Source organism: Oncorhynchus mykiss, chromosome 16 (genome assembly GCF_013265735.2).
Source record: "Oncorhynchus mykiss isolate Arlee chromosome 16, USDA_OmykA_1.1, whole genome shotgun sequence".
Classification (NCBI taxonomy): Eukaryota; Metazoa; Chordata; class Actinopteri; order Salmoniformes; family Salmonidae; genus Oncorhynchus; species Oncorhynchus mykiss.
Window position 1 is genome coordinate 51,511,838 of NC_048580.1, and position 144,179 is coordinate 51,656,016.

The following is a 144,179-nucleotide window of genomic DNA, read 5'->3' on the forward strand; positions in this document are numbered from 1 at the left end:
GACTTCTCTTAGTATTATTATATCAATTGTGAGTCATTTGTTCACATGTAACTTGTTCTAATTGGACTGTAATCCTTAACAATGAATCGTAAGGTTTAGGTGTGAAAAGGAGTCTTTAACATGCCTAGTTATGAGCTATATATATCTACAGTACAGGACAAAATGCATATTTGTATTTTTCAAAAGGTAGTACAATGTATCCTTTAACTTTGACACAGTACACAGATGTGCTCAGTGGTTCCAATGCAGAACATGGGAATATGGGAAACTTAATCCTCAGCCTGAGGAATCCCCATTTGCGCCTGCTATTAACTAGCTTTTTGGGTGCCACAGACTGGTAGGACACTTCAAGAGGGCAGTCATGTGTGCTAGCAAGGCAGAGTTCCTGGGTTCAAGCCTGGGTGTGAGCCAAATCAGTAGCAAGTGGTACTCGCTAAGCAACAGTGTGACATTCTTAACACCAGAAGCTATGGTTGGTGATGTGTAACCTGCCCGGCTTGGCCCTATAGTATGAATCAAGCTTGAAATTGGCAAATTATTTGCTTAACCTGACATTATTGCTTAAACTGAAAAGGCCATGGCGGTGCACCTCATCGTCGCTCTCGTTCTCCCTCGGACCCCACGGCATCTCACAGCTCTCCCCGGTGACAGACGTCCATTAGTCAATCGCTCCAAAATGTTTTGTCACTTGCAGATTGGACTGTAAATAATTGAAGACAGCAATCTGTCGAAATACATCAGTGTTGACTCAAATGGCTTGATAGAAGCAATAAACCATATTCTCTTGTGACAGTCCTTTGTGGATTAGCTAGCTAGTTTAGGGCTGTTTGATCCATATAGCCTAGATTAGAAACCAAGTGGCTCTGCACTCAATCACATGCAAACGTAGGGCTAAGAAATATATTAATTGGAGTGAAGACTCAGGTTTCTATTCAATCACAACTTTCCCCTGATTTACATTGAGTTTCACTTTGCTTGACACTTTAAATATTATTTTGCCGATTTTGATGATTCTAATTGTGTGTACTCTTGATGAGACATGACAAATATTGTTATTGACTTATTCTAGAAACCCAGGAGTCATTTGTATCGAGAGCAACATACAGTAATGAGTGCATACATGTTCATACTTTTTAAAATCTCCATACTGGGTCCCCGTAGGAATCAAACCCACAACCCTGGAATTGAAAGCACCATGCACTACCAACTGAGCCACATGGGACTGAGCCATAGCCATAACTTTGTTTATACAGGTCAATGACCACATATTCTTTGATATTCACGGATTGAGGCTAGGCCTAAACCAGTCTCAGTCATCCCTGCACCTTTCCCATGCAGGGTTTGAGCTTTGAGCAACAGGGGATTCTCACCATGCACAACAGAACCCTGGCCATCATAGCCAACAGTCAAAAGTGGACAGAGTATACACCGAGACAAGCTGCAAACTAATCAACTCTGACTGGAGTGTCTGGGCTGGCAGTGGAACCTCCTTTGACGGGCACAGGTTGCAGCGGGTGCTTTATCTTGCCGCACTAAAGCATCTCGCTGGCAGCTGTTGGCATGTGCTATCCACCTCATTGATCCAAGTGTCTGTGTGGGGCTGCATAATTCTGTTTAATGTATGAGGAGCGAGGGGCTCAGAGATTGTCAGAGGGAGTAGAAACTGATCTGCCCTGCCTCATACTAATGCCGTGTGGCAGCCCTCCCTGAGGGGACCGGGGGGAGAGGAAACCAGGGCAGGCAGCGGGAGGACTCACTCTGCCCATGCACATTCATCAAAGAGGGGCTGGAGAGAGGGATTACGCCCTGGTGGTGGAAGACCATGTCTCCAGGTGATACCCAATTTACAAAGGCCTTTTTAAATATGAAAGTAAAGTCAGACCTTTGTGTGTGTCAGGTGAGCAGTTGAAGTGGTTGACTGTTTGGTCAATCCAGAATCCAGAATAATATTAAAAGTATGAATGAAATGGAAATGTTGTTTGCACAACCAGTAGCACACTTAATTTTCTTAAAACAAACATGGGTAGAGCCAAGCTAGTATTAACTGTACTATTAACAGCTGACTGCTTTAGCAGTTTTTTTGTTTAAAGGCAGAGAAAAAGCAAATTATATTTGTGTCTATCACATTCTCTTAGAGGGATACTTCGGGATTTTGGCAATGATGCCCTTTATCTACTTCCCTAGAGTCAGATGAACTCGTGGAAATTTTATTGTATTTAAAAAATGTTGTGTCCAGTATGAAGGAAGTTAGAGGTACAGTAGGTTTGTGACCCAATGCTAACTAGCATTAGCACAATGACTGGAAGTCTATGGGTATCTACTAGCATGCTACCAGATACCCATAGACTTCCAGACATTGCGCTAACGCTAGTTAGCATTTGCGTTAGCGGTAGTTACCAACTTCCTTCAAACTGCACGCAGAAACATGGTATCCACTAATTCATCTGACTCTGGGGATGTACTGAAGATAAAGAGCTTCATTGCCAAAATCCTGATGTATCCCTTTAACCCATAAACTACTGTTTATTGATTATTAAGGCATTCTGTACTCAGGGAATACTTTAATAAAATGTGAAAGTACTGTAAATAAACTGATAATACAGGTAAAAACCCTAACGTAAAAACAACAGTCTAATATTAATGATTTACTGTTTTCCGGGCACTACATTTAAGCAATAAGGCCAGAGGGGGTGTGATATATGGCCAATAGCCCTTAGCCGTGGTATATTGGCCATATATCACAAACCCCAGAGGTGCCTTATTGCTATTATAAACTATTTACCAACGTAATTAGAGCAGTAAAAATACATGTGGTATACGGTCTGATATACCACGGCTTTCAGCCAATCAGCATTCAGGTCTCGAACCACCCAGTTTATAATATCCAATAAGTCATTTTACATTAGGGATGTTGAATATATTTCATATGTAGAGTTATAGAAATAATCTGATCAGTTATACTGTATGTACGTGTGATTGAATTAGACAGACAGACAGATGCAGGCAGGCAGGCAGGCAGGAAGAGCAAACTTCAGGGTAAGTTGGTAGACTGACAACCCCCCTGGGTGCTTTACATAGACGGGTTTGGTTTGAGAGAGATCTGGGAGGAAATTAGCTTATGAGGTTTATGAGGCAATGAGGCTCTTTATCTACAGTACCTCTCCACAGTGGGTACTACTCCCCAGCTAGCACAGTGGATCTGGGCCGATTCCGACTGAGAGTTGGGGCACTCGGCTGAGAGTCAGACTCGGCCAACGTCATGTGGGCCGGCTTCAGCAGTATTACTTATGGCTAGGATGTTGGGATTGAGCTCGGGCTGATTCCGGTGTGAGTTATCTGCCCCAAATGTATTACTTGAGGCTCGGACCGATTGGGGCTACTCTCTGACATATTATATACACTACCGTTCAGAAGTTTGGGGTCACTTAGAAATGTCCTTGTTTTTGAAAGAACTCATTTTATGTCCATTAAAATAACATACAATTTATCAGAAATACAGTGTAGACATTGTTAATGTTGTAAATGACTATTGTAGCTGGAAACAGCTAATTTTTTAATGGAATATATACATAGACTGATGAGTTTCAGAAGAAGGTTCATTGTTTCTGGCCATTTTGAGCCCATAATCAAACCCACAAATGCTGATGCTTCAGATACTCAAATAGTCTAAAGGCCAGTTTTATTGCTTCTTTAATTAGAACACCAGTTTTCAGCTGTGCTAACATAATTGCAAAAGGGTTTTCCCTTTTTTTTTTCAATTAGCCATTAAAATGAAAAACTTGGATTAGCTAACACAACGTGCCATTGGAACACAGGCTTGATGGTTCCTGATATTGCGCCTCTGTATGCCTACTGTATGTAGATATTCCATAAAAAAATCTGCCGTTTCCAGCTACAATAGTCACTTACAACATTAACAATGTCTACACTGTATTTCTGATTAATTTGATGTCATTTTAATGGACCAAAACTTTGTTTTTGAACGGTAGTGTAATTAACATTTCATTATTTATTTTTCCATATTTTCTCATTGTTTCTGTGATAAAAATTTTAAAAAATTACATTTAAATTAAATTCTTTAAGAATTCTGCGTAGTATTTTAGTGCTTTCATACTTGTGCAAAGCAATTGATGAGCATTAAAAACGTTGTGGATGAAGCCTCCTGAGTGGCACAGTGGTCTAAGACACTGCGTCACAGTGCAAACTGCATTGCTACAGATGCTGGTTTGAGACCCGTGCCGGCCGCCACCGGGAGACCCACGAGGCGACGCACAATTGGCCTGAGTTAGGGGAAGGTTTGGCCGGCCGGGGCTGGCTTTATCCCATCGTGCTGTGGCGGGCCAGGCGCATGCATGCTGACACGGTCACCAGGTGTATAGTGTTTCCTCTGACACAAGATGTTTTTTTTGTGGATGGCTATAATTTGTATAAAATTTTAATATTTAAAATGACTAAATCGGGTAATTTTGTATACATTTATTTTATTTGCATCGGGCAGCTTCTTGGGGGATTCTGGTAAAATGCCAGCAATGTCGGCTGAATTCCGGTAGACCCGACGGAAATGGCCGATGTACTTGGACCGATTCTGGGCAGTTTTGATTCCGGGCCGAGTGACAACCGATTCCGGGCCGATTCAATCCGTTCCGGCCCCCCGGAAGAGGGACGCTTCTGGGCGGATTCCTCATTGTTAGCTGGGTCATATTCAAATTGTTAATTTGTTAATTTGTGTTGTTTCCCTAAATCCACACCTATAATTATTAGACAAACTCCCCAGCATGACTTTAGGCAGACAGTCTGTTGTGTTTGAAATTTTATTAATAGCAACATCAGAGTACTAAATGTACAGAGGACGAATCCAATGAGAATCGCATTTACAGTGCTTGCAAATACAGAGCTTAGAAGTACAAGAGTAACCAAATCAAGATCACCTGGAAATTCAAACGTTACCAATACCTACAAAAAGAAGAGAGATGTGATCCATAAGACACAAAATAAAAGTATACAACATTTAGCTGACACAGAAACTTACTGTTTATAGTACAGTCCTTCTGTGTGCGTATGTGTGTATGTGTGTAGTATATTCATAGATCTTATACAAAATTAACATAGGTACTCATTGATATATTAAACACAAATATAAAAGTTTAAGAGTCACAAAGTACAAATTTTCAGTTGTTATGGCAACAAGACTTCAGTCAGTTCTGTGTAGTTGTAGTAGTAGTATGGATTCTTGTGATTGTTTCTCTGAACAAATTGTTGTTGTGTGGCGCCGTGTGAAAAAAAAACACCAGAAAGAAAAATATGTCGTCTCGGTCAGGTGTATGTGTGTGTGTCTATCGTTTAGCTTTGTGAATGATTTCAATACCTGAAGAAACCTCTTCCCAATATCTCCCAGACATATATCGGCTTGGCTTCGTCTTCTCTGAGAGAGTGGCAAGGCAATGCTGAGGCAATGCCTCACTGTCAGGGCTGACTCTGTTCCATTCTGACGACCTGTCCAGTGATAACCATGTATCGATTGAGTCGTGCTATCTCAAATATCAACGTTAAACCAGTTCAGATCAATATACACTCCATTTTCAAGGCGTCATACTGAATGTCAGTCCGAGGCCCTTTTTTGTGCAGTGGCATATAGCTATGCTCATAGGCAGATGCGTTTCATGTAACCAGACTCCGCTTGACCCAAAATGGCCGTATAGGAAACGGTGACGTCATTAAATGATAGTTCAAGTCATTGACACTATTGATAAGCACTGGTGATCATGTCAGTAGAATAGCTCTTATGAATAGAAAAATAAAAACATGATCTGGGAGGAGAATCGGAGCCCTCCGCTTTAGATACAGTTTAAGCGCACAATACGTGAAGTCATAATAACATGACGAGGGAAGCAGTGTGTGAACGAATGACCCTATGTAATGCAAAAATATGCACCCAAAAACAACCCAGACACCGTATTTATTCCCTTTCTTTCAGAACAACTAGGGGTGTCCGTAACATCCCTGTGCCGAAACTAGCCTGTGGCCAGAAGAATTCTAATGATATCAATCAGTCACAATGTTCATTATCATAACATGTCCTCCCCCATCAGTATAGTGCCATATTGAAATACTTTAAGTCTGAACCCCCTGGCCTGTGATTAGACTGAGAAACAAGACAGATTGATTATTTTAGTTCTGGAGTGTTCATCATATCTCATAGATAGAAAAGGCCTCATGGGCCATTGAGACGTCAGGCATACGTCAGGCATACAACTAATATTCAATACGATATTGACATGAAGCGAAATACTGCCCAATATGTGTGTGACATCTGCTTTCCTCTTGCTGATGGCACTGACTGACTGCATCCTTTTGTTAATTGACAGTTTGTTTGTCATAGGTGACACATTGGGGACATTCTGTACCGTTAGTGTCAGGGATCACTGAAGAGACAGCTAGAGCAGATATGTCTCTTATGTAGACATTTGTTTGTTCACAAAAGGTGTTCAGTCTTTGGTGTCGACTTCATATTTCTCTGATCTTACTCCCCCTCCCATTCAGAGTATACACAAGTCATCTTCACAGTCAAGTGGGCTAACTGTGAAATCAACAATGACATAAAATAGTCATGTTAATGTATGTCCAAGTTGCCTAAAATGATAACTTAGTGTTACACATTGTGAAAAATAAATAGGTTTTGCATGAGCTAGGTATGTTCTTTCGTGTTTCCTGATTTTGACCTGCCACAAGAATTGATAACCTCAAACAACTTTCTTGAAACACCGATACAAGGTATCAGGTCAAATGTGGAGGAAGGATGAGTGTACCGTGAACACGTTAGTGAACTACAGCACAGGTCTGGTTCAGTGCATCATATTCTTCATAACAGATTGAGCAGAGAATCATGGTTATTGTAGTTGGCATTGATATTTCACACTGAGGGAAGAACTGAAATCCTGTAAGTGGCTTATGTCAAGTTACATTTTCTTTGCCATTCCAGTGCTAGTTTAGGTACTCAAGTGACGACCCTAAAGAAAGGTATGTACACACTACATTTTGAAGTCCTATGGGCGTATTACCATTCATATTTCAAGACACTTGAGAGAGTTATGATATTAATGTTGCAAGGTGCAAGGCTTTCACATGTAACAATTTCACAGTATATCAGGAATTTAAGAAATGTGCATTCAGGACAATGTAATATCACGTTTTGATAATTGATTGAGAGCATATACGAACATCTGAGGCTCGTAGACAGCACTCGAGGAACCTTTCACATGAAAGGAATTGTGCCACTGATATTCCTATGATGTCTCAAACTTCCTTTAGAATATTGAGGCAAAAATATCCAAAGGTGTTCATGAGAGGGGAGAATTTTGTGGAAAACAATTAGCGGTATTTCAGTCATCATCATATGAAAGATAGACATAATTACATACCCAATACATTTCAGTACAAGCATAAAATAATGTACTTGTTCTCTGCATATGCATCGGCAGGTGTCCTTTTTTTCAATCTTGCCAGTGTTACCATTGCATCAATGAGTGGTTTACCATGAAAGGGGAGTGAAATATTTACACTAAAAACCCATTGAACCCTTAATCTTTTGTTTTCTTTACTACTCTATTTCTTTCTGATAATGTACCTAGAACTTCAACTCATGCTTAATAATATTGGGGTCATAGGTCTAATAGTTTCCCCTGCCTTTAAAGAGAAAAATAACACGTCTAGATCTCTAGAGTAGTTACATGTAGTAAATATTACAACGCAAATTCTTTAAAAAGAAACTCAGTTTCAGTGTCTGACTTTCTCTCATTCCAATTATTATTGGGTTAACATTACTTCCCTTTTCACCATGACTAATCATATTTCCAGAAGCAAATAGAATTCCTATGAAAATGGTGTGTCAGCATTTGATAATTGCACATTGTTTACCAACCAAACCCAAGGCAGCAGCATTCTGATCTCTGCCTAGTATACAATCAAAATAACTTCTCACGTCTGTGTAGATTCTCATGGACGGTAGCTCTGTAACCTTTCACAACCCAAATCCTTGATCAGTATTTAAAATATTGCAGCTTCTATTTAAGTATTGTATTAGTTAGCTAAATATATAATACAAGTACTGCTTGAAAGTGCAGGTAGGAAGCTTGGCACAATGTTAGTTTGTGTTGTGAAAGAAATACTGTAGTTACACATGTAAACAAAGACACTATCCCCGACCTAGCTGAACCTTACCCAAAAAGGGACAGGTCTTTAAAAATAGAACACACCTGTACACAAATAGAAGCAAATATATATAAAATACATTTACACATGTATAATATACAGTAATTTAGTAACCCTCTGACTATCAGGATAACACTCTTCATTCCAAAAATATATGTTGACGTAACTCAACCTCAACGTACATGTTGGGCCAAATTGGCATTGTCATTCATGGTGTTTTGGTGTGTGAGGGGAGAGAATAGTGTACATGGAGTCAATATTGCACCGCAGCCTCTGATCCAAGGTCAGTTCTTTACCCCTCCAGGTGCATAAACATATGATTTAGTGATTTAGGCTAACTCATCTCGGACCTATACTAAAGGTCTACTTCTGCCTTGAGCTCAGGGAACAGAATAGCAGAAGCCTGAATCTTGTTTGTCTCCTTGAGTAAGTGCAGATCTCAACCCAGGACAGAATCCAGTCCATCTTTACATCTGTACATATTGCGTTCCACACAAAATAATTGCAATCGAGTGTTGTTGTTTTTTGTGCTTTCTACCAACCCACTAGTGTAATGAAAGATTTTTTGCATTGTCCAAGTGTCCTGACTTACCAAATATGGAATTGAATTAACTGATCAATTAATTAATGTATTACATGTGGCCCAGACTTATTGTTTTTGATTGGCTGCTCCCAATCCCCCTGGTTCTGCATCTCATTGATGATGCTGGAGGTTTTGACGAGGCAAACACACTGATATTCCACAAGCACACATCCATGAGCAACCCCCACGCACCAGGAAAGTACATTCCTGTACAGCACTTGGCATGAAAGAGCTGAGATTGTATTCCTTCATACAGTAGAGGTGAGCTTTAGGGAGGAACATTATTATACATGGTTGTGACTGCATTCACAGTGCAAGATATACAGCTAATTTGGACCTAATTTGAAGGGATACCTTTTTTTTTTTAATTGCTGGAGGGGGATGTGCAGATATCAATTTCTTGATTGCATGCATTTCTGACATTATGGTATAGAAAAGACTACTTCCAATTGTAAATACGTCACACACCTTTATAAATCTCCTGTGTGAGGAGATGTTAATATGATCATTCCAATTATAATTTCAATTAGCATGTGCTTGATAAATACAACACAAAAAAAGTATTACAATTCCCCAAAAATACACACAATAGTGGCCTTAGAAGCACTGTTTGAAGAATCTGAACCTTAGTTATTTTAATATATAATCCCTGAATAATTAGGTACAGCACATTCACTTTTTCTACATTTTGTTACTTTACAGCCTTATTCTAAAATTAATTTAAAAAATCTCAAATCTAAACATAATACCCTATAATGACAAGAGAAAGTTTTTTAAATACATTTTTGCAAATGTATTAAGTATTCAGACCCTTTGCTAAAATACTCAAAATTGAGCTCAGGTGCATCCTGTTAACATTGATCATCCTTGAGATGTTTCTACAACTTGAGCACCAGTGGAGATGGGAGAGCCTTATAGAAGGACAACCATCTCTGCAGCACTCCACAGTCAGGCCTTTATGGTAGAGTGGCCAGACGGATGCCACTCCTCAGTAAAAGGCACATGACAGCCCGCTTGGAGTTTGCCAAAAGGCACCTAAAGGACTCTCAGACCATGAGAAACAAGATTCTCTGGTCTGATGAAACCAAGATTGAACTCTTTGGCCTGAATCCCAAGCATCACTTCTGGAGTAGATCTGGCACAATTCCTACGGTGAAGCATGGTGGTGGCAGCATTATGCTGTGGGGATGTTTTTCAGAGGCAGGGACTGGGAGACTAGCCAGGATCGAGGGAAAGATGAATGGAGCAAAGTACAGAGAGATCAATGTTGAAAACCTGCTCCAGAGCGCTCAGAACCTCAGACTGGGGTGAAGGTTCACCTTCCAACAGGACAACGACCCTAAGCTCACAGCCAAGACAGCACTGGAGTGGCTTTGGGACAAGTCTCTGAATGTCCTTGAGTGGCCTAGCCAGAGCCCGGACTTGAACCCAAACATCTCTGGAGAGACCTAAATATAGGTGTGCAGCAACACTCCCCATCCAACCTGACAGAGCTTGAGAGGATCTGCAGAGAAGAATCTGAGAAACTCCCCAATACAGGTGTGCCAAGCTTGTAGCGTCATACCCAAGAAGACTTGAGACTGTAATCGCTGTCAAAGGTGCTTCAACAAAGTACTGAGTAAAGGGTCTGAATACTTATGGAAATGTCATTTCAGTTGTTTATTTTAATACATTTGCGAAAATGTCCAAAAACCTGTTTTTGCTTTGTCATAATGGGGTCTTGTGTGTAGATTGAGGAGGGGGAAAAAATATCAATTTTAGAATAAGGCTGTAACATAACAAAATGTGGAAAAAGTGAAGGGGTCTGAATACTTTCCGAATGCACTGTAGTTGAGAGGAGATATTCAATATTTCTCACTAACCGTAATTGTAGAGTTAGAATAATTATATTCTTACAAGTTAATTCTAAATTGACACCCTTGTGCAGTACTGCTCATATCCTACCACCACTCATATAGTAACTTATCATGTCTTATCACTTGTGAATAATGCTTGGGATGGAAGATGAAATGAAGACTTATATATTAGACATGACCTGAGTCAGTACATATGTAAACATACTGCTAATTCTCTCTATTTGCCTTAGCTATCTGGATAACCATTCAGATTGAACTGACCACAACAGGATATAGGGTATGTACTGTTCGACAGCCATCGAGACAGAAGTTTTGAAGAAATGTAGTAAGCACAATCAAAAACCACTGGGAAATAGGTCATACCGAATGGGGAATTAATCTGGGCTTGGATTCGATACGTGTTTTGAAATCGTCCCCTTTGCTTTAATATCTGATTGGACAGCGGGACGTCATTAACAGTCCAAACATTGTGTGGCATGGGAACTGCACTGCTTGGGTTGTGACTGACCTCTTTTTTATGTATAAAAATAGACAGACTATTCTGGTTTTAAAATGGGACCTTAAACAATGCCTTAAATGTAAGTGTTGGATAAAGCATTTAACATTATTCTTTTTTTTCTTCTTGGCCTCAATGAATAGTGCTTCATATAATAAACATTTTTGGGACTTTGCAACACAATTCTTAAAACTACATCAGAAAAGATATTCAAATACTTATAACATTTTTTTTCTTCACTTTTCTTTAAAAAAAGATGGAGTTGGGTTGATACAGAGTTAATATAGCAATATTTTAGTTGTCCATAAATTGTTGTCGAAAGTTCCTTCTGTACAGATTGTGGCACATAGTGGCATTATTGGCACATTGTTCAGTAATACAGCTCAGTTTCTTCCACTGTGAGCAGCGTCTCAGAGTCTCCTAGCTCTCCAAGGCAGCTAGTCTTCTTCAAGGTGTCGCTGACGTCAATGGTCTTCCCCTACACATCCAGTAATATAGCTACACATTAACTCTAACTACATATCTAAACTACCACAGGTCTCTGGATAATAATATGAAGTGGCAGCGGTATGGCTGCTCGGTTTGTCATCATTTTTAGAAAAATAAATATCTTCATCAGTGTCCAGAGAGAGAGAGTTCCCACTATCTTACAAAATTGGCCATTGTTTGAGTCACTTCTTTCTCATGGTTGGAAAAGTTTACCAAAGTGTCCTGTGGAGAAAAATCATGACATACTTCATTAAAATTGTCAAAATATCTGTAGAAAATCAATAGGTTTGAAGCAGTAGTTGGAGCAAAATAAGCATTTATGTGTCAAACTCATCATAGATCACATCAAATAGCCTACAGCATGTGCCATAACTCCCAGTTGTAAGTACCATGTCACAATGCACCCACACTGCAATACATAGTATATGCTCATCGAACTACCATGGCGCTCCACGTCTTTTAAGACTGCCGTGCTGGAAGGAAGAACTGGGGCGTTTGGGTTCTCTCTCTAAGATCAATGTTTGTATAGATACAATGGTTTTGGGCCTCTTCCTTATTCTATGGTACCTGCAGGCTTTCTATTCCTTTCTGAATCTGGGTCAATAACAGACGTGTGGCCCCCTGGTATTTCAGCCACACTCTGGGCCGGAGCATGTGTTTAACTTTCCCGCTTTGAATTTCAAATGGAGGCAGTCCAGCCTATCGTGATGCATAAAAAAATGCAGGAAAGTCAAGTGAAAGTGCCCCTTTCCCATAACAAAACATTCAAACAATATTGCACTGACCACATGAATGAGGGCTGCAACTTCATAAATGCTTAATATGTTTCATAAAGGCAAATAAAGACACACTAGGTTGTCGAAGGGAATGAAGCAAACATAATCAAGCCTAAACTTCTAATAAACATTTTGAATTATAATAGCTAATGAATGACCTTTGGTGATCTTGCCATTTAAATTGCATTTAGCAAGGCAGTTTATGAAAAATCATCAACGAAATAACAACCATATGCCAAGTTCCCTTCTATTCCCAAACTGGGACAAAAATCACCCAGGGACCAAGGGGGAAAAGTGGTACTCACCAGAGCATAAATACAGGAAGTCTATTCCACCCACGTGACGTAAAAAAGACTTCAACTGGTCAGCAGGAGATCTCAAACCACTTCTCTGACACAAAGGCCACAGGAATCAGCTGCCTTTCAGTGGGAGAAGGTCTGTAGGACAAAGGATTGAGACAAAAAGACAGTGAGAACCTGATAGTTACTCATCAACTAAGTCCAGGACACACTCTTATAGAGGTACTTTGGAAAGGAAACCATACCAGTTACATTTGACCCTCTCACCAGGCTCGAATTTGACTCTCACGATATTACCTTACTTAGAATATCTCAACAGCATGGGATATTAGGTGAGAAGGACATGTCCAATAAGAATCCCTATTGTAAAATATCTAGGGTGATGACAACTAGGGTATTAACTTCAGATAGAATGATTATAGATTTTTGTTATTATATAAGGACATGCTTACCCATGCATTACATGAAACCGAAACAGTAAATGACTCCACCAATGCAACAGACATACATTTCAAGATCTGTATTATCACATTTTCAATGTAGCACATCAAAATAAATAAAAAATAATAAACCCCAATGAGTCGTGCACAACCCATGTCCAAATTACTTGCAAGCTTGCTTAAACCCGTTGGCACGCGTTGGAGCTCAACAGAAATGAAGACAGACAAAGTCCCGAAGCACCCCACCGTTGTGGTTACTCACTACTCCTAGATATTTCCTCAGTGAAGTATGGCAGTATGGCACCGAACAGGTGTCCTCACAATATCCCCAGCAAGCACAGCTATCAATGCACACAGTGCTCCTTAGCAGCAACAGATATCCCATGGAAACATGAACTCGTTAATCTTCCACAAGCAATTCTCTCCAGGTCTCGCACGTTGCTAGGCTAACCACGAGGCTGTCAAATACCTCCACGATGAGACGGTAGCTTCAGTCTCTACTAAGTTTTTCTTAACAAAATAATAATACTCTTATAAAATAAAAATTTCCCTTCAAAACTCAGTAGGTATGGGGTTTGTTCTATTTTATCGTCTTCTTTCTAGTTTTTCTTCACCAGCACTGATAATGTCTCTCCATCTTTCTTTCTTTCCAACCCCTCTCTTTCTTCCCCAGGCCTCCTGTTAACCAGGTCAACTCTCCCATTGGCTCCCTTAGTGGTCAAAACTTAAACCTTAAAGTAAACCAACCTATTCACTTGTACATTAAATAAATATTTATTCAAAAGAAATGCATTAACAGCATTGCAATTCAATCCCCTTTTAAATGTAATACCAATTATTTATAACACTATACTTGGTTTTAACAAGGGTATTACATACAAGAGGGATTTACACCACTTCCCAAAGATAGGGCCAGGACTTTTTCCCAAATATGTGATTTTACCAGGAAAAACTCAACAGTGAGAGGGAAGCACTTAAACTGACCCAGAAACCTAAAGCCAAGAGCAATTTAAAGCCGACATACCTATTTCCATTGTAGGTGGTCTTGTATATAGGGGTCTGTTGGATCATCTCGTCCGTGTAGACGGGCACGGCGGTGCGCACACACTCGTGCGAGCACTGCAGGCTGTCGTTGTAGGCGGTGAAGATGTCCACCTTGCTGGGCACGCGGGCAGGGGTGAAGTCGGTCAGGTTCTGACAGCTCTCCTCCTGCTGATGGATCTTCCGCTGATGGCTACTGTGACGGCCATTCCCCGACTGTGCACAGCTACAAAAACACGTACCAAAGACAAAAAACAAACATAAAATCATACCTTGTACCACTGGATGAGTGGCTCTGGTAAGAGCTTCATTGGCATTTCAAAAGTGGTGTATTGTGTGTCGGGAAGTAGTTGCAAAGTAAAGGAATCTTTCCTACCAGTTTTTAAGGACAAGTGTAGTTATCAAGGCTGCGATGACCATAATGAGAGACACAGTGATTGTAATAATCTGGTGAACTGCCAGACCTGCAAAGAGACAAAGACACAAAACACACAGAAACGCTTAGTTCCGAAGGGAACTGTTTTAAAGGCAGGTGGTGATTTGCAATGTTATAGAAAACTATATAGTGATATTTTAAAGATGTTTTTGAATGAGGATATGTGCTCCACATTGCACCTAGGGTGACCACATGTCCCGGATTGTGTGGGACAGTTACGCATTTTGTCCCGCGTCCTGCAACCAAACCATCATGTCCCCCATTTTATCAACAAATTCAAACACCACTCATTTAGAAAAAAAGGTTGATTTGTCCTCTATTTCAGTCAAAATTTCCAACCTGTCTCTTGAAGTCATGTTGCGCTTATGAAAAGATACACACTTAGTATACCAAACATTAAGAACACCTGTTCTTTCCATGATTTAGACTGATCAGGTGAATCCAGGTGAAAGCTATGATCCCTTATTGATGTCACTTGTTAAATCCACTTCAATCAGTGGAGATGAAGGGGAGGCGACAGGTTAAAGAAGTATTTTCAAGTCTTGAAATAATTGAGATATGGATTGTGTTTGTGTGCCATTCAGAGGGTGAATGGTCAAGCCAAAAGGATTTGAACGGGGTATGGTAGTAGGTGCCAGGTACAACGGTTTGTGTCACGAACTGCAACGCTGCTGCTGCGTTTTTCAAGCATAACCATTTTCCGTGTATCAAGAATGGTCCACCACTCAAAGAACATCCAGCCATCTTGACAACTGTGTGAAGCATTGGAGTCAACACGGGCCAGCATCCCTGTGGGACACTTTGGAAACCTTGTAGAGTTCATACCTCGATGAATTGAGGATGTGCTGAGGGAAAAAAGGGGGGTGGGGGGTTCAACTCAATATTAGGAAGGTGTTCCTAATGTTTGGTATACTCAGTGTCAGGGGTGCAACTTTGGTTTTAGAAGTGGGGGGGCATATTATTATTATTTGTATTTATTTTTATCAGCCGGATAAACACTCCAAACATCCTACCCGGCCGCTCGGAGGCGTCAGCAGGGTCCTAAAGCACACCGTTGCCTCGTTTTGTATCACATTCCAATTATTCAACTGGGGGGATTTCAGAATGTGGACATGTGGACATGTCCCCCCGTACCCAGTGAAAGTTGCGCACCTTCTCAGTGTATGGATGTGGTAGCCTAAATCTACTGATAATGTTAAACACTCGTTGTTGACTTCTAAAATTCTGCACCGTGCTAAGATGAGACGTAGGCCTACCTTCAACTAATCGTATTTATAAAATACTTTCGAGCTAAATTCCACCTAAACTTGGAAAGTACAGTTAGGCTTAACACAAAAAGTAAGTAAATAGCCATATTAGACTGACTGATATGAGGTAATTTAGTCAAACTTGTGAGGCTCTCCATGCTCATTAGTTGCTCTCCATGCTCATTAGTTGCTCATTCAACATATTTTCTGCAACCTTTTCATAAAACACTCACGTGGTCTCTCATTTCTGCATCCCCAACTTTTCCGGGAGGTAAAAGAGTAGGCTAGGTGCGCTTCATTTGCTCATTCCGTGCAACAGACTGCAGGGGTGTAGTGCTGCCAAAGCATTGGTGACTCTACCACTTCTCCAAATGGTGCTTGTTTAGTAAAGTTACATCAAAGCTGAATCAATGTCTCGGAAGTTCACACAATGATTCATTAGTATTCTACATAATATAACCAAATGTAATAGCATAGTATAACATTACTGGCTAGGTTTCCATCCAATTTGCGACAGATTTTCATGCGAATATTCTAAAATCTGCATAAAACAATATGCAAATATTTCCACCAGAGATGTGTTTCCATCACACTGAAATGTTGCAGTTAGTGATGACATAGTTCACATAATAACTTTTGCCATTAAATTAAATTCTCATGTACCAAATGAAAAATACAAGTTAAGTGATTTCCAGAGCATTTTCAACTCTACTGATGGTTTCCTCACAAAAACTGTTGCATTATACAGCAAACATGCCCACTCTGGTCTTGGCACAGGTGCTCTAGCCAACAGCTGGCAGATACAGTGCAGGTAGGCTACTTACATTATGAGATTATTATGGAGAAGAGCCATATTATTTATATTTGTCAAGCATCGTTATCCATGTCACCAGAATAAGACTCTCATTATTTATTGGTAAGGAGCATCAAATCAAATTAAATCACATCAAATTTTATTAGTCAAATGCACCGAACACAACAGGTGTAGATCTTACTGAAATTCTTACTTACGAGCCCCTAACCAACAGCGCAGTTTTAAAAAATACGGATAAGAATAAGAAATAAAAGTAACAAGTAATTAAAGAGCAGCAGTAAAATAACAATAGCGAGACTATATACAGGGGTGTACCGGTACAGAGTCAATGTGCAGGGGCACCGGTTAGTCGAGGTAAAATGTACATATTGCACATTCACCACCCTGTGAAGTTCATCATAACTTATTTCATCTGTAGATAAATTAGTATTCTTTTTATTTAACTAGGCAAGTCAGTTAAGAATAAATTCTTATTTACAATGACGGCCTAGGAACAGTGGGTTAACTGCCTTGTTCAGGGACAGAACAACAGCTTTTTACCTTGTCAGCTCGGAGATTCAATTTAGCAACCTTTCGCTTACTGGCCCAACACTCTAACCACTAGGCTACCTGCCGCCCCTAGGCTACCTGCCGCCCCTAGTCTACCTGCCGCCCCTAGACTACCTGCCTCCCCAATAAAAAACTGCATGCTTTCCCGAATCATAGGGGGAGGACCACACAACATATCATTGCATGACTCCAAGTTTACTTCAATATGATGGTTATTATTTCAATATTTGCGCATAAAGGAGTTTCGAACGACATTTCTCGCATAATTAATTTTACAGATACAAAAATATCCAACTATGTCGTAGAAACAAATTGTCTGTCTGCATTTATAAAATTGCAGTGGCATTTCATGTTTCCATTAGTCCGGTCGTGACTTTTTTCATGACTCAGGTAATTCATCTGCATGGAATGCTTGGATGGAAACGTGGTTACTGTTACAAAAAAAAACACATTTCGTATGAGATTTTAGGATGGTTAGCTAGTCAGAACAAATTATCCTGTGGCCAAAACTCAACAGGGAGTGCAACTAGGCAGAATGTGCTTTGGTGCTGCCAAATGTGTTTATTAATGTAGGCTACACTGTCCCGCAAATGTCCCGCAAAATCAACCTGTTGTCCTGCATTTGCGTATTTTATATGTGGTCACCCTAATTGCACCAAGGGCAATCAACTCAAAGTCAGAGGAAGATATCTGTGGTGAGTTTTACTTTAGGTATTGATAAAGATATGATTATTCTCTTTATTAAATAACAGAACATTAAAATATTCAAATGAAGCCACGCACCCACATGTTCGATTAGAGTTATTTTATAACTTTTACAACTTCTCTTGAACTGGTGGACACCTTTAAACTTCCTTTGAGTTTCTTAACACTTTCCTGATTCCCTATTAGTGAATTCAAAGCCCTAATGCTTGTCACTTGTCAAGGTTTGTCAGTTTACCTCAAAAATACCTCTAATTCAGTTGAAATACAAATATACATGTTTTTTTATCTTTGCCCAAGCTTTTTTTGATGGACCCATACAGTTTTTAAGTTCATATTTCGAGTTAGCTATGTTTCAACAGCCTCTGGCATGGCTTGCATTAGCCTCATTGGACCAAAATTAATTAAACCAATGGGGAATGTTACATTTTGTTTTCCTCACCACACATCTAAATTATAATGTTTTGAATATTGAAGTCTGTGTACTTTGAATCAATTCAATTTGTGTGTAACAACCAATTATTTATATATACACTAGATGACTGATAAGTGTCGCTGTGTTGAAGCAACCGTGCCTCCATCTTGGCACTGCCCCACCATTGGCAGCAGCATACCACCCTGCATCCTACTACTGGCTTGTCTCTGAAGCCAAGTAGGGTTGGTCCTGGTCGGTCCCTGAATGGGAAGCCAGAAGCTACTGGAAGTGGTGTAGAGGGCCAGTAGGGGGCTCTCTGGTCTAAGGAGATATTACCCTGCGTAGGGTGCCGTCAGTCCACATTTTGTAATGTTACAGACAGAATTCAAAATGAATTGAACGTCAGTTACAACCCCAAAAATCTAATAAACACAGAAACTGATTGGATTTACAAAAAGTCATTAAAAGGAAGGTAATTTATATCTTTAAATCCAATAACATGGTGAAATGTTTTGTTGATTTCATGTTCAATTCACATTAGTTGACAACTCAACCAAATGCAAATCAAAACTAGATGTTTAACTGACATCTGTGCCCAGTGGGAAGACTGTAATGAGAACAAAAAATAAACATTTGCACATTTCTACAGGGCAAATTACATTGTCCAGTGTTGCCCCCTTTCTGAGTTTTGGGTCACAACCCTCCATCCCTAAATCTCCCTCCACCAATCGCAGCCTTGCTGTTGCACAACGGCAATTCACAATAATTCACCAGTAGTGGGCCACATGCAGCAGAACGCAAAGCCCTTCATGATGAAAATGTCCTCATGGGCCCATACATCCAGACCCTCTCATCAGCCAATTGTCTGCTGATCCAGGCCAATTTGTCTTAGGAATATCTCAAAAGGAGCTGCCACTCCTCACGGACCTGCCAACGCTCCTGGTGTCTGCTAGCTGGCTCGTGGTACTCTAGCTCCCTCATTGTGCTGCATATGCACTTGGATAGCAAACTTCTGTGGGCAGGGCACAAAGCAGCCAGGTCAACCTTGGACGACTGATATCTCTGGCTGGCTCAGGAAAGCCTCCTTTCCTTCGCTGCAATCACAGTCCCTCTGCAGCAAAGGCACTTTCACTTATCTGGCATTTGCATTTCTCGCTCTCGCTCTGCTCGCTCCTCTCCCTCCCGTCCTGTCTGACATCAAGGCTGAAGTTGAAAGTGTGGAGTAATAAATGAACAGCTGTCCAAGTTCATGGATAATATAGCTTGCCCTTGAACTTCATCAATAGTCTACGTCTCCATAGAGAATTGTTTCGTTTTACATTTGTGTCAGCGTGAAAGGCTTTTCTGGCAGAGATTTCCGGCTTAATAATCAATATCAGGCTGAAGCCCTGGCCATACAAACCCAGTCTTAGGTCTCATTTTGACCTAATTTCAGGGCAGTGCATTAAGCAGAAAAGATTAAGTCAGATAATGACTCCACTGACACAACCGAGAGTCAGTCCAGACTATTCTCTATTCCCGTCCAGACCTGCCAGCTGAAGGGAGAAATATTTGGCCCTGCTAGCTCAAACTCATTGTGCTCTGGCAGCGAGGCTTAAAAATCACCTTTGGCAGTCACCTTGCTTTAGAGGTGCTGGGTTAGGTTTTATTTGGATGAATCAGTGCCAGACAAGAGAGGGGGAGAAAAGAGAGAGAGGAATAGAGAGAGCTACACCAATGCTCTCAGAGAGAACAAAATGAGGTTTTCACCTTTGTGGTCTTGACAGTTTGATGAACATGCCATTGACAAGCACTGTGTTTTAATCAAATCGCCCCCACTACCTGGCTTTATTAAAAGAATAGCTGGTGCAGCCCACGTTTGTTGCTGATATCATATTCTATCAAACACATTCAGCTTAACATAAATATATACCTATGTCTATGCACATCCAGTTCATTAAATAGTAGTGGATACAAGCCAAGGCCAGCATCCCAGAGTCGCCTCTTCACTGTTGACATTGAGACTGGTGTTTTGCGGGTACTATTTAATGAAGCTGCCAGTTGAGGAATTGTGAGGCGTCTGTTTCTCAAACTAGACAATCTACTGTACTTGTCCTCTTGCTCAGTTGTGCACCGGGGCCTCCCACTCCTCTTTCTATTCTGGTTAGAATCAGTTTGTGCTGTTCTGGGAAGGGAGTAGTACACAGCGTTGTATGAGATCTCCAGTTTATTGGCAATTTCTCACATGGAATAGCCTTCATTTCTCAGAAGAAGAATAGACTGAAGAGTTTCGGAAGAAAGTTAATTATTTCTGGCCATTTTGAGCCTGTAATCAAACCCACAAACGCTGATGCTCCAGATACTCAACTAGTCTAAAGAAAGCCAGTTGTATTGCTTCTTTAATCTGAACAAAAGTTTTCAGATGTACTAACATAGATCAATTAGCCTTTTAAAATGAAAAACGTGCCATTGGCTAACAAAGCTAACAAAACGTGCCATTGGAACACAGGAGTGATGGTTGCTGATAATGGGCCTCTGTACGCCTATGTAGATATTCCATAAAAAATAATCTAAAATAGTTTCCAGCTAGAATAGTCATTTACAACATTATCAATGTCTACACTGTGTTTCTGATAAATTGTATGTTATTTTAATGGACAAAAAATTAGTTTTTCTTTCAAAAACAAGGACCTTTCTAGGTGACCCCAAACTTTTGAACGGAGTGTATATCTGTGGCAAAATACCACAGCCAGTTGATAAAAAGCTAGCAACACTATAGTTCTTAACTCAGCCTGGTCTCTTGACATAGCATAGACTAGACGTAGCATAGTAAATGTAAATCTGAATATGATATGTTATGTTTGGTATGGTTACATAAGACAGAAGGTTACTTAAGGCAAAAAATAAAAGTAAGGTGTTTGGTTGGGTTGGATGGATGGATGGATGGATATATGATATGACTGTCTAGCAACCCAAAGGTTTGGTGTTCAAATCTCATCATGGACAACTTTAGCAACTACTTATTACTTTTGAGCTACTTTGCAACTACTTAGTATTGTAGGAAACACTTACCCTAACCCTAACCTTAACCTTTTAACCTAACTCCTAACCCTAACCTTAACCCTGACCTTAATCCTAACCTAGCTAACGTTAGTGTTAGCCACCTAGCCAATGGTAGCCACAACAAATTGCAATTAGTAACATATTATACCATTTGTTATTCATAACATATCATACAAAACGGATGATGGACATCCACAAAGTAAACTATACTATGCGAAACGTAACATATACTGATGGAAGTGGGCTGGATTTACATTTACTATGTTACATCTACCCCTGAGTCCAGGCTGCTTAACTGGCCAAAATAAGAACCATATTCTAGCCAACCTCGATAACGAAACGGGACACTGATATTGAGCTGAAAACTCTTACCTGTTAAGTCAATGGTACCAGAAGCAAACAGTGTATTTAGTAAAGAAACCATCCACTCTGTGCTCTCCATAGAGATAGAGAGGACTCATCTTCGTCTCTGTGCCATTTTAGTGTCTGTGACAGCATACAGTAGGCAGTCCCATTCAGGCAATTTCCATTTGAAGTAGTCAATTTTCTTCTTCATGATTGGCTGATCCCTCCTGATGACCCAGTTGACTACATTAAAATAGTGGAAGCACTCATTGACGCTGCTCATGTTACAATGGCTTTTTGGCCACTAAAGGTCTCTATCATTCTCTATGATGCTCCTCAATAACTGAACATTGGCTTTGCTTCACATTACAGCGGTTTACCCTCTCTAACATCTGTGTTCCCGATAGCAGAGCCTGTCAATTTTACAGCCTGGCTATTTGAATTGCTTGTGGGCAGCGATTTGGTACTCTTATAATACCATTTGTACACAGACCGCCTTCGAGCGGTTTGTCCTCCCAAAATTGCCTCAATAACGAATGCATAGTTAAGGCATAGTTAAGTACTAATGCCACCGTACGGCTGCATCCGCTAGCAGCTTAAAAGCTCATGAAAAATGTAAATGGAGCCGTTGTGCAGATCGAGCCAGCCAACGCACTCCCTCCCACCCACCCACTGCAAATGTCCGGAATCTGCCTCTCATTTATAATGCATTAAACTTCCTGGAGAGTGTGAGGGGTGACATGTAGTAGAACCCACCTATCCCGTCCGTTCTCCTCCGTGGCCCCTCTCCAATCCATCCTCCCATGCGTGGTACTTGAGGGAAGGGAGGGATGGGGCGGGGGAAACCTTCTATCGAAGCCTGCTGATGGCTCGCAATGGCCAATTAACACTGATGTCAAATTGTCAATCTGGCCTGATTTCCACTGAGTCACCGAGCAATCTAAAATACTTACAGAAGAAGAGAGGATGCTTTTGAAGAGAGAAAGTGGAGAGAAAGAGAGCGACAGAGAGAGAGAGAGAGAAGAGAGAGAAAGATCAGAGCCAATTATTCCAAACTCCTTTTCTCCCAATGTCAAAGGCAACACTGCATAATTCAATCACTCCGGATAGCAAACTTTGACAGGAGAGGAGAGGTGGTCGGATTCGTGCTCATGTTCCGCTCATTTTATTACTGACCAGGAAATGCAGTTGTCCTTCATGCTTGTACTTTATTTGGGGAAATGTAGCTATAAAAGACTGGCCTGCTCATCTTCTAGTTAACTACACTGAGGCTGTCACCACCGATAAATCCACGATCATTGAGAATTTCAAAAAACATTTTTCTACGGCTGGCCATGCTTTCCACCTGGCTACCCCTACCCCGGTCAACAGCCCTGCACCCCCCACAGCAACTTGCCCAAGCCTCCCCCATTTCTCCTTCACCCAAATCCAGATAGTTGATGTTCTGAAAGAGTTGCAAAATCTGGACCCCTACAAATCAGCTGGGCTAGACAATCTGGACCCTCTCTTTCTAAAATGATCCGCCGCAATTGTTGCAACCCCTATTACTAGGCTGTTCAACTTCTCTTTCGTATAGTCTGAGATCCCCAAAGATCGGAAAGCTGCCGCGGTAATCCCCCTCTTCAAAGGGGGAGACACTCTAGACCCAAACTGTTACAGACCTATATCTATCCTACCATGCCTTTCTAAGGTCTTCGAAAGCCAAGTTAACAAACAGATCACCGACCATTTCGAATCCCGCCGTACCTTCTTCGCTACGCAATCCGGTTTCCGAGCTGGTCATGGGTGCACCTCAGCCACGCTCAAGGTCCTAAACGATATCATAACTGCCATCAATAAGAGACAATACTGTGCAGCTGTCTTCATCGACCTGGCCAAGGCTTTCGACTCTGTCAATCACCACATTCTTATCGGCAGACTCAACAGCCTTGGTTTCTCAAATGACTGCCTCGCCTGGTTCACCAACTACTTCTCAGACAGAGTTCAGTGTGTCAAATCGGAGGGCCTGTTGTCCGGACTTCTGGCAGTCTCTATGGGGGTGCCACAGGGTTCAATTCTTGGGCCGACTCTTTTCTCTGTATACATCAATGATGTCGCTCTTGCTGCTGGTGATTCTCTGATCCACCTCTACGCAAACGACACCATTCTGTATACCTCTCGCCCTTCTTTGGACACTGTGTTAACTAACCTGGAGAAGAGCTTCAATGCCATACAACTCTCCTTCTGTGGCCTCCAACTGCTCTTAAATGCAAGTCAAACTAAATGCATGTTCTTCAACCGATCGCTGCCCGCACCTGCCCACCCGTCAAGCATCTCTACTCTGGACGGTTCTGACTTAGAATATGTGGACAACTACAAATACCTAGGTGTCTGGTTAGACTGTAAACTCTCCTTCCAGACTCACATTAAGCATCTCCAATCCAAAATTAAATCTAAAATCGGCTTCCTATTTCACAACAAAGCATCCTTCACTCATGCTGCCAAACATACCCTCGTAAAACTGACAATCCTACCGATCCTTGACTTCAGCGATGTCATTTACAAAATAGCCTCCAACACTCTACTCAGCAAATTTGATGCAGTCTATCACAGTGCCATCCGTTTTGTCACCAAAGCCCCATATACTACCCACCACTGCGACCTGTATGCTCTCGTTGGCAGGCCCTCGCTTGATATTCGTTGCCAAACACACTGGCTCCATGTCATCTATAAGTCTTTGCTAGGTAAAGCCCCGCCTTATCTCAGCTCACTGGTCACCATAACAGCACCCACCCATAGCACACGCTCAAGCAGGTATATATCACTGGTCACCCCCAAAGCCAATTCCTCCGTTGGCCACCTTTCCTTACAGTTCTCTGCTGCCAATGACTGGAACGAATTGCAAAAATCACTGAAGCTGGAGACTCATATCTCCCTCACTAACTTTAAGCATCAGCTGTCAGAGCAGCTCACATATCATTGCACCTGTACATAGCCCATCTGTAAATAGCCCATCCAACTACCTCATCCACATATTGTTTTTTTGTTTGTTTTGCTCCTTTGCACCCCAGTATCTCGACTTGCACATTCATCTTCTGCACACCTATCACTCCAGTGTTAATTGCTAAATTGTAATTACTTTGCCACTACGGCCTATTTATTGCCTTACCTCCCTAATCTTACCTCATTTGTACACACTGTATATAGATTTTTTCTATTGTGTTATTGACTGTTTGTTTATTCCATGTGTAACTGTGTTGTTGTTTGTGTCGCACTGCTTTGCTTTATCTTGGCCATGTCGCAGTTGTAAATGAGAACTTGTTCTCAACTGGCCTACCTGGTTAAATAAAGGTGAAAGAAATCAAAAAAATTAACAGAAAGTGGATTGCCACCAATAAGTGGGACTTTAGAAGAGAGAGTTCTATGGGTGGATGTATTCAAACGAAATACCTCACATATCCTCCCCACTCAATTATCTGGCTTGATATTGATGTTTCTTCACACTGAAATTTGAATTTCTTATGACGGACACAGTGAATACTTGCTGTTAGAAATTACCAAAAGAAATAAAAAATATTTATTGTCAACAGTGGGTAAAGGAACAATTTGCTAGCTTTTTAAATGGTTGCTTGCCAGTAGTGCACCTTTTCTTCCCAGAGAAAATGTCAGACATGAAAGAGCTGAGCATTAGAAACATAAAGTAAAGCAGCATCTGTTCATTCTGGCTACTCTTCATCTCCTCTTGGCTGAGTTTCTGTAAATCAGGAGGATTGACTGTGCATGGCTGTCACCAGGCATCAGCACTTAAGTCCATATTTAACACTCGGGAAGAAGATTCATTTTTACCCAGTTTATTGAGAGTCAATATAGAGTAATGGCGAGATAATTAGATTGCCATGGTAACCAGTGGGGAAAGTGTTTCTCTCTTTTCTCTCTCATTTTCTCTCTCTCTTTTCTCTCGCTCTTTCTATCTGTGCCTGAAGGGCCTCTCTCTCTACAGAAGCCTACGCCTCTACAAGTCCCACCGAGGTCACAATGTAGCATTAGTGGCGTGGCATTTGCCACATTTGCACACCTCTTTAAATATAGATACAAAACTGAAGCACTCGAGCACTTAACATACATTTTTATATGTGTTCACTTTGCTTTGGCTGGATTCTACCCTTACTTATTTACTGTTTGTTTAACCTCGTCTCTTCAGAATGTAATAACAAAACATAGCAGCAGGTTCTATACATTTCTGTTGCGTCCATCACATTTTTGGCAGGATTTCACATTTACTTATTGACTCCATTGCCTTGTTTAACCTATGCAATAACAAGAGCTGAGCGATCAGCCAGCAAGATGGACGGTAGTTTTAATCATCTCATATCCATAATGAAGCTGACAGCTCCATCTGTGCGGCTTTGAGAGAGCAGAGTGGAGTTAGCACAATATCATCGGGAACAATCAGCCAGCATCTGGAGGCTCCACAGCTGTACATCTGCTTCACATGGTGGGCCACAGGACCACTAAAGCATAATGATCTACAGCACACCCTGTCCTCCATCATCCTAACTGTACTGTATGGTATTGTCTTCCACGTCATGCTATGTGCGTGCTAGCCACCCCCGATGGCTCTGTCTTAACTCTCTGAGTCACAATGAAGTATGACCACAGTGTGGATGTGAATTTACATAGCGGCACACTTATCTGAAATCTTCAGTCTTTATTGAAGATGACATATTGATTTGTGATGCATGTGCAGTGCATTCAAAATAACTTGTATAAGGATGGGATTATGCCTCTTCCTCCACATATTTTTCCCCATTCTTTTGAATGCACTGATAGCTGATATCAACTGTTTCCACTTTCACTGCTAAATGCTCAAAATTATGCTAGCAACATAACCAGCTAACAAACTTTAAAAATTGTTTACAAACATCGGCATAAAACAAGCTTAGATTTTGGGTTGTGATGGGGTACGACAGTTGAAGTAAGCTCTTAAGGCATTTCTAATTTATATTCTTCAAAAAGCAATGGGTACACACTTAGTTTATTAGGTACACCCATCTAGTACCGGATCAAACCTCGCTTTGCCCCCAGAATAGCCTGAATTCTTTGTGCATGGAAACGTTGCTTAATTGGTATCAAGAGACCTAACATGTGCCATTAAAAAATTCCGCACACCCTTACAACACCCCCATCAGCCTGTACCGTTGACACCAGGCAGGATGGGCTCATGGACTCATGCTGCTTACACCAAATCCTGACTCTGTCATCAGCATGACACAAAAGGAACCGGGATTCATCATCCCAGGCAATGTTTTTCCACTCCTCAATTGTCCAGTGTTGGTGATTGCGCCCACTGGAGTTGCTTTCATCTTGTTTTAGCTGATAGGAGTGGAAACTGGTATGGTCGTCTGTTGCAATAGCCAATCCGTAACAAGGACCGACAAGTTGTGCATTCCGAGATGCCGTTTTGCACACTACTGTTGTACTAAGCCATGTTTGTGGCCTGCCTGCTAACTTGCACAATTATTGTCATTCTCCATCAACCTCTCATCAACAAGTTGTTTTTGCACACAGGATTGCCGCTGACTGGATGTTTTTTGTTTGTCACACTATTCTCGGTCCTGGACTTCCTGATGGGCCAACCCCAGGGGGTAAAGGTAGGCAACACCTCCACTACGATGATCCTCAACACGGGGGTCCCACAAGGCTGCGTGCTCAGCCCCTTCCTGTACTCCCTGTTTACCCATGGCTGAGTGGCCACGTACGTCTCTAACTCAATCATCAAATTTGCAGATGTCACAACAGTGGTAGGCCTGATTACCAAAAATGATGAGACAGCCTACAGGGAGGAGATGAGGGCCCTAGGGGAGTGGTGTCAGGAAAATAACCTCTCCCTCAACAAAATGAAGGAGCTAATCATGGACTTCAGGAGACAGCAGAAGGAGCATGCCCCCATCCACATCGTCGGGCCGCAATGGAGAGGGTGAAAAGCTTCAAATTCCTGCCAGGCAGTGTGCCTACAGTGATGCTTTAACCTGACCACACCACACTCTGGATAGCCTTGCGGTTGCGGACAGTGCAGTTGCCGTACCAGGTGGTGATATGGCCAAACAGGATGCTTCATTGGTGCATCTGTAGAAGTTTCAGGGGGTTTTAGGGTCCAAGTCGAATTTCTTCAGCCTCCTGAGGTTGAAGACATTGTCAGTGATGTGCACGCGGAACTTGAAGCTTTTCACACATTCTACTGAGGTCCTGTCGATGTGGATGGGGGCATGCTCTCTCTGCTGTCTCCTGTAGTCCACGATCAACTTCTTCATTTTGTTGACGTTGAGGGAGAGGTTATTATATTGGCACCTATTTGAATCATGATGGTATTCATTATTCTATGACATATCAAATCAAATATATATACATATATACTACATGACCAAAACTACATGCTCGTCGAACATCCCATTCCAAAATCATGGGCATTATTATGGAGTTGGTCCCCCCTTTGCTGCTATATCAGCCTCCACTCTTCTGGGAATGCTTTGTGCAGGCCAGTTAAGTTCTTCCACACTGATCTCAACAGACCATTTCTGTATGGACCTCACTTTGTGCATGTGGGCATTGTCAAGCTGAAACATGAAATGGCCTTCCCCAAACTGTTGCCACAAAGTTGGAAGCACACACTCATTTAGAATGTCATTGTATGCTGTAGAGTTATGATTTCCCTTCACTGGAACTAAGGAGCCTGAACCATAAAAAACAGCCTCAGACCATTATTCCTCCTCGACCAAACTCTAGAGTTGGCACTATACATTGGGGGCAAGTAGCGTTCTCTTAGCATCTGCCAAACCCAGACTCATCCGTCAGACTGCCAGATGGTGAAGTGTGATTCATCACTCCAGAGAACGCGTTTCAACTGCTCCAGAGTCCAATGGAGGTGAGCTTTACACCAATCCAGCCAATGCTTGGGATTGTGCATAGTGATCTTAGGCTTGTGTGCGGCTGCTCGGCCATGGAAACCCATTTCATGAAGCTCCTGATAAAATCAAAAATCGAATTAAATTAAATTTGTCACATGCGCCGTGTACAACAGGTGTAGACCTGAAATACTTACTCACTTATCTACAAAATAGATAAGTAAAAAATGGAAAATAAAATAAGTTATAAATATTTAAACAGCAGCAGTAAAATAACAATAGCGAGGCTATATACAAGGGGTACCGATAAAGAGTCAATGTGCGGGGGCACCGGTTAGTTGAGGTAATTGAGGTAATATGTACATGTAGGTAGAGTTAAAGTGACTATGCATAGATAATAAACAGAGAGTAGCAGCAGCGTAAAAGAGGGGTCTGGGTATCCCTTTGATTAGCTGTTCAGGAGTCTTATGGCTTGGGCGTAGAAGCTGTTAAGAAGCCTTTTGGACCTACTGTAGACTTGGCGCTCCGGTACAGCTTGCCGTGCGGTAGCAGAGAGAACAGTTTATGACTAGGGTGGCTGGAGTCTTTGACAATTTTCAGGGCAGCCTTCCTCTGACACCGCCTGATATAGAGGTCTTGGATGTACTGATGTACTGGGCCTTACGCACTACCCTCTGTAGTGCCTTACGGTCGAATGCCAAGCAGTTGCCATACCAGGCAGTGATGCAACCAGTCAGGATGTTCTTGATGGTGCAGCTGTAGAACCATCTGAGGATCTAAGGACCCATGCCAAATCTTTTCAGTCTCATGAGGGGGAATAGGCTTTGTCGTGCCCTCACTAACCCTCTTAGTGTGTTTGGACCATGATAGTTTGTTGGTGATGTGGACACCAAGGAACTTGAAGCTCTCAACCTGCTCCACTGCAGCCACGTCGATGAGAATAGGGGTGTGCTCGGTCCTCCGTTTCCTGTTGTCCACAATCATCTCTTTTGTCTTCATGTCGTTGAGAGAGGATGAACAGTTCTTGTGCTGATGTTGCTTCCATAGGCAGTTTGGAACTCGGTAGTGAGTGTTGCATCCGAGGACAGGCAATTTTTATGCACTACGCACTTCAGCACTCAGCGGTCCCATTCTGTGAGCTTGTGTCGCCTACCAGCGCTGAGCCGTTGTTGCATCTAGACGTTTCACCTTCACAATAACAGCACTTACAGTTGACCGGGCAAGGTCTAGCAGGGCAAAAATTTGCTGAACTGACTTGTTGGAAAGGTGGCACCCTATGACAGTGCCACATTGAAAGTCACTGAGCTCTTCAGTAAGGCCATTCTACTTCCAATGTTTGTCTATGGAGATTGCATGGCTGTGTGCTCAATTTAATACAGGTGTAGCTGAATCCACTCATTTTAAGGGAGTCCACATACTTTTGTATATATAGTGTATATTTCATCATACCACGGTACCACAACCATGCTGTAAGAACATTTTAACAATGCTCTACCTGCAAATCACATTGGCGTATAAACTAATGGGCCTATCTACAGAGGTACAAATATGGCAGAAGCCTATTCTGAAACCGCAAAATGTTGAATGAAACAAGACAGTTTGCTCTGAATCACAGCTCCTATCAGTTCACGGGAAAGCTTCGCTAAAATATTAATTGGCCGATGGTTAGGGAGGATGTACTTTGAATAGTTGAATAATTTTGAGGGGCACAGTCCTATCAATACCCTAGATAAGTCCAAAGGAGTAATCTTTCATCGCTGAATGATATTTCACTTTTTTTACACACATATTCACCACACTCTTACTTAGTGTCTTCAAGAACTATTCACACCCCTTGACTTTTTCCACATGTTGTTGTGTTACAAAGTGGGATTAAAATTGATTTAATTGTAATTGTTGTGCCTTAATGCTATTATAAACTGATTACCAATGTAATTAGAAGAGTACAAATCTGTTTTGTCATATCTGTGGTATACCACAGATTTCAGCTAATCAGCATTCAGGGCTCAAAACACCCAATTTATAATAGAAAATAAAATACTAATATGCAGTATGTTGATCAGATAAGTATTCAACCCCCTAAGTTAGAATCACCTTTGGCAGTGATTACAGCTGTAAGTCTTTCTGGGTAAGTCTCTAAGAGCTTTGCACACCTCGATTGTACAACATGTGCCCATTATTCTTTTAAATTATTCAAGCTCTGTCAAGTTGGTTGTTGACCATTGCTAGACAACCATTTTCATGTCTTGCCATAGATTTTCAAGCCGATTTAAATCAAAACTATAACTTGGCCACTTAGAAACATTCAATGTCATCTTGATAAGCAACTCCAGTGTGTATTTGGCATTGTGTTTTAGGTAAAAGTCCTGCTGAAAAGTGAATATGTCAGTGTCTTTTGGATGCAGACTTAACCAAGTTTTCCTCTAGGGTTTTACCTGTGCCTATCTCTATTCTGTTTATTATTATTATTATTTCTAAACTCCCTTGTCCTTGTCGATGACAAGCATACCCGTAACATGATGCAGCCACCACCATGCATGCAAATATAAATTGGTACTAAGTGATATGTCGTGTTGGATTTGCCCCAAACATTGCTTTGTATTCAGGACAAAAAGTACATTTCTTTGCCACAATTTTTGAATGTAAAAGCACCACTGGAGATACACCTCACCACTTGAACTGGGCCTCTGTTGCCTCCCTGTTGTGCAGTCTGTCTCTGCAACTTCTCTGCTGTCCCTCTGTCTGTCTCTCAATTTGTCTCTCTGTCTGTCCTGCCATTCGTCTGTCACTCTGTCTGTCTGTGATTCTCCTTTTGCTCCTCTGTTGTTGCTTTGTCTGTCTGTCCGTCTTTCTTTCTGTCTGTCTGTCATTCTGTCTATCACTCCTAAATGTTAATTGCTATAACATATAGAGCCAACATATAAAGGAACTTGCAATACATCGGTGTCTCTCGGTTTTCTTCCTACTTCTACTGCACTCACCTCTGAGCTCAAATCAAATCAAATTGTATTGGTCACATACACATGGAAAGCAGATGTTAATGTGAGTGTAGCAAAATGCTTCTAGTTTCGACTAGAACTAATCTAACTAATTCACAACAACTACCTTATACACAAAAATACACACAAATATAAAGCAATGAATAAGAATATGTACATATAAATATATGGATGAGCGATGGCCGTGCGGCATTGTCAAGATGCAATAGATGGTATAGAATACAGTATATACATATGAGATGAGTAATGTAGGATATGTAAACATTATTAAAGTGCCGTTATTTAAAGAGACTAGTGATACATTAATTAAGTCCATTTATTTAAGTGTCCAGAGATTTGAGTCTGTATGTTGGCAGAAGCCTCTCTATGTTAGTGATGGCTGTTTAACAGTCTGATGGCCTTGAGATATAGAAGCTGTTTTTCAGTCTCTCGGTCCAAGATTTGATGCACCTATACTGACCTCGCCTTCTGGATGATAGCAGGGTTGAACAGGCTCGGTGGTTGTTGTCCTTGATGATCTTTTTGGCCTTCCTGTGACAACGTGAGAGGAGAGGCTTGCGGTTGAGGGCGGTGCAATTGCCGTATCTGGCGGTGATACAGCCCGACAGGATGCTCTCGATTGTGCATCTGTAAAAGTTTGTGAGTGTTTTAGATGACAAGTCAAATTTCTTCAGCCTCTTGAGGTTGAAGAGGCACTGTTGTGCCTTCTTCACCACGCTGTCTGTGTGGGTGGACCATTTCAGTTTGTTCGTGATGTGTACGCCGAGGAACTTAAAACTTTCCACCTTCTCCACTACTGTCCAGTCGGTGTGGATGGGGGGGGTGCTCCCTCTGCTGTTTCCTGAAGTCCACGATCATCTCCTTTGTTTTGTTGACATTGTGTGAGAGGTTATTTTCCTGATACCACACTCCGAGGGCCCTCACCTCCTCCCTGTAGGCCGTCTCGTGGTTGTTGGTAATCAGGCCTACCACTGTAGTGTCGTCTCCAAACTTGATGATTGAGTTGGAGGCGTGCATGGCCACGCAGTCATGGGTGAACAAGGAGTACAGGAGAGGGCTTAGAACGCACTCTTGTGGGGCCCTAGTGTTGAGGATCAGCGGGGTGGAGATGTTGTTTCCTACCTTCACCACCTGGGGGCTGCCCGTCAGAAATTTCCAGACCCAGTTGCACAGGGCGGGGCCGAGACCCAGGGTCTCGAGCTTAATGACGAGTTTGGAGGGTAATATGGTGTTAATTGCTGAGCTTAGTCAATGAACAGCATTCTTACATAGGTATTCCTCTTGTCCAGATGGGATAGGGCAGTGTGCAGTGTGATGGCGATTGCATCGTCAGTGGACCTATTGGGGCGGTAAGCAAATTGGAGTGGGTCTAGGTTATCAGGTAGGGTGAAGGTGATATCCTTAACTAGTCTCTCAAAGCACTTCATGATGACAGAGTGCAATGGGGCGATAGTCATTTAGTTCAGTTACCTTAGCTTTCTTGGTAACAGGAACAATAGTGGCCATCTTGAAGCATGTGGGGACAACAGACTGGGATAGGGATTGGTTGAATATGTCCGTAAACACACCAGCCAGCTGGTCTGCACGTGCTCTGAGGACACGGCTAGGGATGCTGCCTGGGCCGGCAGCCTTGCGAGGGTTAACACGTTTAAATGTTTTACTCACGTTGACCACAGAGAAGGAGAGCCCACAGGCTTTGGCAGAGGGCCGTGTCAGTGGCACTGTATTGTCCTCAAAGCGAGCAAAGAAGTTGTTTAATTTATCTGGGAGCAAGACGTCGATGTCCGCGACGGGGCGGGTTTTCTTTTTGTAATCTGTGATTGACTGTAGACCCTGCCATGTGTTTGAGCCGTTGAATTGCGACTCTACTTTGTTTCTATACTGATGCTTTGCTTGTTTGTTTGCCTTGTGCAGGGAATTGCTGCACTGTTTGTATTCGGTCATGTTTCCGGTCGCCTTGCAATTTTTTTTTTTTTATTTTTTTATTTTACCTTTATTTAACCAGGCAAGTCAGTTAAGAACACATTCTTATTTTCAATGACGGCCTGGGAACAGTGGGTTAACTGCCTGTTCAGGGGCAGAACGACAGATTTGTACCTTGTCAGCTCGGGGGTTTGAACTCGCAACCTTCCGGTTACTAGTCCAACGCTCTAACCACTAGGCTACCCTGCCGCCCCTATGATTAATAGTGGTAGTTCGCACTTTCAGTTTTGTGCAAATGCTGCCATCAATCCACGGTTTCTGGTTAGGGAAGGTTTTATTAGTCACAGAGGGTAGTCACCAATGCACTTGCTAATAAACTCATTCACCGAGTCAGAGTATACATCAATGTTGTTGTCTGAGGCTATCCAGAACATATCTCAGTCCACGTGATCGAATCAATCTTGAAGCGTGGAATCCGATTAGTCAGACCAGCATTCTATTGACCTGAGCACGGGCGTTTCCTGTTTTAGTTTCTGTCTATAGGCTGGGAGCAACAAAATGGAGTCATGGTCAGACTTGCCGAAGGCAGGTCGGGGGAGGGCTTTGTATGTATCGCGGAAGTTTGAGTAGCAATTATCCAGAATACTATAATAAATGCAGCCTCAGGATGTATGGTTTCCAGTTTAAATAGAGTCCAGTGAAGTTCTTTCGGGGCTGGAAGATAATGCAGTCGACATTTGATTGTAAGGAATTCTAGGTCAGGTGAACAAAAGGACTTGAGTTCCTGTATGTTGTTGTGATTACACCATGAGTCGTTAATCATAAGGCATACACCCCCGCCCTTCTTACCAGGGAGCTGTTTGTTTCTGTCAGCGCAATGCGTGAAGAAACCGGGTGGCTGTACCGACTCTGACAACATATCCCGAGTGAGCCATGTTTCCATGAAACAGAGAACGTTACAATCTCTGACGTCTCTCTGGAAGGCAACCCGTGCCCTAATGTCAACCTTGTTATTTATAGATTGGACATTGCGAGTAATATGCTCGGAAGCGGTGGATGATGTGCTCGCCTTCTGAGTCTGACCAGTAGGCCGCACCGTCAGCCTCTCCTGCGTCGAACACATTGTTTTGGGTCGGCCTCTGGGATAAGATTGCATGTCCAGGATGGAGAAAGGATCCGCATCGGGAAAGACATATTCCTGGTCGTAATGATGGTAAGTTGACATCGCTTTTATATACAATAGTTCTTCCTGGCTGTATGTAATAACACTTGAGATTTTCTGGGCTAACAATGTAAGAAATAATACATAAAAAACAAATAACTGCATAAGGAACTGAAGCGAGGCGACCATCCTGTTGGCGCTATCTCTGTCGGCACTGTCTCTGCTAAGCTTAGCATCCTTTCCCACATCACTGGTACCAGAAGACCAGGGGACAACACTGCATTCTAGTTGTGAATGAATAAACACATGTATTAGATGAAGAAGAAAGATTACTGAATAAATGCCTAATAGATCATTGGTTCATAATACCTGAAAGCCTTATGACCCCCCCCCCCCCCCCCCCCCCCCAAGTTCCAAAGGCTGGGCCTTAAATAGTGTATATGGGGTCATACAATACGATTTGTAGTGATTCCTATGTTGAATATGTAAATAATATTTGCTGGTGTGTGGTATGTAATGAGGAGCAACAGGCTCTGCACTTGACACATTTATGAAATAGCTTATTCCAGATACTAATAAGCATGCACCCATTAAGAATATTACTGTAAAAATGGTTTAATCCCCAAGGATTGATGAGGAATTGAAAAATTGTATGGTCAAGAGGAATGAGGCGAAAGGAATGGCAAATAAGTCTAGCTGCACATGTGATTGGCAAACATACTGTTAATTAAGAAATCGCATGACTAATAAAAGTAGGAAATTGTACTATGAAACAAAGATGAATGATATAAAGAATGATAGTAAAAAGCTTTGGAGCACCTAAAATGAAATGTTGGCAAAATGGCGAACTCGGCTCCATCATTCATTGAATCAGATGGCTCATTCATCACAAAACCCACTGATATTGCCAACTTCTTTAATGATTTTTTAATTGGCAAGATTAGCAAATTTAGGCATGGCAACAAAATATTCTGAACTCTCACAGCCATGCATAACTGCACCAAATTATGAAAGACATGCATTGTAATTTTGAATTCTGTAAAGTCAGTGTGGAAGAGGTGAAACAATTATTGTTGCTTATCAACAATGACAAGGCACCTGGGTCTGACAGCTTGAATGGAAAATTACTGAGGATGATAGCAGACCATATTGGCACTCCTATTTGCCATCTATTCAATCTAAGCCTACAGGAAAGTGTGTGCCCTCAGGCCTGGAGGGAAGTAAAAGTAATTCCGTTACGCAAGAATAGCAAAGTATCCTTTTCTGGCTCAAACAGCCGACTAATCAGCCTGTTACCAAGCTTTAGTAAACTCTGGGAAAAATTGTGTTTGACCAGATACAATACTATTTCACAGTAAACAAATGAACAACAAACACACTTATAGGAAAGGGCATTCAACATGTACTGTACAGCACTTACACAAATGACTGATGATTGCCTGAGAGAATGTTCGAATAAACAGATTGTGGGAGATGTTTTGACGTCAGTGCAGCTATTGATATTATCGATGATAATCTGCTGCTTGAAAAACGTATGTGTTAAGGCTTTAAATCCCCTTCTATATTGTGGATTGAGAGTTACCTGTCTAACAGCACACAGAGGGTGGTCTTTAATGGAAGCCTCTCCAACATAATCCAGGAAGAGTCAGACATTCCCCAAGGCAGCTGTCTAGGCCCCTTACTTTTTTCAATCTTTACTAATGACCTGCCACTGGTTCTAAGTCTGTGTGTCTATCTGTGTCTATCTGTGTATGTGGATGACTCAACACTGTACACGTCAGCTACCACAGCAAGTGAAATCACTGCAACACTTACCACAGAGCTGCAGTCATTTTCAGAATGGGTGGCACAGTGTAGTCCTAAATATTTTAAAAACTAAAAGCATTGTATTTGGGACAAATTATTCACTAAACACTAAATCTCAACTCAATCCTGTAATAAATAATGTGGAAATTGAGCAACTCTCGTAGTCAAAACATATTGATGCAACAGTAGCTAAAATGGGGAGAGGTCTGTGCATAATAAAGCGCTACTCTACTTTGTCATGACGTTGGCCTGGGGGTATGTTTATGACAGTCATAAATACATCTCCCCCCTTTTTCCTCTCTCTACCCTACTGATATGACATTTAAAAATAATTTGGTTAACACAGAGATTCTGGGAACATCAGAAGGTGGGGGGAAATGAACCATATTCTGGTAATCCAACCACTTGAACCTATGCGTTTGTACTTAATGAATATGATGTCAGTTCGGTTGTCATCTGAGACATTCTCATCAATGATAGGATGACATAAACTCTACAGTGGAAAGTCTGCACATTGTAGTTATCGGATTCACATGGAATTGTTGTTCAATTTAAAAGTTTGAATATAAAATTATTGGTGAAGAGATTAAATGTAATTTTAGCTTCCAAATGAGAGATTTGGGTTTTCATAAGGTTAGGGCTCTTCTCAATCAGTGGCCCGCCCCTATGAAGAGACATGGGTTATAAAACTGTGAAAACACACCCTTCTCCCTCCACTATATAAAGCCATGATGAAAATGTAACCTCCAGTTCCGAGGATGTGAGGATGACGGTCTGATGTCAGAATGGTTCAGATAATAACTACAGAACGAAGCCAACCTCAGCGTGAGCTTTGGTTGCGAATGGTATGACCTTTGAACTCTTATTCACTACAGAAGTGATACCTCCTAGCTGTTGAGTTAGCAACAGCAGCTGCAAACGTGGGCTAGGAAAGAACAGACAGAGTATCCCGTCTACCACACAACGAAGTTACTACAACGTATCTAATTTACCAGCAGAGACATTCTTCAAAGGACAAAGGACTCTGTTGGGCAACACGGCCTTCCATCTACCACCAACCTACCGAAGCGCAGCTCAGAGTAAATATTTATTGCATTTTCCTTTTCCAAATGGGCGGTAATTTAGAATGCATAAGATACTGTATTTACGATAGAGACATCGCTTCTCCCTTTGTTCCTCAGTCTTCCCGCTCTTTCACTCAAACCAATCCCCCTTTTCTTTGTGTAACCAACTGTCATATATGTTCCTTCCGCTAGGAACGTTTTCCTTTATGATGTAATTTGTAATCAAGGTATGATTCATTCTGTGTATATGTAAATCTGTGTGATTAGTTAGGATTTTTATAAATATATAATTAAATCCAATTTTGTATTGCTGATTCAACTTGTTAGCCAGTGTTTGTGAAGATAACCAAGAATTTACAACTTTCAGATGAGACTGAAATAAGGTGACGATTAATATTGACTGCTATTGATGTAAAATATTACTAGGTCTTTAAGAGTTTATTCGGAAGATAACTGCTCTATAAATACTATTTTGTGGTGCCCGGACTTTCTAGTTAATTACATTTACATGATTAGCTCAATCAGGTAATATTAACTACAGAGAAAGGATTTTATAGAATAGCATGTCATGTCACTTAATCCGGCATAGCCAAAGACACAACAACTTTCTTAACATCGCTATCAACAAGGCAGGTCCTACAGGCCCTAGTTTTGTCACATCTGGACTACTGTCCAGTTGTGTGATCAGGTGTCACAATGAGGGACTTAGGAAAATTACAATTGGCCAAGAAAAGGGCAGCATCGCTGGGCCTTAAATGTACACAGAGAGCTAACATTAATAATATGGATGTCAATCTCTCCTGGCTCAAAGTGGAGATGAGATTGACTTCATCACTACTTGTATATGTTGAATGCACTGAGCTGTCTGTTTAAACTACTAGCACACAGCTCCGACACCCATGCATATCCCACAAGACATGTCATCAGACCCCAAGTCTAGATCAGACTTGGGAGGCGCACAGACCTACATAGAGCCATGACACAATGGAACTGTATTCCACATCAAGTAACTCATGCTAGAAGTAACGATGAAGTAAGCAATGTTAAGAAGGTTGTCGTGTCTTTGGCTATGCCGGATTAAGTGACATGACATGCTATTCTATAAAATCCTTTCTCTGTAGTTAATATTACCTGATTGAGCTAATCATGTAAATGTAATTAACTAGAAAGTCCGGGCACCACAAGGTTAAACAAACAGATAACAAAGACAACTTATGTCAGATAACAAAGACAACTTAACTTAACTTATGCGGATCCTGGCAGACTGGCGGCTCTGACGGATCCTGGCAGACTAGCGGATCCTGGCAGACTGGCGGATCTGGCGGATCCTTGCTGACTGGCGGCTCTGGCTGCTCCATGCTGACTGGCGGCTCTGGCTGCTCCATGCTGACTGGCGGCTCTCGCTGCTCCATGCTGACTGGCGGCTCTGGCTGCTCCATGCTGACTGGCGGCTCTCGCTGCTCCATGCTGACTGGCGGCTCTGACGGATCCTGGCAGACTGGCAGCTCTGGCGGATCCTGGCAGACTAGCGGATCCTGGCTGACTGGCGGCTCTGGCTGCTCCATGCTGACTGGCGGCTCTGGCTGCTCCATGCTGACTGGCAGCTCTGGCTGCTCCATGCTGACTGGCGGCTCTGGCTGCTCCATGCTGACTGGTGGCTCTGGCTGCTCCATGCTGACTGGCGGCTCTGGCTGCTCCATGCTGACTGGCGGCTCTGGCTGCTCCATGCAGACTGGCAGCTCTGGCGGCTCCTTGCAGACTGGCAGCTCTGGGAGCGCTGGACAGGCGGGAGACTCTGGCAGCGCTGAACAGGCGGGAGACTCCGGCAGCGCTGAACAGGCGGGAGACTCCGGCAGCGCTGTAGAGGAGGAAGGCTCTGACAGTGCTGGACAGGCGGGAGACTCCGGCAGCGCTGTAGAGGAGGAAGGCTCTGACAGCGCTGGACAGGCTGGAGACTCCGACAGCGCTGGAGAGGAGGAAGGCTCTGGCAGCGCTGGACAGGCGAAGCGCACTGTAGGCCTGGTGCGTGGTGCTGGCACTGGTGGTACTGGGCCGAGGACACGCAATAGGAAGCCTGGTGCGGGGAGCTGCCACTGGAGGGCTGGTGTGTGGAGGTGGCACTGGATGGACCGGACCGTGAAGGCGTACTGGAGATCTTGAGAGCAGGGCTGGCACCAACCGCCCTGGCTGGATCTTCACCCTAGCCTGGCAGATGTGAGGAGCTGAGATGTAGCGTACCGGGCTAAGCACGCGTACTGGGGACACCGTGCGTTCCACCGCATAACACGGTGCCTGACCAGTACCACGCCCGCCACAGTTGGCACTGCTAGGCGCACTGTAGCGCTGAGCTGGCACAGGACGTGCAAGGCTAGGGAGGTGCACAGGAGGCTTGGTGCGTGAGGCTTGGACAATCTTCACCAGCCGACTAGCACGCACCTCAGGACGAGTATGGAGAGCTGACCCAGGTGCCATCAAATCCCCGACACGCTCTGTCGGGCGAATTCCGTGCCTAATGCACCAACACAGCAACTCCCTCATAACTCTCTCCTCCAATTTCTCCATTAACTCCTTCACAGTCTCAGCTTCGCTCACCTCCAACACCGGCTCTGGTTCTGGTTTCCTCCGTGGCTCCTTACGATAAACAGGGGGAGTTGGCTCAGGTCTGACTCCTGACTCTGCCACACTCTCCCTGTGCCCCCCCCCAATAAATTTTGGGGGCTGACTCTCGGGCTTCCATCCGCGTCGTCGTGCTGCCACCTCATACCAGCGCCTCTCCGCCTTCGCCACCTCCAGCTCTTCTTTGGGGCGGCGATATTCTCCAGGCTGAGCCCAGGGTCCTTTACCTTCCAAGATTTCCTCCCATGTCCAGAAATCTGGATTTCGCTGCTCCTGCTGCCGCTGCCTGTCACCACGCCACTTGGTCCTGTTGTGGTGCGTGATTCTGTTAGGGATTTCCTCCTCTTCTTCCGAAGAGGAGAGGCGAAAAGGATCGGAGGACCAATATGCGGCATGGTAAGTGTCCATGGTTCTTTTAATACGAAATAGTACACATGAACAACTGAATGCAAAAAACAATAAACGTGGAAAACCTAAACAGCCTTATCTGGTGCAAACAAACACAGAGACAGGAACAATCACCCACGAAACACTCAAAGAATATGGTTGCCTAGAGTGGTTCTCAATCAGAAGCAGGTGTTTATCGTTGTCTCTGATTGGGAACCATATTTAGGCAGCCATATTCTTTGAGTGTTTTGTGGGTGATTGTTCCTGTCTCTGTGTTTGTTTGCACCAGACAAGGCTGTTTAGGTTTTCCACGTTTATTGTTTTTTGTATTCAGTTGTTCATGTGTACTATTTCGTATTAAAAGAACCATGGACACTTACCACGCCGCATATTGGTCCTCCGATCCTTTTCGCCTCTCCTCTTCGGAATCACATGACCTAAACCCAATTGAGATGGTTTGGGATGAGTTGTACAGCAGAGTGAAGGAAAAGTAGCAACTGCTCAGCATATGTGGGAACTCCTTCAAGACTTTGAGAAAATCATTCCAGGTGAAACTGGTTGAGAGAATGCCAAGAATGTGCAAAGCTGTCATCGAGGGTGGCTACTTTGAAGAATCTCAAATATAAAATATATTTTGATTTGTTTAACACTTTTTTGGTTACTACATGATTCCATATGTGTTATTTCATAGTTATGATGTCTTCAATATTAATTTACAATGTAGAAAATAGTAAAAAAATAAGAAAAATCCATGAATGAGTAGGTGTGTCCAAACGTTTGATATATATATATATATATACAGTTGTTTACATAAATCTAGGTTGGAGTCATTAAAACTTGTTTTTCAACCACTCCACAAATGTCCTGTTAACAAACTATAGTTTTGGCAAGTCGGTTGGGATATCTACTTTGAGATATCCCAATGACAAAAGTAATTTTTCCAACAATTGTTTACAGACATATTATTTCACTTATATCTCACTGTTTCACAATTCCAGTGGGTCAGAAGTTAAAATACACAAAGTTGACTGTGACTTTAAAATTCACGTAAATTATGTCATGGCTTTAGAAGATTCTGCTGGGCTAATTTACATAATTTGAGTCAATTGGAGGTGTACCTTTGGATGTATTTCAAAGCCTACCTTCAAACTCAGTGCCTCTTTGCTTGACATCATGATCAAAAGAAATCAGCCAAGACCTCCACATGTCTGGTTCATCTTTGGAGCAATTTCCAAACGCCTGAAGGTACCACGTTCATCTGTACAAACAATAGCACGCAAGTACAAACACCATGGGACCACGCAGCCGTCATACCGTCAGGAAGGATATGCATTCTGTCTCCTACAGATTGGACTTTGGTGCGAGAAGTGCAAATCAATCCCAGAAAAACAGCAAAGGACCTTGTGAAAATGCTGTAGGAAACAGGTACAAACGTATCTATATCTACAGTAAAACAAGTCCTGTATCAACATAACCTGAAAGGCCGCTCAGCAAAGAAGAAGCCACTGCTCCAAAACCACCATAAAAAAGCCAGACTACTGTTTGCAACTGCACATGGGGACAAAAATCATACATTTTGGAGAAATGTCCTCTGGTCTGGTGAGACAAAAATAGAACTGTTTGGCCATAATGACCATCGTTATGTTTGGAGGAAAAAGTGGGGGCTTGCAAGCCGAAGAACACCATCCCAACCGTGAAGCACGGGGGTGGCAGCATCATGTTGTGGGGGTGAATTGCTGCAAGAGGATCTGGTGCACTTCACAAAATAGATGGAATCCTGAGGCAGGAAAATTATGTGGATATATTGAAGCAACATCTCAAGACATCAGTCAGGAAGTTAAAGCTTGGTCTTCCAAATGGACAATGACCCCTAGCATACCTCCAAAGTTGTGGCACAATGGCTTAAGGACAACAAAATCTATGTATTGGAGTGGCCATCACAAAGCCCTGACCTCAAACCTATAGAAAGTTTGTGGGCAGAACTGAAAAAGCGTGTGTAAGCAAGGAGGCCTTCAAACCTGACTCAGTTAAAACAGTACAGTGAGGAGGAATGGGCCAAAATTCACCCAACTTATTGTGGAAATGTCGTGGAAGGCTACCCGCAACCTTTGAACCAAGTTAAACAATTTAAAGGCAATGCTACCAAATACTAATTGAGTGTATGTAAACTTCTGACCCACTGGGAATGTGATGAAAGAAATACAAGCTAAAATAAATAATTCTCTCTGCTATTATTCTGACATTTCCCACTCTTAAAATAAAATGGTGATCCTAACTGACCTAAAACAGGGAATTATTACTAGGATTAAATGTCAGAAATTGTGAGTAAATGTATTTAGCTAAGGTGTATGTAAACCTCTGACTTCAACTGTATATAAATGCACACACTACCGTTCAAAAGTTTGGGGTCACTTAGAAATGTCCTTCTTTTTGACAGAAAAGCTATTTTTTTGTCCATTAAAATAACATCAAATTGATCAGAAATACAGTGTAGACATTGTTAATTTTGTAAATGACTATTGTAGCTGGAAACGGCTGATTTGTTATGGAATATCTACATAGGCTGCAGAGGCCCATTATCAGCAACCGTCACTCCTGTGTTTCAATGTCACGTTGTGTTAGCTAATCCAAGTTTATCATTTTAAAAGGCTATTTGATCATTAGAAAACCCTTTTGCAATTATGTTAGCACAGCTGAAAACTGTTGGTCTGATTAAAGAAGCAATAAAACTGGCCTTCTTTAGCCTAGTTGTGTATCTGGAGCATCAGCATTTGTGGGTTCGATTACGGGCTCAAATTGGCCAGACACAAGAACCTTTCTTCTGAAACTCGTCAGTCTATTCTTTTTCTGAGAAATGACGGCTATTCCATGCAAGAAATTGTCAAGAAACTGAAGATCTCGTACAACGCTGGGTACTGCTCCCTTCAGAGAACAACGCAAACTGGCTCTAACTAGAATAGAAAGAGGAGTGGGATGCCCCGGTGCACAACTGAGTAAGAGGACAAGTACATTAGAGTGTCTAGTTTGAGAAACAGACGCCTCCCAAGTCCTCAACTGGCAGCTTCATTAAATGTACCTGCAAAACATCAGTCTCAATGTAAACAGTGAAGAGGCGACTCTGGGATGCTGGCCTTCTAGGCAGAGTTCCGATGTCCAGTGTCTGTGTTCTTTAGCCCATCTTAGTCTTTTATTTTTATTGGCCAGTCTGAGATATGGCTTTTTCTTTGAAACTCTGCCTAGAACGCCAGCATCCAGGATGTAGCAACTACAGATTGCCCCTTTAAATCTATCAAAGCGTGCATGTTTGGGCATGTGTCCATTAGGACTATGGATTTTTATGCAGCTGTTGCAAGAGCACTTTTTCACTGGCTGTCCACAAAAAGAATGATAGGCAGCTTAAACTTCTTGAATTCAACCATTATTGGATTCAAATACACATTTAGATTTGTGAACAGCCATTCACAACAACCACAGTCCATACGGCGCAAATAGCTAAATGAGAGAGCAGCAGTGTGATTCACATCAATGCTATGTAGATACCAATAATAAGTGAGATCTGTAACGCCGTAGACTTCACCACTGCTGTCATCCTTACCTCCAAGAGTTTATTCAAGGTGGATAATCTTTGGATGCCGACAGCAGTCGCACCATTGAATGACATAGCTTGGACTGTAGCCTACAAAACTCTATTCCTGCCCTTTTCCCTCGATCCATCAAACACATTTGGTGTGTCATCATAGTGGTCTCTGACTTGTGGTCAGACTTTCTCAGGTGGAACAAACTTAAACTTGCGCCTTTTTCATTGCTAATTTGAATGTTATTGAGAAAACAGAGAAGTGTCAAAGATTTTTTTTTTGCAAACATCCTTTCTGAATTTGAAAGTAATCGTCGAAGTAATCATCTAGTTTTTCTAAAGTATCTGTAATCTGATTACAATATTTTTGCTGGTCATGTAACGGATTACAGTTACCATTTTTTTTGTAATCCCTCTTTATAGATGACCATTGGTTTATATAATACCTTATAACAGCCTAACTACATTCCTTAATGTTTTGGCTGTAGCCAATGGCTACATTAAGGAACTGACAGTCTCACTCTCTCCCTCGCTCTCTGTTTTCTTCTATTGAATTCAATATACAAGCTTCTGTGTTTGTCAAAGAACGATGCTGGGACTAGTTTATGTGGATGCGGATAGAGTTCCAAAGTTGTGATTTGTTTGACGGTGCCACACGCATATGCGTATCTTTCTGCCAAGAAGTGACAGGGTTTTTTTGCGAATGAAATAAGCAGGACTTTCCAGCCTTCAGTGCAGTGTCTATGAAATGTAATCCGCCACCAGAGTCACTTGTTACTACAATTTATAAACTCACCCGCTGGGCTGAAGAGGTTGAGATTCAGAAGTAAATGAAACAATTACAATACACTGACAGTCCCGGATTGACATTTATTGTAATACTTGATGATGTTTAGTAAAAAGCACAGTATAAATGTCTAGAAGATGGCTATTGGCTTACCTACCGTATGTTATAAAAGATAATCTAATGACTTGTTAGGCTATATTGCAAGTAGCCTACTGTCTACAGCGCATTGGAAAGTATTCAGGCCCCTTTCCACATTTTGTTACGTTACAGTCTTATTCTAAAATTGAATAAATTGTTTTTTTCCCCTCATCAATCTACACCCAATACCCCATAATGACAAAGCAAAAATAGTTTTTTATACATTTTTGCAAATGTATTGCAAATAACATTTACACAAGTATTCAGACCCTTTATTCAGTACTTTGTTGAAGCAATTCTGGCAGCGATTACAATCTTGAGTCTTCTCGGATATGACGCAACAACCCTGGCACACCTGTATTTGGAGAGTTTCTCCCATTCTTCTCTGCAGATCCTCTTAAACTCTATCAGGCTGGATTGGGAGCGTCACTGCACAGCTATTTTCAGGTCTCTCCAGAGATGTTCAATCAGGTTCAAGTCCGGGCTCTGGCTGGGCCACTCAAGGACATTCAGAGAGTTGTCCCGAAGCCACTTCTGTGTTGTCTTGGCTGTGTGCATAGGGTCGTTGTCCTGTTGGAAGGTGAACCTTCGCCCCAGTCTGAGCTCCTAAGTGCTCTGGAGTAGGCTTTCATCAAGGATCTCTCTGTACCTTGATCTGTTCATCTTTCCCTCGATCCTGACTAGTCTCCCAGTCCCTGCCACTTAAAAACATCCCTACAGTATGATGCTGCCACCACCATGCTTCACCATAGGGATGGTGCCAGGTTTCCTCCAGACGTGACACTTGGCATTCAGGCCAAAGAGTTCAATCTTGGTTTCATCAGACCAGAGAATCTTGTTTCTCATTATCTGAGAGTCCTTAAGGTGCCTTTTGGCAAACTCCAAGTGGGCTGTCATGTGCCTTTTACTGAGGAGTGGCTTCCGTCTGGCCACTTTACCATAAAGGTCTGATTGGTGGAGTGCAGCAGAGATGGTTGTCCTTCTGGAAGGTTCTCCCATCTCTACAGAGGAACTCTGGAGCTCTGTTAGAGTGACCAATTGCTTGGGCAGCTAGCTCTAGAAAGAGCCTTGGTGGTTCCAAACTTCTTCCATTAAAGAATGATGGAGGCCACTGTGTTCTTGGACACCCTCAATGCTGCAGACATTACTTATACCCTTCACAAGATCTGTGCCTCGGAGCTCTACAGACACTTCCTTCAACCTCATGGCTTGGTTTTTGCTCTGACATGCAGTGTCAACTGTGGGACTTTATATAGACAGGTGGGTGCCTTTCCAAATCATGTACAATCAATTTATAAAAACATCTCAAGGATGATCAATGGAAACAGGATGCACCTGAGCTCAATTTCGAGTCTCATAGCAAAGGGTCTGAATACTTATGTAAATAAGATATTTCTGTTTTTATTTTTAATAAATTAGCACAAATTCTACAAACCTGTTTTTGATGTGTCATTATGGGGTATCGTGTGTAGATTGATGAGGAACAATTTTTTATAAGAAGGCTGTAACATCACAAAATGTGTTAAGAGTCAAGGGTCTGAATACTTTTCGAATGCAATGGATATATATCACTGTATATACAGTGATGCACATATATTTATTTATTTTTGTTAATTTCAACCATAAAATATGGTCTTCGTAGTGACTGGGTGTATTGGTACACCATCCAAAGGGTAATTAATAACTGCACCATGCTCGAAGTGATATCACCCCCCCCCCCCCCCCCCCCCCTCCCCCAATGAATCGATAGGTGGCTTTCCTTGCGAACCTCCCTGGTTTTTGTGGTTAAATCTGTGTTTGAAATGTACTGCTCAATTGAGTAACCTTACAGATCAGTGTATATGTTGGGTACATAGATGTGTGGGGTATAGAAATCATGTTAAACACTATTATTGCACACAGAGTGATTAATTTTTACTCCTGAACTTATTTAGACGTGCCATAACAACATCGTTGAATACTTATTGATTCACATTCAAGAAATGTCAGCTTTTCATTTTGTATTAATTTGTAAACATTTCTAAAAATCATAGTTCCACCTTGACATTATGGGATATTGTGTTTAGATCAGTGACACCAAATCTAAATGTAATCCATTTAAAATTCAGGCTGTAACACAACAAAATGTGAAACATTAAAGAGGTGTGAATACTTTCTGAAGGCACTGTATCTGTCCCAGACAACAGCACTTCATGCCATAATGTTGCTTCTCGCAGTTAGAAATAGGGTTGTTCCACAAAACGATATTGATATTTTAAGTAAAAATTGTGCACTAGTTATTTTGTTACATTGACAAAGTAATTTCTGAATATTATAATTTTTATTCATGTGATTAGTGATTAATTTACGTCTGTCCCTCATTTTAAGGTCAACCCTGTTACGGGAACTGAACTCTCATTTTATTATGGTGAAACTATTCCTTTTTAAATATTATTTTCTTTCAAAATAAACATTAAACATCTAATAGTGAAATGATAGTGTAAAAGCAGGTGAGGTTGTTCAACACTTAGAAAGAGAAGTTCCAAAACGGTTCTTTAGCTGTCCTCATAGGATAACCCTTTTTGTTTCCAGGTAGAACCCTTTTTGGTTTCAGGTAGAACCCTTCTCACAGAGGGTTGTATATGTACATTGAACTCAAAAGGGTTTTACCTGGAATCAAAAGGGTTCTACTTTGAACCCAAAAAATTGTTCTTCAAATGGTTGTCTTTTGCGGACTAATGAAAAACCTTTTTAGAGTTTAGATATCAACTTTTCTCAAAGAGTGTACTCTTATTGGCCATTTTCTGGTGTTTTGTGGTGGAAATTTGAGCATAACAAGTCACAAAGCTTGCATTCAATTGCTACCGCCTGTTGCACACAACAAGCTTCCATTCCCCCTGTTACAAGGAGATTTATGGCTGATTTAAGATGAAATTGTCAACCCTGTTACTTTATTTGGCACTGAATAGGCACTTTCTTTAGTCATTATTTTATTTAAACCTCCTGAAACAGAATGCTAGAATTCGTTTTTTTTACCAAGTTACACATCTCAAAAGGCACTGAATTGGTGGATCGACCCAATAACGTCCTACTCTCCTACTGTCTTTCTGACTATTCTAGCCTTGACAAGCCAAATCCAACTCCACTCCTTCAAGTAGGACTATTATTCACTTAACAGTGGAATGCTTAACAGGATAGGAACACAAATGAAAAAGTTTTAAAATAGCATGATCATAAACAGAGGAGAGAAGTTTTACCTGACGTATCTCCATATGGCTTTGGTGGTTTGACAGTCTCCCCTAGACTGACGCTGGCCTTGGTGGTGCTCAGCCTTCTGGGGTGAGGGGTGGTCACCACTGCGAACGTCCTCTGGGGGCTCTTGGTAGTGGTGGTGGTGGTGGTGGCCATGGCAGTGGTCAAGGCCTTGGTGGACAGCGTGGAGTTGGCCGCCGTTTTACCCTCACCGTTCTCAAAGTTGTCCTCTGTCCCCGTGGGTCCCCAGTCGATATATCCAGCCACCGTCGTGGTCCTGCCGTCCTGCGATTTGTCATCGCTGTCCCATTTCAGCTGCCTCCTCGCCCTCAGTAACAACCTCACCACGTCTGTTTTGTGCCCCATGGGAAGATCTAGCACCGCTGCTAAATCCCCCACCTCGGTGGATGTGTATTTCAACCAGCACTCCTTACATGGCTGTCCTTTATGTGCCAGTCTCCTGTGCTTTTGACCCCTGAACTTTGGCCCTGGCCCTCCCATATTGGCTGGCGGTGGGACGGGGTTGAGGAGCCGGCGCGCCAGCGGCCTCACTGTCCTCCAATGGAGCATGTTGGGAGTATCCCAGAGGGGCGCCGAGCGGGGCCGGGGACGAGGCACAGGTTTGGGGATGAGCTTGATTCCTAGGCCCTGACTGAGGGGGCTACACAGGGAAAAATCCAGGGTGAGGTGGGTCATGGCCAGGAGGATCCACACCCGAAGCCCTACACAGCTCCCCGGCCGTAAAGCCGACATCTGACTGGGGAAAAAAGGACAGAGGAAATTTTAGATTTCGCATTGGTTCACATTTAAAACCAAAAGGGAAAGTAGTAGTTTTGTAGATGAAGGGTTGGTTTCCCAAACATGGATTCAGCCTAGTCCTGGACTGAAAAGCACTTTCAATGGATTGAACATGTTTTTTAGTTCAGGACTAGACCTAATCTACATTTGAAAACCATCCCAAAGTGCTTTTTAACTGTGAGATTGACACCACTGAAGTTATGTTGATGGAAATCTAATTACCTAGACGATGAAACTGTTCTGAAATGTATGTTGATGTAACATTGTGTAGGTCTGCATCTGTATTCCGCACTGACCTGCTTCTCAGGCAACTTTCTGCTCTCTGACTAAGTCAACTCTGGCAAATTGAACTCCGATAATAATTTGTTTAGCGGAGCACCTGACATTACAAAGGTCAAACACAAAATAAATGGTGTAATTCATTTTCAAAGATTACGGCTTTAACCTCTATTGCTATGTCCTGTCAAACGCAGCAAGGATTTATCCTTGATTTTAGAGGTTTACTTTTTCAATCCCGCCATGATTAACTGTCAAAGGACAAGGTCAGCCCTATTTTAGCTGATCATAATATTCAGCATAATCATGTAGTATAGAATGTCATCTTGATTCCCAAAGGGCAATTTGATTATGCTGCGAGAGCACTGAAAGATGTCATATAATATAAAGTCAGAGTTAGACATGGCTTGATGTGAATATGATATTGAATATGAAAACGTAAAGCATACACAGCGAGGCGACTTTGTACTTATAAAATATCAACAACAGACTTCAAATCTCTTCCTTATATGGGTATGTCTCAAGGGAGGGCATGGTGGTCGTATTGGCAGATTTTAACATTTTGTTTTTGTTGTTATTGATTTCTGTAAACAGGACACCGCCTCACTACTACCTTTTACATTAAAATGAATACATTTTGTATCACTTTAGTCATCAACGTCATTAAAACTGCATTCATACTAGTATTGTCTCAACAAAAAGAGTCATTTAAAACCTTTACATTTTAACAACTGTGAAATTGTACCCTGTTCACAAACCTTCGCTTATTTCACAATCCTGACTAGAACATAAAGAAGAATTGATCTGCTGAGTGCAACCTTCTATGACCACCATGTGACAAGGCAAAACTGGATTCCAGAGGGAACAACCTCATCATGAGGTATCTCTAATCGTTATTGTCCTTGGTCAATTTATGTCAGCACCAAGGCGTTGCTGAACAAAGCGGGTATTGTAGCGAATAGGTACACTGTCGTAAGGGGACATTACATTTTCAAGACAATCAACAACTTACAACAACTCATTTCGTATCATGACTTCAAAAAAATGTTTCAGTACTTTAGGGTTAATTGCTTTAACCTTTCCATCTTTCCATGGACCACCTTTTTAAGGAGCATAAGGAAATGTACAGTTGAATTGCACAACTAAACCAGGACCACTGTAAACAAAGTCACGTTAAAAGAGGCAACCACCCACCCACTGAATCATGAGACTGTAAACATAGTGAAAGTAGAATGAGACTCTGCACACTAACCAGCAGTTGTTTTCCATGCCAGTTTTTAGAATCACAGTCATCATCAAACATCAAAAAAGCAAAAATGCACAGTGGAGGAAAAATAACTGTAATTCATTGTGTGGGGTCCTTTTGAAGTTCTGAGAGAATTCATCAAGTTTGTCATCGGAAGTCCCATATGGCGGCGCACAATGGGCCCAGCATCATCCGGATTAGGGGAGAGTTTAGCCGTCATTGTAAATAAGAATTTGTTCTTAATTGACTTGCCTAGTTAAATAAAGGTTAAATAAAAAATAAATGGTAATGTCTGGTGACTTGGATTGGTCCTGCTCTCAAGCCAAATTGTGTTAACTTCCTAAAAAATACACTTGAAGTGAATCCATTCTCACCTAAGACTATTGACTGAGGGCTCGGGAATGAGTATAATCTCCAATAAGGGAAGCAGTTGTTTCCCGTCCAGAGTAATATCGATTCTAGCAGGGGATGGGAATGTTTAAGGACCACCTTGGTTCAGCATGTACCCCACTGCTCTACTGGGTTCCAACACAGCCACAGGGAAGAGTGTTCTGTTACAGCCCTATCTCAGTGTGAGTTAATTTGAGTATTAAAGGGAAAGGGTTGTTGTACAGATGTAGGATCTTAATTTGCAGGAATGCACGACATTTAGAACATGTTGTGTATTTGACGTTTAAAAATGATTCTGAGGTTTGTAATTTCCACTTTGACATTTTTGACAGATTTTCCTTTATGAAAAATGCATCAAACCCCTACAAAAATGTCCATGAATTATACACATAATAATTCACATTTTGTGTTGCTGCAGGATTATTTTCCTGCTGCAGCAAACTGGCTCAGATTAAGATCCTACATCTGTAGGTCTAATGGTTGCCATATCTAGCCACATTCCCTGTTACAGTCGGTCATATTGATCACCTACTGTGCCGTAATCAGGAATGTGCTGCTCTGTGAAAGCAGTAAGGTCATTGTAATTGGGGATTGTAAACAGGATGACATATGAAGCTTGATAGATACCTCTGCATCATTAGCATTAGCATCTGATTCGCCGCCATCAAGGAAAGGGAGCATGGCTATTGGCAGAAAGAACTCTGTGGGCTTAAATTACGATTTCCCAGGATTTGAATTTGTTTTATATTACAGTAATCTAAAAATATATTCTATAGGTGATGATGTTGGTGATAGCGAAAGCCATCAAAGGAGAGGATAGCCCTCTAGCTTATAAGTATCATGATCAGCTGACATTAACATTCAGCTTGACACTTGTGACCAGATTTCTCTATGGGAGTACAAACTCACAGAATGGGAAAGTTATTCTGCTTTGAAAGTTGATACATTTGTTATCCCAGGAAACAAGTAGGAGAAAGGGCCCTTTGAAAGATTTGTATGAGATTTTCACACTTTCAAGAGACACTTTCTTGTCTTTGTTTATGCCCATTCAGAAGGTAACAGGTTGCCTAGAGAGTAGAGGTCGACCAATTAATCAGAATGGCCGATTAATTAGGGCCGATTTCAAATCGGAAATCGATAATTTTGGCCACCGATTTTGCAGATTTTTTTTTTTACACCTTTATTTCATCTTTATTTAACTAGGCAAGTCAGTTAAGAACACATTCTTATTTTCAATGACACCCTAGGAACGGTAGGTTAACTGCCTCATTCAGGGGCAGAATGACAGATTTTCACCTTGTCAGCTCGGGGGACCTAATCTTGCAACCTTACAGTTAACTTGTCCAACGCTATAACAACCTGCCCCTCTCTCGTTGCACTCCACAAGGAGACTACCTGTTACGCAAATGCAGTAAGCTAAGGTAAGTTGCTAGCTAGCATTAAACTTATCTTACAAAAAACAATCACAATCACTAGTTAACTACACATGGTCGATGATATTACTAGATATTATCTAGCGTGTCCTGTGTTGCATATAATCTGACTGAGCATACAAGCATACAAGTATCTAAGTATCTGACTGAGCGGTGGAAGGCAGAAGCAGGCGCGTAAACATTCATTCAAACAGCACTTTCGTGCGTTTTGGCAGCAGCTCTTCGTTGTGCCTCAAGCATTGCGCTGTTTATGACTTCAAGCCTATCAACTCCCAAGATGAGGCTGGTGTAACCGATGTGAAATGGCCGGCTAGTTAGCGTGCGCTAATAGCGTTTCAAAAATCACTCGCTCTGAGCCTTGGAGTGGTTGTTTCCCTTGCTCTGCATGGGTAACGCTGCTGCTTCGAGGGTGGCTGTTGTCGTTGTGTTCCTGGTTCGAGGCCAGGGAGGAGCGAGGAGAGGGACGGAAGCTATACTGTTACACTGGCAATACTAAAGTGCCTATAAGAACAACAGTCAAAGTTTAATGAAATACAAATGGTATAGAGGGAACTAGTCCTATAATTCCTATAATAACTACAACCTAAAACGTACTACCTGGGAATATTGAAGACTCATGTTAAAAGGAACCACCAGCTTTCATATGTTCTCCTGTTCTGAGCAAGGAACTTAACTTAATGTTAGCTTTCTTACATAGCACATATTGCACTTTTACTTTCTTCTCCAATACTTTGTTTTTGCATTATTTAAACCAAATTGAACGTTTCATTATTTTTTTGAGGCTAAATTGATTTTATTGATGTATTATATTAAGTTAAAATAAGTGTTCATTCAGTATTGTTGTAATTGTCATTATTACAAATAAATAAAAGTAAAAAAATAGTCTGATTAATCGGTATCGGCTTTTTTGGTCGTCCAATAATCGGTATCGGTATCGGCATTGAAAAATCATAATCGGTCGACCTCTACTAGAGAGGGCTTAAGAGGGTTGGGCCAGTAACCAGAAGTCGCTGGTCCGAATCGCGAGCCGCCTAGGTAGAAAAATCTGCCGTTCTGCTTTTGAGAAAGGCAGTTAACCCCCAACAACTGCTGACGTGGATGTCGACTAAGGCAGCCCCCCACCTCTCTGATTCAGAGGGGTTGGGTTAAATGCAGAAGACACATTTCGGTTGAATGCATTCAGTTGCAACTGATTTGGTATCCCCCTCCCCACCCCCTTCCTTAAATCTAGATGTGCCGAAAGTGTCATTTTAAACCAAAATGAATTTACATTTTTAATTACTCTGCCATTTTTAAAATCATATCCCCGTCCTTGACTTTTCCTAAATAAGTATACAGTATATAACACACTGTTGTTGTTAGAATCTTAATATTATAAGCATAAATTGTGTTATAAGCTGTTATAAGAGGACATAGAACGCCAGTCATCGAAACTACACCTAAACTATATTGAAACTAATTTCAGACACATAATAATAGAGTTATCTTAAAGACAAGATTAAATTGACAATAGTCTAATGGGTGACAACATTATAAATTGTTACATTTTATAAGAAAAATCTGATTAACAGCGCAGCTTGGAATTGACACAGAGGCAGGGAAACAGAGTTTCCAAAAATGTACTTTTTCAAGTCCTCCTACAGAGTTACAAGCAGGTAAGACGTTTTGATGTCTATATAGTTTCAGAAAGAGCAGATTTAGCAGTTTCCAAATCACCTATCCTTGCCAAACAACTCTTAAAAATGCTGTGATTCCATGCGCTCCACACGTGCACTCGGAACACTCAAAACATAGTAGTCTTTGTGACTAGTTTCAGGAAACTAGGTGTATGTAGCACTTCACTACTTTAGAGGAGGCATTTGAAAGTAAACATACATTTTCGATAAAAATGAGTTTTTTTGGCAGAAATACCTTCTGGAGCATGTGAACTGCCATGTGCCTTAATAATAAATGTGAATGCCATCTGTAAATATGAATAAAAAAAATAAAAATAAAAGTTTTGAAATCAGTGGAATGCCCGGTGGAAGCTGAGTATGATAGCTAAGGAGATGCCGAAAATTCTGCTGTTTGATTGCAAATATGTGGATGGAGTTGAAAAGAGAACCCACAGAAGGCTGTTGTATAAATCAAATCAAATCAAAAAGTATTTGTCACATCCGCCGAATACAACAATACAAGCCCTTAACCAACAATGAGATTTTAAGAAAGATACATGTTAAAGTATTTACCAAAATGAACTGAAGTAAAAAAGAAATACATTAAAAATCTAAATAAATTAAAGAGCAACAATAAAATAACAGTAGCGAGGCTACGGTTGAAGTCGGAAGTTTACATACACTTAGGTTGGAGTCATTGAAATTCGTTTTTCAACCACTCCACAAATTTCTAGTTAACAAACTATAGTTTTGGCAAGTCGGTTAGAACAGTTAGAACAGTTATTTTTCCAACAATTGTTTACAGACATATTATTTCACTTATCACTGTATCACAATTCCAGTGGGTCAGGAGTTTACATACACTAAGTTGACTGTGCCTTTAAACAGCTTTGAAAATTCCAGAAAATTATGTCATGGCTTTAGAAGTTTCTGATAGGCTAATTGACATCATTTGAGTCCATTTGAGGCCTGCCTTCAAACCCAGTGCCTCTTTGCTTGACATCATGGAAAAAATCTAAAGAAATCAGCCAAGAAAAACAATTGTAGACCTCCACAAGTCTGGTTGATCCTTGGGAGCAATCTGTACAAACAATAGCACTCAAATATAAACACCATGGGACAACGCAGCCATCATACCGCTCAGGAAGGAGATGCATTCTGTCTCCTAGAGATGACCGTACTTTGGTGCGAAAAGTGCAAATCAATCCCAGAAAAACAGCAAAGGACCTTGTGAAGACGCTGGAGGAAACAGATGCAAAAGTATCTACATCCACTGTAAAATGAGTCCTACGTATATCGACAACCTGAAAGAACGCTCAGCAAGGAAGAAGCCACTGCTCCAAAACCACCATAAAAAATCAGTTTGCAACTGCACATGGGGACAAAGATCGCACTTTTTGGAGAAATGTCCTCTGGTCTGATGAAACAGATAGAACTGTTTGAACACAATGACCATCGTTATGTTTAGAGGAAAAAGGAGGATGCTTGCAAGTTGAAGAACACCATCACCATCATGTTGTGGGGGTGTTTTGCTACAGGAGGGACTGGTGCACTTCACAAAATAGATGGCATCATGAGGAAGGAAAATGATGTGGATATATTGAAGCAACATCTCAAGACATCAGTTAAAGCTTGGTCGCAAATGGGTCTTCCAAATGGACAATGACCCCAAGCATACTTCCAATGCTGTGGCAAAATTGCTTAAGGATAAGGTATTGGAGTGGCCATCACAAAGCCCATACCTTAATCCCATAGAAAATGTGTGGGCAGAACTGAAAAAGCATGTGTGAGCAAGGAGGCCTACAAACCTGACTTGGTTACACCAGCTCTGTCAGGAGGAATGGATCAAAATTCACCCAACTTATTGTGGGAAGCTTGTGGAAGGCTACCCAAATGTTTGACCCAAGTTAAACAGTTTGAAGGTAATGCTACCAAATACTAATTGAGTGTGTGTAAACTTCAGACCCACTGGGAATGTGATGAAAGAAATAAAAACTGAAATAAATCATTCTCTCTACTATTATTCTGACATTTCACATTCTTAAAATAAAGTGGTGATCTTAACTGACCTAAGACAGGGAATTTTTACCGGGATTAAATGTCAAGAATTGTGAAAAACTGAGTTTAAATGCATTTGGCTAAGGTGTTACGGTGCGTGAATGAGGACCCAAAAGCGAATTAACTTAGACAGAGCTTCTTTAATTACCAAACATAGGTAGGCTCAGACGGACCGGCAGATTCCGACAGGACAAGACAAGGTTACAGCAAACATGACGACAGTCTGGTTCAGGCATGAAACACAACAAACAAGAATCCGACAAGGACAGGAACAAAAACAGAGAGAGATATAGGGGACTAATCAGAGGGAAAAAGGGAACAGGTGGGAAAAGGGGTGACGAGGTGGTTAGGAGGAGACAAGGCACAGCTGGGGGAAAGAGGGGGAGAAAAGGTAACCTAACAACGACCAGCAGAGGGAGACAGGGTGAAGGGAAAGGACAGAGACAAGACACAACATGACAGTACATGACATAAGGTGTATGTAAACGTCCGACTTCAACTATATATATAGGGGGTACAGGTACAGAGTCAATGTGCGGGGGCACAGGTTAGTCAAGGTAATTAAGGTAATATGTACATGTAGTTAGAGGTAAAGTGACTATGCATAGATAATAAACAGATAGTAGCAGCAGCGTAAAAACGGGGATGGGGGGGGGGGAAATGCAAATAGCCCGGTGTAGCCATTTGACAAGCTGTTCAGGAGTCTTACGGCTTAGGGGAAGAAGCTGTTAAGAAGCCTTTTGGACCTAGACTTGGCGCTCTGGTACCACTTTCTGTGCAGTAGCAGAGAGAAAGGTCTATGACTAGGGTGGCTGAAGTCTTTGGTAATTTTTAAGGCTTTCCTTTGACACCGCCTGGTATAGAGGTCCTGGATGACAGTAAGCTTGGCCCCAGAGATGTACTGTGCCGTACGCAATACCCTCTGTAGTGCCTGGCGGTTGGAGGCAGAGCAGTTGCCAACCCAGGCGGTGATGGTGCAGCTGTAGAACTTTTTGGGGATCTGAGGACCCACGTCAATTCTTTTCAGTCTCCGAGGGGGAATATGCATTGTCGTCTCTCTTCACGACTGTCTTGGTGTGTTTGGACCATGATAGTTTGGTTGGTGATGTGGATACCAAGGAACTTGAAGCTCTCATCCTGCTCCACTACAGCGCTGTCGATGAGAATGGGGGTGTGCTCAGTCCCCCTTTTTCTGTAGTCCACAATCATCTCCTTTGTCTTGATCACGTTGAGGTAGAGGTTGTATATCCTAGCCCCACACGGCCAGGTCTCTGTCCTCCTCCCTATAGTTTGTCTCATTGTTGTCGTTGATCAAACCTACTAGCCTGTGTCGTTGGCAAACTTAATGATGGTGTTGGAGTCGTGCTTGGCCATGCAGTCATGGGTGAATAGGGAGTACAGGAGGGGACTAAGCATGCACCCCTGAGGGGCCACTGTGGTGAGTATCGGCGCGGCAGATGTATACATCCATGTATACTGGTAAGAGCCTAGCTAGCTACATTATCAGATATTATACGTTTCAAATTTTGTCAGAAAGTTGTTTTCATTGCAAGTTAAAGCGTACTGTTAGCTAGCTAGCTAATATTAGCTGGCTGGCTCACTAGCTAAAGTTATGTGCATGATCTGTGTAGTAAGATTATTAATTTCTCAGAAAACCATTTGCATTGCTAGTTATAGCCTAATAATGTTAGATAGCTGGCTAATATTGAACCTAGTTGGTAAACTTTAGCTACCTGCAGATTCATGCATGGTGGCTAGCTATGACAATCAGTTTGTATTGCTAATAGTATCAATTGGGATTATTGCCGTATTCAAAACAACTGGAAACTGGGAACTCGGAAAGGTCTGACTTCCGACTTCAGTGCGTTCAAGACAACTGGGAACTCAGAAAAAAAATTACTACAACTGGGAAAAATCATTTTCAACGGTCATCCAACTCTGAATTCTCTCTTGGAAACTCGGCTTCCTTCTAGAGCGCTGCATTTCCTACCTGAAGCTCACTGATGTTAGAATTTGACCTCATATTTTTGCAAGTTCCCAGTTGTCTTGAAAGCACCATTACGTTCATTGTTTATCCAGCTAGCTAACTAGCTACATGTCTAAACAATGATGATTACATGACCAAGTTAGCCAGGTTTGTCTATTGAATTTACATTTTGATATTGCTACTATGCAAATAACCATTTCACTGTACCGTTTACAACTTCTGTATCCTGTACATGTTATAAATAAACTTTTATTTTATTTGATATAGACTAATGTGAAGAACAACATGCCCTGCACCAAAGTCAGATTAGGATGTAGGCCAAGGACTAGATAAAGTGCATTTTTGCTAATACTTTCACCACTTTTAGTCTTGAAACATTTGGTTGTTTACTACACTACCTTACTCTGTTTAGCACATGGCCTCACATGTGAATCCTTAAAGAGATGAGTGGGGCTAAGGCTTAAGACGGTGTGAACAATGCTGATTGGGTGTAGACAAAGAAAAGCTCTCCAGTAGGTGTACCAAAAATATTCAAGGGCCATTTTTTTGAAGCAGAATTACTTTCCCACTGTTCCTCAACTGCAGTGGATGAATAACCATTTTCTAGCTCCGAGTCTCTACGTTTATCCAACGTAAAAAACACAATTTCAAAGTTTGCTACATTGTGCCAAATTGAGCCAGTTAGTCATTTAAACTCAAAATATAGTATTCTGTTCTTTTGAAATGCATTTTCTTAGACCTGCGTATAAATAATTAAAAATGAATGATCTTTGCGATGGTGTTCATAGACAGAGCTATGGATGCAAGGACTAACCATCCATGATATCAACAGGGAGGATATATATATATATATAGTGTTTGCTTACATTTACTTTGTTTACAAACATTGGAGTAAAACAAGCTTATATTTTGTGTTCGGGTGGGGTACAAAAGTTTAACTAAGCTCATGAGGCATTTATAAGTTATATTCTTCAAGAATCAGTGCGTGCAGCAACTCCTGATTGCCCCTTTAAGTGTTAAGCCTTAGCCCCACCCATCTCTTTAAGAATTCACATGTAAATGCATGGACAACTGTCAGCATGGTCAACCCCTATTATCTCAGCCAATTACATCATGGCTATATAAAGTGCATTCGGAAAGTATTCAGACCCCTTTCACTTTTTCCACATTTTGTTACGTTACAGCCCTATTCTAAAAGTGATTACATTTTTATTTTTCCCTCATCAATCGACACACAATACCCCATAATGACAAAGCAAAAACCGTTTTAGACATTTTTGCAAATTAATTACAATAAAAACTGAAATATCACTTTTACATACATATTCAGACCTACTCAGTACTTTGTTGAAGCACCTTTGGCAGCGATTACAGCCTCAAGTCTTCTTGGGTATGACTCTACAAGCTTGGCACACCTGTATTTTGGGAGTTTCTCCCATTTTTCTCAGCAGATCCTCTCAAACTCTGTCAGGTTGGATGGGGAGCGTCGCTGCACAGCTATTTTCAAGTTCGGGCTCTGGCTGGGCCACTCAAGGACATTCAGAGACCTGTCAAGAAGCCACTTCTGCGTTGTCTTGGCTGTGTGCTTAGGGTTGTTGTCCTGTTGGAAGGTGAACCCTCACCCCAGTCTGAGCTCCTGAGCACTCTGGAGTAGGCTTTTATCAAGGATCGCTCTGTACTTTGCTCCGTTCATCTTTCCCTCGATCCTGACTAGTCTCCCAGTCCCTGCCTCTGAAAAACATTCCCACAGCATGACGCTGCCACCACCATGCTTAACCGTAGGGATGGTATTGGCCAAGTGATGGCATTCAGGCCAAAGCATTTAATCTTGGTTTCATCAGACCAGAGAATTTGTTTCTCCTTTAGGTGCCTTTTGGCAAACTTCATGTGGGCTGTCATGTGCCTTTTACTGAGGAGTGGCTTCCGTTTGGCCACTCTACCATAAAGGCTTGATTGGTGGAGGACTGCAGAGATGGTTGTCCTTCTGGAAGGTTCTCCCATCTCCACAGAGTAACTCTGGAGCTCTGTCAGAGTGACCATTGGGTTCTTGGTCACCTCCGCCTTTCTGCCCCCTTTGCTCAGTTTGGCCGGGCGGCCAGCTCTATGATGAGTCTTGGTGGTTTCAAACGTTTTCCATTTAAGAATGATGGTGGCGACTGTGTTCTTGGGGACCTTCAATGCTGCAGACATTTTTTTGGTACACTTCCCCAGATCTGTGTCTCGACACAATTCTGTCTCAGAGGAGACAGGATTAGCAAAAATGTGTAGATTGATCAGGGAAAACAATTATTTAATCCATTTTAGCTGTAACATACAGTGCCTTGCGAAAGTATTCGGCCCCCTTGAACTTTGCGACCTTTTGCCACATTTCAGGCTTCAAACATAAAGATATAAAACTGTATTTTTTTGTGAAGAATCAACAACAAGTGGGACACAATCATGAAGTGGAACGACATTTATTGGATATTTCAAACTTTTTTAACAAATCAAAAACTGAAAAATTGGGCGTGCAAAATTATTCAGCCCCCTTAAGTTAATACTTTGTAGCGCCACCTTTTGCTGCGATTACAGCTGTAAGTCGCTTGGGGTATGTCTCTATCAGTTTTGCACATCGCGAGACTGACATTTTTTCCCATTCCTCCTTGCAAAACAGCTCGAGCTCAGTGAGGTTGGATGGAGAGCATTTGTGAACAGCAGTTTTCAGTTCTTTCCACAGATTCTCGATTGGATTCAGGTCTGGACTTTGACTTGGCCATTCTAACACCTGGATATGTTTATTTTTGAACCATTCCATTGTAGATTTTGCTTTATGTTTTGGATCATTGTCTTGTTGGAAGACAAATCTCCGTCCCAGTCTCAGGTCTTTTGCAGACTCCATCAGGTTTTCTTCCAGAATGGTCCTGTATTTGGCTCCATCCATCTTCCCATCAATTTTAACCATCTTCCCTGTCCCTGCTGAAGAAAAGCAGGCCCAAACCATGATGCTGCCACCACCATGTTTGACAGTGGGGATGGTGTGTTCAGCTGTGTTGCTTTTACGCCAAACATAACGTTTTGCATTGTTGCCAAAAAGTTCAATTTTGGTTTCATCTGACCAGAGCACCTTCTTCCACATGTTTGGTGTGTCTCCCAGGTGGCTTGTGGCAAACTTTAAACGACACTTTTTATGGATATCTTTAAGAAATGGCTTTCTTCTTGCCACTCTTCCATAAAGGCCAGATTTGTGCAATATACGACTTGATTGTTGTCCTATGGACAGAGTCTCCCACCTTAGCTGTAGATCTCTGCAGTTCATCTAGAGTGATCATGGGCCTCTTGGCTGCATCTCTGATCAGTCTTCTCCTTGTATGAGCTGAAAGTTTAGAGGGACGGCCAGGTCTTGGTAGATTTGCAGTGGTCTGATACTCCTTCCATTTCAATATTATCGCTTGCACAGTGCTCCTTGGGATGTTTAAAGCTTGGGAAATCTTTTTGTATCCAAATCCGGCTTTAAACTTCTTCACAACAGTATCTCGGACCTGCCTGGTGTGTTCCTTGTTCTTCATGATGCTCTCTGCGCTATTAACGGACCTCTGAGACTATCACAGTGCAGCTGCATTTATACGGAGACTTGATTACACACAGGTGGATTGTATTTATCATCATTAGTCATTTAGGTCAATATTGGATCATTCAGAGATCCTCACTGAACTTCTGGAGAGAGTTTGCTGCACTGAAAGTAAAGGGGCTGAATAATTTTGCACGTCCAATTTTTCAGTTTTTGATTTGTTAAAAAAGTTTGAAATATCCAATAAATGTCGTTCCACTTCATGATTGTGTCCCACTTGTTGTTGATTGTTCACAAAAAAATACAGTTTTATATCTTTATGTTTGAAGCCTGAAATGTGGCAAAAGGTCGTAAAGTTCAAGGGGGCCGAATACTTTCGCAAGGCTCTGTAACAAAATGTGGAAAAAGTGAAGGGGTCTGAATACTTTCCTAATGCACTGTATACTGTGGATATATTGCCTCCTAATATTGTACAATCTGTGTTGCTTCATTGGCCTGGGCCAGTGTTTGTTTGAATTCAAGACCAGATTGATCTCAGTGTCAGAGTAGCCACTGATTTTGGTCAATTGTGTGGTATTAAAAAAAATTCAGCTAATGTTTTCTGCCATGTAAATGATGAACTGCATGAAATTAGTTTTTAAAAGGCCAATTTTTTTCCTCAGACCCTGCTAAAAACGCCTCTGCTCAACTGTAGCGTATGCCACATGGCAAACGTTATTATGGCTTTATTATAAAGGGGCTTTTTCTTCAACAGTAAAGGTAGCACGTATCGAATTGCATCTTGATGCACAGATTTGTTTACAGAAAATGATGGCGTGCCGGGAAGGGGGGCCTATTTTTGTATTTTTTTTAAACAAAGCTCCGGGGCCTTTGATTTCTGAATCCGGAACTGGATCCCATACAAGTTTCTAATTAAGGCGCATGAAAGTTCACATGTTCAAGAAGGCATTTCTGCAACCCCCCCAAAAATATTGAAAGGACCTACTGTGAAGTTGGAACTAGCATCAAACGCCCCCGATCCTGTAACCAGTCACATTTAACCCAACCACCACAACTCCCACCCCCTACCACCGCTCTTGCAATTACCATAATACACTCAGATGGTACTGTGGGATCATGGTAGTGGGAGTCATTGTGGATGGTACAGCCTCATTGATCTTCATACCCAGTAAAACAGCAGGAAGAACAATTACTCAGAGAGAGAGCCCACATATCCACATTCATATGCACTTCTTAGTGCCGAGAGACTGGCAAAGGGCAAGTTGATTGTAAACAATATGCATTATTCAGGCTCTCTTTAGACATCCGGCAGATAGCATGCACACACAGGCACACACACAAGCGAAGGTACACACACACACACACACACACACACACACACACACACACACACACACACACACACACACACACACACACACACACACACACACACTATTTTTATCCACAACAAAGATTAATTTAGTTTTCTTTCAAGACGAAAACATTGTCTAATTTAATGTTAATTACCGGTTAGTACTTCAAATGTGTTTTTGTATGAGGCAGGGACAATATTATTTGTGTGGGTGTAAGAGAATAAAAACACAGCGGAGATGAATGGCTCAAAGCAGCGGGTGGCCGCAGTGTGTTAGCGATTACCTGCAAGGTGGTGATGAACAGTGGTGATTCAACATGTAGAATTGTCTGGAAATTAACAGAAATTGGTGGCAGATATTCTGATCAAAGGTGAAAGGAAGGCAACCCACTCGGCCGACGTACGTTGCTCTGGTGTGCTTTCCTCTCTAAAGCACTGAGGTTATCATTGAATTCTAGCCTTTTGAATTCAACAGTTTTGATTGCCAATAACATTGGCCATTTGTTTTTTTTTGCATTTTGGATAAAACAACACTTGAATCTGCTGAAGGAATGTTCTCAGTTAATATTCCACCTACAGAGCCAGCCTTAGCCTGTCAGTATAGAGTAAATCCACTGTAACATTATTTTGCAGCTCTATATAAATTCCATTGTCAAGGGGGTTAGGATTAGGCCTAGACAGGCATTCTAAATTAAGCACATGAGCCTCATGCTAGATGAACGTCAATCTGCAACACATTCATAGGTTTTCATTTTAGTAAAAAATATAATTGGCATATGACTCAAAACATGGATTATACTGTTAGGGTAAGTTATAAATAAGTTATAAATAATACTCTGTGACTATGTTTAAAACATGCCTGTGGAAAAAAAAAAAACGCTTTCTCTTGAACCGACTCTTGAATATCAGGCCGTGTTAACAAACTGGCACCTTGGAGATTTGACAAACAAGATTCAAGTATATACTCTGAAAATGCATTCAACTGAAAATGTATAATAAATGATGTAGGACATGCTATGAGCAAGAATTACCCCCTTATAATGTCTTCTATCATCTAATAATGATCTATTTTGAGTCCGTTGAAATGTTAATAGATAAAGAAACAACATTTTATACGCCTGATTGTAAGACATTATAAAGGCTCGGGCAGCGTTATACCTGCAGGCTTTATGTAAAGTGTTACCAAACTTTAAATTCCAGCGTACAAGAAACTGTGACCCATAGAAAAGAAATGCATATTCTACTTAATTACCTGCACTTGAAACTTGAGTGTTCCATCAGTCAACACAAAACTATCCAAAAGCTAAATGAGCATAGAGTATCATGACCTTCTTTGATGTCAGTTCGCAAAAAGATTTGGGAAATAATCCTTATTCGAATGTTTGGAGGATAAAAAAAAGGATTCATTCAATGTGTTTATGGAATTACAGCTCAGAGCATACTGTGCAAAGAGGATGTGGCCTATATTATGATATTATCAACTCATTGACATTGTGAAGTAGTGAACTGGGCTGCATGTTTGCTGCGATTTAAGCCTGAGCTCTCTGTGATCTATGGATTCTGAGAGAGCGCAAAGAGGGTTCAATGGTCCTCATGCTCAATGGCAGGATGACTAAGACACTTGTGACAGAGAACCAGTGACATTTGACTCCCCCTTCTTCACTGTTTGTAGTTCAGACTGTCTCAGTCTTGGCCTTCAGGGCTTTACTCAGGAGCCACTGACGAACGCACAATGGACTACTTTAGTTTAGAGTAATCAAACGTGGCTGGCTAAAAGAGCTGGTTAACATTTCCTGAAAGGTTGAGAGGAACGCAACTGGAAGACAGGGAGAGACATACATCACTGGTGTAATCAGAGAGTAATTGAATGGATGGTTAGGTAGCAATTCCCTGTTTGGGAATGGATTTATGAGAGCTTGTGCCTGGGGTTCAGATCTCAGGTGTGTAATGAGGTCAGGCTGGATAACGTTCTGTGGTTATGAAAAAACAAAGGGCAGAGACAAGGCACACCATCCAGGACAAGGCACACAGGTACACGCAGTTTCGTGAAATTCCATCACAGCTGAGATGTATTAGTTTCAAGGTAAATAATGCCACGTAACTGGTTGTGCACATCACTCCAGCAACTAAGGGAAAAAACAATTTAAGCCATGCAAGATACAGACAACACAAAGGATCAAGGGCAGTTGCTTGCAATATGCACGTTACTATACACAAGGTCTGAACATAGTGCTCTCCTGTCAGTTCGCTCTCCTGTCAGTTTGCAAGTGATTGAATGTGGTCTAGAAAATAATTATGCAGTACTAAAGGTTTGTTCTTTAGAGGCATTGTATCTCCAGCATACTCTAAGTCGCCGACCCAGTGATGTAGAAAAATATGCAGTCAGCAGTCACCTACTCAGTGACGTAGAAAAATATTCCATTGGCAGTCACCTACCCAGTGTCGTAGAAACACACAATATGCACAATATGCATAAAAACTAAATACACCATTTTTCTTTTTTTTCCCATCTTTATTTAACCAGGTAGGCAAGTGGAGAACACGTTTCTCATTTACAACTGCGACCTGGCCAAGATAAAGCCAAGCGGTGCGACAAAAACAACAACACAGAGTTACACATGGGATAAACAAACATAAAGCCAATAACACAATAGAAAATCTGTATACAGTGTGCAAATGAAGTAAGGAGGTAAGGCAATAAATAGGCCATAGTGGCGAAGTAATTACAATTTAGCAATTAACACTGGAGTTATAGATGTGCAGATGAGGCTCTGCAAGTATAAATACTGGTGTGCAAAAGAGCAGAACAAAAATAAAAATAAATATGGGGATGAGGTAGGTAGTTGGTTGGATGGGCTATTTATAGATGGGCTGTGTACAGTTGCAGAGATCGGTAAGCTGCTCTGACAGCCGATGCTTGAAGTTAATAAGGGAGATATAAGTCTTCAATTTCAGTGATTTTTGCAATTTGTTCCAGTCATTGGCAGCAGAGAACTGGAAGGGAGGGTGGCCAAATGAGGTATTGACTTTGAGGATGACCAGTGAAATATACCTGCTGGGTATGGGCGGGTGTTGCTATGGTGACCAGTGAGCTGAGATAAGGCGGAGCTTTACCTAGCAAAGACTTATAGATGACCTGGAGCCAGTGGGTTTGGTGACTAATATGTAGCGAGGACCAGCCAACAAGAGCATACATGTCACACTGGTGGGTAGTATATGGGGCTTTGGTGACAAAATGGATGGCACTGTGATAGAATCCATCCAATTTGCTGAGTAGAGTGTTGAGGCTATTTTGTAACTGACATCGCCGAAGTCAAGGATCGGCAGGATAATCCGTTTTACGAAGGGTATGTTTGGCAGCATGAGTGAAGGAGGCTTTGTTGCAAAATAGGAAGCTGATTCAAGATTTAACTTTGGATTGGAGATGCTTAATGTGAGTCTGGAAGGAGAGATAGCAGTCTAGCCAGACACCTAGGTATTTATAGTTGTCCACATATAGTTGTCCACACAAGTCAGAACTGTCCAGAGTAGTGACGCTAGGCGGGCGGGCGCGGGCACACATCGGTTGGAGAGCATGCATTTAGTTTTACTAGCGTTTAAGAGAAGTTGGAGGCCACGGAAGGAGAGTTGTATGGCATTGAAGCTTTTTTGGAGGTTTGTTAACACAGTGTCCAAAGAAGGGCCAGAAGAATACAGAATGGTGTCGTCTGCATAGAGGTGGATCAAAGAATCACCCGCAGCAAGAGCGACATCATTGATGTTTACAGAGAAAAGAGTCGGCACGACAATTGAACTCTGTGGCACCCCCATAGAGACTGCCAGAGGTCCGGACAACAGGCCCTCCGATTTGACACACTGAACTCTGTCTGAGAAGTAGTTAATGAACCAGGCGAAGCAGTCATTAGAGAAACCAAGGGTCTAGGGTGTCTCCCCCTTTAATTAAAGATGGGGATGACCGCGGCCGCTTTCCAATCTTTAGGAATCTCAGACAATACAAAAGAGAGGTTGAACAGACTAGTAATAGTGGTTGTGACAATAGCGGTGGATAATTTTAGGAAGAGAGGGCCTAGATTGTCTGGCAAAGCTGATTTGAAGGGATTCAGATTCTGCAGCTCTTTCAGGACATCAGCTGTCTGGATTTGGGCGAAGGAGGGGGAGGCTTGGGCCAGTTGCTGCAGGGGGTGCAGAGTTGTTGGCCGGGGTTGGGGTAGAAAGCGTGGCCAGCCGTAGAGAAATGCTTATTGAAATGATCGATTATCGTGGATTTATCGGTGGTGACAGTGTTTCCTGGCCTCAGTGCAGTGTGCAGCTGAGAGGAGGTGCTCTTATTCTCCATGGACTTTAGAGTGTCCCAAAACTTTTTGGAGTTAGTGCTGCAGGATGCACATTTCTGTTTGAAAAAGCTAGCCTTTGCTTTCCTAACTGACTGTGTATATTGGTTCCTGACATCTCTGAAAAGTTGCATATCGCGAGGACTATTCGAAGCTAGTGCAGTGCGCCACAGGATGTTTTTGTGCTGGTCAAGGGCAGTCAAGTTTGGAGTGAGCCAAGGGCTATATCTGTTCTTAGTTCAAAAATTTTTGAAAGGGGCATGCTTATTTAAGATGGTGAGGAAGGCACTTTTGACGGGATAAGGTCAATATCCTTCCAGGATACCCGGGCCAGGTCGATTAGAAAGGCCTGCTCACAGAAGTGTTTTAGGGAGCGTTTGACAGTGATAAGGGGTGGTCGTTTGACCGCGGACCCATAACGGACGTGGGTGTATTTAGAGGGCAAGTTGGTCAGGATGATATAAATGAGGGTGCCCATGTTTACCGATTTGGGGTTGTACCTGGTAGGTTCCTTGATAATTTGTGTGAGATTGAGGACATCTAGCTTAGAATGTTGGACGGACGGGGGGTTAAGGCTATCCCAGTTTAGGTCACTTAACATTACAAACTCTGAAGATAAATTGGGGGCAATCAATTCACATATGGTATCTAGGGCACAGCTGGGAGCTGAGGGGGGTCTATAACAAGCGGAAACAGTGAGAGACTTATTTCTGGAGAGATGGATTTTTAAAAGTAGAAGCTTGAACTGTTTGGGCATAGACGTGGGTAGTAGGACAGAACTCTGCAGGCTATCTCTACAGTAGATTACAACTACTTTTAGCATTTCTATCTAGGCGGAAAATTTTGTGTTTGTTTTCCGGTTACAGAAGTCAACAAATGAGAGCGCCTGGGGACACACAGGGCCTGGGTTAACATCTACATCACCAGAGGAACAGAGGAGTAGGATAAGGATACGGCCAAAGGCTATCAGAACTGGTCGTCTAGTGCGTTCGGAACAGAGAGTAAAAGGAGCAGACTTCTGGGCGTGGTAGGATATATTCAGGGCATAATGCACAGACAATTGCATGGTAGGGTGCGAGTACAGTGGAGTACAGTGGAGGTAAACCTAGGCATTGAGTGACGATGAGAGAGGCTGCATCTCTGGAAGCGATAGTTAAGCTAGGTGCAGTCTCTGCATGTGTGGGGGGTTGGGCAAGGGAGCTAACCAAGTCATGTAGAGCAGGACTAGGGGCACCGCAGTAAAACAAAACAATGAGAGCTACCCTAAACAACAGTATACAAGGCATATTGACATTAGAGGGAGGCATAAAGCAATCACAGGTGTTGATTGGTAGGGCTAAGACAACAACGGGTAAACAGTTAAGACAACAACAACGGGTAAATGGCATTGAATGGGCAGAGAGGGTCAGTTAGCTACACACAGGGCCTGAGTTCGAGGCTGGGGCTGACAGATAAACAAAATGAAGTACCGTGTTAATGAACAGTCCAGTAGGCATCAGCTGTGTAGCCAATTGATCATAGGGTCCAATAAGCAGAAATGGATGAAACAGGGAGCCGCTCAGCAGTTGTCACAACACTAGACGAGCGAGAGACACGGCGCTCAGAGAGTTAGCGGGCCGGGGCTGGTAGCTGGGTCCAAAACCGATATCAACAAAGCAGAGGCCGGTTGAGAGAACATCGGCCGAAATACGTCAGTAGACCAGTCGTGATGGATCGGCGGGGCTTCGTGTCGACAAAGGAGTCCAGGCCAATTGGCAAGAGAGGTATTGTAGTTGGTGTACTTAATTTGCTAGCCGGGGGAATGGGCCTAGCTCGGGGATAACTGGTGCTTGCTTCTGGACAAGGGCGTTAGCGACAATAGTAACTCGGTAGCAGATAGCTAGCTGCGATGATCCAGTGTAATGATCCAGAGCTTTCGGCAGGAATCCGGTGATGTAGTGGGGGAAAAAAGCAGTCCGATATGCTCAGGGCTGATATCGCGCTGTGCAGACTGGCAGATATTATCTGGGCTATCCGAGCTAAAGCGGATGGTGTCTGTGCTAAAGGTAAAGACTGCTAGCAGTGGCTAACAATGACCAAATAGCTAGTAGCTAATTAGCTGGGTATCTTCTGAAGGCTAGCTTCTGATGGATGTTCCAGTTATAAAGTCTAAAAAAAATTGCAGATCCGTACCATGTTGGGTGAGGCGGGTTGCAGGAAGGTATATTTAAATGGAAAAAGAGAAAAAAAGAAAAAAAAGGAAAAAGCTGAAAATTTACACGGGACAAAAACAAACACATCTTGCTGCTACTCCATCTTGGGTGTGAATGCTGTACTATACAAAGTGCTAAAGAAAAACATTGCCTATGAAGCTAATCAGTTATTCCACTATAATTTTTGTCTTCTGGCTGGGAAAGTGGAGGTCTGCCATGCTCACAGTATAGTAATGCTGTGTGTAATATAGGTTGTAATTAGAACTCTTCCTGGGAGTCAGGTAGCAGCAGAAACAAGGCCTTTGGCAGATCCAGGTTCTTCACCAGAGGGAGGTGAGAAAGGCAGGCCTTTAAATAATCTAGTTCACCCCCCCCCCACCAGCCCCTCCACTCAGCTCCCCACCACTCAGCTCCCCATTGCTCGACATCGCCATCAATAGACATTATATCAGCATTGCCCTCGACAACCCTTGCACTGAGTACACATAATTTCCCTTCCCAACACAGCCATTGAAAGGTGCTTTGGTGAAAGCACCTTCCCTCTGCTTGGCTGAAAGAGCTACAGTAGGTGCGATGGCAGGTAGGCGGGTTCCCACTGAATCAGTGTTTCGTATTTTCTACGTGATTTATAGCCCTAGAGGCATTGTCTCGTGGTTTAAGCTGTTGACATTTTCAGAGCCTATACAGTAACTGAGGCTTTTTGTTAGGAGGTGTGTAGCAATTGATGGTGTATTTATGCCAGCTATTGTTGTATCATGCTCTCTCTCCCACACAAAGTAAAAAAAAATGGCCTTGAGGTCAAATCAATGGGCAACGATATGCAAGCTTCAGAGAGCATGGGGATGAAACTCAAAATCAGTTTTCCTGTCATTTTCAACAGAAATCCATTCCGTTTCCCACCCTAAGATGGTGGTGGTGCCCTGTTGCAGTCCCTAATCTCACCTCTGCTTCCAACATCATGTCATAGGAGCAGGGGCATTGGTGCAACTCGTTGTCAATAATATTTCAATAACCTTGAGATTGTTATACAAGACCAAAGGACATTACAGCTGCCAAAATGGAAAAATTGTCTCAAGTCTTCATCAATCATGTCAGCTGCAACACTGTAAAAATAGTTTAATATCGTCCAGAGTGCACCACTAGGTGGAAGGGTTTAAATTGAGTTTCTAATTCACCCTTCCTTAAGCTCCACCCCCTTGGTTACTGTTGCTACCTATTTATTCAACCTGGACTCAGGGTTAGATGTAACATAGTAAATATAAATCCGCGACACTCCATTTAGCATATTGTATGCATTAGTATGTGGATTTCCATCATCCATGTATGATATGTTATGAAATACAATTTGTACAATATGTTACGAATGGCAATTTGTGCAATATGTTACGAATTTCAATCCGTATAATATGTTACGAATTCTGATTTGTTGTGGCTAATGTTAGCTAGGAGGTTTTGCTTCTAACGCTAAGGTTATCTAGGTGGCAAACGTTAGCTAGGCTAGGGGTTAGGGTTTAAGGTTAGGGTTAAGGTTAGGGTTAGAGGAAGTGTTAGCTAACATGCTAAGTAGTTGCAAAGTTGCTAATTAGCTAAAATGCTATAGTTGTCCGTGATGATTCGAAAACGCAACCTTTGGATCGCTAGATGGGTGGGTGTATATAACGTTCACTTTATGCACCCACCCATCCACACTGACCACTCTGCTTTTGCTTTTGGCTTAAGTAACGTTCTATCCTATGTAACCATACAAAATGTAAAATATCATACTCAATTCAGTGTCACAGATTTGTGTTTACTATAGTACGTCTAGTGTATGAGGCGAGGTAGATTCAGGTTTTGCTATTGCCTTCATTGGATTCCGCACATTTAAAATGGGAGCCTGTCCAAGGCATCAGACTCGAGCTAGGTTGCTATCCACAAGAGTGCAGCGGCCATTTAATCATCTAGGTGTAAGACCCTTGACAGGAAAACATCTACAGTTACGTTTTTTTTCAGTCTCAGCAGCTACTCCAAAAGTGCTGTGCAAAGTCAGTACAACATTTAACTGGTGACATGTATTTTGGAGACCTTACACTTAAGGACCACACACACCAAACTGAATGTTGATCTGCTGTTCATCTGCGATTTGACGGTGTGCTGGCAAATTGTTCACCATTTTCATAAATGCCTGCATTCATAAAGCCATTATAACACCTACATAAGATATTATAACATCATACACAGTGATAAACTGTAAGTATCTCTTTGTGTCACGCCTGCTCCCACTGTCCCTCATTACGCACACCTGTCACACCTAATGCACTACAGAGTGTAGTGTGTATGGCCCAGTACATGGGGCCAAGCTTCCTGACATCCAGGACCTACAGTATATCCAAGGCGGTGTCAGAGGAAGGCAAGCAGTACAGGAGAGCCAAGTCTAGGACTAAAAGGCTCCTTAACAGCTTCTACCCCCAAGCCATAAGTCTGCTGAACAATTAATAAAATGGCCACCCGGACTTTTTACGTTACACCCCCCCCTTTGTTTTTACACTGCTGCTACTCACTGTTTATTATCTATGCATAGTGACTTTACAAATTACCTTGACTAACCTGTACCCCTGCACATTGACTCAGTACTGTTACCCCCTCTATATAGCCTCGTTATTGTTATGTAATTTAATTGTGTTACTTGTTTATTTTTTTAAAAATCACTTTCGTTTATTTAATAAATATTTTCTTACCTCTATTTCTTGAACTGCAATGTTGGTTAAGGACTTGTAAATAAGCATTTCAAGGTCTACACATGTTGTATTTGGCGCATGTGACAAATTATTTGATTTGATTCGAGCGGCCAGACGGAAGTCAATTCTCAGTTAAGGGCACATGACAGCACAATTGTACCTGAAGATTCTCAGACCATAAGAAACAAGATTCTCTGGTCTGATGTAGCCAAGATTGAACTCTTTGGCCAAGCGTCACGTCTGGAGGAAACCTGGCACCCTCTCTACGGTGAAGCATGGTGGTGCATGTTTTTCAGCGGCAGGGACTGGAAGACTAGTCAGGATCGAGGCAAAGATGAACGGAGCAAAGTACAGACAGATCCTTGATGGAAATCTGCTCCAGAGCGCTCAGGACTTCAGACTGGGGCGATGGTTCACCTTCCAACAGGACAACGACCCTAAGCACACAGCCAAGACAACGCAGGAGTGGCTTCAGGACAAGTCTCTGGATGTCCTTGAGTGGCCCAGCTAGAGCCCTGGCTTGAACCTGATCGAACATCTCTGGAGACCTTGAAAATAGCTATGCAGCAAAGCTCCCCATCCAACCTGACAGAGTTGGAGAGGATCTGCAAAGAAAAATGGGAGAAACTCCACAAATACAGGTGTGCCAAGCTTGTAGTGGCATACCCAAGAAGACTCAAGGCTGTAATCGCTGCCAAAGGTGCTTCAACAAAGTACTGAGTAAGGATCTGAATACGTATGTAAATGTGATATTTCCGTTTTTAGATTTTTTTTAATAAAGTTTTTGCTAGCAAAAAAAAACTTTCAAACTGTTTTTTGCTTTGTCATTATGGGGTATTGTGTGTAGATTGATCAATGTGGAAAAAGTCAAGGGGTCTGAATACTTTCCGAAGGCACTGTATATATATTTCCTTAGTTTTCTTATATCTCCTAGATTTAGGACAGACACTTCAGAACCTTGTTTTTTATTATAGATTTTTGCCTTTTTTCCATTTTTTCCGTTTATGAATGTGTTATTCAATTACGTTCTATGGGCTACAGTAGTACAGTTCAAAATCAATTATTGATCAAATAATTTTGTAATATTTTTGGGTATACCTCAAGGGGTCCTAAAATTCCAAATCAAATAGCTAAATTATCCATAGTATCCATCTTAAAACAATTCCATTTGTCATCTTAGCGTCGCCCATCCCCACAAGGTTTTAGACTCTAAAGAATTAACAGGTGGCATCAATAAGGGATCATAGCTTTCACCTGGTCAATCTGTCATGGAAAGAGCAGGTGTTCCTAATGTTTTGTACACTCCGTGTATATTACAAAGCTTGTTGTAATTACATATTTCACAACTCTGGAAGAGTATAGTGATTTACGTAACAGGATCAATTTCCAGTTGACTGTGAGAGAACGGCCTCTGTCATTTTATGCCTGTGTGTATTCTGACATAAGACCAAGTTAGCCAAGTTGTCTGAAAAGGCTGCTTTTCATTCCTTATTTTTCATTGCAAAGACACAGCATTGCCAAGGCCTTCCATCACCTTTAGGGTACGCGGGGGTAAGGAACGACATTCTGAAAACCACACAGTTTTAGTCGTGGCACTAAGAACCAGGTTCATCTCTGCATGAAGAGCATTGAAAGGGCATTGAAAGGCATCTGACACTCAAGCAAAATATCAGCAGTAGCTAATACAATGGGAATCCATTCATTCTACCTCTCCTCTCCTGAAACTGGCAGCCTCGAGCACCTGCCCACATGAGGGTTATGATACTTAAAATAGAAGAGTGGGGGAAATGGGAGGGGGGGGGGGGGGTAGCATTTGCTTTACCTTGAGAGGAACTCCTGAACAGTTGCAGAGTAGTGTAACGGGGGGAAACTGTGTGATCACATACAGCATATGGAACAAGGAAGGATCCCTTTCATCTGACTCACGGGGGCAGTGCAGGCAGAAACAGCATTTGGGAGCCCACTGGCAGCAGGACAGATTTGACTGCTTCATCAAATTACAACAATGGCCCCACGAGTGTAGTTAAGAGGAGAGCAGAAGAGAACCGAGGCCCTGGGTTCTATGAATAGCTTCAAGCATGCAAGGAGAGGGACCGGGGCTCTGCTATTGTTTTTGGTGCAGCAGCAGATTGTGGTATTACAAGCTGACATCATGTTGATGCATTCCCCAAACAACCATGTGTCAATGCACCATCGACAGTGAGTCTGGATGGAAAATAGCACAGTAATCTTGTTCCAATGAATGATGCTATAGCTACATCTTAAAAGGATTCGTCGACAGAAACGAATGAACATTATTAGGATTAGGACAATGTAGTTGACCTTGATTGGAATTGGAAAACATGTTTTTCATATTGGCAGATTAGACTGAGCATTTCACATTACTATCATGGTTAACATCAGAAGTGTGTGCGCACCAACATGGGTTTGGAAATTACAGTAAACCCCCCAAAGTCTAAATTGGCACACAAAACACACACATGCACCATAGGATGGCAATTACCCCATAATTAATTACATCTGTAATTAAGTGTAAATTAACCAAAATATCCACAGTGGGTGGTTGTATCGCCGCGATTCATAAGCAGCCTTTTTTTTTTACATTACCCTAAGTAGATAAGGAAGAGAGCGGGTCATGAGGTTTCTTTCTCTCCTATTTTGAGGGGTACGGCAAAACAAGGGCAGCAAAACAGTCCTTCACTGCCTTCCCACTTCGATTAATACGAGCATTGCCGCTTTAAGGGAGTCTGACCCAGAATAATCACTGTTTTTAAGACGAGGTCAGTGGAGATGCACTTTAAAGCCCGAATAGCCTTAAGCAACCGTGCTCCAAATGACTGAAATAAACGACTGACCACTATGAAAAAAATATAGAGAAAAACAAGGAAATTACAGAGAGATTACAAAAAGTCAAATTTCTGTTCCCCTATGACGTCTTTGCACATTGCACCGACATCAACCCCCACTGCAATGTAGTGAAGTGAATGAGTCTATCAGAACCTCTATCAGAACCTTGAAACAGCCAAGTGATTAATAACTTTCTCAAAAAAGCCTGTGCTTTCATACTGTTTTGAGTTTCTTTGAAGGGCTGGTGCTCAAGATGTAGGTTTAGGAATGGAGTGGGGTGGCAGATGATGTGATCCTTCCTTGCCAAGAACTCACATCAACAAATGAGATACAATCTCCAACATCTCCACTTTAGAACACAGGTATCATTAGGAAAATGAGAGCTATATTACAGCGCTTAAGACTGGGGCTTGGAGATGGTTAGGATGGAATTATTAGAGCACTTATGAAGATCTACTGCACCATTCTCCTCTTAATTACTTTCTTATTCTCAGTCACCCTGGTCAGGGATGGTTAACATGACATTCAAGGGAAATGCTGATTCTGCAGATGATCAATGAATCACTGGTAAATTGTTATTCTACAGATAGTTAGAGTGAGACTAACAGTTAGCTCACTGGAGAGAATGATGGGGAGAACGTTAATTGGCAATGGCATCTTCTTCCCCTGAATTAAGCTTGATGGAACGACGCTATAGTACACTGTAATGCAAGTGTCTCTCAAGAGCTGAATTGATGTTAATCTCCAATGTTACTTAGAAAGGAACGCGTACAATTAAGTTAATCATCCGTGATGTTGGTAAAACACCAGCTATCATTTTCCGGAGATATATAGACATTTACAATAGCCGGACTTCACAGAAAATGTTGTTATTGAAATGAAAAATATGGCAGCCCTTCTTTCAGTCCAAGAAACTCAATGAATTACTAACGATAAGGCAAATTGAATATGTCAGGGTGTATACAAAATACTGACAGGGATTTGGAGGGACCCTGATGAATGCTGCCGCATTGGGAATTCATGAATGATGAGGATACATGGCTGCTTCTTTTATTACATTAACCACTCCCCCAGTTTATCTAGCTACAGCACTACAGTCCTCCAGACAAAATCTCTTCCTTCATTGAATGTGCCATATTCTGACACGAGTAGAAGAGAAAAAACGTGTTATTCTTTCATACAGTCATCACAAAAAAAGGTTAGGCCTATTTTATCACACTGTCAGATATTGCACAGTCACAGACAATAAGTAAATGCGGTGCCAGTAGTCTCGGGATACAGAATTAGGAAATACAAGATATAAAGTGCCTCATTCCATATTAGCTTGCATTCTATCCAATACTACCATTGGCACTGAATCTATTATCAAAGCCTGGAAAACATTAGTGTTCTTTTGAGACATCAATGCATTACTTATCTCCTACATATAATCCCCTGAATAAATGTCACATTGTGGCAGTGCTTCAAATTAGGGCCATTAGCAAATTTGTCTATAGTTATTTTAATACTTTATTGCCTATGTTGTTTCCCTTTTTTCCAATAACTGTCTTAGCGTCTGGACCAGAGATAGAACGGGCTCAGCCTTGGCCCCCGTTAAGAGTAGCAGTGTTGTGGAGGGGGGATTCAGGGGGAAGGTGGGCGATTGGGGGTGTTCTGGAGAAGAGAAAAGCATCATCTTCTGTCAGGCTTTAGATAAGTGGCTAAATGGTTGCGATAATCATAAGATAATTGTTGAAAATGTTTGGAAGTGTGTGTAGAATTTTTAGAATTTTAGAATTGATAGTATTCTCTAAGCTTCTGTTTAAAACATTTAAGAGTTTATATGCAAAACTTAAACCATGGAGATTAGATTGAGCATACTGGTGATATTGACATACAGGAGATATTGTTCATTTAAGTCTAATATTTAAGTCTTGTCTGTTTTTGTTCTCCCTTACATTGTTTTTTTGTGTTTTTATTTTACCCCTTTTTCTCCCAATTTCGTGGTATCCAAATGTCTATCTTGTCTCATCGCTACAACTCCCGTACGGGCTCGGGAGAGACAAAGGTCAAGTCATGCGTCTTCCGATACACAAACCAACCAAGCCGCACTGCTTCTTAACACAGCACCATCCAACCCGGAAGCCAGCCGCACCAATGTGTCGGAGGAAACACCATGCACCTGGCAACCTTGGTTAGTGCGCTCTGTGCCCGGCCCGCCACAGGAGTCGCTGGTGCGCGATGAGACAAGGATTTCCCTACTGGCCAAACCCTCCCTAACCCGGACAACGTTAGGCCAATTGTGCGTCACCCCATGCACCTCCCGGTCGCGGCCGGTTACGACAGAGCCTGGGCGCGAACCCAGAGTCTCTGGTGGCACAGCTGGAGCTGCAGTACAGCGCACTTAACCACTACGCCACCCAGGAGGCCAGTACTACATTGTTATTGATTACTGCATTGTTGGGTTTAGAGCTTGCAAAAAAGGAATGTCACTGTACTTGTGCATGTGACATTAAAGAACTTGTCTGAGGATGGTCCTCTACCATCTGACATGAAAAGAAAAGGGGACAGTTTGATAAAAAGCTTTAAATAAAGGTTAACTAAAACACAGGGCCCTAGTTCATGACACTTGGAACACTTTTGTGACACTTTTGTCACTTGTTCATCAACAGAAAAGTAATAGCAAAATACTGTTTTTTGGTAGGCCTAGTGGCTTATACTTGCTCAAGAAATCCAATTTTGTGAATATTGTTAGCTGTCTGTGTGGTTTTGATAAGTCTGTTTAAAACGGCAAGTCTTAGGAAAGGCTGAGAGCCCATTGAGCCTCCATTTGGAGCCTGTTGGGAGGCCTGTGTGCTCAACCTCTTAGAGTAAGCGTTAGAGCAAACACCATCCAGCATGTTCTCGCATACACACACACTACAGTATACAATGAGTTAGCGTGACTAACAAAATCAATGGGGGACCCCTGAACGTCAGAACACTTGGAGGTCAGGACCCCTGGAGGTCAGGGCCCCTGGGCACGTGCCCCAAGTGCCCTGGTCGGTAATTTTGCCATGATTACTACAACTTTACTGTAAATAGCTGACTAGACTAACTAGACTAAGGGCACTTTCACATATCCTCTTATGATCCGGATCCTGGAGAGCTTGGCACCCTGATCCACGTTATAAAGCATGTGTGAAACGCAAACAAACCCTGGCTGAAACTAATCCTGGACCTGCGTGAGTAGTGGGTCCAAGATCTAGGACCATAGTACCAGGTATTGTGACGCAGCAACGTGAGTCGTGTGGAACTTTTTTTGCCCATTGTAAAAAAGATAGCTCGCTAACGTCATGTAAAATGTGTCTTGCTAATCATACCCTGAAACTGTTATTTTCAGATCTTGCAAAACGTATTTTGTAGAATTATCACAAACACTACCGGATGACACTGTGATAGACTGCATACAATTTGCTGAGTAGAGTGTTGGAGGCTATTTTGTAAATGACATCACCGAAGTCAAGGATCGGTAGGATAGTCAGTTTTACGAGGGTATGTTTGGCAGCATGAGTGAAGGATGCTTTGTTGCGAAATAGGAAGCCGATTCTAGATTTAATTTTGGATTGGAGATGCTTGATGTGAGTCTGGAAGGAGAGTTTACAGTCTAAACAGACACCTAGGTATTTGTAGTTGTCCACATATTCTAAGTGAGAACCGTCCAGAGTAGTGATGCTAGACAGGCAGGTGGGTGCAGGCATCAATCAGATGAAGAGCATGCATTTAGTTTGACTTGCATTTAAGAACAGTTGGAGGCCACAGAAAGAGAGTTATATGCTCGCCTGTAGGTTTGTTAACACAGTGTCCAAAGAAGGGCCAGAAGAATACAGAATGGTGTCGTCTGCGTAGAGGTGGATCAAAGAATCACCAGCAGCAAGGGCGACATCATTGATGTATACAGAGAAAAGAGTCGGCCTTAGAATTGAACCCTGTGGCACCCCCATAGAGATTGCCAGAAGTCCGGACAACAGGCCCTCCGATTTGACACACTGAACTCTGTCTGAGAAGTAGTTGGTGAACCAGGCGAGGTAGTCATTTGAGAAACCAAGGCTGTTGAGTCTGCCAATGAGAATGCAGTGATTGACAGAGTCGAAAGCTTTGGCCAGGTCGATGAATACGGCTGCAATGTATTGTCTTTTATCGATGGCGGATATGATATCGTTTAGGACCTTGAGCGTGGCTGTGCACCCATGACCAGCTCGGAAACCAGATTGCATAGCGGAGAAGGTACGGTGAGATTCGAAATGGTCGGTGTTCTGATTGTTAACTTGGCTGTCGAAGACTTTAGAAAGGCAGGGTAGGATATATATAGGTCTATAACAGTTTGGGTCTAGGGTGTCTCCCCCTTTGAAGAGGGGGATGATCGCGAAGCTTTCCAATCTTTTGGAACCTCAGCCGATACGAAAGAGAGGTTGAACAGGCTAGTAATAGGTGTTGCAACAATTGTGACAGATCATTTTAGAAAGAGAGGGTCCAGATTGTCTAGCCCAGCTGATTTGTAGTGGGCCAGATTTTGCAGCTCTTTTGGAACTTCAGCTATCTGGATTTGGGTGAAGGAGAAAAGGGGGAGGCTTGGGCAAGTTGCTGTGGGGGGTGCAGAGCTGTTGACTGGGGTAGGGGTAGCCAGTTGGAAAGCATGGCCAGCCGTAGAAAAATGCTTATTGAAATTCTCGATTATCGTAGATTTATCAGTGGTGACAGTGGTGATAGCCTTAGTGCAGTTGGCAGCTGGGAGGAGGAGCTCTTATTCCCCATGGATGTTACAGTGTCCCAGAACTTTTTGGAGTTTATGCTACAGGATGCAAATTTCTGCTTGAAAAAGCTGGCCTTTGCTTTCCTAACTTCACTGAAAAGTTGCATATCGTAGGGGCTATTTGATGCGAACGCAGTACTCCACAGGATTTTTTTGTGCTGGTCAAGGGCAGTCAGGTCTGGAGTCCAGAAGGCGAGGTCAGTACAGGTGCATCAAAGCTGGGACCGAGATACTGAAAAACAGCTTCTATCTCAAGGCCGTCAGACTGTTAAAACATCACTAGCCGGCTACCAACTAGTTAGTCAACCCTACACCTCAGAGGCTGCTGCCCTGTGTACATAGACATGGAATCACTGGTCACCTTAATAATGGAACACGAGTCACTTGAATAATGTGCACATACTGCTTTACTCATTTCATATTGCTCGTCCTAATATTTATATATTTCTTAATTCCATTATTTTACTTGTATATGTGTTTGCATTGTTGTGAATTGTTAGATACTACTGCACTGTTGGAACTAGGAACACAAGCATTTCTCAAAATAGATTTGAGTTACTAGTTTCATTTGCTAGCTTGCTTGCTACAGGGTCTCCTTCCACATAAAGCAGGAAAAGTGCAACATTGTATCGCTCATCTGAGCCTGCAGAGACACAGACGTGGCTGTTTTGCATTTTCTGTGCAATATATACAGTGGGGAGAACAAGTATTTGATACACTGCCGATTTTGCAGGTTTTCCTACTTACAAAGCATGTAGAGGTCTGTAATTTTTATAGACCTTACCATGAAATTCTTACTTACAAGCCCTTAACCAACAAAGCAGTTTTAAGAAAAATAAGAGTTAAGAAAAGATTTACTAAATCAACTAAAGTAAAAAATTGTAAGAGCAACAATAAAATAACGAGGCTATATACAGGGGGAACCGATACAGAGTAAATGTGTGGGTGTACAGGATAGTCAAGGTAATTTAGGTAATATGTACATGTAGGTAGGGGTAAAGTGATAATAAACAGCAAGTAGCAGCAACATCAAAAAGAGACGGGGGGGGTCAATGCAAATAGTCTGGGTAGCCATTTGATTAGCTGTTCAGCATTCTTATGGCTTGAGGGTAGAAGCTGTTAAGAATCACTTTGGACTGGGTACTGTTGCCGGACGCTCTGGACTGGGTACTGTTGCCGGACGCTCTGGACTGGGTACTGTTGCCGGACGCTCTGGACTGGGTTCTGTTGCCGGACGCTCTGGACTGGGTACTGTTGCCGGACGCTCTGGACTGGGTTCTGTTGCCGGACGCTCTGGACTGGGTACTGTTGCCGGACGCTCTGGACTGGGTACTGTTGCCGGACGCTCTGGACTGGGTACTGTTGCCGGACGCTCTGGACTGGGTACTGTTGCCGGACGCTCTGGACTGGGTTCTGTTGCCGGACGCTCTGGACTGGGTACTGTTGCCGGACGCTCTGGACTGGGTACTGTTGCCGGACGCTCTGGACTGGGTACTGTTGCCGGACGTTCTGGACTGGCGAGGACACGCACCTCACGGCGAGTGCGGGGGTGAGGAACAGGGCGTACTGGACTGCCGCGGCGCACTATAGGCCTGGTGCATGGTGCCGGCACTGGTGGTACCAGTCTGGGGACACGCACCTAGGGCGAGTCCGAGGAGCAGGAACAGGGAGTACTGGACCCTGGAGGCGCACGGGTGGCCTGGTGCGTGGTGCCGGCACTGGTGGTACTGGGCGGATGACACGCACCTCAGGGCGAGTGCGGGGAGGAGGAACAGGGCGTACTGGACTGCCGAGGCGCACTATAGGCCTGGTGCATGGTGCCGGCACTGGTGGTACCAGTCTGGGGACACGCACCTCAGGGCGAGTGCGAGGAGCAGGAACAGGGAATACTGAACCCTGGAGGCGCACTGGTGGCCTGGTGCGTGGTGCCGGCACTGGTGGTTCCGGGCTGGGGACACGCACCTCAGGGCTAGTGCAAGGAGCAGGAACAGGGAGTACTGGACCCTGGAGGCGCACTGGTGGCCTGGTGCGTGGTGTTGGCACTGGTGGTACTGGATAGACCGGACCGTGAAGATGCACTGGAAGTCTCGAGCTAATGGCCTGCACAACCTGTCCTGGCTGGATGGTGACTCTAGCCCGGCACGTGCGGGGCGCAGGCACAGGACGCACTGGGCTGTGGAGACATTCGGGAGACACAGTGCGCAACACCGGCGCAGGATATCCTGACCCGAGGAGACCCACTGGCTATCTGAAGAGCAGGGCTGGCACCATCTGCCCTGGCTGGATCCTCACCCTAGCCCGGCAGATGCGGGGAGCTGGGATGTAGCGCACCGGGCTAAGCATGCGTACTGGAGACACCATGCGTTCTACCGCATAACACGGTACCTGACCAGTACGACGCTCTCTCTCTCCACAGTAAGTACGGGGAGTTGGCTCAGGTCTCCTACCTGACTTAGCCACACTCCCCGTGTGACCCCCCCAAAAATATTTTTGGGGCTGCCTCTCGTGCTTCCAGCCGTGCTGCCATGCTGCTTCTTCATACCGCCACCTCTCCGCTTTGGCTGCCTCCAGCTCTGCCTTGGGGCGGTGATATTCCCCCGGCTGCGTCCAGGGTCCTTCTCCATCCAGTATCTCCTCCCAAGTCCAATAGTCCTGATTGCGCTGCTCCTCCTGCTGCAGCCCGTGACCACGCTGCTTGGTCTTTTGGTGGTGGGTGATTCTGTAACGATTGTCTTCGGGTGAAAGAGAGGAGGACCAAGATGGAACTAAGGTCAGGGTGTGACATGAACGCTGCGCTTTAGTCAATGACTAGAATTCCCACGTCGGTACAGTTGAAGTCAGAAGTTTACATAAACCTTAGCTAAATACATTTAAACTCAGTTTTTCACAATTCCTGACATTTAATCCTAGTAAAAATGCCCTGTCTTAGGTCAGTTAGGATCACCACTTTATTTTAAGATTGTGAAATGTCAGAATAATAGTAGAGAGAATGATTTATTTCAGCTTTTATTTATTTCATCACATTCCCAGTAGATCAGAAGTTTACATACACTCAATTAGTATTTGGTAGCATTGCCTTGAAATTGTTTAACTTGGGTCAAATGTTTCAGGTAGCCTTCCACAAGCTTCCCACAATAAATTGTGTGAATTTTGCCCATTCCACCTGACAGAGTTGGTGTAACTGAGTCAGGTTTGTAGGCCTCCTTGCTCGCATATGCTTTTTCAGTTCTACCTAAAAATGTTTTTTGAGGTCAGGGCTTTGTGATGGCCACTCCAATACCTTGACTTTTTTGTCCTTAAACCATTTTGCCACAACTTTGGAAGTATTCTTGGGGTCATTGTCCATTTGGAAGACCCATTTGCAACCACGGTTGGGATGGTGTTCTTCGGCTTGCAAGTCTCCCTCTTTTTCCTCCAAACATAACAATGGCCATTATGGCCAAACAGTTCTATTTTTGTTTCATCAGACCAGAGGACATTTCTCCAAAAAGTACGATCTTTGTCCCCATGTGCAGCTGCAAACCGTAGTCTGGCTTTTTTACGGCGTTTTTGGAGCAGTGGCTTCTTCTTTGCTGAGTGGCCTTTCAGGTTATGTTGATATAGGACTCGTTTTACTGTGGATATAGATACTTTTGTACCTGTTTCCTCCAGCATCTTCACAAGGTCCTTTGTTGTTGTTCTGGGATTGATTTGCACTTTTCGCACCAAAGTACGTTCATCTCCAGGAGACAGAATGCATCTCCTTCCTGAGCTGTATGACGGCTGAGTGGTCCCATGGTGTTTATACTTACGTACTATTGTTTGTACAGATGAACGTGGTACGTTCAGGCGTTTGGAAATTGCTCCAAAGGATGAACCAGACTTGTGGAGGTCTACACTTTTTCCTGGGGTCTTGGCTGATTTCTTATGATTTTTCCATGATGTCAAGCAAAGAGGCACTGGGTTTGAAGGTAGGCCTTGAAATACATCCACAGGCTTACCTCCAATGGACTCAAATGATGTCAATTAGCCTATCAGAAACTTCTAAAGCCATGACGTAATTTTCTGGAATTTTCCAAGCTGTTTAAAGGCACAGGAAACTCAGTGTACGTAAACGTCTGACCCACTGGAATTGTGATACAGTGAATTATAAGTGAAATTATCTGTCTGTAAACAATATTTGGAAAAATTACTTGTGTCATGCACAAAGTAGATGTCCTAACCGACTTGCCAAAACTATAGTTTGTTAACTAGAAATGTGTAAAGTGGTTGAAAAATGAGTTTTAATGACTCTAACCTAAGTGTAGGTAAATTTCCGACAACTGTAGCTACGAACCTGGGAACTAGCCCAGCGTCATGGTTTCTCAGTAGAAATCCACTATTTCAGAGTAAATTGCTCTAGCGAAGGTTCTGCTGATTTATGGATTGCCGAAATATATCAAGTGTTTCAATACAATGCTTGAGGATCTCACATGAAAAGCTGTAAAAAGTCAACCCTGCCATAGACACACACACACACACACACACACACACACACACACACACACACACACACACACACACACACACACACACACACACACACACACACACACACACACACACACCATGCCTGTAAGGCAGAGCAGGCAGCAGCTGCTACCACGGGCGGATGAAGTAATGTTGCTTCTCCGCTAGCTGTGGGAACCTACGCCTGGAAAGACAAAAAATGTGGAGGATCCAAGATGCAACAGCCAAGGGCGCTTTGACGTTCCATTAATTAATCCCCCAGCACAACGTCCTCCACTACTGTGTACATGACCCACATGCTGAAAAAGATAAGCGGGGGGGATGAGGCTGCATGGCGAAAGGAGAGGGATAGGGGGAGGACCACCCCAAGCTTCCTGATTGGACTTATGGGACAATGTTAGAATCAACTCAGTTCTCATACTCAAGGTTTCCGCCTCCTATCCAGCCATCTCAATTACTGTACCGTCTGACTAGATGGAACAGGGAAAAGGGAAACCATTCCCAGAAAATCCCTGTTGTTCATTTATGAAGTGTTTTCGGAAAAGCAGGCCGCTGAGAGACGACCTCCATGCCTGCATGCAGCAGGCCAGTTAGTGGAGGTGCCCTTACGGATAAATCTGATCCTTTGTAGAGGCAGTATTGATCCAACAAAAGCTCACTACATGAATCAAGTATGAGCTCCGCTGCTTCCTCTCCCAGGCTCGGTTCAGTGCGATGGATGTGCTTCAGTGAAATAATAGCGCATATCCTCCATCACATGCTCACACACTGGCAACTGTGGCAAGGCTTGGTTACAGCAGTGGTCATTAAAACCACTCACAAATTCGCTATAAACCTCTTCTCTGCAGTTAGCATATTGTGGTTGGAATAGAGTATGTTTCAGTTGCATGGAATGGAGCTAGGCCTATATTTCGGATAAGATTGAGAATATTTGTAGTTGACATGCATGGTCTGAAATATTCATTTTGATTCTAACTCTTCTTAGTAAACCTTTGTCATGCACATAACATGTGTAATTCCTGCAGATGTTAGGCATATTTTCCCATGACACAACAATTTAACAACATAACCTGACTAATGTCTCAAAGTCTTGTTCTGTTGTGGTGGTATTTCAATTCCCTTAAAGAAAGGCGAGGCAACTTCCTGCCTACAGAAACCGACAACAACAAAATTCAAATCTGCCAAGACTGCCACTATTGGCTCTTCCCAACATGGGCATGCCTCAAGGTAGGGCCAAATTAGTGTCAGTCTTGAATCCTGGTGTTGTTGTTTCTGTAGGCAGGAAGTAACCCCACTGTGAATGCTGATGTCATTATGCTGAGTCTAACTTTAACACCATTCAGGGAATCACAATTCTGACTTAGGTGCCTCACATTAACAGCCAGTGCTGTGCTACAATAAGAGGTCTGATCAACTCCACTATATGTTGTGGCAATTCTTAAGCTATACGTCAGGTGTTAATAGCATGGTCCAAGTTGGCGGTTTGTGTTTTGCTGTCACTGCTGTGTGTCACAGGGACCAGCTCTCCTCCCCCTCCTGGGTTTAGCAGACTGCTGAGTACAGGGTGTTTGTAAGCACGCACACGCACGCACGCAAGCACGCACGCACGCACGCAAGCAAGCAAGCACGCACACACACACATACACACACACACAAACACACACACACACACACACACACACACACACACTTCTCCAGAGATGGGAAGCTCAGAGACGCAACACAGCCTCACACGACTCGTCTGAAGGTCCCTGGTACCAGTTGAAAAAATATATGGAAGTATATGTAGAGACTGTCAGTGCCAAAAATAAGGGGTTAAATACATGTAAAATAAATAAATAAAGACAAATGTTTCCTGATCTTTCATATATCTCTCAGATATAGGACAGACACTTCAGAACAAACTTCCTTTTCATTTTTTGGGGGGACTAACTGTTGTTTCATGTAGTATATCTATTATTCATGTGTTTGTATGGACTAATAGCAGTAAGGCCCAAAATATTATAATATAATATAATATAATATAATAATATATTTTTCCCCTTTCTATCCTTCAAGGGGTCTTAAAATGTCAAATCAAATAGCAAAATGATCCTCAGTATGACCTTCTTAAAACGATTCACTATATCTTAGTAGAACCCCCCAAATGTTTAATGTGTAGGATCCATTTATAATTTTCAGTTTCACTTTTTATTAGTCGTATGTACGAGATACATCGTCATAAAATGCTTACTTTCAGGTTCCTTCTCGAGAATTCAACAACAATTAGAAATAAATCAAGTTGATTTTAGTTCAAATGGTTATACATTCATTAACGAAGACACACACAAAAAATACCACCCTAAAACCCTCCCGAAGGATCCGGGCAGCCCTGCCAAGTCTTCCCCTCCAGCAACAGTAGCAGAGGCTGTCTGGTCTATCTAACTACTGCCAGGGCTCACCGTCGGGGACATCACATGTGTGACATCCATGAAAGGAGCTCAAGATAAGGCCCATTGATGCCAAGGAGGAGGAGAGCGGGAGGAATCCCTATTGGTTAAGATGAGCCATGCATGCTGACTGTATTATTCTATACCATCACAATGAGAGGGAGAATGAAGATTATCTTTAAATATAACAAACCATTTGGGGCCACTTTTAAAAATATGAATATCTTGGGGCACTCCCACACACTATGCATATAGGTCCCAGGAGACACCCTGGGGGTGGGGGGGGGGGGGGGGGACAAGGGAACAATGTCTACTTTGAGTTTATCTAATTTGAAACTGTTCACGATGAGTCAATCATCTATATTCCCGAAAATAAAGCATTTTTATTCATATTTAGTAGTAACTGGCTTTGGTATAATATGTACAAATAGGTGACGTGCTGTCCTACCACATTCTCGCTAGTCTGTGAAGAGGACAGATTAGATTAGAATAATGAGCAATACATTCGTGCTTGGTTAGTCAGTACTGTGTTGATTGTTTTGTCATTTCTAGACAGCCATATTTCCAGCCCAATGGAGGAACTTGTGCAGCAGGAGGTGTAGGAATTTGGTGTTACATTTGAAGAGCTTTTTATCTAAAACCCTATAAATCAATTTTCAGAAATGTTGGTCAAATAGCTTTTATTGTTTAAGGAATTTATGAAAGAGATTGGTGTGTTTTTCACTATCTAATCATGGCATGGGGTTGTTCAATGACATCCATGTATTTGCTTGAAATCTATCACTTGATGGTTTCATTTCAGAGAGAAAAAGAATTGTGTTTTCTTGCAAAATGCTATATAACCACTTCACTCTCAGATAATGTAGTACTGCTATGTTTTACACAGTCAAATGTAGCAAATAACATTTTTTTATACAGATTTGTGATACCAAATTTTTAAAAATAAATAAATGAATCAAAACAATAATATGGGATCTGTATGGAAAACATTTACATTTTAGTAATTTAGCAGATGCTCTTATCCAGAGTGACTTGCAGTTTGTGCATTCATCTTAAGATAGCCAGGTGAGACAACCACATATCACAGTCAAATATACAGGATATGCGAACATTCCATTCCAGCTAAACAATGGATGAATAGCGTTTTGCAACAACAACAAAAAAAACATTTTAATCAACACCTAAAATCTATGAATCAAAATTCTGAGAACACTAATATTTTACACACAGATGAAAGCCCCCATAAGCCACATGTGTCAAACTCAATGCACAGAGGGCCAAGTCTCTGCGGGTTCTCACTCCTCCCTTGTACTTGATTGATGAATTAAGGTCACTAATGAATAAGGAACTCCCCTCACCTGTTTGTTTAGGTCTTAATTGACAGGAAAAATCAAAGTCCTGCAGACACTCAGCCTTCCGTGGAATGAGTTTGACACATAAGCTATAATTTCTGGTGAAAAAACACAAATGTGAAATATTGGTGTATATAGTGAATTGGAAATAAGCTCTTCATTTGTAATCATCAAAGTATTATTCAATTAAACCCTGTGCTTGTATGTTCATTTTAGCCAATTAAACTGTAATTTCATTGATAAAAAAAAATGATATATACAAAAATAAGCTTCCAGTTGATGAGGTTGTTTGAACAAGGTCCAAAATGTCTCATTTCCATTCTACAAACAACAGATGTTAGCAGACACATTACTGTAGCTACTACACTATTTATGTTGCCTGTAGTATTTGACTATTACAGCAACACAAGGTGGTATTAAATCTTCATAGGTTAACATCAACAGCTTCTTATGCACTTTACTAGCCTAAACACACACACACACACACACACACACACACACACACACGGTAACACGCATAATGATATAATCACATGTTAGAATTAGGGAGACCAAATTGTTGTGGCTTTCCTCTAGGATCATGTTTCGTAAAATAACCAGAGTGATAACACTGAACAGTAATAACACAATAATAGAATCTCAATATGGAATGCTGCGTCTGAGAATTCTCAGAATTGTTTGAATAATATTTCAGCCTGATAAAACCAACTCATATATAAAGGTCATTAATGGCATTTTAAAGCAGGCCAGGAAAATGTGGTGGGTGTGTGTTGTGGGACTCGATCTCTAGCTCTCTAGCTGTGATGTCACTGACCTGACCCATCATTTTATAGGCGTTCTGCCTTTTCATTTCTAAATCTTCCAAAGCAATGATTGCTCTGTCCACAATTATTATCGTTTGACTGTGAAGTCAACCCTCAACATTATCCATAATGTCTAACTAACGTTGTTTCAGTGGGAAATAAATAAATGTCTAGTGATTAAAACCACAATTCAGCATGAAATCATATTCCAATTAACAGAGTCCCTCCCCATTCAGCGTTCAGTGAATCACCTGAAAAGCTTGTTCACTCCCATACTATTACTTTCCTAATTAAAGATTCCTTCTGAATAAAAAACGAATAAAACGCCTCTCTTCTACCTCTCACAGGGGGAACCTGTCTCAACCAACCAGCCTCATCCTATCTGAACACCACAGAAGTCAGTATACATCACTGGTTGTGTGGCTCTAATGGTGTGATGTTGAGTTCATGTAGAGTTGATGTTAAGTTGATGTTGAGTTAATGTTGAGTGTGTGAGAAGGGGTAACTAGTTCATTAGGGGCATTTAACTAGTTGTGCGTTCTGAGTAACAAGGTGTAGATGTCACTTGGTTTTTGATACTTTCCCATGTAACTGCTGTCATAAACATTAGCATACTTGGCAAGAGGGATGTGCTTACATTAGCTCTGCTCTAATGTGGGCAGCCACAGGAACAAACTTTAGAGTATCTAGTGGTGCCGGATGATGCTATCTCATAGACATATTAGCCACCTAATTCATGCAATAAATATGACTAGGCATGTAGACATTTTAATATGTATCAAAAACACAACATTGTCATATACAAGTAATGTCACCCATTTCAAGGGTTATTATGAACTGGGTGGTTCGAGCTCTGAATGCTGATTGGCTGAAAGCTGCAGTATATCAGACTGTATAACACGGGTGGAAAGCAGGTAGCCTAGCACTTAAAAGCATTGGGCCAATAACCAAAATGGTCACAGGTTTGAATCCTGAGCCAACTAGGTGAAAAATCTGATGATGTGCTCTTGACCAAGGCACTTTAACGCTAATTGCTCCGGTAAGTTGTTCTGGATAAGAGTGTCTGCTAAATGACTCAAATGTGTTTGACAAAACATTTATTTTTACTGTTCTATTTTCGTTGGTAACCAGTTTATAATATCAATGGCACCTCGGGGGTTTGTGGTATATGGCCAATATGTATTTATTTATTTTACCTTTATTTAACTAGGCAAGTCAGTTAAGAACAAATTCTTATTTACAATGATGGCCTAGGAACAGTGGGTTAACTGCCTTGTTCAGGGGCAGAACGACAGATTTGTACCTTGTCAGCTCGGGGATTCGATCTTAGCAACCTACCATGGCTAAGGGCTGTATCCAGGCACCTCGCGTTGCGTCGTGCATAAGAACAGCCATTCGTCGTGGTATATTGGACATGTATCACACCCCCTCAGGCCTTATTGCTTAATTGTAAACTGGGTATATCAGACCATATACCACGGGTATGACAAAACATGTATTTTTACTGCTCTAATTTAGTTGGTAACCAGTTTATAATATCAATAAGGCACCTCAGGGTTTGTGGTATATGGCCAATATACCACGGCTAAGGGCTGTATCCAGGCACTCCACGATGCGTCATGCGTAAGAACAGCCCTTGGCCATGGTATATTGGCCATATACCATTCCCCCTTGTGCCTTATTGCGTAATTATAGCATAGTCTCTTTGGAACAAGGTTGGCAGTTCTGGTACAACTTATGGTTTGTAATTCATACATATTGAACTTGTGTTAGGCAATGACAAAATATAGCGTGTGTGTGTGTGTGCGTGTGTGTGTCTCGACCTATTTGCCAGCTAGGGCTTGCAGTCGTGTCGTGCAACAGCATGTACGTTTGGCGACCCCCAGCGTGCGGTAAGTGAAAGTTTTGCTCAGTTTCTTCACATAGCTGGAAACCCGATTCTTCGTACGACTGATGCCCACATTCAAAATATTGAATGCACAATCTAAAAACCATTGTGACAGTAAAGACACCATAGAAATATATAAATAATATTTATGTATTGTGTGAGCCCTACAATTGATAAAGTAATATTAAATTCCAGCAGACGCTCATAACTCTTGCCATGGCGTAGTTTATAGAGAGCATTTGTCGATAGGGGCGTATGCAAATATGAAACAATAATATACTATAAATTGAAAAACACCAACAGACATGTTCCACTTACCATAAAACGTATATAATGCAAATTATATCAGGTAGAGACTAAATTATTCTTACCTGCGTGCAATACACCGTTTTATCCACATTTTCCCGACAACAATTTCGAGTCAGTTCTTCAGGTATTCTCCCATTTAGATGGCTTCCACAAAAGTCGATAGTGGCTAATACACTCAAGTGACGAACCTTACTCCAAATGTCATTAATGCAAACATTCTAAGGCTATATCCTTCAACATTGCGCATATACAATTACTCCATATATGATGTCAAGCCTGATATTACACCACCAAAGGAGAGAATAAGCAAATATCTTGGACGTTGCTTGCTTATTCTAACTTGGCAATTATCTTCCCATTAATTTGATAAGGTTGATAAGGACGCACCGAGTCCGTGGACAGGTGGTCCACTGTGCTTTTACCAAAAGGTGTCCTCTGACCACTTGTGTCGGTCAAACTTTGTCTTTATATAAATCATCGAATTTACTCCACTAGACAGTCAAAAAGCTATGAAAAAGAACACCAGAGAGGCAAGGTGATTCGTTGGCATCCTCAGTGGATTCGGCGCTGAAAATGACCACGCACTTTTCTACATTATTGAGAAGCAGAGCATAGCAAAACATCAGGAAATATACCCAGCTTGGACGGTTATAACAGTCAATCCCGAAAATATGCGCCGAAGAATTTCGAAATGCTGATAGGTCACCGTTGGCCAAAATTCCACATTTCGCACATCTCTGAATAAATGAATGTAAGTAGTAGGTTAAAATGTTTTTAAAAAGAAACAGGAGACTAGGTGAGAGAACGGGTTATTTTGGAAGAGAGTCTGTGAGCGCGTCAGCGCGAGATGTTGCGTGTGGTAAGCGGTATAGGGAAAAATAAGCACTTGTCATTTGAAGAGAGAGAGTGCAATATTATCACACCGTGCTATATCTCCGTGCCTTTCCGTTCCTCTCGCAGACTGAATAACAACCTGCCAGTCCTACTTCGGCTGACACCCATCTGACGTCATTTTAAAGTAAAATATGTGATATTGGAGACCACACTGCAAACTCAAACCGTCACTCTGGTCTTGCCCTCGGCCATCTGCACACCTGTATTACAAGATGTTGGAGGTAGGCAACCTCCCATCACATTAGACTCAACATACTGATATGACCACAGCGAGATAAGTGAAAACATTACATATGACAAGCTCAGCTCTTGCGTGATACAGAGAGAGCACGTGGTGGTCTTCTTTTGCACCTCAGGGTCAATGTGTCAAACAGGTGCAGTCAGCTGTTGAAATCACCTGTTATAGCCTATATGATTTACACAGCAAACATTGCATTACCAATTTGTTGTGTTTGAAGGTGAGCTATTAGGAATGTGAGAGTGCATGAGAGGTTGATTTCGCTCTATCGCTCTCTTGGTGGACTAACATTGACAGATAAAGACTCAAAACATTTATTTTGGTTGCCCTTAAGTTTTGCTCTATCATATTTCATTAACATTACCACAATCCTTTCATGTTTTATGGCGAAATGTAATTGTCTCTTGTAGAACTGATTTAACTCGGTGGAACTTGATGTGCACCAGATTAATTCATGTAGAATGAACTGACCAAATTTTGTTTGGACAAAGAGTTTCTATTGTTGTGGGCCAGAGGTCATTAGACTTATACCCAGCATACTTTGCAACTGTGCATTTGGACATTTACATTTACATTTTGGTCATTACATTTTGGCAGGTTAGGCAGTGAAATTAAGGTAAATAAACAACCACAAGTAAAGATGTAAAAGTTTATGTAACTGTTACTGAGAATGTGTTGTTGTTAAATTGGTCTGTGTGTTAGCTGGCAAACGCAACTGTCTCTCCAGCAGATGGAGGTTGTCATTTCTCTCTCTCTCTCTCTCTCTCTCTCTCTCTCTCTCTCTCTCTCTCTCTCTCTCTCTGTCTCTCTGTCTCTCTGTCTCTCTGTCTTTCACCACTCTAAAAAAGCTGGGTTAAAAGCAACCCAACTTGCATTATATCACTAACCCAGCGCTGGATTACTATAGCACAGTACACACATTTAGTTATTTTGACCAATCACCGCTGGGTTATGTGACTATCTCAATGGGGCTTATTTTGGATTGTTCTACTTTCTTTCTTGGTTATTGTTGTTAAAACATCTTTTGACCCAGCAGTGTGTTATTTCTTAGTTGTTTGAGCTCTGAGTCCTAACGCTGAACTCTAATCCTATGAGTAACTGGGCTATTACGCCATCACATTTCCCCCCTCTATCTCCCCTTCTCTTTCTATCTCATTCTTTCTTTTTTATTCATTTATTTTTGTGAAGTGTATTGAGATTCTAATTGATTTTGATTTTGATTTCCTCCCCTCTCTCTTTCTTTCTCACTCTCACACATATTACACACTGTGTGCTTGCATCCTTGTGTGTGTGTGTGTGTGTGTGTGTGTGTGTGTGTGTGTGTGTGTGTGTGTGTGTGTGTGTGTGTGTGTGTGTGTGTGTGTGTGTGTGTGTGTGTGTGTGTGTGTGTGTGAATCTGTCTGAGTGTATGTGTGTGAGAAAGAGAGAGTGTGTGACAGGGAGACAGAGAGAGAAAGACAGCGTTGATGAGGAGAGTGCTGTTGTTTTACCTCAGAGATAGTCACTGGTTGCTGTGCATCAGTCAGACTGTGGGTGTTATGGTTCACATGGAGGAATCATAAGCCCAAATGCTACTGGTGAAACAGCTGTTGTATAAGTCATTAGCGCCCCGCAATGAGGACTAGAATTAAAGGGAGAGGGATTTGGGCTGTGCAGCGTGTCTGCATTGCTCTTCAGTGCCTCACATTGGCATTTCTGTGTTTCTTTTGTGTAAAGTAAAAGTACTCGCAGTATTAAACAAAAACAAAAAATAAGAAATGTTTTATTGTCACATACACAAGATAGGTGCAGTGAAATGTGTTGTTTTACAGGGTCAGCAATCGTAGTACGGTACCCCTGGAGCAAATTAGAGTTAAGTGCCTTGCTCTAGGCCACCTAGAGCTTTCCCAAACAGTAGGCTGCCTTAGACTAGTGTGGATTAGAGTGGATTCCCCTGTACTGCATGCTGTGATGGAAAACAACAACTCTGAGTAAATTCCTTTACTCACAAAGAAAATTCCTTTCTATCTCTGTGAGCTTCTCAATTTCTACAAAACAAAGTGCTAATACACATGAAGAAATCTAGGAGGAGTTATTCAGAGGAACTTTATTCACAGTGTCACAATGATGGCCTTTTTGGTGTATCTACTAATTATAGGTTTTTTTATTTTCCTTTATATGGGAAGTCGTCCTAAATAATGTCCACTTATTGATTGGTGTTTTATGCCAAGGGTTGCTCATATGAAGGGAGGACAGAGAGAGCAGCAACTCTACCCTGCTATGATGAATGGTTTGTATTGAACTTGTTTATACTATACTATGGGGAAATCCTTGCGAAATCCACTCTGCACAAAAGCAAACAATGACATCAGGGATCTTGTATCGGAATATTGTTGTGAATGTTGGATGCAATGCATCTCCATTCACTCAAAATTTGGCAAGTTTGTGCACATATCAACAGACAATGTTAAGCTAAGATTGTGGGTTCATTATATGAAAGGTGTGCTGTAGTATTACCCTTTTCATGTCAGGTTAGTGCTGTCTTGAGGTAGTCATAACTGCATGTTACTTAAAATAATTGATATAATTGTGTGTACACGCACGCACGCATGCACACACACACACACACACGCACACACACACACACACACACACACACACACGAGATAGCAAACTTGTCAGAACACACTGGACCTGCTAAATGTTAAATGTCATATATTGTCAATTCAGAGACAAACACACTTTCTTCAATAGTGTTTACTGATAGACTTTCATTCCCCTAAAAATGTATAATACAGAATGGCAGTATCATCACATGTATCAAGTATTATCCTCACAAAACCGTTGTTCAGCAGCTGGACTTCTGATGATTCAATAGAAAATGTAAATGCATTAGTAGGCTAAGCTTCATGAATCATGGCATCAGTGGGAATCAATGCCTAGTGTGGGAAGACAACTCCTACTCTTTCCAAAAACACAACCGGAATTGGGATCACTTCTCAGGAGCAAGCACCAACTCAGAAAAAAATACCACAGAAGAAGCCCTGAAAACAGAAAGGTGATGCTATAACATCCATTGTGTGTGTTGTTAAAACGAAGACGTCTTGTTTAAGTGGCATATAGCTAGTAGGTGCTAACACCTATCTACCGTGCTAAAATCACTTACCGTTTGCACAAAGTCAGCAGAACTGCAGTGTGTTTGAGATATGAGGGAACCAACCATTTCTGAAAACTTTACTTCAAAAGATGTGTTCCCTTACAATACTAGAGCACCATTCTGTAAATTTGAGACTTATAACATAGCACGCTGGCCCTCGGTCAAAGCAAATACATGTTTGTTCTAGCTATTGTCTGAGATTGTTATACAAATACACACACATAAGAGTACGTACTAACACATTTCTAAATGTTTTCTGCACTCTGCGCTTAATATGTTTTAAAAGACAAGGCCAAGCGTAAACGTTCTGTTATTAAAACATTTTAAAGAATGTCTGCTAATAGTGCCTTGGGCCCCCTCAAGGTCATACCACTTATGTATATGGGAATGTCTCACCATAGACTCTAAGGGAGGTCTTGTAGTCTAATGATCAGAGATCCACCAGTTTATGATGTCATCCTGTGAGTGCCTACCTGGGAGGAGAGTGAGCGTGGGAGCACAGAAAAAGGCATTGCTATGGAAACAAGGAAACAAGGGTAACGGTCAAGGAAAAAGGCATACATAGGCCACAGCTTAAAGAGAAACTGTGCCGAGGAAGAAATCGTACCAAATAGGTTTGTCGATGGAACTGAACAAAGTACATGAATGGCATGAACTATTTTACTTGGTCGTACATCGAGACAGATACCACAGAACAACAAGCTAGCATCCATGCCTGATGAAGACCTAAGGGTAGAAACATTGTAACAATAAAATCACCCTGAAGCATGAAGAGTAGTGTACGGCATTTTCCTTTTTATTTTTCATGAGTTCACCTATAACTCCAGCAACTGCAAAATAAAAAAAATAAAGAAATTATTTATGGGTTTCACATGACTGGGTTGGACATACAACCAAATTCTCCAAATGACATTGGGGCAGCTTATAGTAGAGAAATGAACATTCCTGCCAATTGCATGCTCAATCAAAACTTGATATATCTGTGACATTGTGTTGTGTGCACATTTTAGAGTCTCCAGCACAAGGTGCACCTGTGGAATGATCATGCTGTTTAATCAGCTTCTTGATATGCCACACCTGTCAGGTTGAAAAATACTCCATAACAGGGATGTAAACATTGAGAAAAAATAAGCTTTTTGTGCATATGAATCATTTCTGTAATTTTTTATTTAAGTTCATGAAACATGGGACCAACACTTTACATGTTGTGTTTACATTTTTGCTTTACATCTAATTGTATTATATACACTATAAACTCTGGAACCTATATGATCCTGTGTTCAGAGTCAACTAGTCTCTTTCACCATGATTCCCTTTGGTTTTCTCAACATCAACAGTGATTTGAAAAGATGGTAGCGTACAGTAGGAGCACCGTTTTGCGAGTTCCAACCCAACTTGCTATTTTGTGATTCTTTTGGCGTTTATTTTTCATTCCTTAGAACCACTATAATTTCTTAGAAACTACAATAACTTTTCAACATCAGATTGGCAGTTACTTACCTCAATTCCGGCTTTAACGTTGACTCATCTATCTGCCTTTGGCTTTTTCTATAATTCTGACCAGGGTATCCAAGAAGAAATGCCGGCATTACAGAGGCAAGACCGGGGGGTCCTGGTGAGATTAAGGCGAACGGAAAACCGGGCACCTTTTCCCTCCATTCCAGTCACCAGCCACTTGATAACAAGATGGATGACCTCCGATTACGGATTTGCTACCAATGGTACTGTTGTAACTGCAATATTCTCTGCTTTTCTGAAACATGGCTTTCAGACAAGATACCCCCCATGGCTATCTCATTCGATGGATTCTCCATTCACCGAACAGACAGGCCAGTGGGTCAGGCAAATCGAGAGAGGGAGGGGTTTGCCTCTCGATTTTCCTGACTCTAATGGCCTGTCCGTTTGGTGAACAACAAATGGTCTGCTGACTCAAGCGCAGTGGAAGTCTCTATCCATTGTTTACCCGTCTTGGAATACCGGATGGTCAAATGTCGACCTTTCTACCTCCCGAGGGAGTTTTCAGGTGTTATCGTGACTGTTGTATACATTCCACCTCAGGACAAGAAAAATAATAAGCTGCACTAAACTAACTGTACCAGGCTATAAATAAGCAGGAAAATGTGCCGTTTCAGCTTTTCTTGTTGCTGGCGATTTTAAATCATTTAAACATGTGATGTCCAACTTCCATCAACACGATAGGGTCGAAAAAGTCCTAGAGCACTGTTAGTCTACCCAGAAGCAAGCATACAAGGCACTCCCTCATCCCCATTCGGCAAATCAGATCATGCCTCCGTACTCCTGCTTTCTGTTCACAAGCAGAAGCTCAAATAGTAAGTACCTTTGACTTCCATTGAGAAATGGTAATCTGAATCAGAGATTATGCTACAGAACTTCTTCGCTAACGCTGATTGGAATATGTTCTGAGACTCCACTGATAACATCAACTAGCTAATCACCTCAGTCACTTGCTTCATTAGGAAATGTATCGGCGATGTTGTCCCCACAGTGAAGGTTTGATTCCTCCCCAATCAGAAGTCCTGGATTAACACCGAGCTAAAGGACATGGCTGCTGCACACAGTGCTATTGCAAACAACCCTGAAGACAGGAACAAGTACAAGAAGTCCTGCTACTATCTCTGCAGAGTCATCAAATGAGCAAAGGGACAATATAAGAATAAGGTGGAGTCATAGTACACAGGCTCGCACGCCTGCCGTATTTGGCAGGGGTTACAGTCCATTACGGATTACGAAGGAAGACTCAGCCGTGATCTGCCCAACAATGCCTCTCTACCAGACTAACTCAATGCATTTTATGCACGCTTAGACAATAACAACACCGTGCCGTGCGTGATGGGCCCCCACTAACCCAGAGGACTGGGTGATCTCGCTCTCTGAGGCCAACGTGAGTAAGGCCAGATGGTATTCCAGGGCGTGTTCTCAAAGCTTGCGCAGAACAGCTGGCAGGCATATTCACTGTCATTTCCAACCTCTCGTGTAACCAGTCTGTAATCCCCACGTCTCAAGAAGACCACCATCATTCCTGTCACCATCATTCCTGTTCCCAAGTGTCCAAATTACTAAAGACTTAAAATGGTCCCCACACACTCGCTCCTCAGGAGCTTGAAAAAGTTTGACATGGGCCCTCAAATCCTCAAAAGGTTATAGAGTTGCGCCATTGAGAGCATCTTGACAGGCTGCATCACTGCTTGGTATGGCAACAGCACCATCCTTGATAGCATGGCTCTACAGAGGGTGATGCAGACAGCCCAGTACATCACTGGGTCTGAGCTCCCTGTCATCCAGGACATCGATATCAGGCGGTGTGAAAGGAAAAAAAAAATTGTTAAAGACTCCAGCCACAAGTCGTAGACTGTTCTCTCTGCTTCCGCACAGCAAGCGGTACAGGTGCATCAAGTCTGACACCAACAGGCTCCTGAAAAAGTGGTGGTCCAATGTTTCATGAGCTGAGATAAGATCCCAGAAATTGTCAACACATACAAAAAGCTTATTTCTCACATTTTTGGCACAAATCTTTGGCACAAGCATTCTCCTTTGCCAAGATAATCTATCCACCTGACAGGTGTGGCCTATCAAGAAGCTGATTAAACAGCATGATCATTACACAGGTGCACTTTGTGCTGGGGACAATTAAAGGCCACTCTAAAATGTGCAGTTTTGTCAAACCATACAATACCACAGATGTTCAAGTTTTGAGGGAGCTGACTGCAGGAAGGTCCACCCTAGGTGTTGCCACATAATTTAATGTTAATTTGTCCACCTTAAGCCACCTCCAACATTGTTTTAGAGAATTTAGCAGTACGTCCAACCGGCCTCACAACCGCAAACCATGTGTAACCTCGCCAGCCCTGGACCTCCACATCCAGCTTCTTCACCTGTGGGATCATCTGAGACCAGCCTCTAGGACAGCTGATGAAACTCTGGGTTTGCACACCAAAATAATTTCTGCACAAACTGTCAGAAACCGTTTCAGGGAAGCTCATCTGCGTGCTCATCGCCCTCACAAGGGTCTTGACCGGAATGCAGTTCGGCATCGTAACCAACTTCAGTTGGCTAATGCTCACCTTAGATTGAAACTGGCACGCTTGAGAAGTGTGCTCTTCACGGATGAATCCCGGTTTTAACTGTACCTGGCAGATGACAGACAGCGTGTATGGTGTCCTGTGGGCAAGTGGTTTGCTGATGTTGTGAACAGAGTGCCCCATAGTGGCAGTGGGGTTATGGTATAAGCAGGCATGCGCTATGGACAACAAACACAATTGCATTTTGTCGATGGCAATTGAATGCCAGAGATACCGTGATAAGATCCTGAGGCCCATTGTCGTGCCATTCATCCGCAGCCATCACCTCATGTTTCAGCATGATAATGCACTGCCCCATGTCGCAGGGATCTGTACACAATTCCTGGATGCTGAAAATATCCTAGTTCTTCCATTGCCTGCATACTCAGCAGGCATGTCACCCATTCAACATGTTTAGGATGCTCTGGATTGACATGTACTACAGTGTGTTCCAGTTCCTGCTAATATCCAGCAACTTTGCACAGCCATTGAAGAGGAGTGGGACAACATTTCACAGGCCACAATCAACCAACAGCCTGATCTACTGTGAAGGAGATGTGTCGAGCTTCACACCAGATACTCTACAGGTTTTCAGATCCACGCCCTTACCATTTTTCAAGGTATCTGTGACCAAAAGATGCAAATCTGTATGCCCAGTCATGTGAAATCCATAGAATAGGGCCTAATGAATATATTTCTGTTAACTTATTCCCTTATGTGAACTGTAACTCAGTAAAATCTTTGTCACATACATGTAACATGCACACACATTTATACTGACTCTACAAACACGCACACACACACACATACAATCATCATATACTGTACACTGCTGCTACTCTGTTCATCATATATCCTGATGTCTAGTCACCTTACCCTTATACGTACTGTATATACTTCTATTGGAACTGACCCTGTATATAGCTTACTTACTTTCTTTCTTATTTTTCTTTCTTTTGTTTTTGTTCTAACTTATGTTATTGGTAAATTGGAGCAATGAAATGGCAGAATAACCATAATTCCACAACTCCAAGCCGAGGAACAAAATATAGCTGGAGTGCAGTGGGACCATCAAGCTAGCGTGGCCAATATCGCACATGGTTGGCTATGGGATTAAGTACCATGAGATATCTACAGAGAATGAGTGGACAGGACAACGTCCAGCCAAAGATAACTGCAGAAGTTAGCAGCACATATAATAATTTGTTCTAGGTTACTGTGGTGAAAGTGGTAGTCACTATAAGAAAATATATGATTATTTTTCTATAAAGATATTTAAATAGGTTGTCTGCTGTATGTAAGACGTTCATCAAATGAAGACTTGAATAGGGATAGTTCACCCCAATTACAAAATGACACATTGGTTTCCTTACCCTGTAAGCAGTTAATGTACAAGGTATGACAGCAATCCATGCTTTGGTTTTATTTCTCTGACACTGTTTCCAAACGTTTTAGCATTTGTGGCACAAATCCCAGTAAATTCATGGTACTGATATTAGCATTTTTCACACATTATGCCCAAATCATCCAAAAGTATCAAATTCAAATAGATTTTAAAGCTCAACAAAGTCACTTATAGATTATTTGAACATGATGTGTGAAAAATGCTAATATCGGTACCATGACTTCAATGGGATTTGATTACTGTTTCGCGCCCTCTTTAGCCAAATATGCAGCCCCATCCATTACCCCCCCCCCCTCCCCCCTACCCACATGTGCTAAAACGTTAGCATTTGGAGACAGTGCCAGTGAAATTAACCCAAGCGTTGATTGCTGTCATACTTTGTCCATGGACTGCTTACAGGGTAAGAAAACCAATATGTCATATTGTAATTTGGGTGAACTATCCATTTCACATGGAGTTAAGGTAATAACCATATCAATTGAAGAGATTGTGGCTAAAATGTTATACTTCTATTGTTTCATGTGGGAAATGTTGTAGCGATGCTGCTGTGAGTGACGAGAGCTGTAGCCCCTGTTGTACATTGGATTAAACTCTAATCTTGTTTTAGCCTGTGAAGAATCTGATTGAGTTTATGACCCTCATTTGACAGTGGCATCCCCTTATTGGGGGTAGGGGAGGGGCGGAATGGAGGGGGCTGCATATTTGGCTAAAGAGGGCCCGAAAGAGTAATCAAATGCAGAGTAACACCAACCTCAAATGCACTTACAATCCTCATCATTTCAATATTACAAATGTACCAAAGAGATGGAAAGTATGCATAATGGTAGCTGTGGTGGAAATTATTCAGTACATTTGTAAAATATTTTTAATAGCAGATAAAAGTTTTTTTTAACTATTAATACCTCATAATACACCCTCAGCATAAGCAGCCTTATTGGACATGCCATCCTTCAACTATAACAGATGAATGGGAAGTATGGCCCGAGATACAAAGCAAAGATGATTACGAGCATTCCTTCAAGGGCCTAGTTCTTTTTAAATGTCAACCTTGTGAAGATTGTGAAGAGAAAAGAAAAGTTAATAGCTAGTGTCTTAAATCTGTTCGTTGACATTTTTTATTGCTCGGTGCCAGAGTGATTTAAGCCATCCCAGTGACATAGCCCATGGGGTAATACCCTACATTTGCACTAATTCAGTTTCACTGACAAACATCAAGCACTGGGAGCTCCCCTCCCACCAATTGACTAGTAATGGCCAGCAGAAAGAGAACATAGCTGGCTGAGAGAACAGCCATGGTCCAAATTGTTATTAATCAGAAATTACACTGGAATGTCGACGCTAGAATGCCGCACATGTAGGTCCAAAAGAGTGGTCAACTTTATGTGTGTACATCTCAAAATGGAGCACGACATCCCGATGCAGTGCTGCAACCGTAGGCGTATTTCCTTGTAAAAATGACTTTTTTTCATAGCTGCAGGGTCTAACTATCTGTAGGCGTTGAGGCATGCACTCTAATCTCTATCAATTGAGACCACACACTGTTGTGGTGGTCGTTCAACAATGCAGGACATCATGAAGTAATAAATATGGAAGTTTGTTTGTCATGTGCAGTTTGCGCATCTCTAGGTGTGAATGAAATGAAATGAAATCAAACTGTATTTGTCACAAGCACTAAAAGCACTACAACAGGTGTAGGCCTTATGGTGAAATTATTACTTACAAGCCAACAATGCAGTTATAAGAAAAACAAGTCGTAAATGATTTACTAAAATAAACTTAAGTTAAAAAAATATATATAATTATATATAAATAAGAAATAATTAAAGAGCAACAATAAAATAACAATAGCGAGGCTATATACAAGGGGTACCGGTAAAGAGTCAATGCATAGATAATAAACAAATATTAGCAGCAGCATAAAAAATCAATGCAAATTGTCTGTGTAGCCATTTGATTAGCTGTTCAGGAGTCTTATGACTTGGGGGTATAAGCTGTTAAGAATCACTTTCGACCTAGACTTGGTGCTCCGGTACCGCTTGCCGTGCGATAGCAGAGCGAACTGTCTATGACCTGGGTGGCTGGAGTCTTTGGCAAATTTTAGGGCCTTCCTCTGACACCACCTGGTATAGAGGTCCTGGATGGCAGGAAGCTTGGCCCCAGTGATGTACTGGGACGTACGTACTACCCTCTGTACCCTCTGTACCCTCTGTACCTTGTGGTCGGAGGCCGAGCAGTTGCCAGACCAGGCAGTGATGCAACCAGTCAGGATGCTCTCGATGGGGCAGCTGTATAACTTTTTGAGGATCTGAGGACCCATGCCAAATCTTTTCAGTCTCCAGAGGGGGAATAGGCATTGTGGTGCCCTCTTCACGACTGCCTTGGTGTGTTTGAACCATGATAGTTTGTTGGTGTTGTGGACACCAAGGAACTTGAAGCTCTCAACCTGCTCCACTACAGCCCCGTCAATGAGAATGGGGGCCGTGCTCGGCCCTCCTTTTCCTGTAGTCCACGATCATTTCCTTTGTCTTGATCACGTTGAGGGAGAGGTTGTTATCCTGGTACCACACTGCCAGGTCTCTGACCTCCTCCCTATAGGTTGTCTCATCGTTGGTCGGTGATCAGGCCGATAAGCACTGTTGTGTTATCGTCAAACTTAATGATGATGTTGGAGTCATGCTTGGCCATGCAGGCATGGGTGAACAGGGAGTACAGGAGGGGACTGAGCACACACCCCTGAGGGGCCCCTGTGTTGAGGATCAGCGTGGCAGATGTGTTGTTACCTACTCTTATCACATGGGGGAGCCCATCAGGAAGTCCAATTGCAGAGGGAGGTGTTTAGTCCCAGGGTCTTTGGCTTAGTGATGAGCTTTGAGGGCACTATGGTGTTGAACACTGAGCTGTAGTCAATGAATAGCATTCTCACGTAGGTTTTCCTTTTGTCCAGGTGAGAAAGGGCAGTGTGAAGTGCAATAGAGATTGTGTCATCTGTGGATCTGTATGGACAGAATGCAAATTGGAGTGGGTCTACGATTTCTAGGATAATGTGAGCCATGATTAGCCTTTCAAAGCACTTCATGGCTATAGACATCAGTGCTACAAGTTGGTTAGCAATTTAGGTGGGTTACCTTGGTGTTCTTGGGCACAGGGACCATGGTGGTCTGCTTGAAACATTATCGGTCAGGGACAGGTTGAAAATGTCAGGGAAGACACTTGCCAGTTGGTCAGCGCAAGCTCGCAGTAAATCAAATCAAATCAAATGTATTTATTTAGCCCTTCGTACATCAGCTGATATCTCAAAGTGCTGTACAGAAACCCAGCCTAAAACCCCAAACAGCAAGCAATGCAGGTGTAGAAGCACAGGTGTAGAACACTTCCTGGTAATCCGTCTGGCCCTGTGGCCTTGTGAATGTTGACCTGTTTAAAGGTCTTACTCACATTGGATACGGAGAGCGTGATCACACAGTCGTCCGAAACAGCTGGTGCTCTCATGTATGCTTCAGTGTTGTTTGCCTTGAAGCGAGCATAGAAGTAATTTAGCTTGTCTGGTAGGCTCGTGTCAATGGGCAGCTCTTTGTAGTCTGTAACAGTTTGCAAGCCCTGCCACATCCGACAAGTGTCGGAGCCGGTGTTGTACGATTCAATCTTAGTCCTGTATTGATGCTTTGCCTGTTTGATGGTTCATTGGAGTGCATTGAGGGATTTCTTATAAGCATCCGGGTTGGAGTCCAATCCTTGAAAGCGTCAGCTGTACCCTATAGCTCAGTGCAGATGTTGCCTGTATCCATGGCTTCTGGTTGGGATATGTACGTACAGTCACTGTGGGACGACGTCATTGATGCACTTATTGATGAAGCCAGTGACTGATGAGGTGTACTCCTCAATGCCATCGGAAGAATCACGGAACATATTCCGGTTTGTGCTAGCAAAACAGTCCTGTAGCTTAGCATCTTTATCATCTGTCCACTTCCGTATTGAGCAAGTCACTGGTTCTTCCTGCTTTAGTTTTTGCTTGTAAGCAGGAATCAGGTGGATAGAGTTATGGTCAGATTTGCAAAATTTGAGGGTGGGGGAGAGTTTGTACTCATCTCTGTGTTGGGAGTAAAGGTGGTCTAGAGTTTTTTTTCCCCTCTGTTTGCACATGTAACATACTGGTAGTAATTAGGTAAAACAGATTTATGTTTCCCTGCATTAAAGTCCCCGGCGACTAGGAGCGCCGCCTCTGGATGAGTATTTTCTTGTTTGCTTATGGCGTTATACAGCTGTTTGAGTGCGGTATTAGTGCCAGCATCGGTTTGTGGTGGTAAATAGACAGTGTCGTGTCTTTACTATCATTAAATTAAGACTTTTAGTTTTTATCAAAGATTCTCTGTAATTAGTATTACGCGATCAAATTGATTAATCATGTAACTGTAATTAACTAGGAAGTCGGGGCACCAAGGAAAATATTCAGATTACAAGGTTATAATTTCCTAATATAACCTTTCAGATATTTTCATAAATGATTAATGAATTATTACCTCACATTAGTCTCATTCCAAACGTTGTAAATTGTTGGTTATCTGCACAAACCCAGTCTTCACAAAAAATGTTTTTACCTTTATTTAACTAGGCGAACAAATTCTTATTTTCAATGACAGCCTAGGAACAATAGGTTAGGGGCAGAACAACAGATTTGTACCTTGTCAGCTCAGGGGTTTGAACTTGCAACCTTTCGGTTACTAGTCCAACGCTCTAACCACTAGGCTACCCTGCCGCCCCATGAGTCATCCATACATCAATTGTCTTAAATCATTTATTTATTACTAACTAAGTAATTCACAGAAATGCATAAACAAACAGTAAATATGGTTACAAGAAATGATAGGAGAATGTGCCCTAGTGGGCTAAACCGGCATGGCGGCTTGTTAGACAAAAGGGGAAGTGGGGGTCGACTAAGAAGTCACTACAGTGTGATAATTATAACAATTGAAATGTTAATCCTTCGCACATGAACGCTCACTCATTCGGGAACAATTGCAATCAATATATATATTTACGCTCAGTGTGTCGTCTTGATCGCTGGTGAAAAGTTTGTTTCTTTTGTAGAATTGTCTGTCTCTCTCCCTCTCTTTCTTGGTTGCGGTTAGAGTGGATTGTTCAGAGTGACATTCCTTAATTCGTTATAGAATGGATGTTTCAGCGGTTGTCGTTCTTCGCGTTCAATGATACCGAATTCCTAGCTGCAGACTAGTAATTCATATCAAAGACTTGTTCTTATTCTGTCGGTATCGATAGTCTAAGAGTTTAACCACGTGGTATGGTTAAAAGATTCAGCAATGGTCTACAACCTTTGTACTCCCGTGATTGAGAGAAACATGGTCTGGTGATAATTTCTTAAAGTTGGGTTTTATTCAGAATTGCAGAAAAGGGCTGTCCCAGGATGCCTGACCCTAACTGGGATCAGGGGCGGTCCTCTGATTTAGTTCAAATCAAAAGGGAATTGGATTTTCCTTCATTAAACAGTCCTTAATCATATTACACAATTTTACAAACAGTATCATACTCACTCACTCATTCATCTTATACAACAATTAGATGTAAACCTCATATCTGAGGCTATTATATAAACAGCGTGTGGCCATGTGGCAGGGTCTTCTCCTCAGGAATTTACGACCTCTCTCTGACCACAGCAGCCTAGTTGAAGGAGGCAGGGGGAGGCAGGGAGACCGAAATGGGGCTTTCTATACCCAAGGAGGGCAACGTCATGACAACAGCTATTAAAAATATAGATGAAAACTTTTGGTAAACAGCTTATCATGAGATACTCTCCCTCAGGTGAGCAAAACCTTGAGACTTCCCTAATATTAGATTTCGGACACCAGCTGTTATTTACAAATAGACACAGAACTCCATCCCTTTTCTTACCGGAGGCAGTTATTCTATCTTGCCGATGCATGGAAAACCCATTACAGATTTTAATGTCCCTTTGGTAGGTTAGTCAGAGCTCATCCGTTTTATTATCCAATGATTGCACGTTGGCTAATGGGACTTATGGTAGAGGCAGATTACCCACTCGCCATTGGATCCTTACAAGGCACCCCGACATACGTCCCCAATATCTCTGTCTTCATACGAATGACGGGGATTTGGGCCTTGTCCTGTGTCGGAAGTAAATCCTTTGTGTCCGACTCATTAAAGAAAAAATCTTCATCATTCATTCATACGAGGTGAGAAGCTCTTTTCATTCATAAGAGACGGAGGCGGAAACATTATGTACAGAATAAGTTAGAAATAACGCAAAAAAACACACACAATAGCACAATTGGTTAGGAGCCCGTAAAATGGCAGCCCCATTAGTGAATGAGGCCCATTGCCTGTAGATATTACAGTATTGTGAAAAGGATTCAAGTGTTTCACACAGTAGCGAATATTTGCACAAATACACTGAAATACTTATCTCCTTGTGATTTTGCTGACAATAGACCACAAACATTTCGAATACTCTTTATCAGACCATTTCGCGAATACCTTAGCAAGCAGGTGGAAATCTGATCAGCCCAAAAACTTGCAGACAAATTTGAGCTAGTAAATAGGCTCCCTTGTGTCCCTTGTTTCCCCTAATACAGCACATTCTCAGGGAGTGTAGTAATTTATAGAGACATTGTTCTAATCACCTTCTAATCGCACCAAAGTCAGTTCCCCTGCTCTCCTGTTCTCCCTCGCCCCGGCATTTAATTTATTCTTGATGCATCGATTTAGGATCAGAATGCAGGCCAGCCTTAATGACGCTCTCTCTATATTATTCATATGATTATTGAGAGCCCTGTAAAGTTCTCTGAGACCTGCTATTCCCCTCTCTGTGATAAATTCACCAAGGGCTTCATAGACAGGTGATTTGAATGATTTATCCCCCTCCTTATACATTGGTTTAGTTTTCTTGTTAAAGTAAAATGCTGCAGTGTGCTCCGGCACTTTGCTGATTGCGGATCCACTTCTGCAGAATACCTTGAGGAAGATTGTCCTTTTTATTTTACAATTTGCTAATTACAAACCAAGTATACTTCATGACCAAAAGTTTATGCTCGTCGAACATCTCATTCCAAAATCATGGGCAATAATATGGAGTTGGTTCCACCTTTGCTGCTATAACAGCCTCCACTCCTCTGGAAAGGGTTTCCACTAGATGTTGGAACATTGCAGCGGGGATTGGCTTCCATTCAGCCACAAGTGCATTAGTGAGGTCGGGCACTGATGTTGGGCGATTGGGCTTGCAGTCAACATTCCAATTAATCTCAAAGGTATTCGATGGGGTTGAGGTCAGGGCTCTGTGCAGGCCAGTCAAGTTCTTCCACACCGATCTCGACAAACCTTTTCTGTATGGACTTCGCTTTGTGCCCGGGGGCATTGTCATGCTGAATCAGGAAAGGGCCTTCCCCAAACTGTTGAAAGCACGTAATCTTCTAGAATGTCATTGTATGCTGTAGAATTAAGATTTCCCTTCACTGGAACTGAGGGGCCTAGCCCGAACCATAAAAGACAGCCTCAGAATATTATTCCTCCTCCTCCAAATTTTACAGTTGGCGCTATGCATTGGGGCAGGTAGCGTTCTCTTGGCATCCATCAAACCCAGATTTGTCTGTTGGACTGCCAGATGGTGAAGCGTGATTCATCACTCCAGAGAATGCATTTCCATTGCTCCAGAGTCCAATGGCGGCGAGCTTTACACCACTCCAGCCGACGCTTTGCATTGCTCATGGTGATCTTAGGCTTGTGTCTGGCTACGCGGTCATGGAAACTCATTTCATGAAGCTCTTGACGAACAGTTATTGTGATGAGGAAGCAATAACTGTTGGAACTCAGTGTTGCAAACAATGACAGACAACTTTTACGTGCTACGCTCTTCAGCACTCAGCAGTCTCGTTCTGTGAGCTTGTGTGGCCTACCAGTTTGCGGCTGAGCCGTTGTTTCTCCCAGATGTTTCCACTTCACATTTACAGCACTTACAGTTGACCGGGGCAGCTCTAGCAGGGCAGAAATGTGACCAAATGACTTGTCGGAAAGGTGGCATCCTATGCCACGTTGAAAGTCACTGAGCTTCTCAGTAAGGCCATGCTACTACCAATGTTTGTCAATGGAGATTGCATGGCTGTGTGCTCGATTTTATACACCTGTCAGCAACAGGTGTGGCTGAAGTAACCAAATCCACTAATTTTAAGGGGTGTCCATATGCTTTTGTATATATAGTGCTTTTTCTCAAACTTGATAGGTACTGTGACTTGGCTGCTTGGCTTTTGCGTGATGGTGAAATGTTCTATTGTGATTCAAAATCGTGGTGGTTTAAAAATACTTTGACATGAGCATTTTACAAGTTTCAATCTCATTTTTATCTCGAGTATCAAGACAACCGTGGCTTACAGGCAGAGTTAGCTATGTTTTTCTTCTTGTATCCCATCGCCACACATCTAAATGACCTAGTGGGGTTGTTTGTATTTGTTTCACGTAGAGTACACTTGTTGGAAGGGCAGTGAACATGAGATAATGATACCCAGACAGGGTTTGGTAAGTGGTCAGACAGCTGCTACACTAAGCAGATGGACTGATGTACCCTTTACTGAGCTGAATGTCATTCGCTGGCATTTCCTTCATGTCTGAGGGAAAGACAGCTGAGAAATGGTCTGGAGAAAGACGATCTGTCGAAAGCCAAGAGAAAAGCAGGTCAGGTTGTGATCAGGTTCTCAACAAGCGATTGCTGTAGATTCCTATAGGTTACATCAGACATTAGAGGTATTTGCGTCTCTCTTGTTCTGAACAAGGTCAATATTTTTTAATTTGTCAGAGAAGAAACAGTTCTCATTTCACATCCGGGCCAAATAGTTGGATTTACATATCTTTATGTTTGCTTATGGTCTTTGAATGTTATTAAATATTTCTGTGAATAGATGGATTGGTGTACAGTAGTACATTTCCCCCATATGTAATATAGATATAGTAATCATGGTGGGGAAGTAATTCCCTGTGATACTACCTGTCATGTCTCATAAAAGATTGCAAGCTGTCTCCAAGGGAGTTATATGTCTAGTAATGAAGTTAGATTTAAGCAATAAGGCCAGAGGGGGTGTGTTATATGGCCAATAGGCACGATGCAACGCGGAGAGCCTGGATACAGACGTTAGCTGTGGTATATTGGCCATATACCACACAATCCCGAGGTGCCTTATTGCTATTCTAAACTGGTTACCAACATAATGAGAACAGTAAAAATACATGTTTTGTCATACTCTGGGTATATGTTCTGATATACCACGGCTGTCAGCCAAACAGCTTTCAGGGCTCGAAGCACCTATAATTTCTGTTATATCCTCCAGCCTCTTATTCTTAACCAGCCCAGTCTTATTGCCCCACTTGAACCTTCCAGGTTCTTGTCCTTAAAGTAATTATTCTGGTGAGCTAATGTTACATTCTGGGGCGGGGTTCCAAGTCATAATTTGCTGTACCAAAATCTGGTATTGACGTGTTGGGATCATTCCCACATTGTCTCTCCATATTAATAACCGTGGACCAGCATCGTATCTAAAGACAACAACGTTGTTTTTATGAGGAAGTATAATTTTTTTTGTAGCAATGAGTTCCGACAAAGTAGAGATGGGAATAGGAGCAATGATAAGGTTTAAGTGTTTTTCCCCTCCTTTAATTTGGAGACTGCCATCGGCGGTAGTAATAACTGTAGATTAGCACTAGGGGGATTTCTCATGGGAAAGGGGCTACATGGAGAAAGCCTTCCATGCCTGATACCTTTTGGCAAATGTTTTTCTTTCCAAAGGCCAGATTTCTCTTCTTCTTTGTCCTTCGCAGACCCCATATTTTCCCCTTTTACTGCTCTTCTGTGGGACAATTTGTGTGTCGGCTGTAGTTTTATTTGTTGGTGCTCGGTGGAGGGTAAGTGAGAGCATCAAATGAAAGCCATTCATCACCTCACAGGCTGTAAGAGATAATTGTGAAGGGAGAGAGGAAGAGGTAAGGGAGAAGAGCCCAGGGAGGGAAAACAAAATAAATCAGGAAGTGTAGTTTGGGGACTCTTACAAGTGCCATATAACAACCATGCCTTCAATTTTTTCCCATCTCTTTTCAGCATGAGTATGAGAGAGGTGTGATGGAGTGCTGGGAAAAGTTCAATATCTGCAAAAATAGATCACTTTTCAGGGCGTGTTGCTTCGTTGATGGCCCAATATGTTTGATTATGACATGGATGTAAACTCACAGAGGTACAGTGCCTTCATAAAGTATTCACACCCCTTTTTCCACATTTTGTTGTGTTACAGCCTAAATTTAAAATTGATTAAATTTAGATTTTTTGGCTTACTTGCCTTCACACAATACCCCATAATGTCAGTGGTATTATGTTTTACAAATTAATAAAAAATGAAAAGGTGAAATGTCTTGAGACAATAATCCCCAAATTTTGTGTTAAACGCTCTACAACAAAGCTTTCTTAGTGCCCAACAAGCTTTCTCTGCCCTTAATAACCTTGTTCTGATCACCTCCAAAACAAAGGTCATGTGGTTTGGTAAGAAGAATGCCCCTCTCCCCACAGGTGTGCTTACTACCTCTGAGGGTTTAGAGTTTGAGGTAGCCACCTCATACAAGTACTTGGGATTGTGGCTAGACGGTACACTGTCCTCTCACTACATATCAAAGCTACAGGCTAAAGTAAAATCTAGACTTGGTTTCCTCTATCGTAATCGCTCCTCTTTCACCCCAGCTGCCAAACTAACCCTGATTCAGATGACCATCCCACCCATGCTAGATTATGGAGACGTAATTTATAGATTGCCAGGTATGGGTGCTCTCGAGCGGCTAGATGTTCTTTACCATTCGGCCATCAGATTTGCCATAAATGCTCCTTATAGAACACATCACTGCACTCTATACTCTTCTGTAAACTGGTCATCTCTGTATACCTGTTGCAAGACCCACTGGTTGTTGCTTATTTATAAAACCCTCTTAGGCCTCACTCCCCCCTATCTGAGATATCTACTGCAGCCCTCATCCTCCACTTACAACACCCGTTCTACCAGTCACATTCTGTTAAAGGGCCCCAAAGCACACACATCCTGGGTTGCTCGTCTTTTCAGTTCGCTGCAGCTAGCGACTGGAACGAGCTGCAACAAACACTCAAACGCTCAAGTTTTATCTCAATTTCTTAATTCAAAGACTCAATCATGGATACTGATTGACAGTTGTGGCTGCTTCACGTGATGTATTGGAGACTTTTATCTCTCTCACCACCTTTGAACATCTGCTATCTGAGCAGCTAACCGATCGCTGCAGCTGTACATAGTCCATCGGTAAATAGCCCACCCAATTTACCTACCTCACCCCCATACTGTTTTTATTTATATTTACTTTTCTGCTCTTTTGCACACCAGTATCTCTACCTGCACATGACCATCTGATCATTAATCACTCCGGTGTTAATCTGCAAAATTGTAATTATTCGCCTACCTCTTCATGCCTTTTGCACACAATGTATATAGACTCTTTTTTTTATTTTTTCTACTGTGTTATTGACTTGTTAATTGTTTACTCCATGTGTAACTCTGTGTTGTTGTCTGTTCACACTGCTATGCTTTATCTTGGCCAGGTCGCAGTTGTAAATGAGAACTTGTTCTCAACTAGCCTACCTGGTTAAATAAAGGTTTAAAAAAAATGTATATAAAAAAATAAGTATTCAACCTAAGTTCAGGAGAAAAAATGTGCTTAACAAGTCACGTAATAAGTTACATGGACTCACTCTGTGTGCAATAATAGTGTTTAACATGATTTCTGAATGGCTACCTGATCTCTGTACCCCACACATACAATTATCTGCAAGGTCCCTCAGTCAAGCAGTGAATTTCACATTTCACAATTTCACATATATTCAACCACAAAGACCAGGGAGGTTTTCCAATGCCTCGCAAAGAGGGCACCTATTTGTAGATTAAAATATATATATATAAAAAAGCAGACATTGAATTTCCCTTTGAGCATGGTGAAGTTATTAATTACACTTTGGGTGGTGTATCAATACACCCAGTCTCTACAAAGATACAGGTGTCCTTCCTAACTCAGTTGCCGGAGAGGAAGGAAGCGATGGTGACTTTAAAACAGTTACAGTTTAATGGCTGTGATTGGTCGAAAACTGAGGATGGATCAACAACATTCTAGTTAGTCCACAATACTAACCTAGTTGACAGAATGAAAAGAAGGAGGCATGTACATAATATATTCCAAAACATGCATCATGTTTGCAACAAGACACTAAAGTTATATTGTTAATGTGACAAAGCAATTCACTTTTTGTCCTGAATACAAAATGTTATGTTTTGGGCAAATCCAATACAGCACATTACTGAGTACCACTCTCCATATTTTCAAGCATAGTGGTGGCTGCATCATGTTCTGGGTATGCTTGTAATTGTTATGGACTAGGTAGTTTTCAAGATAAAAAAGAAATGGATTGGAGCTAAGCACAGTCAATATCCTAGAGGAAAACCTGGTTCAGTCTGGTTTCCACCAGACACTGGAAGATGAATTAATCTTTTAGCAGGACATGAACCAAAACACAAGGCTAAATCTACACTGGAGTTGCTTGCAAAGAAGTTATTGAATGTTTCTGAGTGGCCTAGTTACAGTTTTGACATAAATCTGCTTGAAAATCTATGGCAAGACTTGAAAATGGTTGTCTAGCAGGTACAGGGAGCGAAGGTTTAATAGCTGACGGACATGAAACGGAACAGGAACAGCGTCTGGACAGGAACACTTAACAACAACTAATAGGGACACAATGAACACCACCGAGGAACAGACAGATATACAGGGGGAAACAACAACGCGAAGGTGTCCAGGTGAGTCCAATGAGCGCTGCTGCGCGTAATGATGGTGACAGGTGCGTGTAAAGAAGCGTCAGGGAGGGGGAGCGGGAGCAGGCGTGACATCTACAATCAATTTGACATAGCTTGAAGAATTTTGAAAATAATAGTGGACAGATATTGTACAATCCAGGTGTGCAAAACTCTTAGAGACTTGCCCAGAAAGACACACCTGTAATCGCTGGCAAAGGTGATTGTAACATGTATTAACTCAGAGATGTGAATACTTATGTAAATGAGATATTTCTGTAATTTATTTTCATTAAATGTGCCAACATTTCAAAAAACATGTTTTCACTTTGTCATATGGGGTATTGTGTGTAGATGGGTGGGGAAATATATACGATAATTTAATACATTTTTAATTCCGTCTCTAACAAAATGTGAAATAAGTCAAGGGGTATGTGTTATCGAGTGATAAATGATGCTGGCTCATCTAACCAATAGGCGGCCCTATCACCGGTCATAGGTTGCTAACCGTTCTGTGAGCAATAGAGTTAGTTTAGTATTGGTCTCCATGATAGATAGTGGTGTAAATCAGTTCCTAATAAATGACAAGTAAAGATTATATCCTGTGTCCTCCAATTATATGTTGGTCTATGCAAGATACTACAGTATGAATACTTTCTGAAGGCACTGTATACTGTATATCTGAAGGAGCTTTGACATTCCCCATATCACACGTCCTTGTAAAGCTCTCTACTCAAACTAAAATGAGAACAGGGAAGGAAGTCATGCTCAAAAGATGAAAACCATGATTAAAGCTGCAATATATAACTTTTTGGGCGACCCAGCAAAATTCACATAGAAATTTGCGTTATAGATCTGTCATTCTCATTGAAAGCAAGTCAAAGACACAGTAGATATGTTCTATGTGCACTATTTATATGCCTCCAGTTTTTCAGCTTCGTTTTTGCATCTTTTACTTTCGGTGGTGTACACCAGCTTCAAACAGCTGAAAATACAATGTATTTTGTTATAAAAAGTATATTTCACAGCGGTTTAGATCGTACAACGATTCTCTAAACCAGGTATTCCCAAACTGGGGTACACGTACCCCTGGGGGGTACGCCATCGGTACGCCAAATAAAAATGTCATTCACATTACATTTTCCAACGGGGCTATACATTTGGGTGAGTTTTTTTTCTCGGCTATGTAGCCTCGTTTCACCGCCAAAAATCTAATTAAACCATCTAGTGTTCAGCGAAATAACAGCACAATAACAGCATCCACCAGGAGGCTCTTTCTGCCAAGGGAATGCCAGGCTCCTGAACTCTCGTGTATTTTCTGCACTATACAATGATATGGGCAATGACCATGTAATGCTTTTACAACATACAGAAGTGCACTGGTCATCAAGGGGCAAAGTATTGACACATTTTTTTTAATTGAGAGACGAGCATAAAGTTTTCTTTACTGACCATAATTTTCACTTGTCAGACCGCTTAAATGATGACAAGTTTCTCACATGACTGGCCTATCTGGGTGATGTTTTTTCTCGCCTAAATGATCTGAATCTATGATTACAAGGACTCTCCAAAACTATATCCAATGTGCGGGCCAAAATTGAGGCTATGATTAAGAAGTTGAAGCTCTTCTCTGTCTGTATTAACAAGGACAACACAGGTATTTCCATCATTGTATGTTTTTTTGTTTGCAAATTAACTCAAGTTTATGGACAATGTCAAATGGGATATAGCGAAGCACCTACAGTAAGTGAGTTGGGTACGCAATTACACAGGTACTTTCCCAAAACGGATGATACAAACAACTGGATACATTATCCCTTTCATGCCCTGCCTCCAGTCCACTTACCGATATCTGAACAAGAGAGCCTCATAGAAATTGTAACTGTGAAAAAAAAATTATGTGAAAATTGAATTTAATCAGAAGCCACTGCCAGATTTCTGGATTGGGCTGCGCTCAGTATCCTGCCTTGGCATTTCGCACTGTTAAGACACAGATGCCCTTTGCCACCACGTACCTATGTGAGAGTGGATTCTCGTCCCTCACTAGCATGAAAACTAAATACAGGCACAGACTGTGTGTGGAAAATGATTTAAGACGGAGACTCTCTCCAATACAACCCACCATTGCAGAGTTATGTGCATCTTTTCAAGCACACCCTTCTCATTAACCTGTGGTGAGTTATTCACCCTTTTCGATTAACAAATAAGGTTTTATATGTAAGATGGTTAAATAAAGAGCAACATTATTGATTATTATTATATTATTATTTGTGCCCTGGTCCTATAAGAGCTATTTGTCACTTCCCACGAGCTGGGTTGTGAAAAAAAACTCACACATTCTTATGCTAAATAAATGTATTGTATAGCGTGTGTGTAGCAGGTGTGCAATGATGGCAAAAAAACAACATTTGAGAGTGTGCTGACCCGGGTGTTAGAGGGGGTATTCAGCTGGAGGTTGAATGTTTGAAGGGTTACAGTTTGGGAACCACTGCTCTAAACTATACTTGCTTGTTTTTTCATGTAAACTGAAATTAGGCAAACTATTAGAATTTTTCAACCAGGAAATGGTGGAGCGATTGTTGTATGTGCATCATTTACATTAGCATTAAATAACATGCTGTCATCATGTTCCAGATTTGCTCATGTAGAAAGAGTTTCTAAATGTACCATGCTGTTGGATGGTTTGTAAAATGTTCTCTCAATATTTTTTACCGATGTTGGAATTTAGGGGTGCACAGTCAGAATCCCACAATTCAATGCGGGATTAGTCTGCATGTAATATCCCTTTTACTCCATATTTCCATGATTTACATTTGATGTACCGCAAACGTGACCATGGTCATTTTAAACAATGACCTTACGTAATTTCCTAGAACGTACCAGATCATTGTGGATCAATGGGGTCAATGAGTATTTTCGGTAATTGGGACCTTCTTTAGCTCATCAATGTTAATAGTCCTCCTTTCTTGTTCTAATCAATTCTATAAATGAGGCCATAAGGACCTATTGACTTATTGCAAATCTTCTGTTTTTCAGAGAAACCACAATACTCTCTCACAGGATTTATTTCTATCCTAACTGTGGTAGGGCTGGGTATTGTTACTTTCTGTGTGCTTCAGAATGCAATGTGCTGTGACTGAATTCTTCCCTTCAAATATATCCTGAGCATGATGGGGAGTTATTATTCTGCCTGTGGTCAACGAAAAATAATAGCATCTAATTGCAAATGTAAATGTAAATGATTTGAAATCAATTAGAGAGATATAGTCCCCCTGGAAGTTGCTAGACGTCCGAACCAGACACACTTTCATTCGAATTATTTGAGTCTCAGCAGCTCAAACGGACATTTCAGAAAGAATAGGTTTAAATATGTTGTATTTGTTGTCAAAGACTTCCTTACTTCATAAAATATTCTGTAATTAATGTGAGATATGAATTGATAATTGAACTTAATTGACCATAAATACTTAATAGAGCATTCAATGATACATTCAGGCCAAATAAATCTTAACAGAATTCTCATAACATGTGGTTAAAAAATTTTTTTTTTTTAAGGAAGCTAATTATTTCCGCAGTCTTAATGTCCTCCGTTTACTGTTTACTGAACCTTGGCTGTTGACTTTTATGAAATATCAGCCCTTCAGATATGCAAAACTGCAATCCAAACCCAAGGCTTTTGATTTAATGACCAATTAGGCGAAAAGCATTCAACCTGCTAGTTCATAAATCTATATGTCAATGAGGAATTGACTTCTGAGACCTTATGACATTTGCTGATATTATCATTGATTGTAATTGAGTATGGGGGAGTTGTGTAGGTTTTGGCTATCACATTACATACCGTACAGCAAACGTTTGTTATGGCACTAACGCACCAAATCAGATGCAACGGTAAGCCTGAACATGAAGTTTCTCTACCTGTGTAACACTGTAATACCCAAGTACCCAATACCCAAATACCCAAGTAACAGCATTGCATATGTTACATACTACTTTAATGATTGCATTGCAATTGCATAGTGATGCAGTTAAGTGTGTTTTATACTACACAAGTGGAATAGTACATATTAATATGAGGTTTGTGTTAGAAATTTCCAGGTGAACAAAAAGGAGAGCAGTCGCTGATAAAGTCAATAAAGAATCGATCTGGTTTATTATAAGTTGCAACAGGGAGACACCACCCAGCACAGAAGCAGAGAAAATGTCTAACTGGCCTTCTCTGAGCAAGCCCTCTTATCCCAATGAGACAGCACCAAATGTTCTGTAAACACCAGCCTGAGGGGCTTTTAGGAAGTCAAAACAGAAGGCAGTGACTTTGTCAGCTACTACAGAATCACAACCTTCATAGAATGTCGTCAATACAACAGATAGTAATCAGTGTGTCCTCGGTCCTTGTACCTCCAGTCTGGTGTCAACCACAATCAACAGATACGAGAATAATCCACAAGTCTAGTGTCTTGTGTTAGAAATAGAACACTGGAAATGTGTGTTACACAGACTCAAAATATGCCAAACATTATGTTGTTCATTATGTTGTTCACTGTAGTCTTAAACTTCAGTCTTAAAAATTCCCATTACAAGGTTAACAGTAATTACAGATCAACTTTATAGAGCAACTTTGTCCCCCTAGGTCCCTAGGGGCCAAAAACTTTTTTATTAGACGTTATTTGATATATTCTTCGTAGATATACAGTATTGTGAACTTCATGACCTGCAGACTACCGATCTTACCTTAGATAGCAAAGGAGTCAACAAGACCGTACAATTGCAATATCCACAGCACATCATTTTTAACTCTTTGAAGAGTGAACTGTAGCATGGAAGTCTTCAAACCCCCTCCATTTTCTGAATCTTTAATTAGGGAGAATTCTTTTTGAGTGCCTACTTTTAGAAATGCCAAAAGCGTCTGTTAAATTCACTAATTACTACCACTCTCCTACTCAGTCTCATCACATTATTTTGTACAGGTCAGGGCACCTGAAAGCAAAACTCAAGAGAGGATATTTGTGGTAAGATTTGTGGTAAGCTCATTAAAAGGATGCTCACTTTTATTCTCTTTAAGTCTCTGCATTCAGAACAGGGCCAAGATCAAATGCATATTAAAAGCATACTTTTGTTAATTACAATTGTTTCTACAACTTGATTGGAGTCCACCTGTGGTAAATTCAATTGATTGGACATGATTTGGAATGTCAGACGTTTACATACACTTAGATTGGAGTCATTAAAACTCATTTTTCAACCACTCCACAAATTTCTTGTTAACAAACTGTAGTTTTGGCAAATTGGTTAGGACATCTACTTTTTGCATGACACAAGTCATTTTTACAATAATTGTTTACAGACAGATTATTTCACTTATAATTCACTGTATCACAATTCCAGTGGGTCAGAAGTTTACATACACTAAGTTGACTGTGCCTTTAAACAGCTTGGAAAATTCCAAAAAATTAAGTCATGGCTTTAGAAGCTTCTGATAGGCTAATTGACATAATTTGAGTCAATTGGAGTGGTACCTGTGGATGTATTTCAAGGCCTACCTTCAAACTCAGTGCTTCTTTGCTTGACATCATGGGAAAATCAAAAGAAATCCGCCAACACCTCAGAAAATAAATTGTAGACCTCCACAAGTCTGGTTCATCCTTGGGAGCAATTTCCAAATGCCTGAAGGTGCCACGTTCATCTGTACAAACAATAGTATGCAAGTATAAACACCATGGTACCACGCAGCCGTCATACTGCTCAGGAAGGAGACGCGTTCTGTCTCCTAGAGATGAACGTACTTTGGTGCGAAAAGTGAAAATCAATCCCAGAACAACAGCAAAGGACCTTGTGAAGATGCTGGAGGAAACAGGTACAAAAGTATCTATGTCGACAGTAAAACGAGTCCTATATCGACATAACCTGAAAGGCAGCTCAGCAAGGAAGAAGCCACTGCTCCTAAACCGCCATAAAAAAGTCAGACTACGGTTTACAACTGCACATGGGGACAAAGATCGTACTTTTTGGAGAAATGTCCTCTGGTCTGATGAAACAAAACTAGAACTGTTTGGCCATAATGACCATCGTTATGTTTGGAGGAATAAGGGGGAGGCTTGCAAGCCGAAGAACACCATCCCAACCGTGAAACACAGGGGTGGCAGCATCATGTTGTGGGGGTGCTTTGCTGCAGGAGGGACTGGTACACTTCACAAAATAGATGACATCATGAGGGAGGAAAATGATGTGGATATACTGAAGCAACATCTCAAGACATCAGTCAAGAAGTTAAATCTTGGTCGAAAAATGGGTCTTCCAAATGGACAATGACTCTAAGCATACTTCCAAAGTTGTGGCAAAATGGCTTAAGGACAACAAAGCCAATGTATTGGAGTGGCCATCACAAAGCCCTGACCTCAATCCTATAGAAGATTTGTGGGCAGAACTGAAAAAGCATGTGCGAGCAAGGAGGCCTACAAACCTGACTCAGTGACACCAGCTCTGTCAGCAGAAATGGGCCAAAATTCACCCAACTTATTGTGGGAAGCTTGTGGAAGGCTACACGAAACGTTTGACTGAAGTTACACAATTTAAAGGCAATGTTACCAAATACTAATTGAGTGTATGTAAACTTCTGACCCACTGGGAATGTGATGAAAGAAATAAAAGCTGAAATAATTCATTCTCTCTACTATTATACTGACATTTCACAATCTTAAAATAAAGCGGTGATCCTAATTGACCTAAGACAGGTAATTCTTACTACGATTAAATGTCAGGAATTGTGAAAAACTGAGTTTGAATGTATTTGGCTAAGGTGAATGTAAACTTCCGACTTCAACTTTATATGGATATTAGCTAGCAAAGCATTTGTGAATTGGGTGGTTGGTCTCAGTATGCTCTAGTCAAAACAATCTTTCCTTGACAGTTGACAACTTTTTCTCTGTAATGGTTCACTTGATATTGGTATTGGGTATTGGAATTGGAATCAGAATTGGACTCTGCATATGTATCGGAACTGATATTGGTATTGGTGTTAGTATTGGCTTGTGATACTTTTCCCACCCCCTATTATTAAGACACTAGGAAAGACTCTAGCCCGAGGGCATGCATGTGCCCACTGTAGATCCCCTTAACCATGGGGAGGGAGAAATCGGGATGATCCACACATCAACTACTGTTTGGGGTGTTCTCTAGTCTAGTTCACTAATGGGAGGGACACAAGCCACTGAGTAGTAAAAGACTAAAGCTGTCTGACAGATACATCTCCACCATGACCTTGTGGTGCAGAGAATAAATGGAGCCTGGATCTCGAGGTGATACGGACATATTTCATCATGTCAAGAGGTCCTTGGATTTATTGCCCATCGTTCCATCCTACCTAGGCCAAGGGGTGAGCGGAATCTCCACTCCCAATGATGCCACCCACACCTCTAGGCCAACAACACCACACAATTACTCAGGCTACTCCGTCCCAATAGCCCCCAACAATTCCCCCTATTTTCCTCCCTTATTTCCCATTGTCTTTGAGGTAAACCTTTGTTAATACCAGGAAATGTTCTCTCTACTGTACTGCTACGCAGGTGGTATGTGGCTGGTTCAATAATCAATCACCTATGTTAACAACATGTGTTGTATTGGAATCGGTTGGAATGTATTGGAAGCAAGGGATTGTGTGTGTGCAGTGTCGGAAATCACTACTTGTGTAGTATTTTAGGCATTTAGCAGACGCTCTTATCCAGAGTGACTTACAGTTAGTGCATTCATCAAGATAGCTAGGTGAGATAACCACATATCACAGGCATAGAAAGTACATTTTTCCTCAATAATTTAGCTTTCAGTAGAGGGGGGTCGAAGTGACCAGGAGGATTATTTAAGATACTCCTTGAAGAAGTAGAGTTTCAGATGTTTTCAGAAGATGGATAGGGACTCTGCTGTCCTAGCTTCAGGGGGAAGCTGGTTCCACCATTGGGGTGCCAGGACAGAGAAGAGCTTGGACTGGGCTGAGCTGAGCGGGACCTGCCCTCCTGTAGGGGTGGGAGGGCCAAGAGACCTGAGGAGAGAAATAATAGAAAAGTCAAACACGTGATAATAAATACACCATGCATTCATAAGCCTACTTTGTACAATGATAGACATCTTTCTGCACTGTGAGCCTATACTGGTGTTCAGTCACCAGACCCCACAGGTAGACCACATTACTCTTGGTGTCATTGTCTCTTTATTTGACACCTGAGATGTGAAATGTGAGGCCTCCACTGAATCCATAGCATACACTATTCTGGACTAATAAGATTACAAATATTTACAACAGACCTTTCTGGACTATTGAGATGACAAGTATTGAACTTTAACCCTGAGATGAGGCTCCTGTTCATTGGTGATAATAACATGGATACCATCTGGCCAGCAGTTGTTTCAAAACTGCAGTCAATTGTATTGCAATGCCAGTCTGACTCTGGTGCGACTATGTCTCATTCTCAAGAATCAGAGATCGCTGTAACAGGAGCAGTGCCAGTTCCAGCTAAAGAAGGCCATGAAGACTCTAGGGTGCTTTTTTAAGTGAGCCACTGTCCCAGACTTTTCAGATAAGGAACGCTACTGAAATGGAACTAAAAATTGGTGGTACATGTGTCTTTCGGTGGCAGACAGTGAGGCAGGCTCCCTGGCATATTGGAAAATGCATGAGATAAACTTTCCAGGAGCCCCTTTGCTTAGAAGATTTTTGTTTTCCCAACTAGTGCTTCATCCAAGAGAGAACCGAACACTGTCAGTGACAATGTTAGATGCCCTCCGACAGGTCAGTTGATGTTTTTCTTTTACCAAGAATGTGTTGATTGTGGGAATTTTCATAAAACACAAGAAAACAGGGCGGCAGGGTAGCCTAGTGGTTAGAACGTTGGACTAGTAACTGGAAGGTTGCAAGTTCAAACCCCCAAGCTGACAAATCTGTCGTTCTGCCCTTGAACAGGCAGTTAACCCAATGTTCCTAGGGCATCAGTGAAAATAAGAATTTGTTCTTAACTGACTTGCCTAGTAAAATAAATAAATACCAAGGAAGTGTTGATTTTGGGAATGTTCATAAAACACAAGAAAACAGTAGAAGAAAATAACATTCACTCAAAGCAGAGACTAAATTGTCTTCCTGCAGACTTCTGCAACAGCAGTCAAGTGTTATGCTGTGTGATCCTTGCGGAGATGCTTGGGTGCAGATAGCAGTGTTATCCTGGGTGTATGAAAAGCAGTATCATGACCCAGCTTGATGTTTAATTAATTCCTGACAAGAAAATGTCTCACGTGACAACACAGGAATACAATATCAGAATAAGCACATACTGTATGCTTATTCATCCACGACGAAGGCACAACCAAACTTTTATCAAACCTCAAAATGAACCCACATGATCTTTGAGAGTAAAGTATCCTAGTGTGTGAGTGTAGTGAGTAATGTGTGCCTTTGATGCTGACATATGGGAGGTTTAAAAGGAGGTTCAATGGCTAGACACCCATTGATATCTAAAATGCCTGATATATTTTTGATATATTTTCTCTTCCTTTTTTTAAACATTTTCAAAATTTCCCATTTGCAACTGCTCATGCAGAAACTTGTGAACAGACTGCCTAATGTTGAGAACAAAACACAGGTCCTCGATGGAAAAATGCCTATTGCCTAGGAAAAAATAAACTTGTCGCCTTCTTGTTCAGTTAAGACTGTGTCCAATCTTTGTGGAAAACGCATTAAGCTTCATTTATATTCTGCTCTTGCCACGTTTCATATCGCTGTGCAATAATAATTCTCTGGGCTTATCGACGTCCCCCATTCTTTCCACGATCATTTTGTCTCCCTTTTCACATCAGAAAGATACATTATTTGATACCAATCACAATGGGACAGACGGGACACGGGGCAGTCAAATGGATACCTCCTTCATCTTCTTCAACCACACAGCTTTGTCAATAGTCCACGTTCCACACAGGCTCACGCACCGAGGCTTAGATAGTAGCCAACAACTTTGTGTCTGTGTGTACATAACCTAACGTAGCAGGCGTAAAATAAATGCCTGATACAAGATCCCCTACATACTGATCTTGACGAGAAGGGGGAAGAAAATGTGTTCTGCACTGTTCAACCAATCCAGTAAATGTAGAGGAGGAGTTAAATGGAGTGTCGCCTTTTTAACAAAGACAGTGCCGTTCACATCCAAAAGTGGAAGTTGGGTCACAGGCTCTCTTTCCATTTCCCCTGGAAAATACTTTTGTTGGGGACTCGGCAGAGAGTAGTGTCCACACAATCTTCCTTATTGCCCCAGCATTAGGTGGGGCACAAGGTCCCGAGTTTATGATATCCTGCATTGTTGTTCGACTGATGTCACTGTAACTCGGATATATGACAATTTCCAAAATTAGTTTTTGTCAAGTTACAACAGTATTTGGGCCGCTCTTCGCTGTCACAGCCCATAAAACAGAATGTATAATAGAATGTGACTCAGTCTGCTGTATCTGTCTGGGAGAAATCTCTCAGGACATGAGGACACCCAGTGTGGGGTATAAAGGCGTTGCATTAATAAGCTCCTTGTGAAGCTAATTAGCCGCTACAAATTCACAGCCACCGTATTCGGCGCTACCTGCTTCTGAGGAAACATGGAGCATCAAACAGAGACGGCTGCTGTACTTGGGAGCCTGCATCCCTTGTTTCGTTGATTAGGAAGATGGCATTCTCTTTTCAAATACTTCAACTTATAAGATCAGTTGACACGTAATACAGAGAGGCAAGGTTCAGCCGAAGAATTGTGATACAGCAGTAATTGGGGATTTAAATGGGTTGTTACAGAGTGACAGAAGCAGTTTGCAGAAGTTGATGAACAATCTATAATGAACTGCTGACCATGATACAGAAATGTACAGAAATGTACAGAAATGTGTGGAATTTGAATGAATCACACCAGTGTATGATTTGTGTTTACCACACGTAAAAGTGTGTTCATTGTGAGTTCATTTGTTTGTTTTGATGGATTGCAGAGCGAATACAGGCATACGGTGTTTTATCACTCTAATTGGCTTCTTGTGATAGTCTTCATTGCCTTTTATGCACGGTTTTGTTATGAGATATTGAAGTTTTTCTTGTAATGTAATATGTTCACATCGTTGAGGAGGCCTTTGGAATCCAGTTTGGAGTGTTGGGAGGGTGTAGGGCACACAGAGATGTTCTGACCCAGTGAAGAACTGCTTCTGTACATTGCTAGACACACAGTGCCAACCCAGATAGTTTGAGGTACATTCCAGGTATTAATAATGAGCCCAGTTCTTCATTGTTTCACATTCAGTAATCATAGAGAGTGGAAGATTATGCTCTCTCGCTCTGCTGAGACTGACTGTCAGATGCAGGCACTATCAGCCCATCAGCCCAGTAAAACAAAAGAAGAAGAGAAAGAAAAGGTCATTATTGAAATGTATGCTCACTCAGCTGTGCTTAACAAATAATACAACAATGTATATATTACCGGTGTGATCATATAGCCTACCTCAAATTTTGAAATGTAATTATATTTTTTCATCCCGAACAGCTAATGCATTGGCAGGGCAATTCAAGCAAAGCCAATATGCAGTGATAATGTATTGGGCCTATAGCTTACTGCACTGCCAATGCATTATTGTGTGTATTCTTGTGAGGATTTAGATACTACTGCCCTGTTGGAGCTAGAAACACAAGCTTTTCGCTACACCCGCAATAACATCTACTAAATATGTGTATGTGACCAATAAAATTGTATTTGATTTGAAGAGATTTTTATGTAGACAGAACACATCGGAGTAGGATTTTATTACATTGACACGCATTACTCAGCCCGTACTCGACACAGACCAGTGTGGCATAACCAATCAGAGCTGCAGTAGGTCTATATTCAATAGACCATTGCCATATGGATGTGTGCCATTTACGTTTAACTGGACTGTGTTGACAGAATGAGCGGTTGTTTCTAAATTCAAGCAAAAGCTGCATGTAGCCACGTGTGCACATTTTGTTCACATCCTTTGTTAGATAGAGTTATTAGCCAAGTTTAAGGTCATTTGTAGTTAGCAATAGGGGGGTGATTGCTTCCTTCAAGAGCACAAAACGTATACAGTGCCTTGCGAAAGTATTCGGCCCCCTTGAACTTTGCGACCTTTTGCCACATTTCAGGCTTCAAACATAAAGATATAAAACTGTATTTTTTTGTGAAGAATCAACAACAAGTGGGACACAATCATGAAGTGGAACGACATTTATTGGATATTTCAAACTTTAACAAATCAAAAACTGAAAAATTAGGCGTGCAAAATTATTCAGCCCCCTTAAGTTAATACTTTGTAGCGCCACCTTTTGCTGCGATTACAGCTGTAAGTCGCTTGGGGTATGTGTATCAGTTTTGCACATCGAGAGACTGAAATTTTTTCCCATTCCTCCTTGCAAAACAGCTCGAGCTCAGTCAGGTTGGATGGAGAGCATTTGTGAACAGCAGTTTTCAGTTCTTTCCACAGATTCTCGATTGGATTCAGGTCTGGACTTTGACTTGGCATCAATTTTAACCATCTTCCCTGTCCCTGCTGAAGAAAAGCAGGCCCAAACCATGATGCTGCCACCACCATGTTTGACAGTGGGGATGGTGTGTTCAGCTGTGTTGCTTTTACGCCAAACATAACGTTTTGCATTGTTGCCAAAAAGTTCAATTTCGGTTTCATCTGACCAGAGCACCTTCTTCCACATGTTGGGTGTGTCTCCCAGGTGGCTTCTGGCAAACTTTAAACAACACTTTTTATGGATATCTTTAAGAAATGGCTTTCTTCTTGCCACTCTTCCATAAAGGCCAGATTTGTGCAATATACGACTGATTGTTGTCCTATGGACAGAGTCTCCCACCTCAGCTGTAGATCTCTGCAGTTCATCCAGAGTGATCATGGGCCTCTTGGCTGCATCTCTGATCAGTCTTCTCCTTGTATGAGCTGAAAGTTGAGAGGGACGGCCAGGTCTTGGTAGATTTGCAGTGGCCTGATACTCCTTCCATTTCAATATTATCGCTTGCACAGTGCTCCTTGGGATGTTTAAAGCTTGGGAAATCTTTTTGTATCCAAATCCGGCTTTAAACTTCTTCACAACAGTATCTCGGACCTGCCTGGTGTGTTCCTTGTTCTTCATGATGCTCTCTGCGCTTTTAACGGACCTCTGAGACTATCACAGTGCAGGTGCATTTATACGGAGACTTGATTACACACAGGTGGATTGTATTTATCATCATTGGTCATTTAAGTCAACATTGGATCATTCAGAGATCCTCACTGAACTTCTGGAGAGAGTTTGCTGCACTGAAAGTAAAGGGGCTGAATAATTTTGCATGCCCAATTTTTCAGTTTTTGATTTGTTAAAAAAGTTTGAAATATCCAATAAATGTCGTTCCACTTCATGATTGTGTCCCACTTGCTGTTGATTGTTCACAAAAAAATACAGTTTTATATCTTTATGTTTGAAGCCTGAAATGTGGCAAAAGGTCGCAAAGTTCAAGGGGGCCGAATACTTTCGCAAGGCACTGTACATTTCTAGACATCTTTGAAAGCGAGTCAGTTAAATGTTTTTTTAAAGGGGCAGTGTTGTATTTCGAGAAAGGCTTGAATAAGCTAAATAGCCAATAGCCTGAGGTTAGCATAATCGGGCCTACATTGAACACCACACATTGGCTGTCACTGGTGGCTGAATGATAGAACAGCTATTTCCGTGTTAAAATGTTACGGGGTGCATGCCAAAAAATTACCTTTGGCACAGGCACCAATGAGGTGATTTGGTAACCTGTGCAAATTGTTCTCTATAATTCATCAAACCACACTGACAACCCAATTTCCATTAAATATAATTTGTCAGTTTAACACTGGCCATCTAAGCCAATCAGGTAGACACAGGTATTGTGCTGTGTCTTTAATTATCTAGCCTCTTCAACAGCTGCTCTGTGTTTGTTTCTCCTCTCCCTTAGTAGTGTGTGTTTTCCCCCCCTCTCTTTTCATTATGTTTGTTTCCTTTTCGTCTCAGAAAGACAGTATGTATTCCCAAATGTTAGTTTTTCTCAAGTCTAACCATTACCACAGAACAAAGATCAGGATCCATCTTCTCATGTTCATAAACTCATTGTATCACATTGTCTGGGTCGCAGGCACGATTGAAGGAGTCGATGATACCGCATCACAGATTCTGTTGTTATAGCTTTTAATTGGTGTGAAATTACTTTTTTTGGTGGAGGCATAAGCAGCTCACTTCGCTGGGTGTAATTGAGTTTTATATGGCTGACAGACAGCTGATGGAAGTTGTGCACTGCTTGACATTGCGTCGTTCTAGTATAAACAAAGAAATGTCAATGGTTTTCCAGGCTGCACTGCTGAGCATGGGGGAATGGGGCCATCATTACACACCCAGATGCACTTGCACAGCCCACCACATCCCCATTACATGAGTGGCTAATGAGCCAGGCAGCTTTGGGACTTATAACCCTATCCTTAGTCATAAATACTGGATTACATCCTAACATGTTAGCTGGAATAGCAGGCCTACCTTTTGATATTCATTCAATTTAACTGACAATGAGAACTGCAAGCTACGGGTGGATTGCTGCTTCCACGTGTTTGCTCTTACTCTTTCACTGGATATTTGTGTGGCGCCTCGATTCATGTCCAGACAGTGTAAACATTTGCTCGGACAAGGTTTGGTCTGATGGAGTACTTCACACAGCATACAAAATAAGTCCCGTATTTAACAGTGGGCTAGCATAGAGCTATTCTACCTGTAGAATTCCTGTGGAAACCAAAATAGGGGTCCAGCTGGGGTGGTGGTGATAGAGAGGAAAGCAGGTATGTGTCAATTGTAAATCCTTGTCTGTAATGTATTTTTTGTTATGTGTCGGACACCAGTAAGACTAGTTGTTGCCACTGGCGTCGGCTAACGGGGATCCTAATAAATCAAATCAGATGAAGTGTACAGATCACGGGTAATTGGGAGAGAAGGAGAGACTGAGTTGGTAATGTAACACCTTTTCCATTTGCAAGTGTACATTTGCATTTTCTTCTGGGGACATCTTTAAAATGGTACAGACACCTGTCAGGAGAGAGTCATCAAAATATATGTTTATAGTGAGGGTCCTCTTCAATGTCTGTACATACAAATAGGTTGTGTCAAAATCGGTTGTATTCTTGTTTCTTATGGCCTTGGCTTTGACTGCTATGGAGCACAGTGTTAGATTTATTTTTCATTACACAAGCGCGGAGGCGTTATTAGATTCACAGAGCACATTAATGTCATGGATGCAGCCAAGACCTGGAGCATGTGCCTTTTCTCCAGCCACGCTACTCTACAGTCACAGATCTATCCCATTCTGACTACCTGCCAAAGCCTATTCCAATGTTTCAAAATGCTGGGTGGGTGGCATGTTTGTTACATATGAGTGTTCTGGTCTCAAAGAAAATTATGTAATTTTATGAATTTGTTACATACATTAGCCACCAGCCAGTGATCTGGCAGTTGCCCATTTAGAAAGCTTCTGAACGACCACCAATCCAACGTAATCGCCTGTTTTTTCAGGTCCATCCACCTATGCACAGCACATGAAAACACCAGGGATGAAACCCATTTCTGCAATTTAATATATCTATGTTAAATAGCTGCCAGAGAGAGGAGATGAGAAAACAAACAAACACAAAAAACACCCCCACACAACCCACTCATGTGCTGGCACATTGATTTTGTATGAAGCGCATCAGACTGCAAGGTCCTCATTTCTGTTGCTTTGTAAAGTCTCCTCGGCCCTGTCCTTGGACCAGACGCGGCTATACACCTGCAGGGGAAGAAGGGAACAAACAACCAGTCAACAACCAGCCAGTGCGAGTTATGCAAATGAACAAATGGGACGGAGCTACTGATTGACTGGGGGCAGTGTTCCTTGCTGGTAATTGGCTGAAGTTAAGATCTTAATACGTTCAACAGATGTTTGCAGTGCCCTAAGCTATGGGACAGCCAACTATGGAGAGATTTGCCCTCGTTGTGGTGGCGGCTTGTCCTTGTTTCGAGTGGCTCCAGTTCTGACTGTCTGACTTATTTCTGCTCAACATTGTGACATTGCTTTGGAGTTGAACTGAATTGTGGTTCTGAAACACAGACTGGCCTATGTTGGTCTGATACACTGTAACAGCACTACTCAGTTGTCCTTTGAGCCTGTATGGTGGAGGAAGTTGTTAATGTAGGAGACAATTCAGTTTAGAGTGTCCATAGGGTTTGATATACTACATGATCAAAAGTATGTGGACACCTGCTCGTCTAACATCTCATTCCAAAATCATGAGCATTAATATGGAGTTGGTCATCCCTTTGCTGCCATAACAACCTCCACTCTTCTGGGAAGGCTTTCCACTAGATGTTGGAACATTGCTGCGAGGACTTGCTTCAATTCAGCCACAAGAGCATTGGTGAGGTCAGGCACTGATGTTGGGTGAATAGACCTGGTTCACAGTTGGCGTTCTAATTCATCCCAAAGGGGTTCAATGGGGTTGAGGTCTGGGCTCTGTGCAGGCCAGTCAAATTCTTCCACACCGATCTCAACAAACAATTTCTGTATGGACCTCGCTTTGTGCACATGGGCATTGTCATACTGTAACAGGAAAGGGCCTTCCCCAAACTGTTGCCACAAACTTGGAAGTACAGAATCGTCTAGAATGTCATTGTATGCTGTAGCGTTAAGATTTCCCTTCACTAGAACTGATGGGCCTACCCGACCTTGAAAAACAGCCCCAGACCATTATTCTTCTTCCACCAAACTTAAAAATTTGGCACTATGCATTCGGGCAGGTAGCGTTCTCCTGGCATCCGCTAACACCCAGATTAATCCTTCGGAATGCCAGCACCCCAGAGAACACGTTCCACTGCTCCAGAGTCCAATGGCAGCAAGCTTTACACCACTCCAGCCGACACTTGGCATTGCACATGGTGATCTTAGGTTTGTGTGTGGCTGCTCAGCCATGTAAACCCATTTCATGAAGCTTCCGATGAGAAGTTCTTGTGCTGACGTGTTGAAAAGGTGGCATCAAACTGACTTGTTGAAAAGATGGCATCCTATGACGGTGACACGTTGAAAGTCACTGAGCTCTTCAGCAAGGCCATTCTACTGCCAATGTTTGTCTGTGGAGACTGTATGGCTTTGTGCTCGATTTTATACACATATCAGCAACGGATGTGGCTGAAATAGCTGAACCCACTAATTTCAAGGGTGTCCACATACTTTTGTATATATAATGTATGTAGATTTACTGTATGACAATCTGCATTTCTGTGACCAACAATGAACCATACTGAGGATGTGGCCTGCATAGTGTTTCACTATATGCCTGTCACTGACACACCATTTCACCACAGATAGCTTGTTGCTCCCGTAATCTCACTTCACTGCATTTGTCATTAGAGCGATGATTAATTCATCATAAATTGACAATACATTTTCATTAACTGCCACAAGTCGCATTATGTGGGCTCAGTGATACACAGTTCAGCTTGATGACATTTGTATTTCTTGCCCTGGCTCCGATGCAGAAGTTAATGGAGTGTGATTCATAGCGTGTTCCCACTGCAGTCACACGCTTTGATCATCTGCCACCCTTCCCTTTCAAATTCAGTGGTTAACTTCTCACTTCACACAATCAAACAACGCATTTGTTCCCCCTCTCTTTCAGAGTGTTTTCTTCTTGTAACCTTGCTAGAGTTCATCATTGGTTTCAGTATCATATCAGCTTCTCCTGCCTCTCTTTATCACGTTACAATGCTCAAGCGTGACGAAGGTGACCATGTTTAAAATACCCAATTGAGGGACAAACAACATTTACTGGACAGTGTAGCCTACATTAATATGATTTTGCCTCACGCAAATGTGGTCACGCAGAAACGAGACCAATTGTGTGTCTGTTTTAGGAAATTCTGGGAATACTTGTCCAAGGAAAGATTTCTGGTTGCTCTCAGGGAATATAAAGCAGTAAGGAAGGGAGACTTTGAAAACCAGATTTAGTGAAGTAGCAGAACATATGTTAAATGAGCAACTAATGAGCTTGAAGAGCCTCACAAGTTTGACAAAATCACTTTCTATCTTTTCAGTTTAATCACCTTATATATATATTTTCAGTCTAATAGGGCTATTTATTTACTTTTGTAGCTATTTTCTAACTGTCCTCTCCAAGTTTAGCTGGAATTTAAACTGAACGGATTTTACAAATGTGATTGGTTGACGATATATCGCCTTGCACTGCGCAGAATATCAGATCTCAATAACGATTGGAGAAGTGTTTAACATCACCAGTACCACATCCGTATGATTTATATCTTGTCAAAAGAGCAACGTGACTGCAAACAGAGAGCTCTATATAATGATGAGATGCTCATGTCTCCACCGTAATAATAGGAGTTGTTGTCCCACAGGCGAAAAGCTTATGTCCAAAATAAGCCCAAAGCAATGATTTGGTCAAATTTTAGACAGATATTGGAGAGTGAAACCTCTCGCTTCGCCTCTTCCTCTCTGCTGCAAAAGAGACAGGTTGGAATGCCTGACTGAAATACAGTAGCGGTGCGTAGGTAAATAACCGGGGAAGCCAATCCAGAAAAAAATATTACTGCCATATGTACAACCTATCAAATAAAATACATTTTGATTTGTCACATCTGCTGAATACAACAACCTTACAGTGAAATGCTTACTTACAAGCCCTTAACCAACAAAATATCTAAAGAAAAGTAAGAAATAAAAGTAACAAATAATTAAAGAGCAGCAGTAAAATAACAATAGTGAGGCTATATACAGTGCCTTGCGAAAGTATTCGGCCCCCTTGAACTTTGCGACCTTTTGCCACATTTCAGGCTTCAAACATAAAGATATTAAACTGTATTTTTTTGTGAAGAATCAACAACAAGTGGGACACAATCATGAAGTGGAACGACATTTATTGGATATTTCAAACTTTTTTAACAAATCAAAAACTGAAAAATTGGGCGTGCAAAATTATTCAGCCCCCTTAAGTTAATACTTTGTAGCGCCACCTATTGCTGCGATTACAGCTGTAAGTCGCTTGGGGTATGTCTCTATCAGTTTTGCACATCGAGAGACTGACATTTTTTCCCATTCCTCCTTGCAAAACAGCTCGAGCTCAGTGAGGTTGGATGGAGAGCATTTGTGAACAGCAGTTTTCAGTTCTTTCCACAGATTCTCGATTGGATTCAGGTCTGGACTTTGACTTGGCCATTATAACACCTGGATATGTTTATTTTTGAACCATTCCATTGTAGATTTTGCTTTATGTTTTGGATCATTGTCTTGTTGGAAGACAAATCTCCGTCCCAGTCTCAGGTCTTTTGCAGACTCCATCAGGTTTTCTTCCAGAATGGTCCTGTATTTGGCTCCATCCATCTTCCCATCAATTTTAACCATCTTCCCTGTCCCTGCTGAATAAAAGCAGGCCCAAACCATGATGCTGCCACCACCATGTTTGACAGTGGGGATGGTGTGTTCAGGGTGATGAGCTGTGTTGCTTTTACGCCAAACATAACGTTTTGCATTGTTGCCAAAAAGTTCAATTTTGGTTTCATCTGACCAGAGCACCTTTTTCCACATGTTTGGTGTGTCTCCCAGGTGGCTTGTGTCAAACTTTAAACGACACTTTTTATGGATATCTTTAAGAAATGGCTTTCTTCTTGCCACTCTTCCATAAAGGCCATATTTGTGCAATATACGACTGATTGTTGTCCTATGGACAGAGTCTCCCACCTCAGCTGTAGATCTCTGCAGTTCATCCAGAGTGATCATGGGCCTCTTGGCTGCATCTCTGATCAGTCTTCTCCTTGTATGAGCTGAAAGTTTAGAGGGACGGCCAGGTCTTGGTAGATTTGCAGTGGTCTGATACTCCTTCCATTTCAATATTATCGCTTGCACAGTGCTCCTTGGGATGTTTAAAGCTTGGGAAATCTTTTTGTATCCAAATCCGGCTTTAAACTTCTTCACAACAGTATCTCGGACCTGCCTGGTGTGTTCCTTGTTCTTCATGATGCTCTCTGCGCTTTTAACGGACCTCTGAGACTATCACAGTGCAGGTGCATTTATACGGAGACTTGATTACACACAGGTGGATTGTATTTATCATCATTAGTCATTTAGGTCAACATTGGGTCATTCAGAGATCCTCACTGAACTTCTGGAGAGAGTTTGCTGCACTGAAAGTAAAGGGGCTGAATAATTTTGCACGCCCAATTTTTCAGTTTTTGATTTGTTAAAAAAGTTTGAAATATCCAATAAATGTCGTTCCACTTCATGATTGTGTCCCACTTGTTGCTGATTCTTCACAAAAAAATACAGTTTTATATCTTTATGTTTGAAGCCTGAAATGTGGCAAAAGGTCGCAAAGTTCAAGGGGGCTGAATACTTTCGCAAGGCACTGTACAGGGGTTTCCGATACAGAGTCAATGTGCGGGGGCACCGGTTAGTCAAGGTAATTGAGGTAATATGTACATGTAAGTAGAGTTATTAAAGTGATAATGCATAGATAATAACAGAGAGTAGCAGCAGTGTAGAAGGGGGGGGCAATGCAAATAGTCTGGGTAGTCATTTGATTAGATGTTAGAAGCTGGGTAGAAGCTGTTTAGAAGCCTCTTGGACCCAGACTTGGCACTCTGGTACTGCTTGCTGTACGGTAGCAGAGAGAACCGTCTATGACTAGGGTGGCTGGAGTCTTTGACAATTTTTAGGGCCTTTCTCTGACACCGCCTGGTATAGAGGTCCTGGATGGCAGGAAGCTTGGCCCCGGTGATGTACTGGGCCATATGCACTACCCTCTGTAGTGCCTTGTGGTCGGAGGCCGAGCAGTTGCCATACCAGGCAGTGATGCAAACCGTCAGGATGCTCTCGATGGTGTAGTTGTAAAACCTTTTGAGGATCTGAGGACCCATGGTGAAACTTTTCAGTCTCTTGAGGGGTAATAGGTTTTGTCATGCCCTCTTCATGACTGTCTTGGTGTGCTTGGACCATGTTCGTTGGTTGGTGATGTGGACACCAAGGAACTTGAAGCTCTTAACCTGCTCCACTACAGCCCTGTCGATGAGAATAGGGGCGTGCTCGGTCCTCCTTTTCCTGTAGTCCACAGTAATCTCCTTTGTTTTGATCACGTTGAGGGAGAGGTTTTTGTCCTTGCACCACATTGTCAGGTCTGACCTCCTCCCTATAGGCTGTCTCGTCAATGTCGGTGATCAGACCTACCACTGTTGTGTCATCGGCAAACTTAATGTTGGTGTAGAAGTCGTGCCTGCAGGTGCAGTAATGAATGAACAGGGAGTACAGGGGGGGACTGAGCACTCACCCCTGAGGGGCCCCTGTGTTGACGATCAGTCTGGCGGATTTGTTGTTGTTACCTACCCTTACCAGAAGTCCAGGATCCAGTTGCAGAGGGAGGTGTTTAGTCCCAGGGTCCTTAGCTTAGTGATGTGCTTTGAGGGCACTATGGTGTTGAACGCTGAGCTGTAGTCAATGAATAGCATTCTCACATAGGTGTTCCTTTTGTCCAGCTGTGAAAGGGCAGTGTGGAGTGCGATTGCATCATTGAGATTGCATCATCTGTGGATCTGTTGAGGCAGTATGCAAATTGGAGTGGATCTAGTGTTTCTGGGATAATGCTGTTGTGATAATTGCATTGTTTACTCTAACCTCTTAGTTGATATGCCTTGACACTGATATATAGGTCTAAGGCCGAGACAATAAGAAAACACAGTGGCAGAATAAACTAAAATACACATTTGTTTCATTACATAACAGGAAAGCAACATCTGTCCAGTGAAGTCCACAAAACATATTGCAAATAACAAACAGTTACATGACCTACCGCTTGGTCAAGCAAGATAATTGATTTAGAACCACGGAGAGTTACCTCATGTCGTAAAGAAATGCCTCCACTGTTCCAGCACCATTTCAACTATGCTAATACGGTGACAACTAAAACATACCAAAAACGATTTAGTCCAATCAATGTACGCTAAATACGATGTGTCTGTCAATGGTACTTATTTATGTTTGTGTGTGCAAGCGTGCAAGTAGAAAAATCATGTTGACTCACCCTACTTGTAGAGAAACGCCAATGCCATCCTCCTCTTTCATGTTTCCTAAACAGTCTATGACTCTGTCATACAGTACACACTTTTAGTTTTTGTTGTCCTAGGCTACTTGGCTAAAATACTTGCTCGTTAGCCTAACTTCCTTTCATGGGCAATGATACACCAGGCCAGTTAGTTAACATTAGCATACTACATCTAGCTACATGATTGACTTTTATTTTTAAAAAATATCAAATTCTCGATGGCTTCCCTTGCATTTAATGCTATGGGTGGCAAAAAATGTCACTCTTTCTTAACCCTTGTGTAGTCTTAACATTCGGTGTACTCCCCTTCTCCTAAGGGTAAAAAATGACCCGCCTTCACTAAACCCCTAAAATAAAGCAGCTGAATTTTAAACCACAAATCTATTTTGCATGAAGAAACAACCTGTCATTCATCACAAACTTTGTGAATATCTGAGTTTTCCTTCTTCACAATGCAGAAAGACTGCATTTAATCAGTGGACACCACTCGTTTTTATTACAAAACACCTATCATAATTGTTTTCTTTACTAAAGTAGAGGTTTATTATTATTATTATTATTGCTATAGGTACTGCATAGGTGTAAACATATTTTTATTAGCAAGAGATAGCACTTATATAGCCTAAGAAAGTAGCAGAAATGTGTAGAAAGTAGTTTTGAATGCATTTTATTGAAGGGAAACAATAACAGTCTTGTTCTTTTTTGGCAACATAGTGATATATTCTTATATACTGTACAATGAGGAATTCAACTACAAAATACTAGTCTTCTCACATTTTTTTAACCATTGCCCCCACCCAGAAGGTGTATAAACAACAATTAATACGAATAAAATAAGATAATAGATACAAAACAAAAACATGAAGAACATAAATCAATCAACTCTAATTAGCACATGTAGGACAGTATGCAAGTGTGTGTGTATGGACTTTGCAGATGTATTTCTCACATGTCCAGCACATAGTATTTGTTTTACAGTCCTTCTTTGGGGGGCAGAATTGGCATTGCCTCCTCTTGCCTGCCCCAGCTGCAGCCTCTTGTGGATCAGGACAAGATTGAGCCTCCTGAACAGCTTTCACTAGTGCTGCAGAGGCTGCTGTTGTAACGGATGTGAAATGGCTAGCTAGTTAGCGGTGTTCGCGCTAAATAGCATTTCAATCGGTGACGTCACTTGCTCTGAGACCTTGAAGTAGTAGTTCCCCTTGCTCTGCAAGGGCCGCGGCTTTTGTGGAGCGATGGGTAACGATGCTTCGAGGGTGACTGTTGTTGATGTGTGCAGAGGGTCCCGGGTATGGGCGAGGGGACGGTTTAAAGTTATACTGTTACATTGATGCTGTTGACCCGGATCACTGGTTGCTGCGGGAAAAAGGAGGAGGTAAAAAGGGGGGTGAGTGTAACGGATGTGAAACGCTAGCTTAGTTAGCGGTGGTGCGCTATATAGTGTTTCAATCAGTGACGTCACTTGCTCTGAGATCTTGAAGTAGTACTCTGCAAGGGCCGCGGCTTTTGTGGAGCGATGGGTAACGATGCTTCATGGGTGACTGTTGTTGATGTGTGCAGAGGGTCCCGGGTATGGGCGAGGGGACGGTCTAAAGTTATAGTGTTACACTGTGCAGAGGAGGCGCTCCCCATTCTTTGAATGTGTGGGGTTACAAGTGCCTTTCCCAGCTGCTCCAGGAACACCCTCCCCTTGTTCCGCTTATCAGGCATCCAGGTAGGGTTGATCGTGTTCCATATCATGAAGACATTGTATGAGGACACGTCAATGATGTTATGGAAGATGACCAGGGGCCAGCAGGCAGTCATCCTCCTGCAGCTGTAAGTTCCAATCACCTTGTCCAGGTTGTCCACGCCTACTTTGTTGTGGTTGTAGTCCAGAATGATGGCTGGCTTCCTGTCCTCATGATCACTGATCTCAGCAGCTTTGTGCTCAGGAGGACCACATTCTTGTTCCACTTTGGGAGGTAAGAAACTAGAGGGGTGGTGGGGAGGCCTCTCTCCCCCTTGTTGTGAGGAGTGCAGAGGGGAGCTCAGGCTTGTTCTTTCTAACTGTGTCAACCATGGTGATCTTCCTCTTCAGGAGCTGCTGGCTGAGTTCAATCAGTAGCACACACAATCTCAATTTCTCATTGTGTGTGCGTGTGCGTGTGCATGCGTGTCTCTGGTTTTTGTGGTGTGTAAATTATTTTATAACTGCTGGGTCAAAAATGACCCTAAGACAATCTTTGTACCCTGGTGGTGTACAGCTTTCATGGAAATATGAACAAAGGCGATGTTTCACTTTTTCTAATGTTGGGGTCACCCCAGGAAAATTAATCAAATTTCAAGTTTAAAAAGTATAATTTAGGGGGTTTTCTCTGCTGTTAAACATAGTGGCGGGTCATGGTTGAGCCTTAAGACAACAGACAGCATCAGATAGATACACTACACATACTGAGACAAAGGGACACTGTTTCATTCACTCAGATGATTTCTCTGGTAAGATACATTCAGCCTCTTGGGAATTGAAGGAAATATTTGAAACACAGAGAGTTGAAAGGTTGCTGGTTCGAATCCCTGAGCCAACTATGTGCCCTTGATGTGTCCTTGAGCCGACGTCCCCTTGAGCAAGGCACTTAACCCTAATTGCTCTTGTAAGTCACTCTGGATAAGAGCGTCTTCTAAATGAATACATTTTATTATAATAATAAGAATTAATACACACTGAAATAAGGAACAAATCTACCTTTTTTGTATATCAGTGGTGTTAGAATTTTTTTATACAATGTGGGACATGATTGTTTGGTTGCGGGACAAAGGGCCAAAATGCGGGACTGTCCCGCACAATCCGGGACATGTGGTCACCCTAATGCTGCGTGACAGCTGTAATTGTGTTTCTTTATAAATGCCTTGGATATTAACCTCGCCTATTAATGGCTAACCTGTGCTTAGTGAGGCTAGTTTCCAAGGGTCAGTCTCATTGAATCGTCTGGTAGAAGCCTTCAAATTTTCTCTGTTTAATATGGAAATGTATTCAGCTCACTTCAATTATCATAAATGTAGTCTCTGGAAATGTTTTTTGTTTTCTTCCCTTTGTCCTCAGAGGACAGTTATGTTTCTAAATAGAGCAATGAGCCGCAGTTTATTTGCATTATTAAATAATTAATTAAATAGTTCAATTAAATTGCACAAATATGCTGTTCCAGGGAAAACAATGTTACAGTGGTTAAAAAGATGATTCAATTTACAGATACTTGAAAATACTTGAAAATGTTGTTTCCAGAGATTCCAGAAATAGGACTTCTGGAATCACTGTCCCAATTAGTTGTCTATAACTTTTACTAAGAGAACGAAAGCTCACTTAATGATACGTATTGTTTTTATTATTGCGCATAGTAGTGGTTCTGGTAATCGTAGTAGAATGAGTGGCCTACTTAGCATTATAATTTCATGCCTGAAGGCTAGTCACAAAGTGCTCTTCTTCATCGTCGAGCTGTAAGAACCACAATCATTGAATTGTTAATGTTCGACCCTCTTTCTGCCATTGCACATTTACTCATTTTCTTCTCTAGATTTGATAACTATCTTCAAAAAGAAGCCACCCAAAATGAATTCTACTGTTTGGCTGCCTATCTGCAGACAGACAGCATATGGACTCAAATGTTCCGGAATATGATCACTGAACCTGCAAAGAGAATCTCTTAGACTGTCTAGTCAGGAGAAAATATGAATGGGAGTAGTAGTATGTGATCCTTTTCAGGCAAATTAATGCTGCAGATTTAGGTACGGGTGACGTAAAGGTGAAAGCATCCCAGACAGATTGTACTTTCTGGATTTATCACAGTAATATAAAATTACCCATCTGTTTCTCACTGCGACCATTAGGACTTCAAAAGTCATTCTGAATGTCTCAGACAAAGAGTAAAACTTTGAATGTCTTAAACAAAGACTAAAGCCATTCACCCATTGAATTTGCAGGAGTCATGCCCTTCTTCCCTTCCATTGGCGACCCGTCATTCAGAGCAGGTGGGGCAGAGCCTGTTTTGAGCCCCATATGTTTTGAGCCCCATGTTTTGCATGTTATTTTGAAAATAATACGTGTCACATATCAGTTTCCAAACCATGTAAAAAATATATAATTGTTTTTATTTAACAGATTTATACCTTGTCAGCTCGGGGATTTGATCTATCAACCTTTCAGTTACTGGCCCAACATTCTAACCACTAGGCTACCTGCCGTCCCATGATTAATAATCATTGAGTTAATAAGCTGCATACATAGTTGGTCTCTTTTTTGCTTTCTTGAGTAAGGCAGCTCCAAAATACAGTTGTCAGCCTAGCTCAGTGTTTTCTGTGGTGGTGGGGCAGCCAGTGTGAAATACAAAGCGTAGGGGTTGTGTCAAGCCCTGGTCTAAGTATTTTGTGTTTTTCTTCATGTATTGGGTCAGGCCAGGGTGTGGCATCGGGTTTTTTGTATTGTGGGTGGACTATCCAGGGACGTGAGGAGAGGGGACTAAGACATTGACTGAGTGGGTTCCACGTCCCGCGCCGGAGCCGCCACCATGGACAGACGCCCACCCGGACCCTCCCTATTGTTTTGAGGTGCGTTCAGGAGTCCGCACCTTAGGGGGGGGGGGGTTCTGTCACTAAGTATTTTGTGTTTTTCTTCATGTATTGGGTCAGGCCAGGGTGTGGCATCGGGTTTTTTGTATTGTGGTGTGTTTTGTCCTGGGGTTTTGGTGTGTATGTATTGGGATTGTAGCTAGTGGGGTTATCTAGCAAAGTCTATGGCTGTCTGGAGTGGTTCTCAATCAGAGGCAGGTGTTTATCGTTGTCTCTGATTGGGAACCATATTTAGGCAACCATATTCTTTGAGTTTGTCGTGGGTGATTGTCCTTTGTCCTTAGTGTCCTTATTCTGTGTTTGTTTACACAAGTATAGGCTGTTTCGGTTTTCGTTCATTACGTTCTTTTGTTTTGTAGTGTTTGTGTTAATTCGTGTTTACGTTGTTCATTAAACATGGATCGCAATCTACACGCTGCATTTTGGTCCGACTCTCCTTCACTATATGAAAGCCGTTACAGGTTGATAATGTTCTCTAGTTGTGCAGTGATTAGGTAATGTTCTCCGCCGTGATTGGCTCAGTGTTCTGTCACTCATGGGGACACTATGTCACCACCAAATCTAAGTGTAGAGCTAAAAAATTCAAGCCCCTTTAGGTGCTGCCATTGAGTTACAAGGCTCAAGGTCATTGGCCAAGAGATACAATTACGTCAAATCATGTTATATCTACAGTAGCTTTGATTGGAATGATCATGTCAACATCATACTTTAATAATCTTAGCTAGCAAGCTAGCAGTCATCATCATGAATCAAGTCGACAATCTACTGGCAAATACTTTTTAGTCCTTGTCATATGGAGATAAATAATGAATAGAAATTATAGCTAAAACGTATTGGTGCTCATCGGCCATTGGTGGCTAACTGCAAGCATTGCAATGCAATCACTAGCCTGCTATTCAGTGGAGGGGGTGTGTGGTTCCAAGTCTGGGTTTGAGTCTCTTTTCCAAGCTTTAAAGGATAAGCATTCAACATTGGCCATGCTGTCAATCCAGCATGAATTCTGCTGCGCTCAAAACTATGAGTTCAAGACAACTGGGAAAATACGTTTTGAACGGTCATCCAACTTGGAATTCCAAGTCGGGGATCTCAGGCCTCTTTCTAAAGCTCCGGCCTGAAGATCACTGACATCATCCTGATTCAACCTTGTTTTTTTCCAAGTTCCCAGTTGTCTTGAAAGCACCATAAATCCAGAGAATGACAGACTTTGATGATAAAGCTTGATGACAAAATTTGCCCAAGAAGGACCGCCCAGCCACCTTCCTGTTCAAGTGAGCACAGCACAACAAGGTCCAAAAATGTCTTGTATGACGCTGCATAAATGATGCAATATGCCAGGGAGATTTTTTTTTTACTGTAGCTAAGAAAGTAATACTAAGTATATGTTGTAGTAAGCTGTTAGTAGCCCATGTGCCTCACCCTAATAATTTGGTTATTAATAATTTGGTTTTTAAAGGCAGTAAATGAGACTGAATGAACTGTTTCGCTGGCAGACAAGGCTCTGCTGATAGCTAGGTGTAGCAGTGGTAAGATGTTGGGACTGCTGTTGGGTCTCTCTGCTGTTGGCACAATTTATGTAGGCCCTAACAGTTTGTGGGCACCATTGGTCACCGTTATAGTGTGATTAATGTATTGTTTTGTGTTGTATAGTGGCTTTGTCGGTATGCATAAAAATAAATGTTTGCTCCACCAAGATATTCACCCGAGCTAGCTTACTGCCTCTATCATGGGTGGACTGGGACCACAAATCGGCCTGGGCATTTCTAAAACACTGACCCATTTTTTTTTTTCCTTGAAACCCCATTATTAGCCAAATAATGGTCATTGTGCATTCTGCATTATGTGACTGACTGACTCGATTCGGTCTTAGGTAGCAACATTTATAATGGTGTTTTTACATTGGATAAAAGTAGAGACTCAGAGCTAGAAAATGGTATATCATACACTACACTACAATAGGAAAGGAATTCTGCTTTGAAAGTTGATCAACTTGGAACCTCACTTTTGAGAAAATGGCCTTTGAATGTTTTGGTAAGCCTACTTGAGAGCTCTTCTTTGTCTACACCCATTCAGCATCGTTCACACCCTCTTAAGCCTTAGCCCCACCCATATTAAGGATTCACATGTGAGGCCATGTACTAAACAACAAAATATTTCAAGACTAAAGGCTGGTTTATACTACTACGTCTATCGACAGTTATCGCAGTGGCATCATGAACACTATTGTCGTCCGACATCAAACTTGTCATTGTCGTTATGAAAAAGTATAAACACAAAAACTATCAGCAGCCTGGTGGTCCAAAATAGCATAACTAGCGTATTTTAACACCAATAAACCCACCCGTTTGAAAATGAATTTAGTATATGTCAATCTAGCAAACCAGGAAACTAAAAGCAAAATTCTAAACAATGTTTTGGTCCATTTATAGCTTGTTAGCTAGCTAGCTAGCTAATGTTAAGTTAGCTGGCTAGCCAGTTCAAATAATGACCATATCATATGGCTGACATCTTCACTTTAGCTTATTTGTCTTCATTATTAAAGGAAAATCAACTCACAACAAGATCATTATTTACAAGTTAATGGCGAGCCAATTACAGAAAATAGCTTACGGTTGTGAGTGTGACAAAATTATTTGACTGGAGAATTTTAGAACTTGGACACTGTCTCGGTGGCCTAAAACTATATCCTAATTTGACTTTGTTGCAAATCATGTTCTTCAAATTACAATCTCTGGTAAACACATACAATATCAAATCAATGTTTATTTATTACATGCACAGGATACAGAAGGTGTAGTGAAATGGTTACTTGTATAGTGGAGTATTTTGTTTAGACATGTAGCTAGCTAAACAATGAACCATCCCAACTCATAACGTTACTACCTAGATTGCATTAGGCTATAACTAACAATGCAAATGGCTCTGAGATACGAATAATATTTCTACACAGATCATTTACGTAACGTTAGCAAGTGAGCCAGCCAGCTAAAGTTAGCTGGCTAACAGTATGCTTTAGCTTGAAATGAAAATGACTTTCTGAAAAAAATTGAAACGTATAATATCTGAAAATGTAGTTAGCTAGACTATCTTACCCGTATACATGGATGGATACTTCTCTCTCTCTGTCACGGATGCCATGGTTGTGTAACGGCACTCCTCCTCCTCTTCTGAGGAGGAAAAGCGAGAAGGAGCGGAGGACCAATGCGCAGCGTGGTAAGTGTCCATAACGTTTATTGAAATACATACACTGAACACTACAAAACAATAAACGTGAAACGAACAAAACCGAAACAGTACCGTGTGGCAACAAACACTCACACGGAAAACAAACACCCACAACTCAAAAGTGAAACCCAGGCTACCTAAGTATGATTCTCAATCAGGGACTACTAACGACACCTGCCTCTGATTGAGAACCATACTAGGCTGAACTCAAAACCCCAACATAGAAAAACACACAGACTGCCCACCCCAACTCACACCCTGACCATACTAAATAAAGACAAAACAAAGGAAATAAAGGTCAGAATGTGACAGGTTGCCCGTAGTTTGAAGATGTAATCCGGAGACAGGTGTTTCATACAACAGCCTTCTTCTGTGTGTTCTCTTGTCGACTCCCTCTGCATATTGGCAATCAAACACCTGAATTTT

General features: G+C 41.9%; 1 protein-coding gene across 1 annotated transcript; it reads right to left on the reverse strand.

The window, feature by feature from the left end:
• Positions 1-10,511: 10,511 nt before the first annotated feature.
• Positions 10,512-92,133, reverse strand: LOC110492220 (adherens junction-associated protein 1). Its single transcript, XM_021566322.2, has 6 exons — positions 91,240-92,133; positions 48,312-49,063; positions 14,565-14,652; positions 14,172-14,414; positions 12,714-12,845; positions 10,512-11,854 (listed from the first exon to the last, which is right to left on the reverse strand). Exons 1-5 carry the CDS (start codon positions 91,266-91,268, stop codon positions 12,773-12,775), a joined length of 1,185 nt encoding a protein of 394 aa, XP_021421997.1. The 5' UTR covers positions 91,269-92,133; the 3' UTR covers positions 10,512-11,854; positions 12,714-12,772.
• Positions 92,134-144,179: the final 52,046 nt, after the last annotated feature.

Coding starts and splice junctions, on each gene's coding strand:
- LOC110492220 (XM_021566322.2), bottom strand. CDS start 91,268: ATGTGGATAAAACGGTGTATTGCACGCAG. Junction 14,653..48,311: donor GCCATATGGAGATACGTCAG/GTAAAACTTCTC, acceptor GTCTCTTTGCAG/GTCTGGCAGTTCACCAGATT. Junction 14,415..14,564: donor ACACTTGTCCTTAAAAACTG/GTAGGAAAGATT, acceptor GTGTTTTTGTAG/CTGTGCACAGTCGGGGAATG.